Source organism: Sus scrofa, chromosome X (genome assembly GCF_000003025.6).
Source record: "Sus scrofa isolate TJ Tabasco breed Duroc chromosome X, Sscrofa11.1, whole genome shotgun sequence".
Lineage (NCBI taxonomy): Eukaryota > Metazoa > Chordata > Mammalia > Artiodactyla > Suidae > Sus > Sus scrofa.
In genome coordinates, this window is record NC_010461.5 from 10,754,148 (window position 1) to 10,898,326 (window position 144,179).

Consider the following 144,179-nt stretch of genomic DNA (forward strand, 5'->3'; position numbering starts at 1 on the left):
TCCTTGTCTTTTTTTAAATTAGTATTTTTATTTCTTCTATTATAGTTGACTTACAATGTTTCATCAACTTCTGCTGTATGGCAAAGCGACACAGTTATATATATATATATGTATATATGTTCTTTTATTTGTTGTCTTTCTGATGACAGCCATTCTGACAGGTGTGAGGTGATATCTCATTGTAGTTTTGATTTGAATTTCCTTGATGATTAGCAATGTTATTCATCTTTTCATGTGCCTGTTAGCTATCAGTATATCTTCCTTGGAAAACTTTCAATTCAGGATTTTGCCCATTTTTTAATCCAGTTTTGTGTGTTTTTCTTCCCCCTGATATTGAGTTCTCTGAGCTCTTTATATATTTTGGATATGAACTCCTTATCAGACATATAATTTGCAAATATCTTAACCCATTCCCACCCCTCTACTCATTTTATTGGTGGTTATCTTCACTGTGCAAAACTTTTAAGTTTACTGGTCCCATTTGTTTATTTTTGCTCTTATTTCCCTTGCCTGAGGAGACAGATCCAAAAAATATTGCTAAGACTCATGTTAAAGAGTGTTCTGCCTGTGTTTTCCTCTATGGTTTCCAGCCTTACATTTAGGTCTTTAATCCGTTTTGAGTTTATTTTTGTATATAGTAGGAGAAGAAGTTCTAATTGCATTTTTTTGCATGTAGCTGTTCAGTTTTTGCAACACCACTTATTGAAGAGACTATCTTTTCTCCATTGTATGTTGTTGCCTCCTTTGTCATAGATTAACTGACAATATGTGCGTGGGTTTATTTATGGGCTCTCTATTTTGTTCCATTGATCTATGTGTCTGTTTTTGTGTGAGTATCATAGTACTTTGATTACTTTAACTTTGTAGTATAGTTCCTTATGATTTTCTTAATAACATTTGCTTTAACTTACTTTATTGTAAGAATATGTTAATACATATAACATGCAAAATATGCACTAATTATCTGTTCATGTTATCAGTAAGGATTCCAGTCCACAGTAGGCTATTAATAGTTAAGTTTTGGGAGAGTCAAAAGTTGTGTGAAAATTTCTAACTACATGGAGAGGGGGGGATCAGTGCCCCTAACTCCTGCGTTGTTTAAAGTTCAACTGCAAATGTTTACATACATAGGTCTGTAAATGGAAAGACAAGAGTCCAAGAAGACATGATTTTTTTTTTTTTTGCTTTTTAGGACTGTACACATGGCATATGGAAGTTCCCAGGTTAGGGGTCGAATCAGAGATGCAGCTGTGGGCCTGCACCACAGTCATAGCAATGCCAGATCTGAGCTGCAGCTGCAACCTACACCATAGCTCACGGCAATGCCAGATCCTTAACCCACTGAGTGAGGCCCTCATCCTCAGGGATACTAGTCAGATTTGTTTCTGCTCTGCCACAACAGGAACTCCTGATACACTGAATTTTTAAATGTTTTTACTTTTAGGAAGGATAGTGGTTTGAGATAGGGCTTTTATTTTTTAATCAATATGCCTCCAAACTGTTAGATATTTTTGTTATAAAAGGAATGTATTTATATCTAGAGTAAATAAATTTGAAATAAAATAGCTTATACACACTCTTTGTTAAGACTTCTTTTATATAACCTATGTAATTCTGAACTCCAAAACTCATGAAGTTTAAGAACCTTAGAGAGTTCATACACAGCTCAGAAAATGCCTACATTGTAGGAAAGTAAAAACAGCAGTGGAATTGAATGACTCAGAGAGGCTAAAGGGAAATAAGAAAATGGACACAGGTAAATGAAAGTTTTTCTCCATCAAGTGAAGACAAAGGGAAAGTGGTTTAAAGTGCAAGATTAAGGATTTAAGTTAGACATAAGGAAGATCTTTTTCATGGTCTTGTTTGTTAAAAATTGGACTGAGTTATAATAGCAGTGTGTGGAATCTCATTTCCCAAAAGCTGGTGTCAGGAAAGAAGGGCCTATGTTGTTATATTCCTTAAGGTGGATAGAATTCCATCACTTTTGACTCTCATGGACATAGTTATTCTAGCTGAAATAGACTTAAAGGCTGTTGGTGTCTCCTATTTATCTTGTAGTTTTTGTCTTTGTTTACATCATTCCTGGAGAACTAGATGGCATATGTTACAGTAAGAGAAGACAGGTTGGCTAATGGTTGTACCCAGGTGGATGTATGCGGCTGAGGCAGCACAAAGCTGTCATCTCATTAAGCAGGGTTAAAACACAGATTTTCCCATTGATTACACTTTGTTCTGCATTCATATATATATATATATATTTATTTATTTATATGTATTTATGTATATATTTACATATTTGCTGCTTCTTTTCAGATTATTTAGGAGAAATATTTTGCCTATTAAGGTTGGTATGAATAAATGTTTAATCATCATCCCCTTATTATTCTGCATATAATGCTGGTATAGTACTTTCTAACTTGATAAATGTGTTAAATTTACTTGTAAATTAAGGATATTCATATTACAGATGGGTTTGTCATGAAAGGAATAAAAGCTAAACTTAATACAATAAAGTCTTACAGGATATTCACGGTGAGCTTTTTCTTTCTTTAAAAGTGTTTTCAATTTCTAGATTTAGTGTTCACAATGTTATGGCATGGAAGGGCAAACAGAATAGGGTAAATGAGCAAAGTGGTGTTAACTCCTTTGCTGGCTCCTGCTCAATCTTTTTTCTTCGTTAGTTAAACCACTTGAGACACCCTCCCCACAATATGGGGTTAAAGTGTGGGGGAAGGGAATCAGATTGAGGGAAAAGATGGTAAGAGGAATTTCTTATTCTTTAATAAAATCCCAGTTCAGGTCAGGTAATCTTCTATTTTGAGAAAATTTTGGAGAAAAGTTTGGAATTCTATAATTTTCATTTTAGAGGCTCTCCATTTACATTTTTACCTCTGATCTGCTTAAGCAGAATACTCCTCCCGCAATTTATTGCCTTTTAAGGCCATGAATTCAGAGGGCTGACAGTAAAGCTGGACAAGTTCTAATATGCCTTGTGCCAACTGTAATTTAGCTGGTCCTTTGAGAGCTCAAGTTTTTATTACCATAAATATTCTTCTGCTTCCAGGCGTCTCCCTGCTGACAACGTTGTCCAATTGTGAATCCCAACATCAAAAGCCTAAGAATGAAACTGCAAAGGTCAGGTTTCATTGTAACTGCAGGCTGTGGTGAAAGAGAAACAGTGTTCCTTAGGACTGAACTGCCGCCCACCACTTGCTCTAGACAGCACAGGGCTTGGGCAAAATGTCACTGTGCAATTCAGGTGAATGATCGTACCTGGCACTTGGATCATCAGGAAATATTTGGTCATTTTTCACAGTGTCTGACTTTGTCACCATACAAGGAGAGAAAGATTTTTAAAGAGCACGCTGATTTAGCATACATGAATATCGCATCCTCCTACTTCTGGGATGTCCTTTTCTCCTTCTTTATCTAACGGGTGTTTCCCAACCTTCAGATCTTATCTCAAGCAACACAACTTGATGTGGCTGACCACTTAGTACCTTGTATTTACCTGCAAAACAGAGATAATGATGGCTTCTACCTCCAAGAGTCATTGGGAAGATTAAATGACTCAGGGCACAGCAAAGACTTAAAAGGGTGCCTGGCACGGAGTAAATTTCTCAACCATTGTTAGTTCTTATTATGACCTTTATCTCTGTAATAGCTAAGGCTGTCTGAGCAAGGTACTTTATGTGTTTCACTTGTACTTTCTCATTTCAACCTCACAGTAGCCCTATGAGGTCGGCACCACTGTCATTTGTAAACTACAGTGGAGGAGACTGAAGTTTGAATGGTAACTTGTTCAAAGTCACAAAGCAAGTCAATGACGCACCCAGAATTTGCATCCAAGCACTGAGACTCCAGCACTCATGCTCCTGAGCAAAGCCGTGGAGACAAACCTATGTAGGAGATGCTGTCGCTCCCCTGCCCATAACCCATCATCCTTTACTACATCAGGGCACACTGTCCTGACTTCCAACTCCCAGCACCCACATTTTGTTGCATTTCAATTTGGTCTCCAAACACTACTTTACCACTCATGTGCAAGACCAAAGATGTCAGGGATCAACATCTTGGGAGCAGCCCTTAACAAAAGATGGCGATGTGTTTGTGGATACCTCATCTCTGGGTAGGATAACTCTAAGAAAAGTTCTACCCTGGCTCCTGGGTTTAGCTGCCCACTCTGGCAGTGAACTCTGCACCCCTGACCCAATTCTTCACTCTCCTGTTGTTTCCTCCACCTCCCAAATAACTTCCACTCAAACCTTGTCTGAGAGTATGATTCTGGGGGACACCAAAGTAAGCTAGTATCTTTCAATGCTAGGAGTCCACATGATTCTAAAGATGCTAGGTGTGGAAAAGAGCAAGGGAATGGCTGGAATCAGACAGAAGGAAGAAGGGTGGATCATCAAGCAGTGTGTCCTGCAAGTATATGGCAAGGTTTCTTAACCTCAGCACTAGTGACATTTGGGGCTGGATATTTCTTTGTTTGGAGGACTGCCCTGTGTATTATAGGAATTTGAAGAGTATCACTAGCCTCTACCCAATAGTAGAATGGCAACCCCCAACACCATCTACGACAATGCAAAATGCCAACAGATATTGCAAAATGTCCCCTTGAGGGGAGGGCAAAGTCACTCCCAGTTGAGAAACACTGAGTTAGAAAGATGAGACTGTTCTTTCCTATTTCATTGATGTACTGACTTGGCAGGTATTAATTCATTCAAGAGAATTATAATGATATTGACATCACTGAATGCCCATGTGCAAGGCATTCTACCTGCTGCTCTACGTATCTTGTCTCATTTGGTCCTCATGGCATTTTGCTACTTCCATATCACATGTAAGGAAACCAAGGCTCATGGGAAGGAAATGATTTTCCCAGTGTCATAAAATAAGTCAAAGAAGGATCCAGGGTTCAAATCCAGGCCTGGCAGCCTGCCTGCAATTTCATTCCCCTTCAACTAAGATCCATTTATGTATTCATTAATGCCTTAGTGTATGCAATATTTATTGAGCATCTGCTGGGTGTCAGGGATGGGCATTAAGAGCAAATGCTACAACCATAATGCTTAGCTTGGTGCATGACACAAAGTAGTGGCTCAAGATCTCTTATACCAAAAGAAGCAAAATCAAACTACACTAAGTTATGGGGTTAATGTAAAAAATTAATCACTTTCTTGGACACCATTTTGTTAAGAAAATATATTCTACATTTCAAAAACCTTACGAAAATAAACTCTTGGAACACAACTTGTCCAAAATCTGGAAACTACCTGCACATATTTCAGAAAATTCCCTTTTCCCTTTATTCCTTGGATTTGAAAAGTAAAAGCTTCACTCTGCAAACAGTATGCAGGTATGATTTCAGTGGATGTAAAGATTTTTATGAGAACTCATGAGAACAAGAGTTCTGATGTTTCCAGAATGCCATTTCATTTCTATTTGACTTAGACAATTAGCAAGAGGACCTTAGCCACTTATCAAATCATATTTTCATTTACATTTCTCATCACTAGAAATTAGAAAGTAGTTTCCAAGGTAACAGAAGCCAAAGATGTTTTTCCCTCCAGTGTATCAGGAGTTTAAAATGGGATTCTACCTGTTTTAGCTTTTGCTAAAGTCTCAAAGGCTCTTAACAAAAAATAAAAAGTATTAAGTACCCTCACCTTCCAATGTTTCAACATGAGGGACTCGATGAACACATAGACAGAATTTTGGACCCTTAGCTCAACATCAACTCAGGTATATAAGAAGATAGATGCTTGAGAGGCCAGTAGAGGGGGTGGGGAGCTCCCAGAGATGGAGGGAGAGAGAGGTAGAGGGAAGGGGAGAGGGAGGGAGAGATATTTATTGATTGATTCTTTGGATTCTTTAGTTGTGTGACATTTCCTCTTTCTTCATCCCATGGTGGAGGTAAAAGTGGATGCTTCACCTTCCCCTCAAGGCACTGAGGAAGGCTTCATTGGTACCTCTTAGAGAGAGCTTGTTCCATGTGTCCTCTGGATTCAGTGAGCATGAAGAAGACTGGTATAAGATTCATGATGAAAGAAGGAATATAGGCAAGAGAATGACTGAAGTAGCCAGTATTAGTTTCCCAGGGCTGCTGTAACAAAGTACCACAAACTGAGTGGCTTAAGACATCAGATAGCTTTCCATTTATTTGTGTCTTTGTCAATTTCTTTCATCAACATCTTATAATTTTCAGGCAGAGATTTTTTCCTCCTTGGTTAAATTTATTCCTAGGTATTTTATTCTTTTTAATGGGGGTTAATGGGATTGTTTTCTTTATTTCTTTTTCAGACTGTTGTTGTTAGAGTATAGATACGTAAATGATTTCTGTATGCTGAAATTTCTGTATGATTTCTACTGTTTATTAGTGCCAACAGCTTTTTGGTGGAATCCTTAGATTAATATATGTGTATCCTTTCTGATTTTGATGCCTTTTATTTCTTTGTCTTGCCTAGCTGCTGTGGCTAGGACTTCCAGCACCATGTTGAATAGCAGTGGTGAGAATGGGCACTCATGTCTTGCTCCTGATCTCAGTAGGAAAGCTTTCAACTTTTCCCCACTGAACATGATGTTAGCTGTGGGTTTGTCATATATGGCCTTTATTGTGTTTAAAAATGTACACACACATTTTATTTATTTTTTTAATTTTAATTTTTTTTTGTCTTTTTGCCATTTCTAGGGCTGCTCCTGTGGCATATGGAGATTCCCAGGCTAGGGGTCTAATCAGAGCTGTAACCACCGGCCTACACCAGAGCCACAGCAACGCATGATCTGAGCCACGTCTGCGACCTACACCACAGCTCAGGGCAACACCAGATCCTTAACCCACTGAGCAAGGCTAGGGATCGAACCTGAAACCTCATGGTTCCTAGTCGGATTCTTTAACCACTGAGCCACAACGGGAACTCCCACACACAATATTTAGAGGTAATTTCCTTCTACTCTCAATTTGTTGAGAGTTTTTCCCATGAGAGGATGTTGAATTATGTCAAATGCTTTTACTGCATCTATTGAGACCAGTATCTACATTCCTTTTTCCCCTGGCTTTATTGAGATATAATTGATATGTAACATTTGTACACTTAAGATTATATATGTATATAATGCAAAATACTTACCATAATAAGGTTAGTTAACACATCTATCACCTTACATAGTTACAATTTTTGTATGTATGTGTGATGAAAACTTTTAAAGCTACTCTCTTAGCAACTTTCAAATATACAATACTGTTTTGTTACTTACAGTCACTATGCTTTACTTATCACAGAACTTATTCATCTTATAACCAGAAGTTTGTACCCTTTGATCACTTTTACCCATTTTCCCTTCCTCCCCTACCTCCCATCCCTGGCAATCACTAATCTATTCTCTATTTCTGTGACTTTGGGTTTTCTAGATTCCATATGTAAGTGAGACCATAGAGTGTTTGTCTTTCTCTATCTGACATATTTCACTTAGCATAATGCCCCCAAGGTTCATCCACGTTGTCACCAATGGCATCTACATTGCCACAAGTTCCCAGGTGAGGTTGACGTTACTGGTGTGGGGACCATACTTACAGTCATGTGACTTAGGGTTATCTGCTAAATACTGTATGCGTGTACATTTTCTGAGAGGAAAGAATTTATAGTTCCCATCAGTCTCAAGCAGTCACTGACTTGAAAAACAGCAAGAACCAATGCCTTGAAGAAAATTAAGGTATTATCAGATGAGTTAAGAATTCTTAAAAAAAAAGGATTCTTTATAAAGGGAGGGATAAGTCAGGAGTTTGGGATTAACATATACACTACTATATGTAAAAAAGGATAAACAACAGGACCTACTGTATAGCACAGTGAAGTATACCTAATATCTTGTAATAACCCATAAGGGAAAAGAATCTGAAAAGAGGATTGTATCTATATTTATGAATAACTTTGCTGTATACCTGAAACTAACACAACAAATGCAAATTGAACCATTTTACATAGTTGTAAATAAATCAACTATACTTCAATAGACCTAAAAATACAAACTTGGAAAGAGGCTAATAGAGATACCTATGGTGGGAGCACACTGAAGTCTTAGTTTGTGAGAAGGCATAAGGCTATACTTTTCTTTCTTCTTTTTTTAAAATGATTTTTATATTTTCCATTATAGCCAGTTTACAGTGTTCTGTCAATTTTCTACAGTACAGCAGAGACCCAGTCACACATACATATATATATACATTATTTTTCTCACATTATCCTCCATCATGCTCCATCATAAGGGATTAGATATAGTCCCTTCATGCTATACAGCAGGATCTCATTGCTTAACCCCATTCCAAAGGTAATAGTTCGCATCTATTAACCCCAGATTCCCAGTCCATCCCACTCCCTTCCCCTCCCACTTGGCAACCACAGATCTGTTCTCCAAGTCTATGAGTTTCTTTTCTGTGGAAAGGTTCATTTGTGCTGTATATTAAATTCTATATATAAGTGATATGTATCAAGACTATACTTTTCAATATTTTCTCTCTCTTGAGGATAGGGTGTAGGAGGAGGGAGAGTTTTTCTTTATTTCCAAGGCTCAGTGCCTCAGTGTTGCTACTTGGTCTCTCTAGGATGTTCTGGTTCTTCTGTTGCTTCTCTACCATTTTCCAGAGAGCAGTATAAGGAAGTGGAAATTAAACAAAAGACAAAATTTTGGGGGACATAATGACTACTGGAGAAGGTTACTTTAAAACGCAGACTCCCAGGCTCCAAGATGCCCTGGATCAGCCACAGAAGTGGGGTGAGCCCAGGAATCTGCATATTTAAAAACACCTCAAGGAGTTCTTATTGTGGCCCAGCAGTAACGAATCTGACTAGTATCCATGAGGTTGCGGGTTCGATCCCTGGACCCGTTCAGTGGGTTAAGGATCCAGCATTGCTGTGAGCTGTGGTGTAGGTCACAGATGTGGCTTGGATCCCACATTTCTGTGGCTGTGGTGTAGGCCTGAATCTGCAGCTTTTATTCGACCCCTAGCCTGGGAACTTCCATATACCATGAGAGTGGCCCTAAAAAAATAAAAACTAAAAAACAAAAACACCTCAAATGATTCTGATGTGGTCCTGCCCAGCCACTTTGTGAGAAACCTTGATCCATTATTTTCTGAGCATTATGCTGGCTTGAAGAAAACAAATTAAATCTCTAGGTGCATCACAAATCTAATTTCTTGGCTACCCATGGTTATGAAAGCCAGGCATCTCTCTTTTCTCATTACACTTCCAGCTAGGGTCATTTCCTCTTAAGATTCCAGCTCTCCCGTGCCCGCAGGTGAAGTCAGAGCATTTCTTCTTACTTACCTTCCTAATTGCTGGGAAGAGCTACTGTGCCAGGTTTTGCAACCTCTTCACCGTACCCTGGAGGGGAGCCATCCCAGTGGTGGGCCTAGTACTTTCTCTTTGCAACATGCTTTGTAGAGTCAGTAAAGTTTATAAAGTGCTTCGTGAGCTATTTGGACTCGAGGCACTGCATAAAGAGATTATGCAAACACAAAGACGTCCACGCTGCAGGCAGGTGGGGAAAAATTTCCTCTCCTCCCCTCCTACCTCCTTCAGCCCTGGGAAGAATTTGAGTTCAGATCTGCTGGGATGCCTTTGCAGAGAGAAAGGCTGAGCTGTTAAAAGAGTAAAGTTGGTAACACAAGTTGGTAACACCTGCAGGCTAGGAGAGTCATGGGATGAGATGGATTGGAGGTTGCATGTTATGCTTGGAGCAGAAAAATTTATTTGCTGAGGGTATTATAGTATTACCATTTACCTAGCATCTACTATGGGCCGGGCACTGAAGTAGGTGTCTGCTTATGTACTTTCTTTCATTTTCATCACAATGCAGTGAGGAAAGACATTCTTACCCCAATATTATACAAAGAGAAACAGAAGCTCAGGGAAATGTGAATTTGTTCCCTGTAATAAAATTACCAGCTGGAAAACCTAGGATTTTCTCAGCCATAAAGAAGAATGAAATAATGCCATTTGGAGCAACATGGATGCAACTAGAGAATCTCACACGAAGTGAAGTAAGTCAGAAAGAGAAAGACAAATACCATGTGATATCACTTACGTGTAAAATCTAAAATACAGCACAAATGAACCTATCTAACCAAAAAAAGACTCACAGACATGGACAGAAGACTTATGGTTGCCAAAGGGGAGGGAGTGGGATGGACTGGGAGTTTGGGGTTAGTAGGTACAAACTATTACATTTAGAATGGATTAGCAATGAGGTCCTACTGTATACAAAGGGAACTATATCCAATCTTTTGGGACAAACCACGATGGAAGATAATAAAATAAAGGGAATGTTTACGTATATGTATGACTGGGTCGCTATGCTATACAGCAGAAATTGGCACAACATTGTAAATCAACCATTAATAAAAAAGAAAAAATAACAAAAAGAAAATCTAGGATTCAAAACCATGTTTCTTAACTACAACAATCTTCTTGCCACTACACACATCTCCATCCATTAATATTTGGCTAATAGAGAGAAAAAAGAAGGATGACAAGAGAGATTTAAGATATACTGTAACACAAATTCCTCTCCAGCTTATTCTTTATACCAAGTTTTTGGATAGTCTTGGTATTAAAAAGCACTACCTCTGTGCTATACTTGGGAAATGTTTCCATTTCTGCTGAAGAAAAAATATAATTTTGAAAACAAGTAGATGGTGATGACATTTTGAAAATGATAACAATATATATTTTATTTCCTTTTAGGTGTTGTTCCCTTTCCACTATTTTGTGGGTCAAAAGGTTTATAACTAGGGGAGTTCCTGTGGTGGCACAGTGGATTAAGGATCTCATGTTGCCATGGTTGTGGCATAGGTCACAGCTGTAGATCAGATTTGATCCCTGGACCAGGAGCTTTCATTTGCTGTGGGCATGGCCATAAAAAAGGTTTATGACTAGGAAAAGAATGGGAGAAACCAAAGATTGTACACAAGGAGAGAGGGAATGGGGAGGAGATGCTTCTATTCCACTGGGCCAGGAAGTTCTTTTGGTTCTGGAAGAAAGAGCCAAGGAAAAAGAAAAAGGTTTAAGAGATCAGATATCAGTGTCCTTACTTCTTCCTTTGTTGATGGCTGAATCTCAAGAAGTGAAGATGCATTGGTAAAAAATTCCACATAGTTTCATGGGTGATGCCAAAAAGAGTGGGGCTCATATCCTATCTCCAAATAGGACTCTGGGAAGAAAGCTCACCAGGCTTTCTACAGGCACATGTTACCCATAGATTGTTCCAGAAGAGAACCCAGGTTTTACCGAGTTCCTCTATTTGAAATCTGCCATAGAGTTCTGATCTAACCACTTTAGACAGTTTTTAATTTAGTTTTTGCTAATATGAAGAGTTCTCTTCACCAATTGTATTTGGAGACACATACAAGTTTTTCTCTCTCTCTCTGATCTAGTAGCAGAACACAGTTGAGTCAAATTTCTTGACAGGTCAGAAAAATCTGACGTCTGTTATGGATGTTGAAAATTGTGATTCCTTATATGCCAAGGGGTAGAATTGGCTCCTCACTGTCTGCTCCCATTCCCAACAATACAACATGGATACGAGCCATGCCACTAACACTTCATGTTCATAGTAATGATATCAAATATAGGACAGACAGAGGTGGCAGTGCCCACCCACCCTTTGTGGATTAAGGTATATATATTTTTTTGTTTTCATGCATCACATGCACATGGGTTGATCTTACTTTAAGAAAATGCTGTAGAATATTGCAGTTGTTGGATATATTGAAAATAGACAATGATTCAAGAATGTCTGAAGCTGCCTGGTTTTAATGATTGTTAGTTCATTGATATCATGTCTATGTCCAGGTTATCAGCTTCAGATGCTTGGTGAATTGCATGCAAGGATGGTTCAATTTGTTCATGGCTTCCAGTAATCATGTTCTTTAGTGCTTCCCTCCTTCATTGACTCTGGGCTTAGCCTTGTGACTTGCTTTGTCCAATTAGACAAGAGCATATGTGATATGAGCTGAAACTTTAAAAGTGCTTGTGCATTGGGTCTTGTCCTTTTCATGCTCTTGAAATAATTCCACCAAGCCCAGCCTGACCTACTGGAGGATGAGACACCATGTGGAGGAGAACTGACAGTCAGCCAGCCTCCAGTTGGCCTGGCAGCTGATTAGAGCTACATGTGTGTGTCCCAACCAAGGTCAAGCAGAGTAGCTCAAATCAGCAGAGCCAGCCAGTTGAGCCCAATCTAAACTGATGACCTATAATCATGAGTTCAATAAACAGCTGTACCTTTAAATCACTGTGTGTCTGGGTGGTTTGTTTTACAACCAAATCAGTATAGCTATCAAGAATATGATTTACCCAGTCTATTCAGAATTAGTTGGTTTGGGGGGATGACCTCATGAAGGACAGATGAATAAAACAATGCAAATTTATTAACATGCTAAGATGCAAGATTGATAGGTAGATAAGATGATTATCAATGTATTTTCTCCCTTAGGAGACTATTCATGGGAATGCAAATGATACTCAAAAGGCAACCTTGATAGCAAAAAAAAATCAGCCCGAGGGAGGCAAATGCTTGATCTCAAAGCTAGCCTGATACATTCATGTCCACTGCCATAGTATGGATTTACAAAGAAGGTAGAGAGAGAGGGAGGTGGAGGAAGAGGGGGAGAGGGGTAAAGGGGTAAAGGGGAGAGGGGGAGGGGAGAGGGAGAGGGAGAGGGAGAGGGAGAGGGAGAGGGAGAGGGAGAGAGAGACTTAAGTTCCCTGTATAGATTATTCATTTTGCTTTACCCTTTCCTAGAATCCATGAGACCGGTATCACATATGCCTGCTGAAGTTACGCCCAGGTCACTTTGCTTACACTTGGAAATTATTACATCTTACAAATCATCTTTTATTATAGATTGTCTCTATGGCATTTTATGTTTAACTTTAAAAATAATATATACTTTAATGTTATGTGAAAATGGATTGAGTTGAGATGGATGGTTGGTGGAGACCAGTCAAGAGGGAACCCAAGTGAAAAATGGGCAGAAGACCTTAAAAGACATTTATCCATAGAAGACATACAGATGGCCAAAGGCACATGAAAAAATGTTCAACATCGCTAATTATTAGAGAAATGCAAATCAAAACTACCATGAGGTACCACCTCACACCTGTCAGAATGGACATCATTAACAAGTCAACAAATAACAAATGCTGGAGAGGTGGAGAAAAGGGAACCCTCCTACACTGTTGGTGGGAATGTAAGCTGGTACAACCACTATGGAGAACAGAATGGAGGTACCTCAGAAAACTAAGTGTAGAACTACCATATGATCCAGCAATCCCACTCCTGGGCATATATCTCGACAAAACATTCATTCAAAAAGATACATGCACCCCTATGTTCACTGCAGCTCTATGAACAATAGCCAAGACATGGAAACAACCTAAATGTCCATCAACAGAGAAATGAATTAAGAAGATGTGGTACTTATATTCAATGTAATACTTCTGAGCCATAAAAAGTACAAACTAAAGCCATTTGCAACAACATGGATGGAACTAGAGACTCTCATACTAAGTGAAGTAAGTCAGAAAGAAAAAGACAAATACCATATGATAACATTTATGGATTCTAAAATATGGCACAGATGATCCTATCTACAAAACAGAAACCCATCACAGCCGTGGAGAGCAGACTTGTGGTTTCTGGGGGCTGGGGTGGGGGAGGTGGGAGGGAGTGGGATGGACTGGGAATTTGAGTTTTTTTGGTTGCAAAGTGTTACATTTAGAAGGATGGAAAATGGGCCCTACTGTACAGCACACGGAACTGTGTGTGATTAGGTCACTTTGCTGTATAATAGAAATTGAAGAAACATTGTAAATTAACTATACTTTAATAATAATAATAATAATAATAATAATAAAAAGAGGCTACTGCAGTGGTTCAGGCAAGGGAAATGATAAGATTAAGCTGTTGGCTGTGCAGATGGAGAGAAGTAAATGGAATCCTGAGAGAATTTGCAGGTAGGGCAGTCAGGACAGGATGACACCTGGGTTTAGGATGGAGCAGCTTGTTGGTTCTATTTGTTGGATGAGTTAAGTATCTTTATCTTGGGTTTTTCTTTTTCTTTTTTTTTCCTGCATAAAAAAGAACAGGGGCTCAGAGATGTTCTTTAATTAGGATGACTTGGGCACAGTTCTGGCACCAGTAAGCTCTTAGTAAATGTCACATTTTATTTTCCCTGCCTAGTCACACAGCTAGCCTGACTCCAAAGCCTATACTCTAAGCCAGTGCTTCTCCAACTTTAATATGCCTACAAATCACCTGGATATCTTGTTAAAATGAAGATTCTGATTCAGCACATCTAGGGTGGGGCTTTAGATTCTGTACTTTTCCTAAGTTTCCAGGTGAGGCTGATACTTCTAGTCCAGAGACCAGGCTTTGAACACGTACATGAACATGGGATTGTCATTACACTTCATTATTTTTATTTATTTATTTATTTATTTATTTATTTATTTATTTATTTGGTTTTTTAGGGCTGCACCCACAGCATATGGAAGTTGCCAGGCTATGGGTCAAATCGGAGCTGCAGCTTCGATCTATGACACAGCCTCATGGGATCCAATGCAAATTACAGCAACCCACTGAGTGGGACCAGAGATTGAACCCACATCCTCACGGATACTAGTCGGGTTTGTAACTGCTGAGCCAAAATGAGAACTTCTGTCATTACACTTTAATAAGAGTAATGATGTCACTTTGGCAGCAATAAGAGCTAAACAGTATGTCTCACACTTACAGTGTGTGGGTAAAACATGACCAGTAGCCATCTGTGTTTGTCTTTGGGGCTTTAGTTCTAAACCGGTAATGGAAACAGGTGGGATGGTTCTTGGAATGGAAGAGGTAGGCTATGAAGCTCTGACATGGTAAGAGACTAGGATGCCCCAAACGGGTCGTAAGTAATTTGTTTTAATTTTGTGTATCCAAAGTCATGGCTTTTGATATTTTTTTGGTGAAATTCAAATATTCAGACAGGAATGAGCCTTAATCTTCTAAGAAGAAACAGAATAGTTTTGTTTGGAGCAAGGGCTAGCAGAACTTTCTGGGCATTCCAACAGAGACCTAGGGTAGCCTGGCATAGAATGCCCTTGAAATGTAAGTGACGGAACCACATTTGACATTCTTTAATGCATAAAGACTCACCCCTCTTTAAGAAGTTATCTCCAGTAGCTGACAGAACATAAAGAGCTAAAGAAGCTATCGCAGGCTGTCAGAAAATATTCAACTACATTAGTACAGGATCAGTTCGCTTGCTCAACAATTTAACCCAGGATGCTGTTGACAGATTTCTTAAGCAGCTCCATCAAACTGCATGCAACCTGACAGCATTTTTAAGAACTAAGCCCACATTTTTGTCAAAGAAAAACATTTTAAGCTGATTTCTCTTGGGCGGTGGGGTAGGGGGTAGACCAAGGTGTACAATAGCTTTTCATGGGCTGTCAGAGGAATCATTGTGAGTTAGCTTCAAAAGTGATTATGATCACCAAACTTTAGGGTTGGAAAAAATTTAGAATCCATAAAAGTCACAGAATTTCAGAGCTGGTAGGAACAAAGAATAATCTCTTATGATGCAATCAAGAAATCTGAGGCTCAGAGACTGAAACAACTTGCAGCAAGTCATAAGACTGGTGATTGACCATCTTTAATATAGCTTCTTGTCACTACCAATGGTGCAAAATAATCCTGTCGTTAAACTCTAAGAATTATAATTTTGCAAGGCCCACATTTCCATAGAGAGATTTATTAAAGCAAGGCTTTGATTACCTTTGAGCTCTTTGATGCAAGACTTGTTTAAAAGAGTGTTTTTAGGAGTTACCATTGTGGCTCAGTCGGTTAAGAACTCAGCAAGATGTAGGTTCAATCCCTGGCCTTCCTCAGTGGGCTAAGGATCTGGCATTGCCATTGCCATGAGCTATGTTATAGGTCGCAGATGCGGCTTGGATCCCATGTTGCTGTGGCTTACTGCAGGCCTGCAGCTTCAGCTCCGATTTGACCCCTAGCCTAGGAACTTCCATATGCCGGAGGGAGCCGTAAAAAAGATAAATGAATGAATGAACGACTGAATTCTCCTACGAAGGAGGAGATAATGTCAGGGGGCTCCTATTTGTAAAACGTGGAATGCCTCTAAGTCTCTTTTACATGACCTCAGGGATGGAGGGGATCATTTCATACTTTACTAAGACAGCCAGCCAGGACTCCTTCCTTGAAGGATTAAAGTGCAGCACCCAGCAGGGCACCCAAGGCCATTAATGATCTGGCTCCTTCCTGGCCGACACCCACCTACTGTTTCGCCAGGGGGAACCATATTTCTTTTAAAAATGCATCTTCCTTTTCCATAACTTTGTGTCTTTATGCCTGGAATATCCAACTCCCCCCCCCACCCCTACCCTGTGAGCATTTTCTTATCCAATTAGACCAGGTCCATGTCTCCTCCACTATGAAGTCCTCTGCAGGGTCTCTGGTCTGAAGTGGTGCTGCTGTCTTCACGCTATTTATAGCACTGTGCGCTTCTCCTCACCACAGTGTCTTCTAATTACTCATTTACATTTGTGTCTCTCCACAGGGATAGGTGAAGCCTGGTCTGCTGTTTTGAGTAACCACTAGCACCATCCTGGCCTGGCCCCTAGAGATTCTGATTCAAAAGGTCTCGGGGTGGGGGGGGCATGGACAGTGGTATTTATGCCTGAAAGTCCCCCAGGTGATCTGAATGTGCAGCCAGCATTGAGGAAATACCATGATTAGAAGGTCAGCTCTTTGCAGAGACTGCTTATTTGTCTTCTTCGCTATCTTTCCCTACCAAGTGTCCAGCATAGTGCCTGGCGAGGGGACTTGTGTAAACCCAGAAACTGCAGCCAAAGTAGGCTCCTCTCAACACTTGATTGCTGACTTTGTTGAATGATCCTCGTTCTCAAAAGGGATTTAAATCTCATTGGGGGAAGACAGGTACACAAGTGCCACAAAGAGGAATATGTGACTTCCATGTTTTCAATTGATCTGACATCCAAGCATACTATTTCCAAAATAAACCTACAAGGAAGCTCCCCTGGAGAATCATTTGTTTGCTATTAAGGAGGGCAGAAGTGGGAGGAGGTGGGGTCAAGTTGTGTAAGGTGGGATACTCTGGTAGGCGATGACAGAGTGCTTGGCAGAGCGGTGGAGAGCAGCATGAACATGAATGAATGCCAGAGCCATGCTGGCTGGGTCCAACTCTCAGCCCGGTCACTTTAGAAGTTCTGTGATCTTGTTCAAGGTACATCACCTGCCTTCCCTCATTTTTCCCATCTGCAAAATTGGATTCTCGTATTATTAGTGGTATCTGTCTTCCTAGCCTTATCACAATGATTCAATAAGTTCAAATACATAAGATACATAAAACAATGTCTGATGCAGAGTAAGCTCCCAATGAACACTAGCTCTTTCATTACTACTACTACTACTACTACTACTACTACTACTACTACTACTACTACTACTACTACTAGGGGAGGTGGAGGCTTTGCTGGAGCAGGGGAGCTGATGGAGTGAAGCCTGTCACCTAGCATAGAAGGAGATAAATGCAGTCTTATTGTTGTCCTCTGTTCTCTGTTTGTCGAGTATCTTTGATCTAATGTATTAGAGGAAGATGCTGCCTTTTATCTTTAAAAGATAAAATGAAAAAGTGTTTGGGAGATGCCTTGGGGCACCTTGTCCATTCAACTAGAGAAAGATCAATGATGGCACTCAGCTTTTCAAAAAAGAGCCTCAAGGGCATCATTTAAGCAGAATTGGCTTGGAACCTTTGGCTCAAAATACCATTGCTTTCCTACAGTCCTGCTGGGGGAAATTTCAGGTTTAAAGATATATATGTAAATATATATATATATATATATATATATATATATATACACACACACACATATGTACACATATATGTATATATATATATTTCCCTCCATCAGTTGTTTTTCTTAGGGGACGTCGAGAACATACCACATATTTCTGTAAAAGTCATTTCAGAAATGATAATGATTCATGGAAAATATATTTTATGACATCTTTCTTGGATTTCTTATGTGACTTGAGAGGAGAATTAACCCTTTGGTCACCACCTGTTCTAGCTAATGGAGGGTACACCCTCACCTACCCGTCAGATGGAAATCATGACCCCTGTGGGTTCCATCTCAATGTAAAAACTCAATTTCTAATTGATAAACCTGATTTAATTCACTAGGAACACAAACTTATTTGAGACAGCTGATATTTTGGCCTAGGAGGCCCTCAGAATATGACTGTATGTGGAGACAGGGCCTTCTAAGAGGCAGTTATGATAAAATGAGGTCATATGGGTGGGCCCTAATCCAATCTGACTGATGTCCTTAAAAGAAGAGGAGGTTAGGACATGCTGAGAGACAGCAGGGATCCACACCCACAGAGGAAGGATAATGTGATTACACCTTGATCTGGGATTTTCAGCTTCCAGAACTGTGAGAAAGGAAGTTTTCTGTTGTTTAAGTCACCTAGCCTGTGGAATTTTGTCATGCCAGCCCTAGTGAACTAGTACACTCCCCTCTGGTCAGTTATGACCCCCAGGTGCAGAACTATACTGGTCTGTTCTTGCTTTTTGGATGGATGTGGCTAGCAATGAACATGATGGTGATAACTCTTCTGCTGGCATCTGGGTGGCGCAGCCTCAGGTGTGCAAATAGGTCATACTCAGAGCAATCTCAAAACCCCTACAGGGTCACTACAAGCAGCAATGCCCCGCCTTGTTTGAGAGCTTATTTCTTACTGGTTCACTTTCTATAAAATCCACTGGAGGGACCTAGGGGTGTAATTACTGTTGCCTGTTTCATCTTGCTTAAGAAGACAAATTTGAACAATGCTGGAAAGTAATTAATTTTTTGTGGCCCCCATTATACTGACTAATATGACCTAATCTGAAATTAATTTATTCAAAAGAGTACATTTCCAACCCAAGTAGATTCAGCATGTTTGCTATTTTCCTGTTTTCCAGTGTGAGAGCAGAAAAGCATCTATTATGACTCTTCCACAATTCCTAAAGCTAAATAAGCGTATATTCTTGGGAAGTTTCTCTGTATATTAGGAAAACACTTGTTTTCCTTTCCTCAACATCCATGGATAAATAATTAAACATAATAATTATAATAACATTTAGAATGATAAATAACAATTATTGACTATTTCCATGGGTGAGGCACCATGTGATGTGTTTAATCTTGTATTACCTCATTAATTTTTAGGAAAATTTTTATGAATTACTTGCTATCAAGATCTTCATTTTGCAGATGAGGAAGTGGAAACAAATACAGAGAAGTTACCAAAAATGTCTTATAAAATTTTAACTTTTTAAGATACTACAAAACAATCTTCCAAAATGGCAGTATGATTTTACATTCCTATCAGCAAGTAAGAGAGTTCCTGTTTCTTTATACTTGTCATTGTCTGTTGTACTGATTATAGCCATTCTAGCCATTGGAGAAGGTGTGAAGTGGTATCTCTTTGGGGTTTGAATTTGCACTTCCCTCATGACTAATGATGTTGAGCATCTTTTCATTTGTTTAGTATCCATCTGCTTATCTTTTTTGATGAAATGTCTATTCACATCATTTGGTCCATGTTTTGACTGGGTTGTTTGTCTTATTCTTTTTTCTTTTTTTTTTTTTTTGGTCTTTTTTTGCTATTTTGTGGGCCGCTTTTGCGGCATGTGGAGGTTCCCAGGCTAGGGGTCGAATCGGAGCTATAGCTGCCAGCCTATGCCAGAGCCACAGCAACGCAGGATCCGAGCCGTGTCTGCGACCTACACCACAGCTCACGGCAACGCCGGATTGTTAACCCACTGAGCAAGGCCAGGGATCGAACCCGCAACCTCATGGTTCCTAGTCGGATTCGTTAACCACTGAGCCACGACGGGAACTCCTGTCTTATTCTTAAGTTGTAAAAATTCTATAGATTCTGGATAGAATCTGCTGAAATCCTTTTACATTGATTTTGAATTTTCCAGTATCAAATGCACCATACTATCCCAGATACATAATAAATATTTGACAAGGATGATTCTGATGATGCTATTCAATTCAGTTTAGCTCAACAGATTTTTATTGAGCAATGACTATGTGCTAGGCATATACTGGGTACTGGAAATGCAGTAGAGAACATGACAGACAAAATCTGTGCTCTCAGAGAAGTGAGGAGTAATCACTGACGGTCAAATGGCTGTGGAATGGAAAAGGCTGGAATTCAATCCAGGCAGTAACCTTTGAGGCTTGGGTTCTCAGACTCTCTGTTATCCAGCTCAGACACAGGTATGGTCAAATGTACTGAACTTCTGTTCTAGAATCTGATTCCCATTGTGACTCAGATCTTTTTGATCACCATGTGGTACCATGAAAACCCCAAATTCCAGTAGTCTTCTATATTTAAAAGTGAAAACTGGCATGGAGTAAAACTTTACTTATTTGGGTTAATCCTGTACAATAGGTTATTTCCATATATGCCATGTATATGTAACCCTGTATTTTTCTCCAAAGGCTTAAACCTCCACCAGAAACTGAGTCGTGGGGTCATAGTTCAGCTCTCTCTCTGACATAATACTTCCCTTTTCTCTTTTTCCACATTGTTGGTCTAAGAAACCCACAATCAGAAGTTCTGGGGTCTAATCTTCCTAGACTTACAGGTAGGGAATTTTATTCCATATTTTTAGGAAGCAGACTACTGAATGATCAATGTAGTCAGTCATTTGCCTTTATGTCATGAGAGTTTTCTCTAGAGACAGCAGAGAGGTCCTTAAACCTTTGCTGACAATGTCTCCCCAGCATGCCTTTCTATTAGCAGTGGCCTCAGTAACCACCTCTGGTGATGATGATTTCCTGCATCTCTGTTGACAGCAGCTTCCAGGAACATCTCCCCTAGTGGGGGCAGCTTTCCCTATGGCGGTTCCAAACTGTTTCTCTTGGTTGCTCTCTGGAGTTCCACCCTCCAGGACCATTTCTGGCAACTCTAAGTATCTCCACAAAAAGTTATCTGTCAACGCTTCTGTTTTTCCCAAATGTGCTTTCTGGAGAGCTGTTTTTCGGATAAGGGCTGGCTTGTCACATACGGGGTGACCACAAAGGGAGCTCTTCCTTCTGGCTATACTGTGACCTTCCTGCTTTGTTCTTCCTGGGAGGGTCTAGATGAGGCAGGGATGCTTATCCTCATGGAGTTGAAAGTACAGAATTTGCTATCAGGCAGTCTTATAATCTCTGCCTTTTCCTAATGGAATGTTCTTGGGCAAGTGACTAATCTTTGTTGCTTCAGCTTCTTCACCTATAAATGGGGGGATAAGTTTTTCTATGTCACTGGGTTACTCTGAAGATTAAATGAAGAGTGCTTTGTGGCTGGCACAATTTAAGAACTCAGTAAATTCTAACCACTGTGATATTAGTCCATGCTGAATAAATATTGCTTGAGTAACTAAACTATGGAAGGGATTTGGAAACAGCACTGCATTCTTCACATGGAGTTCAAGGACATCCTAGAAAATGGGTAAAAGAAACAACTGCTTGTCATTTCCAGAACACTGCCATGTCTTTACACCCACCTTCTCTATTTGGACCGCTGGAGTACCCTTCCTTGCTTCTTTACCAAGGGAACCCCGCAGCTTTCAGAACTAGCTCAAATGTCATATCATGTATGACAGAGGCTCACGGCTTTCCCCCATGTGTATCCATCTAATATTGCTAGTCTGATATTGCATTATATCAATTGTTTGCCTGTCTTCTTTACCAGACTCAGACTGTTTGGGAGATGGAATTTGCCTTATTTTTTGAAGGGTTTCATTTAAAAAGGTACTCAGTATAGAAAGTGACTTATGAGGTCTTTTACTTTTTGTGTGTGGAGGGGTGTGATGTCTTCAAAATCCTGTATTTTACATTTCTAGCACATCCCAATTTGAATGAGCCACGTTACAACTGCTTAATAGCTTTGTACAGCCAATAGATACTGGATTGGACAAGCACGGCTCTAAATGCTCCATATCCTATAGTCTCATAGCACTTCATGCATATCTCAATTATAGCACTTACCATAGATTATGTATATTACCAATTATCTTTTCATGTGTCCATTTCCTATGATCATTTCTAGGGTGAGGATTTTATCTTATTTATCTTTGTATCCCCAGTCCCTGATGTAGAGCTTACCATATATTCTTTATTTCTCAATAAAGAATTATCCAATGGATGGAGTTCCCTTGGTGGCGCAGTGGTTAACGAATCTGACTAGGAACCATGAGGTTGCGGGTTCGATCCCTGGCCTTGCTCAGTGGGTTAAGGATCTGGCGTTGCCTTGAGCTGTGGTGTAGTTTGCAGATGCGGCTCAGATCCTCTGTTGCTGTGGCTGTGGCGTAGGCTGGTGGCTACAGCTCCGATTCGACCCCTAGCCTGGGAACCTCCATATGCCGCAAGAGCGGCCCTAGAAAAGGCAAAAAAAGACAAAAAAAAAAAAAAAAGAAGAATTATCCAATGGAATAGTATAGCTATCATTTATTAAGCAACTAATGGGTACCTGGGACTTTATACCTGATATTTCATTTAATCATTACAATACCTCGAATGATCACTAGTCATCCCCAGTTTGCAGATAATAAAATGGAGACTCAGAGTGTTTAAGTAACTTTCTGGAGGTTAGAAATTTATAGGTAGCAGAGTTGGGATTGAACCCTTCTGGCTCTAAAATTAGAAGATGACTCTCATCAATGCATGTGGGTTCAATCCCAGTTTCGTTTCTAATTGGATGACCTTCTGCATGACATTGAACCCCTTGAGCCTCAAGTTCCTAATTGTAAAATGAAGGAATTGCAATAACTAATGTATAGGGTCTCTTTTAGTTTAGGATGCTGCAATTATAACTTGTTCCATATAATTGAGTCAGTTTTTCCTAACATCTAAGTTTTTTTTCCAGAAAATAAAATATCTCTTAAATTAGACAAGCTTATATCACTTGGTTAACTCCAGAGACTAGCTATATATTCACTTGATTTCACTGTAAGAAACACAAACAAAAATTAAACTTTTGTAAATGGGATTATTTTTATTTTCTATCCTGCATGAGAAAGTAAAGCTTGTTTTATTGGCATTCTCACTTGATCCTAATTCTTTTTATTTTTTTTTGCCACACCCACGGCATGCAGAAGTTCCAGGGCCAGGGACTGAAACTGAGCCACAGCAGTGACAACACTGGATCCTTAAGAGCTGAGTCACCAGGGAACTCTGATCCCAATTCTTTTTTTTTTTTTTTTTTTTTTTGCCATTTTCTTGGGCCACTCTCGCAGCATATGGAGGTTCCCAGGCTAGGGGTCGAATCGGAGCTGTAGCCACCAGCCTACGCCAGAGCCACAGCAACGCTGGATCTGAGCCGCGTCTGCAACCTACACCACAGCTCACGGCAACACCGGATCGTTAACCCACTGAGCAAGGCTAGGGATCGAACCCGCAACCTCGTGGTTCCTAGTCGGGTTCGTTAACCACTGCACCACGACGGGAACTCCTGATCCCAATTCTTTAACATTTATTTCTTCATTTAATTAATTTGAAGAACAAACTCTGTAAGTCTATGCCTAATTTTAACAAGGAGAGCAGTCATTTCCTCTGAATATTCTTTCCGTAAATCTCACAATCTTCCCTTCACTAGTTAACACATACTAAAAAAGCTCAGAGGCAATAAAAGAGGGCTTTATTCTGAAATAAAATCAAGTGGGAATATCTTCTATATTAATTTCCTCATTGGGTTAAGACATCTCAAATTTCCATCTAGCTTTAGCTTCATAAGAGTTTTTCCTACAAATTGTGTAATCATGGCTTTGCATACGCAAAGTTTTCTGAAAGTGGAACCTCATGGACAGTTAATGATGAATGTAATTTGTACTCTATAGTTCTACACTTGATCTTAGTTGAAAGGCCGAGAAGCCCTAGTTCTATAGTTCTAGAACAGAGGTTGGTACACTTAGCCTGTGGGCAAAATCCAACTTGCTGCTGGTGTTTTAAACATAACTTTATTGGCACAAAGATATGTCCAGTTGTTTATGTATTATCTATGGTTATTTTCAGGCTACATATGGCTGGTAAATATGAAAATATTTATGATCTGGTCCTTTACAGAAAATGTTTAGGTCTCTGTTTAGAGCACATTGCTTTGGTCTGCTAAATATCTGTGGGAACAGCTTCCATTATGAGGAACATCAAAATTTTGAAGTGACCCATTTCCTAGGAGTTCATAAAAACCCCAGTTGAAATCCATGTCTGGCAAAAGTTTGGGAAGAAGAAAAAGTCATCTCTAGACTTTGCTGGATGCTTACTTTGCTTGTGCTAGTTGAGATGCAGGTAGGAAAAAATGTAGTATAGTTGTTAGGAGACATTCAATTCTAGAACTTTCTGCATACCATTTATGTAGCTTTACCAGCTTTTATCTGCCTCTTTGTCTTTAATTATTATATATGACTGATGTTAGTACAAATCTCCTGGACATATGAAACTTAAAAGAATTAATACACATAAAGGGCTTAGAACAGAGCCTGGCTCTCAAAGGACATTAGTCGTTATTAGGTAGCTATTTCAAAGGAAGCAAAGCATGCCAGGAAAAACTTTCCCCTTGAAGTTACTCTAGATTTCAGTTTAGAGGATGAATTAAAGCAGTTTCTATCAAGACTACATTTATTTTCCTTGTCACATAGAATCCTATGGTGATGTCACACAGGAAAATAAATTATATGAGAGAAAATTAATTATGTTTGGCAGGGACTTCATTTGTTTATCATTAAAACATCTCTGATGATGCTTTAGCTGCCACAGCCAGAGGGAAGTAACGTACAAACCAAAACAAATTAGCAAATTTGAATGTTATTGTCTGAACACGATTTATTAGGGAGCGGAAGTTGTTTGACAGATACCAAGTTTTTGGGACTCCAGGAAAGGCATCCATCATCCTATAGCACACAATGAAACTATAAAATGGGGGAAAACATTGTTATTTACTCTAAGTGTCACCAGTGCTAGTTATTGTTTTGACTTGAAGGAAATAGCAGCTGCTGTTACAGCCCAAGCCCTACCTCTTCGGCACTGACATATGCTTAAGACAGCTTGACTTTCTTTTTGCTTTTTTTGCTTTTTAGGGCTGCACCCATGGCATATGGAAGTTCTCAGGCTAGGGGTTGAATCAGAGCTGCAGCTGCCGGCCTATGCCACAGCCACGCTGGATCCAAGCCATATCTGTGGCCTACACCACAGCTCTCAGCAATGCTGGATCCTTAACCCACTGAGCGAGGCCAGGGATAGAACCAGCATCCTCATGGATCCTAGCTGGATTCCTTTCTGTTGCACTACAATGGGAACTCCCAAGACACCTTAACTCAACTGCCAGCACCTGTGATTTTTCAAAGGTCTCTCTAGTCACCAAATCCCTTCTGTCTACCCACACACAGTAGTCTAGACATGCCAGAGAATTAATATCCTCTAGATGCAGGCCTCAACGATTACATAATGGGAAATGAAGGGTAGATACCACAGCTCTCTTGCCCTTCGGATGTAATATTTCTGAGGTGTGTGTTTCACGTTGGCTCCCAGATCTCCCCAGTGGATTTAAGCTCTAATCACCATCCCCGCCCCCAGCCTTTTGCAGGAATTTCATCTTTATTAGGATACAGAGACTTGCAGGGTTCAGTGCAATAATATGCCATATTAACTTATTCATACTCAGAGGAAATACAGTGCAATTATTATGATTCAAGCTTCAGTTTTTCAGAGTAGTAACTTGTTTCACCACAATCCCTTTCTTGCCTTTCTTCCTATCCCATATAACTTTCACCTGCCCTTCAAATGTTCCCTGAAACTACCTCCAAAATATACTTATATTTTAGGCCTTATTTCAGAATCAGCTTCTGGAGAAACTGATGTGAAACAGGTGAGAGCCTGTTGTACAGTTTTTGACTGTCTCTTATGGCTATAATTCCCTTTATTATTCATAGAAGTACATATAAGCACATAAATGAATAGGTTAATTATGTAAAGACCAACCATTTTTACTATAAAAACAATTGCTTTCCATACAACAACCAACTGAATCAACTTTCAGACCCATGTGTGAAAGATACAGTATGGTGGATATAAAGTTTAGGCTCACTTAGAATAAGACTTTGAAAGATCTTGAACCTTTTCCTAAGCTCAGAAAGCAAATCACACACACCTGTTGTGGTGTACATATCTTCTCTGGTACCCAAACCTATTTATATAAAATTTATCCAAATTTGCTATGTTGGTTGTTATCAGCTTGTTTTCATTTTTGGAAACAAAACAAAAACAACCACATGTGTATAGCTATAGAAAGGATACTGAATAGGGATTCTTCAATCTGAGTCTGTTGATAGAAATGCTTCACAGCTGGTATGGCACAGGGACATATATCTAGCTACTTGTGATGGAACATGATGGAGGATAATGCGAGAAAAAGAATGTATATATATCACTAGGTCACTTTGCTATACATCATAAATTGATAGAAAATTGTAAATCAACTATAATAAAAATTTTTTTAAATTAAAGAAAAAAAAAGAGAGAAATGCTTCACAGCTAGGCTTCAGGAAATCAATGCAATCTCTGGAATTGCCTGTAAAATGGGATCATGCACATTTTTTTTTTCTGAAGAAAGTTTCCTGAGCTTCTATTGGATTCTCAAATGTGTCTATGACCCAAAATTCACAGGGGAGGGCAACAACATTAAAGATACCAGAACTGATTTGCAAGAGCCTTTAGATGCATCCTCAGGGAAATCTTTGACAATATAAAAGCATAAAAATCAAAGACTCTGATTCTGACCACAGCAGAAATATGACTACTGGATTGATCTTCCCAATACAACCAACTATGAAAATGGACAAAGTCTAGGTAGACTCTGAAGATGATGTCCTCAAGTTGTTTACACGCTTGTAACCTGGGGAGAGGTGAGCAGAGATTATAGAAGGAAAGCAAAAATAATGCAGCAGTATTTCCCTGACAGCTGTGAGCCTAGGCTCCACTATAGCCTGAACTCTACTTGGCCACAGAGAGTATTAATTAGGTTTAGCTTTTCACCAGCTTAGTGCTGAAAGGGCCATAGTGATTAAGGGGACTAATTAGGCCAGCCCCAAGGGCAATATCTGCATGTAAATATAATAGGATTATTCTTCAGGCCTCTCTAGCATGCCACCTTATATTACTATAGTGAAATGTTTGGGGCATTTAACCTAATTACTTGTCTAGACATGTCTTCTAGATAGGCAGGCTTTTCATATTGTATTGTTATTCTTATCAAAAGCAGAAAAATAAGATTCAGTCCAGGTAGAGGCAAATGCAAAAGGGAAAAAATTCCCATAGTCTGGCCTCAAAAGAACCCAGGGAACATGTTGTATATACACCTCTGTTAGGAATCCAGAGCCTGTCAGGAGTGTTCACACAGTAATGCCTTTCTATTCCCACTATTTTTTTTTTTTTTGTCTTTTCCCGGGTTGCACCTGCGACATATGGAGGTTCCCAGGCTAGGGGTCTAATCAGAGCTGTAGCTGCTGGCCTACACCACAGCCACAGCCACAGCAATGCCAGATCCGAGCCATGTCTGCGATCTACACCACAGCTCATGGCAACGCTGGATCCTTAATCCGCTGAGCGAGGCCAGGAATTGAACTTGCAACCTCACGGTTCCTAGTCGGATTCAATAGCCACTGAGCCACGATGGGAACTCATATTCCCACTATTCCCATACCTTTTGCCATTGTTTTCAAAATCTCTAGTAAACAAAGCCCCTATAGTTCCACAGTGCAAATGGTTTATGACAAACTTTTAGATCCCATAAATAAACATCATCAAAATTCCACTAAGAGGATTTCCCATTGTGGCTCAGTGGTTATGAGCCCAGCTAGTATCCATGAGGATGCGGGTTTGATCCCTGGCCTCACTCAGTGGGTTAAGGATCCTTATGGCATTGCCGTAAGCTGTGGTGTAGGTTGCAGACATGACTTGGATCCCACATTGCTGTGGCTGTGGTGCAGGCCAGCAGCTGCAGCTCCAATTTGACCCCTAGCCTGAGAACTTACATATGCTGCAGGTGCAGCTCTAAAAAGACCAAAAAAAAAAAAACCCACATAGAATAGTGTACACATCCTACCCTGAGGCTTCAAGAGCCTTACTATCTAGAAGTTGAGAAAGACTTTCTTTTCATTGGACCCCCCCCAACTAAGGTGGACCCTCATCACTATGTAAATATAAGTATGGGGGTGAGTAGAGGTAGATGAGAAGAAATGTAATGAAAACATGCCAAAACTGATAGTAATATGAGTATAAATATTACTTTAAAATATTTTTTATTGCAAAATGAAATACATATGCAGAAAACCACACAAATGTGCATCTTAGTGCATTATTATAAGATAAATAGGATTCTAACTACTAAACAAGTCAAGAAATAGAACTTTGCAAGTCATTCCCTGAAATCCCACCTCAAAATTCTTTTTATTTTATTTTATTTTATTTTATTTTCCCACTGTACAGCAAGGGGATCAAGTTATCCTTACATGTATACATTACAATTACATTTTTTCCCCCACCCTTTGTTCTGTTGCAACATGAGTATCTAGACAAAGTTCTCAATGCTATTCAGAAGGATCTCCTTGTAAATCTATTCTAAGTTGTGCCTGATAATCCCAAGCTCCTGATCCCTCCCACTCCCTCCCTCTCCCATCAGGCAGCCACAAGTCTGTTTTCCAAGTTCATGATTTTCTTTTCTGAGGAAATGTTCATTTGTGCTGGATATTAGATTCCATTTGTAAGTGATATCATATGGTATTTGTCTTTGTCTTTCTGGCTCATTTCACTCAGGATGAGATTCTCTAGTTCCATCCATGTTGCTGCAAATGGCATTATTGTGTTCTTTTTTATGGCTGAGTAGTATTCCATTGTGTATATATACCACCTCTTCCGAATCCAATCATCTGTCGATGGACATTTGGGTTGTTTCCATGTCTTGGCTATTGTGAATAGTGCTGCAATGAACATGCAGGTGCATGTGTCTCTTTTAAGTAGAGTTTTGTCCGGATATATGCCAAGAGTGGGATTGCAGGGTAATATGGAAGTTCTATGTATAGGTTTCTAAGGTAACTCCAAACTGCTCTCCATAGTGGCTGTACCAGTTTACATTCCCACCAACAGTGCAGGAGGGTTCCCTTTTCTCCACAACCCCTCCAGCACTTGTTATTTGTCGATTTATTAATGATGGCCATTCTGACTGGTGTGAGGTGGTATCTCATGGTAGTTTTGATTTGCATTTCTCTTATAATCAATGATGTTGAGGATTTTTTCATGCGTTTGTTGGCCATCTGTATATCTTCCTTGGAGAAATGTCTATTCAGGTCTTTGGCCCATTTTTCCATTGACTTATTGGCTTTTTTGCTGTTGGGTTATATAAGTTGTTTATATATTCTAGAGATTAAGCCCTTGTCGGTTGCATCATTTGAAGCTATTTTCTCCCATTCTGAAAGTTGTCTTTTTGTTTTCTTTTTGGTTTCCTTTGCTGTGCAAAAGCTTTTCAATTTGATTAGGTCCCATGGGTTTATTTTTGCTCTGATTTCTATTGCTTTGGGAGACTGACCTGAGAAAATATTCATGATGTTGATGTCAGAGAGTGTTTTGCCTATGTTTTCTTCTAGGAGTTTGATGGTGTCCTGTCTTATATTTAAGTCTTTCAGCCATTTGGAGTTTATTTTTGTGCATGGTGTGAGGGTGTGTTCTAGTCTCATTGATCTGCATGCAGCTGTCCAGGTTTCCCAGCAATGTTTGCTGAATAGACTTTCTTTTTCCCATTTTATGTTCTTGCCTCCCTTGTCAAAGATTAATTGACCATATGTGTCAGGGCCGCCTCAAAATTCTTTTTCCCCCTCAAATGTTACCACTATCTTTATCTTTTATAATAATCTTTCTTTATGTATATTTGTGGTTTTATTATACAACTGGGCATATCTAGAAACTATAACTTAGTCTTGCCCATTAAAAAATGATATGTAAAGTTTCAAGATATATGATTAATGTATAGAAATCTGGTACTTTTCTATATGCTAATAATGAACTATCAGAAAGAGAAAGCAAGAAAACAATCCTGTTTAAAATCCATCAAAAAGAATAAAATACCTACAAATAAACTTGACCAAGGTGGTGAAAGACCTATACTCTGAAAACTGTAAAACACTGATGGAGGAATTGAAGATGATAAAAAAACATGGAAAGATATCTTGTGTTCATGGATTGGAAGAATTAATATTGTTAAAATGTCCATACCACCTGAAACAATCTACATATTTAAAGCAATCCTTATCAAAATACTGATAACATTTTTTTACAGAACTAGAACAAATAATCCTAAAATTTATATGGAACCGCAAAAGACCATGAAGAGCCAAAACAATCTGGAGTATAAAGAACAAAGCTGGAAGTATCACACTCCCTGACTTCAGACCATATTACAAAGTTACAGTCATTAAAACTGCATGGTACTGCCACAAAAACAGACACACAGATCAATGAAACAAAATAGCCCAGAAATAAACCCATGCACTTATGCTCAATTAATCTCTGACAAAGTAAGTAAGAATATACAATGGAGAAAAGACAGTCTCTTCAATAAGTGGTGCTGGCAAAACTGGATAGCTCCATGTAAAACAATGAAATTAGAACATTCCTTAACACCATATAAAAACCCCAAAATAAACTCATAATTGATTAAAAATATAAATGTGATACCAGAAACCATAAAACCTAGAGGAAAACATAGGCAGAATGCTTTTTGGTATGAATTATAGCTATATATATATTTGGATCTGTTTCCTAAGGCAAAGGAAACAAAAAATAAAAATAATCAAATGGGATCCAATTAAACTTAAAAGCTTTTGCACAGCAAAGGAAACTATCAACGAAACAACCTACTGAATGAGAAAAAATATTTGCAAATGATATGGCCAATAAAGGGTTAAAAAGGTTAATATCCAAAATATAAAAACAGCTTATACAACTCAAAGAAACATGAAACTTTCTCTTGAAGCGTAAAAATGCTTTATATCTTTTAAAAAATACAACCAGCAAAACACATTTTTTTTTTGGCCTGGTGTCAGATAATAAGGCAGTTTTACTTTTAGAGTAATATTTACATCTAGATTTTATATACATAGTTTAATTTCTGTCGTGTTCAACTCATCACATGTGGAAGAGTACAAGCTATACAAGAGGGACTTATGTGATGGAAGATAATTACAGATCTATTGGTTTATAATTTAACAGTTAAGACCCAAGTGATGTCTTCACCTGGAGACTTTAGGGGCTAAGCTCAGTGTGCAAATGGTTGTGATTATAAGGGAGTTGGGGGAACATATAGATTAAGAGATTACTCTCTTACTGTGAATGCTTGAGTATGATGGGCATTCTCACTGAAACTGATTCTTTTTTTTTGGCTGTGTCCATAGCACATGGAAGTTCTTGGGTCAGAGATTGAACCTGCGCCACAGCAATGACCCAAGCCACTGCAATGACAATGCCAGATCCTTAACCCACTGCACCACAAGAGAACTCGCTGATATTGAATCTATCTACAAAATTTGGATGAAAATTTACTGAGGTGTTGGAAAGGGATTTCAACATTCTTTTCGGCATTCAGCAGAGTGGTTTTCAGAGTTATAAAAGTTGCCTCTTAGGCAATATTCTCTCTCTTGGTGGGAGAAATATCACTGAATTTACAGAAAAAGTGCCTCCTCAGGCTCACCCTAGGTATGCTATGCAGTTTGCTACTATATTTTTGCCACACACAACACCCCCCACCCCTGCCCTGGGTCTGTGTGGGTATATTAATATATTGTATTCATCGCTGCTGCTTTTAAAATTTAAATAGACATGATTTTATTCATTTATTAAGGAAAATGTGCAGGGAGGTATTAAGAGGTAACTCATTTCCATTTTATTTCTTGTTTATTTTTAAGGTCTTTTAAAAGGGCCTTACTTGCTTGAAGATTGCCAAGTGGTTGAGGAAATTTACAAAATCACATGCAGAATGATTTTTTAAAACATCAAAATCTGAACATGAGACTTTATTTCATGTTTTGGGCTGTGCCTGTCGTGTACAGAAGTGGTCAAACCTGTACCACAACAGCGACTTGGACCTGTAATGATAACACGGAATCCCCAAACTGCAAGGGAACTCCCCATGCAGACTTCTAGATTTTGCCCATAATTCCTATCAGAAGACAAAACTAAGAACTTGACTGTGACTTTAAGGAAGTCACATGATGTCTTTGGGCTCATTTTTCTTTGTCAACTGATAAGGCAGGTTTAAATATTTTTTTAAGTTTCCCTCTCTTCCACTTGTCATTACAAATTATCTGCTTAATAATCTATTAAAGAGAAACAATCATAATGTCATTGCACTTCACATTAAGACCTTAGCCCATATGCCATTTTGAAGTATTCAACAAATGTCCAAGCTTTGGGATATAAATGGAGTTTGGGTAGTTGCAAAGAAATCCATTCTGGTTTAAGATATTTGAACTAAGAAATTTAGTCCTACTCATAGTTTCCTTAGAGGACCCTTTAAAAACTTGTACTCATATCTTTCATTGTCTCAAATTTATTCATGGTTTTCTCTGTTAAACAGAACTTTAAGTTTTTGACATAGCCAAATTAATCAATTATTTTTGCATTATAATTTGTGTTGTCATTTTAAGAAGCTCTTCCCCTCACTTACATCATCTATATCATCAAGATATTCTCTTACATTATCTTCTATTATTTTATAGTTTTAATTTTTCACACTTGGATATTTCATTAAGCTTGAGCTTTCATTTTGTATATGATGCATTGGAGAAATACAGCATTATATTTCTCTATATAATGAGCCAGTTTTTCCTGAGGCTGTACTAAGAACAGTCTTTCTTTCCTACATTTATTTCTGTTACACTTTCAGATATTAAGTTTTCATACATTTCTGGTTCTGCTTTTAGAGTTTCTATTTGGTTCCACTAGTCTATTTGCTTGTTTTTGTTTATTTCTTTGTTTTTTGCCAATGTCTTACTGTATTTATTACCATGGGATTTATGAATACCTTAATTCTTGGCTAGGTCAAGTCCTCCTCTTTGCTTTTCTTTTTCAAAGTTGAAAAGCTATTTGCACATTTTATTCTTCTACATAAATTTCAAAATAATTTCATCAAGTTCCTAAAAAATTTCAGCTGAAATTTAGATAGAAATTACATTGAGATTCTCTAGTTCCATCCGTGTTGCTACAACTGGCATTATGTCATTCTTTTTTATGGCTGAGTAGTATTCCATTGTGTATATATACCACATCTTCCGAATCCAATCATCTGTCGATGGACATTTAGGTTGTTTCCATGTCCTGGCTATTGTGAACAGTGCTGCAATGAAAATGCGGGTGAATGTGTCTCTTTTAAGTAGAGTTTTGTCCGGATAGATGCCCAAGGGTGGGATTGTGGGGTCATATGGAAGTTCTATGTATAGATTTCTAAGGTATCTCCAAACTGTTCTCCTCCTGAGTGAAATGAGCCAGAAAGACAAAGACAAATACCATATGATATCACTTATAACTGGAATCTAATATCCAGCACAAATGAACATCTCCTCAGAAAAGAAAATCATGGACTTGGAGAAGAGACTTGTGGCTGCCTGATGGGAGGGGGAGGGAGTGGGAGGGATCGGGAGTTTGGGCTTATCAGACACAACTTAGAATAGATTTACAAGGAGATCCTGCTGAATAGCATTGAGAACTTTGTCTAGATACTCATGTTGCAACAGAACAAAGGGTGGGGGAAAAATGTAATTGTAATGTATACATGTAAGGATAACCTGACCCCCTTGCTGTACAGTGGGAAAATAAAAAAAAAAAAAAAGAAATTACATTGAACTTACAGGTTTATTTGGGAAGAATTGGCTTCTTCACAATATTAAATTGATTCAGCCCAGAACATGAAATCTCTTTCCATAAATTCAGAGCTTTCATGTCATGTAATATAGTTCAATAATTTCTCCACTGAAGTCTTGTGTATTTATTTTTACATTTTATTGCCATTATGGATGACACATTATTTTATTATATCCCCTAGCTAGTTATTTCTGTTACAGGAAAATACTGATTTTTCTAGGTTGAGCTTTAATTAGTGGTCTTGCTGAGACCTCATTTTCCCCCGGCTTTATTCAGGTATGATTGAAAAATAAAAATTACATATATTTAGGGTATAAAATACTGTATCATGATATAAGTATACCCTGTGAAATGATAGCCACAATCAAGCTAATTTTCATATCCATCACCTCACATAGTTACTTTTTTTTCTGGTGAGAACACTTAAAATCTACTCTCTTGGAGTTCCCATTTGGCTTACTGGTAACGAACCTGACTAGTAACCATGAGGATTAGGGTTCGATCCCTTGCCTCACTCAATGGGCGTTAAGGATCTGGCATTGCTGTGAGCCGTGGGGTAGGTCACAGATGCAGTTTGGATTCCACATTGCCATGGATGTGGCGTAGGTCTGCAGCTGCAGCTTCAATTTGACCTCTAGCCTAGGAACTTCCATATGCTACAAGTGTAGCCCTAAAAAAGCTAAAACAAACAAACGAACAAACAAACTACTCTCTTAGCAAATTTCGGGTATACAATATATTATTACTAACTATAGTCACCATCCTGTACATTACAACATTATGTTTATTCATTCTTCCACTGACAGACATATAGGTTGTCTCTATATTTTGGCTATAGTGAATAGTCCTACAATAAACATGAGAGTGCAAATATCTCTTCGAGATCCTGATTTATTTTTTTAGATATATACTTAGAAGTGAGATTTTTGGATCATATGGTAGTTCTATATTTTTCATTTATGAGGAAACTCCATACTGTTATCCACAATGGCTGCAACAATTTATATTCCCACCAGCAGTGAACAAGGGTCCCCTCTTCTCCACATCCTCACCAACACTTGTGATTTCTTATCTTTTTTAATAATAGCCACTTAAACAGGTGTGAGGTGATACTTCATTATGATCTTGATTCGCATTACCCTGATGGTTAGTGATGTTGACCATTTGTTGTATATGTGTATGTCTTCTTTGGAGGTATTTCCCAGGGTTTCCAACTTGAGGATTGATTTAATTCTGGTTTATCTCTACTCACAGAGTGTAACCCTTTGTTGTCACAACTACAAGACCTGGAGTATTCATCAGAATCTTTTTTTTTTTTTTTTTTGGGGGGGCAGGCCTTGAACTCCAATTTTCATCTATCTCATATCTGAGGGTCTTCTAAAAATATCTGTATAGTTTCACAGCCTTTCAGCCACTACCTTTTGAACTTAACACTGGCCCAAGTAGAAATAAAACCTAAACGCCGAGCTCATTTCTTACGAATTTTTCTTCTCTCTGAACCCTTGGACTTTTCATTCTTTCCTTTGTTTGTAGCTCTCCAATGATTTGAAGACATTTAAATACTTGTACATTATTTCAGTTGTCTTCAGTGGGGGAGTAGGGCCAAAACAATCTAGTCTATTATTTCTAAAAAGAGAACTTGAAAAAGCACTTATGATGAACCCTACCAGGCAACGCCCCTTGCTGAGAATTCAATCTCTTAAAAAGGAGTACAAGAATGAGGCAATTCCCACCACTCCTGGGGCTTTGTAGATCATAGGGGTGGAGGAGTGACTTTTAAGGATGGCAGAGTCACCCACACGTGCTTCATTTTAAATTTTAAAATTTGGCATAATTTCAGATTTACAGAAAAGCTGAAAAAGGGTTCCCATACACCCTTCATTCAGCTTCCCCTAATGTTATCATCTAATATAACCATGGTGTGTTTGTTAAATCTAAGAAACTGACATTGGTTCAGTACTATTAACTACAGACTTTATTCATATTTTACCAGTTTATCTATTAATGTCATTTTTTACTGTTCTACTCTGCATTCTAGGATGCCACATTATTTGTCATATCCTCTTATCTGTGAGAGTTTCTCTGACTTTCGTTGTTTTTCATGACTGATGGTTTTGAAGAGTATTTGCCATATATCTAGTAGAATATCCCTCACTTTTGTGTGCATCTGATGTTTTCTCAAAGGTGGAATGGAGCTATGAGTTTGGGGGGAAATACCTCAGAGATAAATTTCCATTCTCACTCTGTCATATCAGGGATACATGACATAACTGTGACTTATTACTGATAATGTTAAACTTAATCACTTGGTTAAGGATGTCTCTGCCAGTGCAGAGACATCTCCACTGTACAGCTACTATTTTTCCCTTTCCAACCTACACTATTCTCATTAGCTATTAACCAAAGAAGTACTTCTTTGCTCTCTGTTAGCACCCCCAAAGACTCCTGGCAGCCTGGATTTCTCTAGTGGTGTGACAGGTAATGATAGCCTCAAGGTACTGAGAAGAAATAAAAAACAATGGGACATTTAGGTTGCTTCCATGTCTTGGCTATTGTAAATAGTGCTGCTATGAACACTGGGGTGCATGTATCTTTTCAAATTATGATTTTCTCTGGACAAATCCCAATGTCCATCGACAGAGGAATGGATCAAGAAGATATGGTACATATACACAATGGAATATTTCTTAGCTATAAAAAATAATGAAATAATGCCATTTGCAGCAACACAGCTGACACTAGAGATTATTATTACACTAAGTGAAGGTAGTTAGACAGTGAAATATAAACATCATATGATATCATTTATATGTGGAATCTAAAAAAAGGATACGAATGAACTCACTTGCAGAACAGAAAAAGACTCATAGACTTTGAAAACAAACTTAGAGTTACCAAAGGAGATAGGTGGGTTATGGACTGGGGGTTCGAGATTGGCATATGCAAACTATGGTATATGGAATGATTGGCCAATGGGGACTTGCTGTATAGCACAGGAAACTCTGCCCAATATTCTGTGATGATCTATGTGGGAAAATAATCTGAAAGAGAATGGATATGCATATATGTATAACTGAAAAAAATGAATAAAAACAAACAAAAAACAATGGGAGGACCGTAAAGTTGTCTTCTAACCTCTTATCCACTGGTCCATTGCTGCAAATGCTGCATTCCACTCTAGGTAGCCGCCTTCTCATTCCTTCACTCATTTATAACCAACTTGCCCTCAGCCCTTCAGGGCATCCTAAGGTTTTCATAATTTTACTTATTCATTTCATGGTTTTCTCTTATTTTTTAGGAGGTAGTTTGTCAACTTGTCAGAAATAAGAAGCCACCCTTAGGTCATTTTCACCCAATGGAAATCCATAGTAGTGATGACTCAATTTTACCACCAAAGAAAATGAAGCTAAGAGAGGCTAAGGAATCTGCTCAGTGTCACAGAGCTACTTATTGCAGAATTCACATTCACACCCAAGGCCCTGGGTCCCTACCACTGTGATGTAGTATTTGTCAGATACCAACTTGAGCAGCATATTCTCCAAACAATGCCCTCTCATCTCCTCTAGAACCATTGTCCTTGGGCAAAACTTGAATACTAAGCTTAGCTTTGTTTCCTTGGCATGAGTTATTACAAGAGACATTATTTTCTTACCTGAGGAGCCATGGTAAGTCAACCTACAGCCCTCCAGACACCTGCAGGCTTATCTCAATCTCTTGGATCTTTATGGCTGGGGTTCTTGAACTAGAACTCCTGAGATACCTGTTTAAATGGATGCTTCATCTCTGCTGCTCTGAGTGTTTCTCTTGAGCTGTGTGCCAAGGTCCTTTTCAGACAAGTAGTTCTCTAGCAGTAGTTCGAGAAAGCCCAAGATGAAATTTATCTTGCAAATATTTTTTGAATGCCTCCTGAATGGTGAAGAGCTATGTTAGCTGCTGGCTGAGCAGGAAGGTAATTTGGGGAGAAATAAATAGGCTTCCAACTTCATGGAGTTTAATTGGCATTGCAGTGAAAAAGTATCTATTTCTACTTCCATCTCAGTATTTATTTCTCTCTCTCTCTCCACACACACACACACACACACACACACACACACACACACGATAGCAAGTTCTTTTCCATTACCTTAGAGGTCAGAGAATTACTTTCTATACCTGGATATAGAAAAAAGATCAACAAATTTAATTCTGTAGCTAAACTACATGTCTTGCCAGCCTTAGAGAGGTTTTCTTGGTTAGGAAGCTATGAAGTTTTGCTTTTTAAAAAAATTCTTTTGGGAGTTCTCGTCATGCTCAGTGGTTAATGACTCAGACTAAGAACCATGAGGTTTCAGGTTCGATCCCTGGCCTTGCTCAGTGGGTTAAGGATCCGGTGTTGCTGTGAGCTGTGGTGTAGGTCACAGACATGGCTCGGATCCTGCGTTGCTGTGGCTCTCGCGTAGGCTGGCAGCTACAGCTCCGATTAGAGCCCTAATCTGGGAACCTCTGTATGCTGCAGGTGTGGCCCTAAAACAAAACAAAACAAAATAAATTGTTTTTTCTACCTGTACACCTGATGGGAGATCTTGTTTCACTTCTCTTATTTCTTTGATAACAATTTCCTCTTAGAAACATGTTTAGCTTTTCCCATCCCATATGTCATATCTGTGTAAAATTAGATTATTGACTCATTCTGATATTATAAGGAAGGGAAACCCAGTGACTACTCTTTGGTCTCCAGAGCATAAAAATTGGGAGGAAATTCCTTCATAAGAGAACACAAAATTTGCTAAAAAAAAAAAAAGGGAAGGGCTTAAAAGGACACATAGAATCTCTTTTTAATTGTCATTGCAGTGGGTCTTCCAGATGCATGCATTTTAATTTAGTATTTTTTAAGTCATCTACTGAAAAATAGATATTTTCTTTTTGAGCTAGGTAGAACCAATGCTAGGGGCAATTTAGAAAGAGACTGGCTTTTGTGATATTTACTGGCAATTTTTGGCCATGATGACTATTCCACTATGCCAGATTCTAACCAAGGATGAAATGCTGTTAGAGAGATGTTTTCTCCTGTCTTTATAAATTCTTAGCAATTCATTTGACTTCTGTTCCACAAATATGTTGCTATTTTATAAAAAACCAGAGATCATATCTCATGGTTTGAAAAGTCTTTGAATTGTAGGTTAAGCTCTGTTTTAAAAAGTTTTTATAGAGATAACATTGATTTATAACATTATATGTTTCAGGTGTACAACATTATGTTTCTATTTCTGTTTACCCTATGGTATGCTTACCACCAATAATTTAGTTTCCATCAATAACCATACAGTTGATTCCCTTCACCCATTTTACCTTCCAGCTTCTTCCCCTCTGGTAATCATTACTCTGTTCTCTGTAGCTACTTTTTGTTTGTTTGTTTGTTTGGTTTGGTTTCTTCATTTATTTTGTTCTTGAACTTATTTCACTTAGCATAATACCTTCAAGGTCCATCCATGTTGCAAAGAGCAGTATTTCATCCTTTTTATGGCTGAGTAGTATTCCATTGTATTTTTATCACAATAAAGCTCTATTTTAAAACTTTTTCATCTCAATGAATTGATAAGTTTAAAGATGTGTTATGTGGCACTTCCTGAGTAATTTCCAAATATTCTTGCCTTAAAAAACTACTTCTTAGGTTAATTAGAGCTAGTTAGAAAGAAGTTCAGTGGGCATAGGAAGTGGTTATTGAATGGTGAGAGGATGCTGGTAGTAGAATGGTGCTAGAGTTTATGTATGGGTATGTATGTATGTATATTATGAATATGTATAACATATACATATGTACATATCTCCATATATCTATCTCTCTATATATATAATTTAGAATCAAAATTAGGAAATTCAAATAACTGAATTTAGAAAATACATTCACCTTAGCTTTATGTCAAACTATCCATATAAGTAAAACCCTAAGATCAGATTTTATGTGGCAGATTATGTGCTGGAGTCTGAAAAGTATTGTTAAACCTCTGAGAGCTATGTTAACTATGTATTCTGGTAATTGAGGTATTCTTTTTTTTTTTTTTTATTTTCCCACTGTACAGCAAGGGGGTCAGGTTATCCTTACATGTATACATTACAATTACATTCCCCCCACCTTTGTTCTGTTGCAACATGAGGTATTCTTTAATGTTAGTGTCATTTTAATGCAACTGAAGACAAATCACTATTTTAAAGCTATGGGGGCTCCTACTGTATAGCATAGGGAACTATAACCAGTCTCCTGGGATAGATGATGATGGAAGATAATTTAAGAAAGGAAATGTATATATATATGTATGCCTGGGTCACTTTGATGTACAGCAGAAATTGGCACAATATTGTAAATCAACCATACTCTAATGAAAAATTAATTAAAGCTATGGGAGAACTTCGGAATACATGTATAAATCTTATGGCATGACCATTTTCTTAGATCACCCAGATCAATCCAACAGCCTCTCAATTAAATGTAACAGCTATACCGAGGTATCCATTCTTTAAATGGTTTCAACTCCTTGTTGGCATGTATCATCAGTATGCAAAAGATAGAAAGTGTGGTAAAGTGAAAAGTGCTCCAGATTATGTCAGGAGACCTTGATTCTAATTCTAAATCTGCCATCAACAGTAATAATTAAAAATCCATATGTGTATCTTTTTGCTATTGTTAAAAGCCCTTCTACACACGTTGTATCATTTGATAGCAACACCTAGGGAATCAGATTTCTTATTATCACTTCTTTCTTTATGAAACATTTTGGCTAATTGGTAATATAATACTATATAATATATATAATGCAAGTTGTACCTTTGGCCAACATCTCATTTTCTCCATTTACTCTAGCCCCTGATAACCAACAATCTATTCTCTGTTTCTATAATTTTGACTTTTTAGATTCCAGTTCTAAGCTTGTGAATTGTTTCTGCTGTGAAGGGCTTTTTAGTAGCCCATGTGGTATGTTAGGGGCTATATAAATGCAAATTTCATTTCATTTAGAAATGAAATGAACCACATTAAATGGACATGGGTACAACCCTGGAATTAAAAGGAGGGCCAAGACAATATTCCATATCAAAATGTAACACTGTAGAAGTCTTAAGCATTAAAAGAAACAAGAGAGTATGGATGGGAACAGAAACAGGATGAATTATTGGTTCCATTTCATTGCTTTCTCACTCATCAGCTAGAAGGCTGAATTCACTGTGTTGCTTTTCTCTGGTGATTCCTGATTCTGCATGGCCACTGGGCTCAAATGAGCTTCTTTTTGATCTAATTGTAATAATTAGTTATAATAATGAAATATACATTGCCACAGCATTGTTGGATAGAGCCTTTCTATTGCTTAGCAGACAATGACCAACTTAGGAGCAATGGTTCCTAGATAGAAAAGAGAGTGGGAGAGAGGGAGAGGGAGAGAGAGGATCAAGCAAATTGTGTGCCTGTGGTGCCGCAAGGCACACATACAAATGTTCTTTCTTCTCTGTGGCAGAAATTTTTAATTGGCATAGCAGAAAAATCTTGTTGCTTTATGAAAAATAACTACAAGTTGGCTTTGTTTAACAAACATACCTTGGTTTCCTAAATGTTGGAGTACACAGAGGAAATATGGAGTTCTGGCAGGATAGCCGACAAGATTATCCTCACACTAAAACTTCAGAAATGAGGACGACATTAAAATGAAAAAAAATTTAAGTACACAGTTGAGTTCAAAAGGAAAAACAAGATCAATCTTAAGCTGCCAAAACCAAAGAAGGAATGTAAATTCATTTTATGAGTGGAAGATTAGAGGGGGTATGAGGGAAATGAATCAGATATAGGCTCCAGTGGGATAGAGGCCGAGGTTGATTAAAGATGGCCACAAATTATTTGCTGCCCTTCCCATCAAGAAGAAAAAGTTCCATTTGTACTAAGGCTGGCCTGCCACTTGCTTTGACCAATAAAGTGAGGCAGAATGGTGCTGTGTAATATTTAAGGTCACAACTTAAAGGATCTATAGCTTGGGAGTTCCCATCGTGGTTCAGTGGTTAATGAATCCGACTAGGAGCCATGAGGTTGCGGGTTCGATCCCTGGCCTTGCTCAATGGTTTAAGGATCCAGCATTGCCATGAGCTATGGTGTAAGTCGTAGATGCAGACTGTATCTAGTGTAGGCTGGCAGCTACAACTCCAATTAGACCCCTACCCTGGGAACCTCCATATGCCACGGGTGCAGTCCTGGAAAAAGACACAAAGACCAAAAAAAAAAAAAAAAAAAAAAAAAAAAAAAAAAAAAGGAGGGGGATCTATAGCTTGCACCTTCCCTTGGAATCCTGGTGCTTTGCTGTGTGAAGCTCAAGCAAGTCTCATGGAGTGATCATATGGAGGAGCACCAATGCATCCCATCCAAAAGCCTGAGCTAAGCCCCCAGCCACCAGCTAGCATCAACTTCTAAGTCATATGAATGAGCCATCTTGAATGTTTCATCTCCAGGAAACCCTTTACATGACTATAGCTCAGCCGATCACCTCATGGAGTAGAAAATTTGCCAAGCTGAGCTCAATCTATAGATTCATGGGGGATAATAATTAGTTTTATTAGAGTATAGTTGATTTAAAGCATTGTGTCAATTTCTGATGTATAACATAGTGACGCAGTCATACAAAGAGTAATTAGTTGTTTTGTTTTAAGCCAATACATTTCAGAGTACTTTGTTACTCAGCAATAGATAAGCAAAACAAGATCTGAGATAGATAACCAAAACAAGATCTGAGATTTTTTTTATTAAAGTACAGTTGATATACAATGTTGTGCCAATTTCTGCTTTACAGCAAAGTGACCCAGTCACACATATACGTACATTGTATTTCTCTCTTTTTTTAAAGGCTATACCTGTGGCATATGTAAGTTCCTAGGCTAGGGGTTGAATTGGAGCTGAAGCTGCCGGCCTACGACACAGCCATGGCAACACCAAATTCGAGGTGCATCTGCAACCTATGCCACAGCTTGCAACAATGCCAGATCCTTAACCCACTAAGCAAGGCCAGGGATCAAATCCACATCCTCACAGATTCTGGGTTCTTAACCTGCTGAGCCACAATGGGAACCCTCTCCCTTTCTTATATTATCTTGCATCATTGTCTATCTCAAGATTTTATGCCTGCATAATAACAGAAACTTAGGCCCATATAATGCAGAAGGAAGATGCTGGAACTAAGACCTCTACATAAGTTTAGGACATGGAAGTGTTGTTCCCTTGGTAAAGGAGGAACTACAAACACTCTGCCCGTCATCCCAGCTAAGCACAAAGAAGCTTGCCTTTCTTGTCTTTATTAGGGGGCTAGATGAAAAGAACATTTTTGCATGCAATTGAAGCCTCAGATCAGCATTATGCATGAATGCGAAGTCTAAATTTACGCTACTCATTTAGTGAAGGATTTCTCCAAGATGAGAAATTAATATAAAAACTGATCAAGAAATGACAAAGCCTCTGGGGTGATTTAGTAGAAACAAGCACAAACTGTTATATTATAGCATTTCCACAATTTAAGGTGGCTGTGATACTTAATGATATGTGTGTGACTTAATGATATGTTGGGCCCTCAACCTTATTCACTGCCACACATGATGCTATTTTAGATAGAAATCAAAGATTTGAATGGAAAAAACTTGCAGGGGGAGGGGGGCACATGAGTATCACTGATGAACACTGCAGTTCTTTTTTTGTAAAAGTCCCTCTCTCCTTTATGCCAACTCTTCCATTTATGTATAGGTGAAAAAAATCCTTGATTTACCTCCTTTCCAGAGTAATAAAGGTTTTTATCCAGACCTGCTTAAATCAAGATTTTGTATTTTAAGGAAACTGACATTTCCTATGTATGATTGGAAGCATGACATTATAAATGTTACTAGCATTTAGGCTATAAGGAATATCTTACTTCTGCATCATTTTGAATTTATCAAAACTGTCAGTGAAGACTCTAGTACTGGTAATCAAGGGAAGTGGTGGAATGGATCCAAATTTATTTCTTTCCATTTTACAAGATAAAGATAAAAGTATGAGGAGGGAGTCTCAGGGAATAACTGAAGCATAAAGATGACAGCTTTCCAACTCTCAAAAGAAATAGGTTTATCCTTGGTAACCGACCTCAGCCCTCACAGTAGAACTCTTGAGAGAACTGAGGTCTGCTAGAAAGTTATTACATTTTGTAGTAACCAAGAGCCTATAAGCAGAGCTCAATTTTTCTTGTACTAGACACAACAACGATACTTTTAAGATGATACAGGAAAGAGAAATCTCCTCCCACCTCCACAGCAGCCCCACCACACCACTGTCCCCAGCCTGTGTATGGTGCTGACTGAAGCTAAATATCTACAACTTGCATTTCTCTTTGATCTTACCCATCTTTCTTTCAGAGAAAGTTAAGTTCTATCATCCTTTTTCCAAAATAGGAAGGGTCCTCTTTGATTTTCATTCTGAGAACTGCCTACTCAGCTGATGTTCCTCTCTTCTCTTCTCCCTCAACATTTTCCCCCCATAACCTTATTTTTCCTCATCTACCCTTCCTTTCTACTCAGATTTCCTGTACTGATATAGTTTTGGCTTCCCCACATGGAAGTTTGCTCTCTATTTACTTGACTGTGTTTTAGTTCCATTTTCTATTTTGATTTCTATATTTTCCAAGGGTCTTTCCTCACTGACTAGCATGCTTTAATAGCAAGTTGGCTTTTGAAACTCAAACTACTTGATACAGGGCAATAATATTGTAATTGATGGTTATATGTCAAACCACCTACTTCAGAAGTAACTTCAACCCATACTTTGTATAGGATATGGCATAATTCTAGCAACTGGTAAGTTTGTGGAATAGGAGGAAAGTGGAAGGGCAAGAGCTCCTCTCTCTGTACCTGTGGAATCCTGCTGTCCCAAGTTCTCTTCCTTTTGTGGAGTAACAAGAGCTTGACATTCTTTGTTTCCCAGAGTGCTTGATTCAGAATATTTTGCTTCCCCATCTTTCCACTCTAATCATAACATTCATGCTCTCAACCTACTGAATGTTAACTCAGCTTTGGGGATGGAGGAAAAGGGAATAAATTAGTTTATATGGAGACTCTAACATGTTTGGAGAACTTTAACTAACATTATTTCATTAACCCTCACAATCACTCTAAAAGGAATGGCATTTTTTGAACTCAGTTTACAGATGGGGAGGCTAGGACTCAGAGAACTGACCTCACTTGCTTTATTACTTATTTATTGCTGTGTAATAAAGAGTTTACCCAATATTTAGTGACTTAAGACAATACACATTCATGATTTCACAGCTTCTGCGAATTAGGAATCTGGGTGCAGCTTAACTGGGTCCATTACTTCTGGGTTTCTCACAGGCTGCAATTAAGGCATTGAGTGGGTTGTAATCATCCTAAGACTCAACTAGGGAAGGGTGTCCCAAGCTTATGTGGTTGTTGACAGGACTCAGTTCCTCATGGGTTACTGGACTGAAGGACTCAGTGCCTGGCTTTTGGGTAGAAGCTGCCCTCAATTCCTCAGCACATGGGCCTCTCCAATATGGCAGCTTGCTTAGCCAAAACATGCAAGCTGAGGGAATCTAATAGCAAGAGATGTCGTAACCTAATCATGTAAGTAACATCCCATCAAGTCTGCTACATCCAACTTGTTAGAAGCAAGTTACTATGTTCAGCCCACACTCAAGGGGAGGGGGGAGTGTGAATACCAGCAGGTGGGGATCATTGGGGCCATCTTAGAGTGTGCCTGCCACCCTTGCACAAGTCTATACGTCTGGTAAAAGCCAAAAGAGATTTAAAGCGCATCTATCAGTCTCTAACCCTGTGCTCCTTACTCTCAACTAGGTGGTAATGTGATTGGACTAGCTCACATTGATATCTTGCAGGTTTTCTAGATGTTCCTGTTAATGTGCTATCTCAATGGGTTATCAGATTTGACAGTGATATTGGGACCTGGTTATAGAGAACTCTGATGTACAAGGAGATGAGCTGAAATTTCCTGTGATGTGAACTATGGAGTCAGGGGTGAATGAGTAGGGGCATGGCCTGGTGCTGGTGGTGGTGGAGGAAGAGAAGTTAAGTGTAGCCTGAAGAGCAGAGAGAGAGAGAGAGAGAGAGAGAGAGAGAAGTCCATCATGGATATGGCAGAAAATATCTAAGATTTGTAGCATACTTAGGAATATAGTAAATGACTTTTACTTGCTACCACAACTGATGATCACACAGAAAACCACTAATTATATAAGGTTATTAACAAGGTAACTGAAGTACAGTAAGAGGGTACTATGGAGGTAGCAAAGGCAGAAAGCAATAGGGGAATGTGAAAATGCCTGTTTTAAAGATGAGGAAACTGAGAGCCAGAAAGTTTACCCAAGAACTGATATAATTTAATGACAGAGCTAGTAAAACTGTGTTCTGATACAATGGATGAAGTACTTTGCCCTAAATGTAAATAAGTGAATGATTAAGTATGTTTCCCTCCTTCTAACTATGAGCAGAGGAATTAGGTTTGGGTAAATAGAGACTGGCAGCAGGGAATGTCGATGATGCCTCACTACCAAGGGTATGGATCTGGCTTCCAGTAAATACTTCCATTAATCCAGAGATACCCATGGCCACTATTAAACTGATAAGGATTTGAGCAGATGCCAGGGATCTGACCCATCTGCTTCTTACTACATAGGTTCTTGCCACAGCAACTCCTCCCTACATTCCTCTTTGGGATACACATGGACTTATGTGGTCCACCCACAGCCTTGGTCATTAGTGCCACATCTCCATGTGTTTAGGTCCATTTCTTTTCCAAAGTCATAGGATGACTATGAGGTGACACTGAGATTTGAACTCAGGTCTCTTGACTCCAAGTGGTTTGCTCTTCCCTCTACACTATGCAGTTGACCAAACATTGGGAAAGAGTTTGAACCCGAGTCCTCATGGATAGTCGGGTTTGTTCACCACTGAGCCATGACGGGAACTCCCTGAGTTCATTTTAAAGGCTAATGAAATGTCAACCATAACACTGTATCAGTGTCCAATTGGAATTTGTACTTTAGACGAGAAAATACGGAGATTAAAAAATCTTCTCCCTTATACAGGTTATATACCTGGGAATGTTGGGGAGCATAATTTCAAAAGGAAAAGGTTTTAGCTAAAAGATTTATTAAGCTGGATCCTTCATGGTCCAATGGAAACTTCATCTGTTGCTTGGAAACTCTTTTTTTTTTTTTTTTTTTTTTTTTTGAGATGGTGCAACTTGATCCAGTTGAAACGAAAAAAAAAAAAAAAAAAAAAAAAAGCCAAAGCAATTGTCTATCACATAAACTCATTCTTCTCCAATAGCTGAATCTGGATTCTGGATCATTTGTCCTCCAGTAACTTCTGTGTCTTTTTCCAAAATGACTAGTACTGTAGATAATATCTGTATATACGTTTGTAGCAAAATGAGAGCATAACATCTGGGATATTCTTTTTGCAAAGAAATGTAAGCTTTTTCAAAGCCCTAGGTAACTGTGGTTTTTCCTCAGGGAATATAAATCTTAAATCATCTAACCTGAGAAATACAGGAAGTTCAGAGATGATAGCAGGCCATCTGGATTCTTAGTGACCTTTCATCCATGTCTATCCTGAAGTAGATACAGTTTCAGTTAGTTTTTCTAGGTGCTACTACATTTGAAAACAGTAAGGACAAAACTTTTCTTCCCTTCTCATCATGCACCTGTCATACATGCGCTTTGAATATGCCTCAGGAGAATCTAGGTACTCTGCCAAAGATGGGCAGTATGAAGAGGTTTTATTTACAAAGAGCAGCAGTGGTAGTAGATTGCAGCAATGGTGAATTAGGTCTGAGTGTCCCACCATGCCAAGAATATCATTGGCTTTCACATCCTTTTCTACTCAAGATTTAAGAGCTTCTATGTGGTAGAGCCAAGATGTGAACCAGGTTCATGAACTCAGGATCACACTGTCTCCACTTTATAATGACAGAGCCTCTCTTCCTCAACTGTCAAGGACACCACTGTCACTGTTTTTTTTTTGTTTGTTTGTTTGTTTTTTTGTTTTGTTTTGTTTTGTTTTTGCTTAAAACATCAGAAATGTATTTTCTCAGAGTTCTGGAGGCTAGAAACCTGAACCAAGATGTCAGCGGGGCCATCCTTCCTCTGAAAATTGTAGGGAAGAATTCTTTGCCTCTTCCCAGCTTCTGGTGGTTTGCCTGCAATCTGAGGACATTACTGTCATTTTGATGAACGGTTTTACACCCTTGGATCACCTCTGCTGTCATGTGGGAAATCATGGTAAAAAACACCACAACCAAGTCCTGGCACTATACAATGGTTCAAATAGTGTTGCTATGAAGCTCATGCTTAGACTCAAATCTAGTAAGGCATTTGGTGGCATAATACCAAGCTTCAGCTTCAAGAATGCAAAAGGAAGAGGATAATCCAGTGATCACTTACATTCATTACCATTACAATGTTATATGTGCATTCACTATCATGAGTATATGTTTGTATAATTGTGAAATTGACAAAGACAATTATGATTTTTATTACGAACCACAAACATCATCATCATTATGGAATTAATCTTTTCCATCAAATTTTTTTGTGAGGGGTCATCTTCTCAAACAATGCAGTAGATGGGCTTGTAGTTGGTTAATTCATCCATTTAAATGGTCTCAGACAAAAATTAAAAATGATATATATATGTGGCTAATTATTACAGTATTATTTTAAAAGCAAAAGGCTAGAAACAGCCCAAATGCCCATCAAAAGAAGACCAAGTTGGAGTTCCCGTCGTGGCGCAGTGGTTAACGAATCCGACTAGGAACCATGAGGTCGCGGGTTCGGTCCCTGCCCTTGCTCAGTGGGTTAACGATCCGGCGTTGCCGTGAGCTGTGGTGTAGGTTGCAGACGCGGCTCGGATCCCGAGTTGCTGTGGCTCTGGCGTAGGCCGGTGGCTACAGCTCCGATTGGACCCCTAGCCTGGGAACCTCCATATGCCGCGGGAGCGGCCCAAGAAATAGCAACAACAACAACAGCAGCAAAAAGACAAAAGCAAAAAAAAAAAAAAAAAAAAAAAAAAAGACCAAGTGAATATTCCGGGATAAATGCACATGATAGAACACTATGAAGCCGTATAAGGAATGAGGATACACTCTGTATACTGAAACACAATGATCTCCAGGCTAAATTGTCAACTAAAAAGAGCAAGGTACAGAACAGGATTATGGTATCTGAATTTTGTGCAATAAAGATGGGGATATGAATATGTATCTTTATATTTACTTACATTTTAAAAAGAAAAATGAACTAAAATTTTAAAGTGGTTACCCAAAGGGGGAGGAAATAGGATGGAAAAGACAGAAGTAAAGGAAGAATTTATTGAATGTACACTGCTATTCAGTTTGTTTTTGAACTATCTAATGTGTTACATAATTACAAAACAAAGCAAAAAAAGAAATTAATTGAAAATAAATTGAAACAAGTAAACTTAATTATATATCAAGATGTCATTAGCTCATAGAAAAAAGAATAATATCAAATGACATTAAAATATAGTGAATTGACTATAAGTCTCTAGAGTGATATCTCCTGAGAACAGATAGAACCAGAAAGAAATCTTAACCATATTAGTGACTTTATGTTAGTAGTAACATTCATACTGATGGTTTATAATTAGTATAGACATATTTTCAATGAAGGAAATAAGTAATTATGTTACTGTCATTAGAAATCAAGATTTTTAGTGTTTGTGAGGATGTGGAGAAAAAGGAACTTTTGTATACTGCTGGTGGGAACGTAAACTACTATAGCTATTACAGAAAAGAGTAGGAAATTTCTTCAAAAGAAATTTAAGTAGAACTACACTGTATAGTTCAGCAATCCCCCATCTAGGTCTTTGACAGATGAATGGATACATATACATACACAGTTGACCCTTGAACAACATGGGTTTGAATGTCACAGGACTACTTATAGGTGGATTTTTTTCATTAAATGCATAATACAGTACTACACAATGTGAAGTTGGTTGAATCTGTGGATGTGGAACCACAAACAGGAAAGAAATGCTTGTATGGAGGGCCAAGTGACTATAAAGTTATCTGTGAATTTTCACCTGCATGGGGGTCAGCGCCCCTAACCCCTGTGATGTTCAAGGGTCAGTGGTACAATAAAATCTTATTAAGCCTTAAAAAAGATGTTAATCCTGCCATCTTCAACAGCATAGATGAATCTGGAGGACATTATGCTAAGTGAAATAAGCAAGACATAGACAAAAAAAATACTATATGATCTCTCTTATATGTGCACTCAAAAATAGTCAAATTTATATAAGAAGAGAGTAGAACAGTGGTTGCACGAACTGAGGGCAAGAGGAAATGGAGTGATATTTGTTATAGGTCAAAGTTTCAGATATGTAAGATGAGATCTAATGTAGAGTAGGGTATACTTGAAATCTGTTAGGATGATATATCTTAAACCTTCTCACCACATACAAATGGTAATTATGGAGAGGTGATGGATATGTTAATTAGCTTGATTGTGGTGATCATTTCACAGTGTATACAAATATCAAAACATCAAGTTGTACACCTTAAATATATACAATTTTTATATATCAAAGCTATCACAAGAAAACTGTTAAAAATGAAGACATCAAGATTTCCAGTATCAAAGAAAAGAGATTTTTGTGGTACAACAAACAAAAATCTTGTAGACTTAGATGTAAACAGAAAAACTTAAGGTTAACTTATTACTTTTTTTTCATAAAATGTTTCCCCCCATCTGCTCATTGAAAATGTCTTGAACTAGTGACAATCCAATAGCAATAAGCCCTTTAACTGCCCTGTCTATGTTGTAAATATACAATTCCTTGATTAAAAAGAGCCAAGGCTCCTTGGAGAAATGACAGATTTTGTATCTGGAGCAAGCCTTGGGAAAAATGGACTTGAAACTCTGTACCAGAAGGCAGATGATGCTATAGAAAATTATACTGACTGTGTCAAAAGGATAATGAGAGCCAAAAAATTACTGTCTTTTTTTGGTAGGTTGTACATTTTGCTGAAAATTGATAAAATGTCAGAGTCAAGATTTTTTTTGACTTTTCTGTATGAATTGCAAGATAGTGAGCAATAATTCCTGAAAGAAGCATAGAAAAGTTCTATATAATAAATACAGAACAAAATTAGAAAATCATTATTTTGGCAACCATTAAAGAAATAATGAATGTAGCCAATGACCATCAATAACATCAAACCACTGGGTGAAATGTCAATCAATAACTTCCCAATGGATGGATTGGGCTGATAGCCCATGAACCCAATGATTATTTTCACATCATTAAAAATGGAACAATCAGACATTGGGTGCCTCATCATGAGATATAGTAAAATGTTCACAGCACTACTTTTGAATTACTCTCACTGAAAACAACTGAACCTTAAATGAACTGAGCCTCAGGGTCTATCTACTGGTTTACAGAAAATATTAGGGAAGAGAGGAACAAGTTGAATGGTACCATGAGGAAGTAATCATAAAAATTCCAACCACACTGTATTCTTCAAGACAAACAACCAACTTTACCCAACAAATTTGTATCATGAGAACCAAAAAATACAAAAGGAGAAACCTCAGTAATAGAATTAATAGAGACTTAAGAGCCGTAAGTAGATGTAATGAGTAGACCTTGTAAATACTGATTCAAACAAATTAACTCAAAATGTCATTTTGAGACAAATGGAGAAATTTGCAATATAGATTAACTGTGAGATATTAAGAAATTGTTAATTTTGTTAGGTATCTTAATGGCAGGGTGGGTAGGTTAAAAATAATGCCTTTATCAAATATAAACTAAACTGAAATATTTACAGTGAAATGAAATGAAGTCCATCATTTGGTTTAAGATGCTCCAACAAAAAGAAAAAAACTGTGTCTATGTGTGTATATGAATAATTGAAACAAAGATGGAAAAATAATGATTTTTTGTTGAATCTGAGTGATAAGCACATGAGTTATATATATTTCTTTTTGTGTATGCTTGCAAGTTTCCAATACCAAAAGTTTTAGAAACTTTCCCCAAGAGTTCCTGCTGTGGAGCAGTGGGTCAAGAATCCTGCAGTGGCTCAGGTTGCTGTGGAGGTACAGGTTCAATCCTTGGCCTGGTGCAGTGAGTTAGAGGACCTGGCATTGTCACAGCTGTGGTACAGGTCACAACTGTGACTCAGATTCAATCCCTGGCCTGGGAACTTCCCTATGCCATATGTGTGGCCATAAAACAATAAAAAAACTTGTCCCAAACTCAAACCAATTATTTTGCATCATTTTTTCAAGATGTAAATACTTTTGATATTGGTAAAGGCTTTGTGATTTCATAATGACATACAAGTTCATATTTACATTTATGTGTAATACAAGGAAAGTACATTTGATGCTTCTGTTAATTTGAAGTTGTCATGGCTTTATTTACTGTGATAACATTCCTAGGCTAATTTTTCCTTTGATTTTTTTAACAGGAAAAGACTGGATTTATAGCTTTTGATTCTATTTTCTTCAAATAGAAGCTAAGGGGCAAGATACAAATGAAAATCCCTTTTTAATGCTCTACAATTCTTGACCTTCTATTTCAGTAAGTGAAATCTGGTTTGCTTGTCAGTTCAATGTTTTATTAAAGGTCAGATTGCAGTTTGTTATAAATAAATCCTAGAAAGGTGTGGGTAACAGGAGTTGCATTTAAGGGCAAATTCAGACATTAAAAAAATTATTAGATAAGGCAAAATATTTTTTTGGTGTTGGCATTACTCCATTATTTATATATTTTGTTTTTAAGGAAACATCTTGCTTTACTTTTATATAGCCTATTTACTGTATTTACTTAACCTTCTCCATTTTTTCCTCCTTATGCCATCTTTTCTAGATTAACTCTTTGCTGATACCTTAAGGCTCAGTTGTAATGTTACTTCTTCTATGACCTGAGTAATAATAATGATGCTCTTAGTGCACACTAATAGGGCCATGTGTGTTATAATGGCTTTACACATAAAAACTCATCCAGTCCTCACTACCAACTTATGAGATATGTGATATTTTGTATCTTCTTTCAAGCAGAGGCCCAGAGAAGTTGTCATTTGACCAAATAATAATATGTAGAAGACAAAAATCAGGTGATACTAAGGGATGGCCAATAGGGTGACCAGTGTCCCAGTTTGCCTGGCACTGAGTACTTACTAGGAAGCTGAATACTTCATTCTAAAACTGGGAAGTCTTGGCTAAATGAGAATAGTTGATTCCACTAGAGCAGTTGCTTTCCTGCAGCAAAGTCAACGATTTATCTCCGCCATAGGGTGTTTCTCTCCACATAGAACTGGAGCAGGGTGTAAGGAGTTAAAGTCAGAGGTATTGCTGAGATATTGCAGAGTTCCTATAAACATGGGGTGTTATTAACTTGTGGTGTTTGCTTTATATACTAGAAATGTGTTTGACAAATGATGAGTACATTTTTAGGCCTGTAAGTTAAACCTTATTTTAAATGTAGTCAGTTCTTTAAAAAAAAAAAATAGAAGGTTCTGATGTGAACCCACACTTACATAAATGTCATTTGTTTCTTTTCCCTAGCTGCTTTCAAGATTTTCTCTTTGTCTTTCATTTTGGTCAGTTTGATTAGTATGTGTCTCGGAGTGTTCCTCCTTGGGTTTATTTTGTATGGTACTCGTTGTGCCTCCTGGAATTGAGTGAGTGATTCCTTCCCAATGTTAGGGAAGTTTTCGGCTATTATCTCTTGGAATATTTTTTCTGTCTCCTCTCTCTCTTCTCCTTCTGGCACCCCTATAATACAGATGTTGGTGCGTTTAACATTGTCCCAGAGTTCTCTGAGACTCTCTTCATTTGTTTTCAATCTTTTTTCTCTTTCGTGTTCTGCCTCTGTAATTTCCATGAATCTGTCCTCCACCTCGCTTATTTGTTCTTCTGCCTCCTGTATTATGCTGTTAGCTGCTTCTAGTGAATTTTTTATTTCAGTTATTGTATTTTGCATCTCTTCTTGTTTAAGTTTTATATCTTGTATCTCTTTGGTCAGTGTTTCCTGTAAGTTGTCCATCTTTGCCTCCAGTTTATTTCCAATGTCTTGCCTCATCTTCAACATCAACAGTCTAAAGTCTTTTTCCTGGAGGCTGAGAATCTCCTCATGGCTTAGCTGTTTTTCTGGGGTTTTTTCTTTCTCCCTCGTCTGAGTTATAGTTCTCTGTCTTTTCATTATTATAGGTTTTTGGTGTGGTGACCATTTTACAGATGATAGAGTTGTAGCCTCTCTTACTTCTGTTGTCTGCCCCCCTTGTGGCTGAAGTCGGTATGGGGGCTTGCTGTAGGCTTCCTGATGGGAGGGGCTGGTGCCTGCCCCCTGGTAGGTGGAGCTGATTCTAATCCCTCTGGTGGGTGGGGCTTAGTCTCTGGATGGGATTAGAGGCAGCTGGGTGCCTGAGGGGTCTTTAGGTAGCCTGTTTACTGAAGGGTGGGGCTGTGATCCCACCTGGGTTGTTGTTTGCCCTGGGACTTCTCAGTGGCTGGCTGGGCTGGCTGATGGGTGGGGCCAGATTTTCCCAAAAGGGCCACCTCCAGAGAAGGGCACTGCTGCTGAATATTCCCGAGAGCTTAGCTTTCAATGTCCTTCCCTCACAGCAGGCCACGTTCACCCCTGTTTTCCCAGGATGTCCTCCAAGAACTGCAGCCAGGTTTGACCCAGATTCCCTTGGAGACTTTGCTTTGCCCTGGGACTCAGTGCACGTGAAAGTCCGTGTGCGCCTTTTAAGAATGGGGTCTCCATTTCCCCCAGTCCTGTGGAGCTCTTGCGCACAAGCCCCACTGGCCTTCAGTGCCAGATGCTCCAGGGCTCTTTCTCCCTGTGCCAGATCCCCATACGTGAGAGTTTGATGTGTGGCTCAGAACTCTCACTCCTGTAGGTGAGTCTCTGTGAACCAGTTAGTTTCCCGTCTGTGGAGCTTCCCACCCAGGAGGTATGGGGTTGTTTATATCGTGAAATCGCCCCTCCTACCTCTTGATGTGGCCTCCTCTTTTTCTTCTGGAGTAGGGTATCTTTTTTAAGGTTTCTGGTCCATTTTGGTGAAGTGTGCTCAGTCTTTAGTTGTGAATTTTGTTGTTTTTAGGAGAGAAATTGAGTTCCAGTCCTTCTATTCCACTATCTTAACCCCGTCTCCCCATAAATGTCAATTTTACTTCATGTATCCTATATTGACCTACCTATATTTCCCTATTTTTTAATATTTTAAGTGAGAATTGCAACGATTTTTGATATTTATTTATTCATTTATTTTGCTTTTAAGGGCCACACCCATGGTATATGGAGGTTCCCAGGCTAGGGGTCCAATTGGAGCTACAGCTGCTGGCCTATGCCACAGCTACAGCAATGCAGAATCCAAGCTGTGTCTGAGACCTACACCACAGCTCATGGCAATGCCAGATCCTTAACCCACTGAGCGAATGCCAGGGATCGAACCTGCAACCTCATGGGTCCTAGTCAGATTCATTTCTGCTGTGCCACAAGGGCAACTCCGCATTTCCCTATCTTATAAAAAGGCACCAATGGGGCAGAGAGTGAGGTGTGTAGAGGGGAAAGAATTACAGTGTGAAATGAACTCATATTTGCCTACAAGTGATGGTCATTCATGAGCAAAACACTCATCAACTTCCTTAGTCATGAGTCTTCCTTCAAAAAGTATCTTTGAGTTCATGAGAACAGGCTATTTTATTTTGCATTCTATATTACTGCAATAACTCCACAAGCTATTTCAGAATTTAATGATATGATAATTCAGTTTTCCAATAGACTTCCCAATATGGTCAAATCACTCATGGCCAAGGATATACCCCTTTATTTATTAAAACCAATTTTCAAGTGTAATTAAACCATGAGAGAAATTGTGTATCTGACATCATTTAAGATCCTCTTCTGAAAGGATGCCATTAGTTGCCCACATCCTTTAATTTGTCTGAGTTTTATTTATTATAGGAATGTCCTCAAGGTAAACCTTGCGACTGCTTTCCTGAAACATTAAGAAAGATTTGAAATTTTCAATGGTCAATATGTTTTAAACTGTTTTATGATTTGGTCATTTAGGATGATACAAATCAGCTCCTTGACCCAAGGAGATAGCTTGAGTGTCAAATGAGTGTTAAGATAGTTTATACAATTTTATTGATTCTTTGAGGTGTTGTTTTTGAGGATGGAGCCAACATCATAAATGACAGATATTATACAGATGGAGGTGGACACATCAAAAAATATTACATCTATACAGGAATGGTCTTACATGAATATAGTATTAGTCCCCTAAGAACACAGTAGATAACTGTTTCTCCTAAACTCATAAAGCAGAAGAAATAAAAAATGAAGAAGCAGAAGAACCCCTCTCAGTTAAAAGATCAAGAGAAGTTCCCTGAAAGGACAAAAAATTGAAATGGACCCTTTTAATAGATTATGAGTTTAAAAATGAGATAATGAAAATACTGAAGGAATTAAGAAAGGCTATTGAGAGGAATTCCCATTGTGGCTCAGCAGAAACAAATCTGAGTAGTGTCCATTAGAATGCAAGTTTGATCCCTGGTCTTGCTTAGTGGGTCAGGGATCCAGCATTGCCATGAGCTGTGGTGTAGTTCACAGATGTGGGCTTGGATCCTGCATTGCTGTGGCTGTGGTGTAGGCCAGCAGCTAGAGCTCCAATTTGATCCCAAGCTTGGGAACTTTCATATGCCACAAGTGTGGCCCAAAAAGCAAAAAACAGCAAAAGAAGGGCTAGTGACAGAAAAGCTATACTATAAAAAGGAACTATAAACTATAAAAGCCAAGAAAAATTATAAAATTCTTTTACAGTGACTAAAGGTGAACTAAAGGCAATGAATAGCAGAATGAATAAAGCAGAAGAATTAATAAGTGATCTGGAAGATACAATAATGGAAATCGTCCAATTAGAACATCATACAGAAACCCAAATGAAACATCATACAGAAACCCAAATGAAAACAATATAAAAGACTTATGGGATAAGATAAAGCATACCAATCTATGCATAAGACTGATCCCAGAAGGAGAAGAAAAAGAAAAGGGAATTGAAAATGTATTTGAAGAAATTATGGCTGAAAATACCCCAATTCTAAAGAAGGAAACATATCCAGGTAAAGGAAGCAGAGAGTATCAAATAAGATAAATTAAAAAATAGACCTATATCAAGACAGATTATAATAAAAAATGGCAAAAGTTAAAGATAAGGAGAGGGTTCTGAAGGCAGCAAGAGAAAAACAAAGAGTGAATTACAAGGGAACCCCCATAAGTCTACCAGCTGATTTCTCTACAGAAACTTACAGGCAGAAGGGAGTGGCAAGATATATGCAAAGTCCTGAAAGGGAAATATCTGCAAACTAAGGTACTCTATCCAGCAAGATTATCATTTAGATTAGAATGAGAGATAAAGAATTTATCAGAGAAGCAAAAACTAAAATACTACAGCATTACTAAATCAATCAATGTGATACACCACATCACCAAAAGACAAGACAAAAACCACATGATTATCTCAGTAGATTCAGTAAAAACATTTTATAAAATTCAATATCCACTCATGATCAAAACCTTTACAAAAGTGGGTATAGAGAGAACATATCGCAACATAATAAAAGCTCTTTATGACAAACCTATAGCCAATATAATACTCAATGGTGAAAAGCTGAAAGCCTTTCTGCCAAAATCTGGAACAAGAGAAGGATGCCCACTCCCACCATTTCTCTTCAGTATAGGACTAGAAGTCCTATCAATAGCAATCAGTCCAGAATAAGAAATAAAACCTATTCAGATTGGTAGGTTAGAGGTAAAATTGTCATCATATGCATATGATATGATACTATATATAGAAAACCCTAAAGACTCCACACAAAAACTACCAGACTAATGAACAAATTCAGCAAGGTAGTAGGATATAAGATTAACACACAGAAATACGTTGCATTTCTTCACGCTAACAATGAAATATTAGAAAGGGAATGTAAACAAACAATCCCTTTTAAAATCTCATCAAAAAATAAAATAAAATACTTTGGAATAAACCTCACCAAGGAGGTGAAAGACTTATATGCTGAGAACTATAAAACATTAATAAAAGGAATTAAAGATGATAAAAAGAAATGGGAGTTCCCACTGTGGCACTGAGGGTTAAGGATCCAGCATTGTCTCTGCAGTGGCTTAGGCTGCTCTTGAAGCATGGGTTTGATCCCTGGCCCAGTGCAGTGGGTTAAGGAACTGGTGTTGTCACAGCTGTGGCATAGCTTGCAGCTCTGGCTTGGATTTGATCCCTGGCCTGGGAACTTCCATATCCTAAGAGTGTGGCCCAAAAAACCCCCCCAGAACAAAAAAAAACCCCAAAATGATTCAAAGAAATGGAAATATACCCCATCTTCTTTGATTGGAAGAATATTTAAAATGGCCATACCACCCAAAGCAATCCACGGGTTGAATGTGATCATTATCAAATTACTCATGACATTTTCCACATAATTAGAACGAATAACCCCAAAATTTATATGGAACCATAAAAGACCCAGAATTGTCAGAGCAATCCTGCAGGAAAAAAAAAAGCAGGAGGTGTAACCCCGCACCTCCCCCCCCCAGACTTTATATAATAATATAAAACTACGGTAATCAAAACAGCAAGGTTTTGTCACAAAAACAGACATACAGATCAATGGAACAGAACAGAAATACCAGAAATAAATTCATGCACCTATGGACAATTAATCATTGACAAAGGGAGCAAGAATATGCAATGAGTAATAGTCTCTTCAGTAAGTGGTGCTGGAAAAGTTAGACAGCCACAAGTAAATCAATGAAGTTAGAACACACCCTCACACCATACACAAAAATAAACTCAAGGAGTTACCATTGTGGCTCAGTGGTAATCAACCCGACTGGTATCCATGAGGATATGGTTTGATCCCCACCCCTGCTCAGTGGGTTAAGGATCCAGCCTTGCCATGAGCTGCTGTGTAGGTTGCAGATGCGGCTTGGATCTGGCATTGCTGTGGCTGTGGCAGGCAGCTGCAACTTTGGTTTGACCCCTAGCCTGGGAATTTCCATATGCTGCAGGTGTGGCCCCCCCAAAAAACCCTCAAAATGGCTTAAAGAGTTAAATTTAAGACAAGACACAAGATATCATAAAACTCTGAGAAGAGAACATAGGCAAAAATTCTCTGACATAAGTCTACTAATGTTTTCTTAGGTCAGTCTCTCAAGGCAATAGAAATAAAAACAAAAATAAACAAATGGGACCTAGTCAAACTTAGAAACTTTTGAACGGAAAAGGAAACCACCAACAATACAAAAAGACAATCTATGGGAGTTCCTGCTGTGGTGCAAGGGATCTTCAGCATCTCTGGAGCTCTGGGACACAGATTCAATCCTCAGCAGTGGGTTAAGGATCTGGCATTGCCACAGCTGTGGCTTGGATATGGCCCCTGGCCTGGGAACTCCAGATACCATTGGGTGGCCATAAAAGGAAAAAAAAATATCTGCAGACTGGGAGAAAACATTTGTGAATGATGATACTGTCAAGGGCTTAATTTCTAAACTATACAAACAGCTCACACAATTCAATAACAAAAAAATATATAACCCACTCTAAAAATGGGCAGAAGACCTAAATAGACATTTCTCCAAAAAAGACATATAGATGGCCAATAAGCACATGAAAAGATGCCCATCATCACTAATTATTAGAGAAATGCAAATCAAAACTACAATGAGGTACCAGCTCACACCAGTCAGAATGGCCATCATTAACAAAGTTTCAAATAATAAATTCTGGAGAGGGTATGGAGAAAAGGGAACCCTCTTACACTGTTGGTGGGACTTTAAATTGGTACAACCACTATGGAAAATGGCATGGAGGTTCCTTAAAAAACTAAAAACAGAGGGGTTCCCATTGTGGCTCAGCATACTGAACCTGACTAGTATCCATGAGGGTGTGGGTTCAATCCCTGGCCCTGCTCAGTGGGTTAAGGATCTTGCATTACTGTGAGTTGCAGTATAGGTTGAAGACATGGCTCAGATCCTGTGTTGCTGTGGCTGTGGCATAGGCCCGCATCTGCAGCTCCTACTTGACCCCTAGCCTGGGAACTTCCATGTGCTGTGGGTGCAGGCCTAAAATAAATAAATAAATAAATAAAAGTAGAGTTCCCCTGAGACCCAGCAGTCCCACTCCTGGGTATCTACCCAGACAAAGCTATAATTTGAAAAGATACATGCACCACTATGTTCCTAGCACTATTTACAATAGCCAAGACATGGAAACAACCTAAATGTTCATTAAAATATGAATGAATAAAGATGCATATATATATATATGCACATACATACAATGGAATATTACTGTCATTAAATAGAATGAAATAATGCTATTTGCAGCAACATGGATGAACCTAGAGGTTATCATAACTAAATCAGAAAGAAAAATACCATGATTACATGTAGAATCTAAAATACAACACAAACGAACATATCTATGAAAGAAAAACAGATGCAAAGACATAGAGAACAGACTTATGGTTGCCAAGGGAGAGGGAATCTGGGGGAGGGAAGGACTGGGAGTTTGGGATGAGCAGAGGCAAACTATTATACATAGGGTGGATTAAACAAGATCCTACTAGGTACTAGATTTAATATCCTGCCATACATTAATATATTCTTCCAATATATAATGGAAAGAATATATTAATGTATGACTGAATCACTTTTGCTGTATAGCAGAAATTATTAACACAACATTGTAAATCAACTACACTTCAACAAAATTTTTTTTTATTTTTTATTGTTATTTTCCCCAACACACTTTTTTTGCACTGTACAGCATGGGAACCCAGTTACACATGCATGTATACATAATTTTTTCTCCTATTGTCGTGCTGCATTGTAAATATCTAGACATAGTTTTCAGTGCTACACAGCAGGATCTCATTGTAAATCCACTCCAAGAGCAATAGTTTGCATCTGTTAACCCCAAGCTCCAAATCCCTCCCCCTCCTTCCCCCTCCCCCCGGGCAACCACAAGTCTATTCTCCAAGATTTTCTTTTCTGTGGAAAGGTTCATTTGTGCCACATATTAGATTACAGAAATAAGTGATATCATATGGCATTTTTCTTTCTCTTTCTGACTGACTTCATTCAGGATGAGAGTCTCTAGTTCCATCCATGTTGCTGTAAATGGCATTACGTTGTTCTTTTTTATGGTTGAGTAGTATTCCATTGTGTATATATACCACATCTTCTGAATCCAGTTGTCTGTTGATGGACATGTGGGTTGTTTCCATGTCTTGGCTATTGTGAATAGGGCTGCAATGAACATGCGGATGCATGTGTCTTTTTTAAGGAAAGTTATGTCCAGATGTATGCCCAAGAGTGGGGTTTCTGGGTCATATGGAAGTTCTATGTATAGTTTCCTGAGGTACCTCCATACTGTTCTCCATAGTGGCTGTACCAGCTTACATTCCCACCAACAGTGCAGGAGGGTTCCCTTTTCTCCACACCCCCTCCAGTACTTGTTATTTGTGGACTTCTTAATGATGGCCATTCTGACTGGTGTGAGGTGGTATCTCATGGTAGTTTTGATTTGCATTTCTCTAATAATCAGGGATGCTGAGCATTTTTTCATGTGCTTGTTGGCCATCTGTATATCTTCCCTGGAGAAATATATTAACAAAATTTAAAAAAAGATGGAGGTAGAATTTGTCTACCTCACATATTCATAAGATTGCCCTCTGATCAGAAGGCAGAATGTTGTACTGTATCTACTGATGTTTGTAGTTTGGCCTACAGAATATTAAATATTATTATAAGTTTTATTATGTTATTTACAAAATATGCTCACAAGGCAAAGGAAGAAAAATTTTAATCAGCCATTATCTCATCCTCTTGTTGACATTTTATTAGTAAACATTCCTATATTTTCTCCTTGAAGAGAGACAAATTTATTTTTACTAAAAATCAGATATACTTCAATAAATAATCAGAAATTAAGAATAAATAAAACAGGATCCAAACTAATATAGTACATCATATCTTGCTTCAAAAATGTTTATAGAGTGAGAACTTCTTCATATGCTTGTAAATATTTAACCTATCATGCTATATTTAATGACTGTATGTGATTTTGTTGTATGGATATGACGATGTATATAATTCAATTCACTATATTTGAAAATTAGGTTTTTCCTTCTTTTTTGAAAGCACTGCTAGGTGAAGTTTTTGTAGCCAAATATTTGCACTTATGCATAACTATTTCATTGGACAAATTTCTTTCTTTTTTTATGCATTAAAAATTTTTTTTCCCGCTGTACAGCATGGGGACCAAGTTACTCGTACATGTGTACATTTTTTCCCACCCTTTGTTCTGTTGCAATATAAATATCTAGACATAGTTCTCAATGCTACTCAGCAGGATCTCATTGTAAATCCATTCCAAGTTGTATCCTATAACCCCAAGCTCCCAATCCCTCCCACTCCCTTCCTCTCCCCCTGGGTAGCCACAAGTCTATTCTCCAAGTCCATGATTTTCTTTTCTGTGGAAAGGTTCATTTGTGCTGTATATTAGATTCCTGCAGGGAGCCGAGGAGATGCAGGGACTCAAGGAAGGGACCTTGCCAGATGGCAGAAAAACCCAAAGGCAGGTTCCAGGCAGGTTCCTAACCAAGGAAGGGAGCTCACCTGAATGCTACAAGCCAAAGGTGGGCTTCTGGTCAGGATAAAAGCCTGCCTGAAAGGTGCAAAACCGAGGGCAGGCTGAAGCCTGCCTGTGCAGGTTACATGGCTCTCATTTTGATGTTGATGGGGAAGAATTGGGGCTTTCCTGGGAAAACAATTTCCATGTTTGTGCCAGAGAACATGGACTGTTTCTCGGGTGACCTAGTCTTTCCTGTTGTTTTACTTGTTGTTCAGTTTTTCCTTAGTCTTTCCTGTTATTTGCTTATTATTCTTATTTTCCATTCTTATTTTCCTGTGGTGATTTGTGATTTAACAAAATTGTAACAATAATATAATAAGAATTTCATCCTGAAAGACTTTCCCCTATTCAAATCCAATTTAATTAAAAACATAGGGTTTATCTACTAACTAGTTATACAGTAAACTTTAGAGTTAGGATTTTAATGAGGTTCATAGAAATTAGACATATATTATTCATTAAACCTAGCTGTGAGTTTTGTCCTTGATTTTAGAAGCTTTTAAGTGATAGCTAGTTAAGTTGATTAATATTTTCTTATACTGTCCCCCTGCCATAACGCTTTAAAGATAAACACTAATCTAAAAACAAGATTTGTGAATGACAAATTCTTGTAAAGACTGGCTGGCCATGGGATGATTTGTACTGAGTCTCCTCCTTTCCACATGATGTATTGTACCTATTTGCCCTTAAATTGTACTCACTAAATTTAGTTAAGATAAAGATTTTAGAACATGATGTATAGCTGCTGTACCATGTAAAAGTTAACCAATGTACTTTTAACACTGTGATGTAATCTGTAGTTAAAAACTGTCTATATAAACACTCATCTATGCCAATAAAATTTGAGCAGTCCAGAGCCCTGAAATAAGAGACAAAGAGGCTGTCTCCGTGTGCATTCGCTGACACCGTCCATTCCCGACAGGGTGCTCATCCCTGGCCGCTGGAGCTGGACTCCGGCAGATTCCAGTTATAAGTGATATCATACGGTATTTGTCTTTCTGACTCATTTCACTCAATATGAGAGTCTCTGGTTCCATCCATGTTGCTGTAAATGGTATTACGTCGTTCTTTTTTATGGTTGAGTAGTATTCCATTGTGTATATATACCACATCTTCCGAATCCAGTTGTCTGTTGATGGACATGTGGGTTGTTCCCATGTCTTGGCTATTGTGACTAGGGCTGCAATGAACATGCAGGTGCAAGTGTCTCTTTTAAGCAGAGTTTTGTCTGGATATATGCCCAAGAGTGGGATTGTGGGGTCATATGGAAGTTCTATGTATAGATTTCTAAGTTATCTCCAAACTGTTTTCCATAGTGGCTGTACCAGCTTACATTCCCACCAACAGTGCAGGAGGGTTCCCTTTTCTCCAAACCCCCTCCAGTACTTGTTATTTGTGGACTTATTAATGATGACCATTCTGACTGGTGTGAAGTGGTATCTCATGGTAGTTTTGATTTGTATTTATCTAATAATCAGGGATGCTGAGCATTTTTTTTTCATGTGCTTGTTGGCCATCTGTATATCTTCCTTGGAGAACAGTCTATTCAGGTCTTTTGCCCATTTTTCCATTGGGTGATTGGCTTTTTTTTTTTTTTTTTTGGCTTCTTAGAAATGGAATGCCTGCATTGGAAAGCATATCAACCTCCCCAAATCTGTCCATTTGGCCTAATTTTGTTTCCAAGTAGTATAAAAATATATGAACATTAGGTTTCTTTGATTTTTTTGAGGTCCCTTCTACAAATTACCAAACTTCATCTCATGCCAAGAAATTCTGTTATTTGCTTAGTAAGGTTGCAATAAGGATGCAAAATTTCCATTGCTCCCAGCACTTTTTCAGTCTTTTCTTTTTCTTTTACCTAGGTGTCTTATAGGTAGCATGGCCATGTATCTTAGTTAGCTTTGAATAGTCATGGTTTATGCATATTACCATAGCACAATTATTTATAGCACTCTATTTCACTCTCAAAATCATTCCAATTAAGATGGTCATGATGTGAATGTTAGAGAAATGCATTTGAAGCTTTACAAATGAGCGTGAAAACTACTTAGAGCTCACTAGGTAGAAGATGAATGAGGAACAATGAAATCATCATTATCCACCCAAGACATCACTTGAAAATTCTAGTTTCCAAAGGAAAATCATGAAATGCTTGAACTGGGTAAACCATAACAGTGGGGGTTACCACCAGTGGTACTAGAAGCTGGATTTATCAAATGAATGAGAACACCTTAATTTGGAGGGTATTGTGGGTCTCCAGTTGATGGAAATTCATAGAATGTCCCTAGAAGGGGTATAACTGTTGATAGTCAAGTCATGGCTTGCAGAGAAGGGTAATCTTAAAGGAACTGAGTTCCTGCAGCAGAGGGTGCTAGCTTGAGATATTTGAAACAGAGGGAGGGGGTTCTTTGTTCTAGTGCCTACTTGCAAATTTTCCTAAAGTTTAATACTGTTATTTATTTCCTGTACATTACCATTACATCCTAAATAAAATATATATATTCATCTTTTGAATATCCAAGGATATAATCTTGAGCACATAGTAAATGCTCATTAAATGCCATGTATCATGAATAAAATAATGAATATTATAAAAGAATGCATAAGCCATGAAATTTGGCATCCAAACTATGTTTTTCTTTTTGCTTTTTAGGGCCACACCTGAGGCATATGGAAGTTTCCAGGCTAGGGGTCAAACTGAAGCTGCAGCTGCTGGCCTATGCCACAGCCACAGCAATGCAGGATCCAAGTGGTGTCTGCAACCTACACTGCAGCTCATGGTAATGCTGGACCCTTAACCCACTGAGCAAGGCCAGGGATCAAACCCTCATCCTCATGGATACTAGTAGGGTTCATAATCCACTGAGCTACAATAGGAACTCCCAGCATCCGAATTTTTAATTTCAGATTTCTTCTTACTTTTTTTTTCAAAGCAAATTATTTACTGTCTTTTGTATCCATTTTTTTTTCTTCTACAGAATGTTTTGAGCAGAGCTTCCAGGAATTCATTACTGAAGCCCTGGAATTTCTAGGAAAGTCCAGTTACTCCCAGTAGTTTGCACTTACAATATAGCTATTTTATTTTGAGGTATATGTTTCTATGAAGAAGCAAGTGTCAAACAGAATTCTCCATCTTTAATGATGATAAAGAAATTTCTAAACAGTTATGGTAAATAACTCAGCAGTGAAATCTCTGCAGTTAATTCCCCAACCATTTGCCATTAATTTGTCACATCTTACAAGCAGACATTTGGTATTTTCATTGATGCAATTCTTTTTTAATTGAAGTATAGTTGATTTACAATGTTGTGTTAGTCTCAGGTGTACAGCACAAGTATATATAAATACCTTTTCAGATTCTTTTCCATTATAGGTTATTACAAGATATTGAATAGAGTTCCCTGAGCTATATAGTAGGTCCTTGTTGTTTACCTATTTTATATATAGTAGTGTGTATCTGTTAATTCCAAGATCCTAATTTATCCCTCTCAACTTCTTTCCCCTTTGTAACCATGTTTGTTTTCTATGTCTGTAAGTTTGTTTCTGTTTTGTAAATAAGTTCATTTGTATCATTTTTTAAAATTCCACATGTAAGGGGTATCATATGATATTTGTCTTTCTCTACCTCACTTACTTCACTTAGTAAGACAATCTCTGTGTCCATCCATGTCGCTGCAAATGGCATTTTTTTCATTATTTTTTATGGCTGAGTGGTATTCTATTGTGTGTATGTGTGTGTATCCGACTGTGAATGGACATTTAGGTTGCTTCAAAGATGCAATTCTTATTCTGTCTATGACCAGTGATGAGGTAGAACAAGGATCAATCTAGCAACTTTGGTTATCATGACATTTAAATCATGTTTGTAGTACAACCCAATTGATTGTAGAACCATTAATTAAAAGTGGATGAAATAAAGCACTTTGTAAGTTTGTACTCTAAAATTTGCAGTTTTGCTTCCTCATACATTGCCTTTTTTGAAAATATAAGTGCTATATTTCCCTTTTTTATCTGAACATTTTAGTCTAGAATAAAATATAATGGATAATCAAGACTTCAAGAAAAACTTGCTGGGCAAAAAATCTCACCCTTTACATGAGCAAACATCTGTGATTCCTATCTGCAGAGATGGTATATTTAGTCTTACACAATCGAGTTGGTATTCCAACGACATCCCGTGGACCTCATCTTTAGTTAGCTGTAGCCCTAAGTTTAGAAGGTTTATTCTAAACCTTAAAATTAGCCCTAGAGGAGTTCTCTTGTGCTACAGTGAGTTAAGGATCTGGTGTTGCCAATGCAGTGGCTAGGGTTTCTGCTGTGGTGCAGGTTTGATCCCTGGCCCGGGAACTTCCACATGCTGTGCGTGTGGCAAAAAAAAAAAAAAAAAAAAGCCTTAGAGAAATACAGCAAGTATTCCTAATATCAAATGTTCTAACAAAAGATTGTAACTGTTTCATGAACTATTTCAAAGCTCTCAATTGGAGTTGTACACAAAACAACTTTATTCTTTTCTCTAGTTGCTCAGTAGACTGTTTTCTTATGAAATGAAATCTCAGAGCATGATCCATAAGGTTTCCAATCACCCTCATGTAATAAAATCCCTCCAGTCATAAGAATAGTCTTATTTTAGTAGTTGATATTTCCATTCCACACTCTACTTTTTCTTGTCCTATTTCAGATCTAAAACTGGGGGCGGGGTGAACAGGGCTGGGCTGAGTAGATATAGTTTAGGAGGAATGAGGATTTTTTCTTGATTAGGTGCATCTCCTCCTCCCCACTCAGTTGGCTGACCTTAGTTTTAGAAGCTTCCAGCATAAGGAATGGAATTAGGGGAAAGGAAGAGTCCCAAATGACTGGTACTGCGGTGACCTCCTGTTTATATATGCAAGGTTTGGAAAGCAGTTAAAGCTGACTTTTGATGCACTTCAGAGTTTTTAAGAGGCTTCCCTGGGAAATGTGTGGTATGGGTGAGTGTAGGATCTCTGGCTGGCTGCTTAGGAGTATTCTCCCCACCGATTCTTCATCCAAAAATACTCTTCTTTTCACATCACTTTGTTTCATGTCACAACGACTTCTTAAGCAATTTTCCTTTGGAAATAAAACCAGTCTATCTCCCACTTTCAGGGCCTACATCTTGCCCAAAGGATGGATAAAGTACCTTTGTCTTATAGTGGGTGGAGATACATGGCTCTCAACATAGCTCTCTACTCTGATGCTGCCATTAGCCTCTCCTTGGTATGAGTCAAGTATGAGTCAGACCCTAGTCCACTGTGTCCTTGATTGTCAAATGATACTGCTCTGGGGTCACTATTTACGTAGATGGTAGAATGAATAGTGACTCCTGCAGTTATTTAATACATATCAAGCCTTCTGAGTACTCCTCTTAAAGTCTGTCTCATTAGGCTTGAGGTGAGCGGTGAAACACCCCTCTCCCTTTCCCCCACGTGGGAAGGGGATAGGAAAACACCACAGGATTCCCAAAATACTTTCCAAAGAAAATTTCCCCCTAGCTTCATTAATTCATGCCCTCACCTCCCAGCCTGGAGTTTCCTTTTCTTCACTTTTTTTTAAATAAGGGAATAGAGATAAAAAAAAAATCGTAGTAGATTCATGTAGCAGAGAACAAACATGACTCTACATTGGATCTATTCCTCTAGCTCTAAACTTTGTGCTTTGTTGTCTATCCTGAGTCATGCTGTCTCTAAACCTTTGTAAATGACTGTTGTCTATAGCCTGAAATAGAGTTGATAGTCCTTTCTCAATTATCTGCCTCCCAGGCTTGACTTTTAAAAGTACAACACTTTCCCATTCATATAGAGATAAAAAGTGTCAGAACAGAGATAACAATTATCTTTTTGGAGGTTTACAGAACGTCTTGACCAGACCTATGGGTAGCTGTAAGAACAAAGGATTCTGGGCACCAAGAAGTTTGCAACAACTAGCCACACCTCCTCCCCTTTTAGTATAAAAGAAGTCTGAATTCTCACTCCCGTAAGATGTTTCCTTGGGACACTAGTCCACTATCTTCTCGGTCTGTTGGCTTTCCAAATAAAGTCGTCATTCCTTGACCCAACATCTCATCTCACAATTTTTTTTCTTGTCTTTTTGCCTTTTCTAGGGCCGCTCCCCCAGCACATGGAGGCTCCCAGGCTAGGGGTCTAATCAGAGCTATAGCCGCTGGCCTACGCCAGAGCCACAGCAACACGGGATCCGAGCCGCATCTGCAACCTACACCACAGCTCACGGCAAGGCCGGATCTCCAACCCACTGAGGGAGGCCACGGATCAAACCCGCAACCCCATGGTTCCTAGTCAGATACGGCAAACACTGCGCCACGACGGGAACTCCTCATCTCACAATTTTTGGGGCTGTTGTATGGTGAGCAGTATGAACTTGAACTCAGTAACAGTCATATAATGGTCTACTTTTCACCAATGAAACAAAACAACAAAGCAAAGTGAAACCAGCAAAACCTTGTACAACTGATACACACAAGAACATGGATGAATCTTAAAAGCATTTTCTTGAGTAAAAGAATCCAGGTAAGAAAAAGTTCACAAATGATATTAAACCATTTATATGAAGTTCTAAGTCGAACAAAATTAAATTTTTGCGATAGAACTCAGAACAGTGGTTGTCTCTGATTTGGAGAGAGGATTAAATGAGATGGGCATCACTGTGATGGGAATGTCTCAATTTGATACAGTTATCAAAACATATCCAATTATTGTGTGTAAATTATAGCTCAGTAAGTGATTTAAAAGAACTTAGAGTTTACTGGACAGATTTTGCAGAAAATTGGCAAGAGGAACATTGAAGTCAATTACACAAAAGGCACCCTAAGTTCTCCTTGACTCTCAAAAAACAACCTTGTGAAATTTGTTCAGCATTTCAACACATCAAAATGGCTTAGAAACTGTGTTCTCTCCTTGTTATTTTTGTTGTCTGCTATTATTATTGCTTTGTCTTCTGTCTTCATGCATATTGTCAATATAAATGTTAAGAAAATTTTTCCCCTCACCTCCCACCATCTCCTTTCAGATTGAGAACAGGTTGTTCTATCAAATGCTTGAAGTTGTGTTCCTTAAAAAGCTATGCCCCTAACTAAGCTTATTACCCCATAATGAATATGCCTTAAGTCATCTACCTGAATGTCACACAACACTTTGTCAAATACATGGTACACTATATTTCCATGATATATCCTCGGATTTACCAAATTATAACTGGTTTCAAGATGTATTTCCTTTATTAAACTAAAATATGTGAAATTGAGCCAATGTCTCTTTGAAATTATTTTTGGTATTTACAATGTCACGGATTCCATTTATGTTCCTTATCTCTTCATTGTATTTTATTTTTATGCTTACAAGTATACAGTATAGAGAACACTTGAAAGGCTGTAGCCCCTTGCCCTTTATAGATGATATTAGATAAAATGGAAAATGCCTCAAAGCTTTAAGCAATATGGCAGTCTGAGCTGATAAGGAAAATCAAATAGGCACAGATGCTGGACAAAATGTAATGATCTTTTTCTACACAGCTGATCTTGAAAGAAAATAAAGAAAATCCCCTGATACTAGAAATGAAAAGGAAATGGAACACCAGAGCACTAGGCAGAACTGATGCAATGGTGGGAGGTCATGGAAGTATCAGGTCCAGGGGTTTGGAGATTGGGTTTTGAGGCCCACACAGGGACAGAAGATGTATGCTTTAGCCTGCACACTTAAGGAAGCTAGAATGCAGCCCCATAAATAAAGCTACATAGCCCCCCAAATCTGTCTCAATAATGCAAAGTGTATAACTCTTTCTTGCCTTGAGGAAGATACAAATAATATTGCTGTCAGGGGATGTTGTAAAAATAAAAGAGTTGTCTATGAGATTAAAAACGATATGAAGGTACTACCTAAAGCCATCTATAGATTCAGTGCAATCCCTATTGAAATTCCAATGGCATTTTTCACATAAATAGAAAAAACAAACATTAAATATATATGGAACCACAAAAGAGCCCAAATCACCAAAGCAATCCCGAGAAAGAGCAAAAAAGTTGGAGGTATCACACTTCCTGATTTCAAACTTTATTACAAAGCTATAGTAACTAAAATAACATGGTACTGGCATAAAAACAGACACATAAGCCAATGGAACAGAACAGAGCACCCAGATAAACCCAAGAATATACACTTAACTAATATTTCATAAGGGAGACAAGAATAGACAATGGGGAAAGGAAAGTCTCTTCAATATATGGTGCTGAGAAAACTAAATATTCACATGAAAAAGAATAAAATTAGATTCCTCATGTCACTCACAACAATTAAATCAAAATGGATTAAAAACTTAAATATAAGATTGATACTATAAAACTCCTACAAGAAGACATAAGGAAAAGTCTCCTAGACACTGGTCTTAGGACCAGTGATTTTTTTTTGGATATGACATGAAAAGCACAAGCAACAAAAACAAAAATAAACAATTGGGACTACATCAAATAAAAAACTTCTGCATAGCAAAAGAAATAATCAGCAAAATGAAAAGACAATCTAAAGAAAGGGAGAAATCATTTCAAATCATTTATTGGCTAAAGGGTTAATATCCAGAACATATAAAGAACACATATAATGCCATAACAAAAAATTCACCAGACAATCTGATTAAAAAATGTGCAGTGGTTTCTGAATGTTAATCTTATATCCTGCTACTCTGCTGAATTTGTTGATCAGTTCAAATAGTTTTGGGGTTGAGTCCTTAGGGTTTTCTATATATAGTATCATGCCATCTGCATACAGTGACAGTTTTACCTCTTCTCTTCCTATTTGGATGATGCCTTGTAATTCTTTTGTTTGTCTGATTGCTGTGGCTAGGACTTTCAATACTATGTTGAATAACAGTGGTGAGAGTGGGCATCCCTGTCTTGTTCCAGATTTTAGTGGGAGAAGTGAATTCTGTTCTTTTTCCAAAGAAGACTTCCAATTGACCAACAGGTACATGGAAAAATACCCAATATCACTAATCATCAGGGAAATGAAAAATCAAAATGCAAAATGAGATACTACTTCACACCTGTTAGAATGACTATGATCAAGAAGGGGTAACAAGTGTTGACAAGGATGTGGAGAAAAGGAAATCTATGTATACTGCTGTTAAGAATGCAAATTGGCTCAGCCATTATGGAAAACAGTAAGGAGTTTCCTCAAAAAAGTAAAACTAGAACTACTATATGATCCAGCAATTACACTTCTGGGTATTTATCCAAATGAAATGAAAACAACATCCTAAAGATAGCTGTGCTGCCAGTTTGACTGCAGCATTATTCATAAATGTCAAGATTTATAAACAAACTAAGCATTTGTCAACAGGAATGAATAAAGAGGATGTGTTTTATACATACAATGGAATATTATTCAGCTGTGAGAAAGAAGGAAATCTTGCCATCTGTGACAATATGGATGGACCTTGAGGGCATTAAGCTAAGTGAGTTAAGTCAGAAAAAGACAAATACTATATGATGTTATAAAAATGCTGAACTCATAAATACAAAGAATAGGATGGTGTTTACCAGGGGCTGGCACTGGGGGAGTTGGGAGGATGTACAAACTTGCAGCTAGTAGATAAATCAGTCCTGGAGATATAATACACAGCATAGTGACTACAGAAAATATGTATCATAAACTTCAAAGTTGCTAAGAAACTAGATATTAATTTTTCCCACCACAAAAATGAAATGATAATCATGTGATAGACCTCAATCTTAACTAACACTATGGTGGTATAACTGATAAATATATCAAGTAAACATGTTGTATACCTTAAATTTACACAATGTTATATAACAATTATATCTCAATTAAAAATCATAAAGAATAGGTTCTGATACAAGTTACTTACATGATCCAGAAACCCCAAGATGAGAACTTAAAATAAAAAATTTTAGTAAGATGAATGAAAATCACCAAGTTCCAGTGGGGGAAAGTCTGTTCCACTAACTCCTTGGCCTCCCAAAAAGGATGAACTCACAATAAAAACTCCACACAATTATGGTTCTAGCAATATGGTGATCTTATTAATGGGAAAACACTTCTGCTATAAAATGGCCAGAAATGCCAGACAAACTATAACAAATTTTAAGTGTGTAGTATACACACGCACCTCCTGCCATACACACACACAAAGAAGAGAAATCTTCAGAGGGAAAAACAAAGAAGTGGCTACAGACAAAAAATAAAATCATGATCCAAAGTTACCACTTGCCTAGCGTGAATGGAATGAAGGTCACCAGTCTCAGTATTACCAAGAACTGACTTTTAATGTACAGAAATAGTCAATGAATCTTTGTTTCTAAGTGAGGAGGAAATTTGGAAATATGTCTTCTGAATAAACTTAATTTTCTGGACTGTCTGTTGGCATGAATTATCTTTCTAAACTCTTATGCTCTGTCCAATTTCAGTGTAGCTAGGTGCCTAAGAACAACGTTCCTGAGAACTCCCTGTAAAGAGTATTTTGGCTTATATTTGGTCAACAGTAGAGAATTATGGAAAGAGTTGAAGATGAAAGAGAAGCTGATGTCATTGTTCTTGCCTGGTGGTCATGCACAGATGTGTAAGCTGCAGATGTGAAACTGTTGGTATACCTGGAAGAAGTATATAGAAATCCTCTCTGAAGGGATATACCCTCGGTCCTGGTTATAGATTCTTACGAAGACAACTTCATTGAACTTGAACAACCCCAAATGAGGAAACTCATAAGATAGCAACCCATCATAAATGAGAATCACATTGTACTTATCAGTTGTAATCACAGCAGGGTTATATTGCTAAGAAATTTCAGTAATAGAACAATTTGATTAAGATGATAAAATAAGTATGTCTGAAATAATTAAAGACATAAAGAAGGAAATCAAAGCCAACTATGAAAAAACGAGGCAGTTTTGAAATATAACCAAATAGATTTCTGCAAGGAACAAAATAGCCAAGAAAAAAACTATGATTGCTAGTTTTAATGCAGATTAGCAGTGCTGAAGAGAGAGCCAGTGAACTAGAACTCCAGAATGAATCACAAAGAGTTAACCGTGTAGAAACAGGAACAGAATTAAGTGGCATGGAGGACAGAATGAGAAGAAACAGTGTATATCTAACTGGAGTTCTAAAAGAAGAAATGGGAGTTCCTGTCGTGGTGCAGCGGAAAGGAATCCAACTAGGAACCATGAGGTTGAAGGTTCGATCCCTGGCCTCACTCAGTGGGTTAAGGATCTGGCGTTGCCATGAGCCGTGGTGTAGGTTGTAGACATGGCTTGGATCTGGCATTGCTGTGGTATAGGCCGGCAGCTACACCTCCAATTGGACCCCTAGCCCTGAAACCTCCATGTGCCGTGGGTACTGTTCTGAAAAGACAAAAGACAAAAGAGAGAAGGAGAAGGAGAGGAAGAGGAAGAATAAGAGGAAGAGGAAGAGGAAGAAGAAGAAGAAGAGGAAGAGGAAGAGGAAGAAGAAGAGGAAGAAGAAGAAGAGGAAGAGGAAGAGGAAGAAGAGGAGGAAGAAGAAGAAGAAGAGGAAGAGGAAGAGGAAGAAGAAGAAGAAGAAGAAGAAGAAGAAGAAGAAATGTAGAAATATGAGAGTCAATTCTTTGGCCAATAAGAGGTGAGACTATTCTATAATTGTTGAAGGAATTAATCCTCAGATTTCAGAAGCATAAGTATTTCAGGGAGAATTAAAAAAAACTAAAAGTACATCTAGACATATCATTGTGAAATTCCAGTACATGAAAGATAATGAGATAATTTTGGAAGCAGCCAGTAAGAACAGGTCCTATGTTTCAGAAGTTATATGACTGGATCTTAGGTCACTTATCCTTTATCCATAGCTGATATAATTTGCAATGTCATGTTTTTCCTCACTTTATCATACTTTTGGTATGATTCACTGTAGAGTCACTATTGGCAGGCTGCCCATAGCCCCTAGGCCCTGACCATTCCCATGGACTCAAAAGTTTCCAAGTGCAAGTGTGTATGACACTTTTCCTGTCAACCAGGAGAGTAGGCTGGAGTTCTGGAGAGATGATGCACCTGTCAACCCATGAGAACACTGGCTCCTTCTCCCCTCATTTTGGATAACTCTGCTGCACCTAAACTATCTGGCAGAGTACCCCAGGGAAAATGGGCTTCAGTATCCCACAGTGGCAAATTGGCTCTATAACATGCCCTTAACTGACTTCCTTCCTTCTTTCTTGTAATTCCCCAATAGTGCTTCCTGGGATGATGTTTGACATAAATCATGTGCGTTCACATCCTGGTGTCAGGGACTTCTTCAAGGGGAGTCATAAATATATGATTTTGTTCCCACAATTTTAAATAAAAACACTATTTTTTGGAGGGGGAATATTGTTCTTCATTTTCAGACCTGTGAACTCTGAATTACTCAGCAGTTTGCCCAGTCTGTGTGAGGCATATGTGAGGCAAGCAGAATATAGTACATGTGGCCTCTTCTTGGCTGTTTCTCATCAAATCCTGAGTGAGGAACCTCTGACTCCAAACTAAGAAAGTCTTATTTTTACCTTTTAAAAAACTTTTTATTTTAAAATAAAGATTTCCAGGAAGTTGAAAGGAAGTATGGAGAAATTCTGTGTACTCTACACCCAGCTCCTTGTGATGGTAACACCTTACATAACATAGTATGTTATCAAAACCAGGAGATTGATATTGGTACAATATAAAGTCATTATTCACATTTGACCAGTTTTTGCATGCATTCGTGTGTACATGTGTATACGTGTGTGTGTAGTTCTATGCAACTTTATCAATGTATAGATTCATGTAACCACCACTATAATCAGGACACAACGGTTCCATCACCACAAAGGAGCTTCCTTGTGCTACTCTTTAAGAGACACCCCCCCATCCCCTTCCTCACCCCTGGCAACCACTAATCTATTTTCCATCTACTCCCCTTTCATGTATAACCTTCAGACTTGTGTAACAAGAAAAGTTTGACTCTCTCACAGAGACAAAGCAGATTAACAGGCAGTTTTTCAATGTCAATGGGATATTCAGACTTGATTTTAAATAAATTCACTGGCACTTTTGATACAGTGAAGTGTTTCTAAGAGTGTCTTTATATGGGTACAAACAACCCACTTCAAGGGAAATAAATGTTCATTTCAAAACTGTGCTTTTAATATTTATGAAATTGGTAGGTCCTGCTTTATCAGGTTAGGATACAAAATAAAGGGTATTTCTCATGACTTTTTTCATTTGTGTTAACTGCTTTGTTGGCCTGATACCTTCTTTTTGCAAGGAACACCTTTCTTCCCTCGATGTAGTCCACCTTGATGATAATTCTAAGAACTTTAGTGTTGGCTGTTTGGTCCAAAAGCTTCAGTTCTGACTACTATTACCTTCAGCAAAGAACAATGGAAATATACTGTTATTGTTGTTGCTTGGGCCCAGGAGTCCCAAGCTCTTCCATTGTTGTCTTTGTTTCATGATATTGCTGGTAGTCAATCAGTCTGATGACTTCCCCTTCTGCTGCAAAGACAAGATCAAGTTTCTTTGGGTGCAGTTGGGAAGAAGGAAATTTCCATATACCCTCAGAAATGTCTAGATCTGAAAGCATTCCAGCATCAGCCATGCCCTAGAAATGGGACTGGTCTTCTTTACAACCTTGAAGAACACAGCTTCTCTGTGTTCAAGAAGTGGCATTCCTGGCTTGCATGCTGCTTCTGGGTAGAGCTGAATTCTACCACTCTTCTACCCTACCAACAAAAGTAGGGAGGTAGGGAGAGAAAGGAGGTACCAAAGTGGTATTTACTGTGCCTTGTCTCCACAAGGCCAGGGGAAGCTTATCCACAACCCCAGTAACCCACCATCCCCAGTCTTTTTGAGCCCTGATGTCCTTGTCTCTAACCTTAATCTAACCCAACAAGGCTTGCCCATCACTGCTTGAGATGACAGGGCATTTTAATACTGCATATCTTGGCAATTGACAATCAGAGCTTTAAAAAAGTAATTCCTAAGATCTGGATTTTCCCATCTTATGCAGAATCAGTTTGTTATATTCAGAAGTAAACATGTTTTAGAATTACCATCTCTAAAATTGGTGGCAAGAATGAAGAAAACAAAAGGGAGTTATGGCATAGAGTGACTAGAGGTATGAATTTCTTTAGTTAGGAAAAACAGAGAAGGCTCAGAAAGAAGCCACAAAAAGTCCTGAGGAAGACAATGTATGCTTCGGTAGGGGAGGAGTTTTCATGTGTTTACTTCACACAAACCAGAACAGTGCCTGATCCATATACAAAATATGTGTGAAATGAATTAATAAGAGTTCCAGGCAGAGGGACCAGCAAGTGCAAAGGCCCTGAGAGAGAAAGCACAGTGTGGCTGGAAAAGAGTGAATGAAGAGAGAGTCAAAGATGACTTTGGAGGGGCAGGAAGGGGGTCAACTTTTGCATCTTGGCTTTTATTCCATTTGGAATGAGATCCCATGTGGAGAGTGTTGAGCAGTGGAGTAATGTCAGATTTTCATTTTATCTACCCAGTCACCAGGGGATGCAATGGGATACTGTGGTATGGGAGAGGTGGATGGGAAGTTATGACTTGGAGGGCTCACTGGATATCCGGGATCAGTGCTGACATGCCAGATTCTTCCTGGGGTAGGCCTCCCAATCTAACTACACCCTCCCTGGGAACAGTAGAATTGGAAGAAGTCCAAGTCATGAGCATCTCAGGATCAGGAATGAGGTGGGGCTGTGCAGGTGATACCTAACAGTGAATGTAGTGAAAGGACATGACAAAGCAGGAACAGGGAGGGACAGAGAAAATGCATTGTCAAGTGATCAGTGGCAATGACAGCCTAGGTAACTGATTGCCCTGGAAAACAAATCAATCAGAGGCACTGTGGTAGCATGGTCTTCCTCATTATAGTTAAAGAATCAAAATTCACTTTCAAATAGATTCATATGTCTGTTTTAGTTCTTGCCTTAATCTTCTTAGAAGAGAAACATGAGGGCTCACTGGTTCAAAATAAATATATTTCTAGAAAAAATTAATATATTTTTTAACTTTCCTTGTTCCAGAACTTTTATAAAAATTTTCTTTCAAAATTGAGTAAATAGGAGTTCCCGTCATGCTCAGTGGTTAACGAATCCGACTAGGAACCATGAGGTTGCAGGTTCAATCCCTGGCCTTGCTCAGTGGGTTAAGGATCTGGCGTTGCCGTGAGCTGTGGTGTAGGTCCCAGACGTGGCTCGGATCTCGAGTTGCTGTGGCTGTGGCGTAGGCCAGCGGCTACAGCTCCAATTAGACCCCTAGCCTGAGAATCTCCATGTGCCGCAGGAGCGGCCCTAGAAAAGGCGAAAAGACAAAAAAAAAAAAAAAAAAAATAAGGTAAATATGTTCATATGAAGCAGCTCTGCTATGAAATAAAAATTGACCAAAACATGATTAAAAATACAGTTTTTAAAAGTGTTTGGATTTTCACTACTCTCCAAATAGTTATATCTATTTCTCCATTAGTGTTTTATTTTTGCTTTTTTCCTCCAAATTCAGGATTTGTCTAGCCAGATTCTATTACTTTTTTTTTTCTTTTGTCTTTTTAGGGCTGTACCTGTGGCATATGGAGGTTCCCACACTAGGGGTTGAATCAGAGCTACAGCTGCAACCTACACCTCAGCTCATGGCAATGCCGGATCCTTAGCCCACTGAGCAAGGCCAGGGATTGAACCCACGACCTCATGGTTCCTAGTCAGATTTGTTTCCACTGCACCATGACAGGAACCCCAATATTCTATTACTTTTGAATTCATGGATATATAGGAAATACTTCATTTATGGATGGGGAAAACCTGACTGAAAGCCACAAAAATGGCATGACAGTTAAGCAGAAAACATGATCACTTTAACTAAAGTGGCCAAATAAAGATGATGCAGCTACATTATTCACGTTTACCTTATATCTTCTTCAGCTTTGAGAGGCTCACATAATAACCATCCTGTTCACGGTAGAATTAAAATCAATTCAATTCTACCTAAGTAACATTTACTGTGTCTCTGTACCTTACAACACGGCTTGAATTTAGTAATGCGAAAGCATGAAGAGATGCGAATTAGCTTTTTTATAATGATTTTAATTTTTTTTCCATTATAGCTGGTTTACAGTGTTCTGTCAGTTTTCTACTATACAGCATGGTGACCCAGTTACACATACATATATACATTATTTTTTCTCATATTATCATGTTCCCTTGTCTTTTAATGCCTATCTTTGGCTCGCCAGCAGACGGTATTATGTGTCAGGGTGGGAGGTGAGTAGGTTGCAGAAATGGCTCTATTTCTTCTCCCTTCCCCAAATTACGGCCCTTGGCCATGCGACTCTGCCATGCCTCCTACCTGGACTCTGGCCCAGGCTAAGAGAATGAGTTGGAAGTGGCGGTATGTTCATTCTGAGCCTAGAGGGGCCCTTCAGGGCCTTCAATGTTTATACGTGCCTCTGACATCTCCACGTCATTGGGGCCTATGCCAGGTAGAATAATGGCCACCCAAAGATATTGACACCCTAATCTTATACGCAAAGGAGTCTTTGCAAATATGATTATATTAAGGATCTTGAGATAGAGTTGTTATTCTGGATTATCTGGGTGTGCCCAATTTAACCATGTGAGTACTTGAAAGTGAGGAAGCTTTCCTAGTCAGTGCGAGATGTGACTGTGGGAAAATGGTCAGAGAGATGCTGGTCTTAAAGATGGCGGAAGGGGCTCATGAACCCAGCAATATGGATTCTTTCCTAGAACTTCCAGAAAGGAATGCAGCCCTGCTGACACCTTGATTTTAGTGCAGGGAGACCTGTGTCGAGACCTACAACCTCCAGAACCATAAGATAATAAATTTGCATTGTTTGAGCCACTAAATTTGTGATCATTTATTACAGTGGTAATAGAAAATTATGCATGGAAATTCACATAGATTATAAATTTGCATAAACTATGCATAGAAAATTATAACTGACACAAGAGAAAAAAGTTAACAGATTTTTCTCTCTCTGCTGGTTTATAGAATCTCTTTTATACAATTCAATCCATGTTACAGAATATGCAATCAATTCAAATTTCACCTCCCCATTAAGGCTCTTTTCCCGTTCACACTTTTCCCCCAATTGTGGTTGGATGGAGAAGCTTGTAGCCCTTCTAGTGTTTGGAATGGGAGGTAGGGGGCCTGGGCCATTTACTTTGTAGGGCTGGCCTGGTTTCTGCATGGATGTGACTGCATACTCTGGATTGTGCTTGCTATGGCCCTGATGTGGCTGCCTTTGGCATGTGAAGCTAAAGTTCATGGTTTATACATCTTCTGGTCTGTCTTCTCATTACAGTCAAGCATCTCTCCTTGTGTCCTGGGCCCCACCTAGATTCTCTCTGGCTTTGTGGACCCTTCAAGTTTTGAGTCACTCTTTTTTTCCCCCTTTTTAGAGCCACACCTGTGGCATATGGAAGTTCCCAATCTAGGAGTCAAATTGGACCTGCAGCTAAGGCCTATACCACAGCCACGGCAACACTAGATCTGAGCCATGTCTGTGACCTACCCTGCAGCTCATGGCAATGCTGGATCCTTAACCCACTGAGCAAGGTCAGGGATTGAACGCACATCCTCATGGATACTAGCTGGCTTCTTAACCTGCTGAGCCACAATGGGAGCTCCCTGACTCATAGTTCTGTTCATCCATTCCCTGAGTGACCTTTCCTATATCCCTCAGATACTAGGCTACTTTCCCCTCCATGGAGATCCTTCATGGAAAGGTCTCAAGAAGATGCTCAAGCCTCACTTTGCTCCTTCTGTGGAGCATGTGGGAACTTTCAGATCCATTCCACAGATGGGAAGTGGGGCAATACACAAAACAGTCACATCAGGACCACTCTACAAAACATCCTCCCTCCCTACCTGTCATGTCAGGAATTCCCAATTAGGAGCACCGCCCCCCCCCCCAGCACCCTGCCTCCAACCACGCAGCTTCCAGCTTCTCTCCCAGACCGTGCAACATACGTCTCCACTGCGGGATTCAAGCCAGAGTAAGAAAGCCAAGGCCCATGTGCTCACACTTTCTTTCCTCTTCTTCTTCTTCCCTATATCCCTCCAAGGCAGGAGGAGGGAACTCCTTCTTTCTGAGAGGAATTCCCAATACATTTCAGCCTCCTCCTAAATAAGGGAGCATTTTCCTTGCCCTAATCACTGGGTTTATAAAGGCAAAGGGATGCAGGAAGAAAAACAGTGTTAATAATGATGCAAAAGATGTTTTCTTTTACACGCCTATTACATGCCAGGCACTAAGCTAGGTACTGTGATGTGAAATATAGCAACATTCACAAAGATAATTCTTTCCAGAGTAGAATGTGGAGTGTACGTGTGTGTGTGTGTGTGTGGGTGGGTGTGTGTACGCATGCATGTGTGCATTTGCATGTGGCTGGGAAAGAAAATAAGGACAGAATTTTTTACAGCATAACAAAAAGTATTTACATAAAGTTTTGGGGGTAGATTAAAGATCAGAGGAGAGATTGACTTAGAATGGCATATAAAACTGGGTGATGGATCACTTAAATCTGAAAAAAATATATCATTCTATCAATAGGGAACTGGGATAAAGATTCTGAGCTTTTACAGAAATATGTCTGGTTTTGAAGTATAAGACAAATCATTAGCATGAACGCTGGGAGTGATATGAATGGAAGAGAGGCCTTGCTAAGCTGTGATTCATTTAAAAATAATCCTTTCTGCATCCAATAACATCAGATTTAGGGCTTTAATTTGATGTGCTGATTCGTAACTTCAGAATTGGTAAAAATGGAGAGTAACTATTTTGACTTGGGCAAAATCCCAAGTCAAATTCTTAGCTTTATCCTGTTACTTTTTGCAAAAGAAAAAAAAATTATCCATTAAAAATGTGATGCGGAGGGAATTCCCATTGTGGGTCAGCAGAAATGAATCCTACTAGTATCCATGAGGATGTGGGTTTGATCCCTGGCTTTCCAGTGGGTTAGGGATCCAGCATTGCTGTGAGCTGAGGTATAGACTATGGACGCAGCTTGGATCCTGCACTGCTGTGGCTATGGCATAGGCTGGCAGCTGTAGCTTCGATTTAACCCCTAGCCTGGGTACCTCCATATGCTGCAGGTGTGGCCCTAAAAACGAACAACAACAAAAATCTGATGTAGGAGTTCCTGCTGTGCCGCAGTGGGTTAACAATACAATTGAGGCAGCTCAGGTCACCATGGAGGTGTGGGTTCAATCTCTAGCCTGGCACAGTGGGTTAAAGAATCTAGCACTGCTGCAGCTGCAGTGTAGGTCACCGCTATGGCTCAGGTTCAGTCCTTGGCCTGGGAACTTCCATATGCTGCAGGTGTTGTCATAAAAAAATTTTTTTAAATCTGATGTTGGAAGAGAGGCCAATTAAAGCCCACCATGAACAGAGTCTACATGGCACGTGTAAGAGCACTCTGCAAATGGAAGTGTGCCATCCTATGCTGGGTTCTCTAGAAGATACCCTGAGGCAAAGAATCCTATAGTCACAATATGTTTAGCAAGTGCTCCTAAGGGAGACTGGTAAGGGAGTTGGAGAAGCAGGACAGGGAAGAGAGAGTGCCATGAAAGCTCCCAACCTTGGGCCAAGTTCCTTCAAAGTTAGCTTATGTCCAATCCTACACTAGAGGTCTAGGGTATAAGAGAGGCTCCAAGATTTTGTCTCAACATGGAGGAAAGGAGTAAAGTTTCCATACTCTGGCATCTACCAGTCATTGGTTCAGGGCTGCCAGAACAATTGAGCATATGGGGGGTAGGGTGGGGGGGACATCAACCCCGGACACTCCTGGGTCTCTGCAGTACACAATTCAGCTCCAGTTGTTTGTAAAGTGTCCTCTAAAGAGTCCTACAGGTGCAGGTATTGGAAACCAAAGCCCAGAGAAACCAGAGTGGGCAAGTGCTAAAAGTGTAAAAGAGATCTGAAGGGATCTCGGTGGAGGAGCACTGAGAATGTTCATGACTGGTGTCACTAAGTTCATGTCAGGTCATATGATGAGGCAAGACTCAGCTTCCCCAATATACTCTTACTGTTCCCTGAGGATTTTGTGAGAATCATTAACCTCAGACCAGACCATTGACATATAACTGTGATGCCACTTAAACCCCACGTTACTGTCTTATCTTTTTCCATTCCAAGATCGGAGACTCACTTTATAACTAAGCTTTCATTCTCAAGCTTAAATACTTTTCAGCTCAGGAATCTTAGTTTCCCAAAGATGGCACCATCTGTCAGGACAGAAGACCAAGGACATCCCTTTCATTGACCTTCCAGTTTAGGCTCCTTTGCCTGGCTTCTGAGGCTGTCTGAAATCTGTCCCCTTCCCTCACTTTGCAGCCTTCACACTCCTTCTTGCCAGGTGGCTTTTCAACTGCCCACATCTCCTATCAATTGTAACATGCTCATATCTGCTTTGTCACTTTATCCTGCCTGTTTCCACTACCCAGATTCCCCCTGCCTTCTCTTTTACCTGTGCAAATGCCACTCACTGTTCAAATTTTAGCCTAAGTCCCCCCCCCCAAATCATCCCTCGATAAGTCCAGGTCTCATTGCTATCACCCTTATTTGAACTTTTTTTGGGGGGAGGTGCTGTGACTGTGGCATATGTAAGTTCTTGGGCCAAGGATTGAACCCACACCACAGCAGTGAACTGAGCTGCTGTAGTGACAATGCCAGATCCTTAACCCACTATGCCAGAAGAGAATCCTGAACTTTTATGAGTAGGTTGGTATGAGAGCATTTCACATGCCTTTGTATTGGGCTTTATCTGTGTACCGAGAAAGCATTCTATGAATTATGCTCAGCTATAGTGCTATGGTTTGGTCTAGTCCAGTTGTTATCAGCTCTGGTTGCCTTTTAGAATTATTGGAATTTTGAAATTTTATTTTATATTATTTAATTTTATAAAATACTGATGTCTGCATTCCACCAAACCCAATTATATAAGAATCTCTGGAAGTGGAGCCCTGTATATTATTTTTGAGGACCCTGAGTGATTCTAATGTACAGCCAGAGTTGAGAATTTGAATGACAACTGGACAGAATCACTGTTAGTTTAAGTACTCACCTTTAGAAAACAGATTCATACATTGCGATAGTGGGAACTATCCAACACTGGAAAGAGCCATTTTACAACCATCCTACAAGAGCCCTGCATCGTTTTTAGCTAAACAAACAAACAAAACCAAAACAACAGAAAATAAGGAGGGAACACATATCTATCTCCATAATTTCAGATCCCTGTGTTTGGTATTTTAAGTCTCATTTTTGCTAATAATAACTCACAGTGGCACTACTGATATGACTGTCATCATGTTCCCCAGAAGAAACCTCTTTAGGAATTTCAAACAGACAGAAATTTGATACAAGGAATTGGGTTCTTAGAGAACTATTAGAAGGGATAAAGGGATCAAAATCAGGAGGCCTTTTCTATGATGACTTCAAGGTTTTATGCCAACATGATTGTGATGCAGAGACTAGGAAACTACTATAATGACCATGAAATCCAGCCAACATCAAACCTGCTGAGCCATAACTTTATGCTCAAAGAACATAGAAAAGAATGGCTTCTATCTCCTTCCTGTTCCCCCCCATCTCCTATGAGGATATACAGTTGGCAGAACCTCTATCACACCTAGAATACTAGTGTCAAGGGATTTTGGTAAATGTAGTTTTTGGACTTCCAGCCTTTTACTGTGGGTGGTTGGAAATGCAGAATGCCAAAAGACAGTATCTTGAATACATTCCTGAGCAAGCCCAAGGGTCAAATGCTACAGATGGGTTTGTGAAAAATAACAATGTCTCATATCAATGGTGTTGCCATAGGTCTAGGTTAAAAAGAGGAAAAAGTCCCAGATCTTGAGATAGTAAGTTCCTTTAGAAGAGTTGTTACATCTTAGGCTCCATCTGTGGCCCATAGCTCCTTGGAGGATTTGTCTTGTGTCAATTACTCCTGAGGCCTTTCTTAAACTGGATGGACATGTGCCAGTTGTGCATGCTTGGGCTCATTGCTTAATCTCCCTGAGTAAGTAAAATTAATGCATGAAGAATTAGCATCCCTGATGGCAGTAGGTACATGCAGCTTTTCCAAAGGCAACTCAAAGCTTAGGATAAATGTTAAACATGGAACTGGTTTGAAATGAGGAACTTTGAAAGTTTTCAGTTTGTAGTACAGAGGGAATACTTAGTTAAATGCTTTTATTTTTTATTGTTTAGACAGAAACAGTCGAAAAAGATGATAGTTGGAAATGTTAGTGTTAATATATAATGCTAGACACTGAGAAGTTAAGGTTGGTCCTTATCTGCTTGTCTTACATTCATTTCTATTCAAGCTGATATTTAAACATCAGTGGAAATCTTCTAATTAAGGGAGCTGTACCATTTTGGGGAAATGCATAACTTCTGTGAGTCTTAACCTCTTCAAGTGTAAAATAGGAAGGCTAATGCATTTGTTACGATTAAATAAAGGCCTCTCAAATTTCTTCACTAATGTTCCCCTAATGGCAGAAAAGAATGCAAAGGTAGCCATGGAAAAATCAAGGCTTCTTTGAAGTCTTTTGTTTCAGCATAAAATGTCAAGTGAATTCTAATATGAATCCATATTATATTCATTAATATTTTAGATATTTTTCATCAAGGAAAATTGACATTTTAGGAGGATGTACCTGTTTTATCCTATGGTTTCCAGTAGATTCTAGCATGCTCTCTTGAGAACCAAGGTTAAAACTGGAAGTGTTCCGCCAGTGTCTGCATGTAGGAGGTCCCTAATTCCTCTTAGTTGAATTCTAAAGATATAGAGATTTTTTTTTCTTCCAGGTTTATAATTGTACAGCATAACAATTTGACTTGCATCATGAAATCATGACCACAATAAATTTAGTGAACATCCTTCATCTCATAGAGATATAAAAGTAGAAAAAATAAGTTTTCCCTTGTAATGAGAACTGTTCAGATTTACTCTCTTAATAACTTTCATAAATACATACAAGTGTTAATTAATTCTGTTGTATATCACATCCCCAGTACTTATTTATTAGATACAGAGAATTTAGAATAAGAGTAGGTAGTAGTTTCTAAATTTTAAAGGTTACTGTTCTTGTTTTGCTTTTTCAATTTTGCCAGAAAATGTTCATTCTCTTGGTAATGCCGAGGTGTGATCGAGCCTGTTTTTTCCCTTCCCATCCAATTACAGATACTGCAATTTTTTTTTACCCACTGAGGTCTTCTCTGCCCAGCACTTAGTTAATCCAGACCAAGACTGCTTTTATGCCTTTACATTAGGAGCCCTATCCTTACTAGCTGATGGTGTCTACTGCTAAGCTCAAAAGTCTCATATATGCAAAGTGTAGCCCAAATGCCCAAGTACCACAAAGGCAGGCAAACCACACTGCCAATCAACAGGAATACTGAGCTTAATCTCTGTTTCCCTGAATATGCACTCTAGGTCCTTCAGTGTGGCAGGAGAAATTTCCTGGTCACCGGACTGGAGCACAACATGGGGGACCACAAAAAATCAAATTTCCTTTAGCTCTCAAACATGCTGGTCCAATTCTTCTCTCCCTATGCTGACTAGCCAGATATAGGGGTTCTGTACATTTGTCAATCTTGGATAAACCTATCAGAGTTTCTCAGTCTTTCCCTACTATGCTTCCATACTTTTATGGCTTTGCTTGTAAAGGTCACTAGGACCCAGTTCAAATGGCAAGTGTCTACGTTTTCCTTTCTTAGAAGCCTAATGAATCATCTACCATCCCTTTCCCTTTCCTTCCAACCAAGGTGTTCTAAGAGCTGTTACATATGTCTGTTTTGGCTTTTATCACATCATACCAGTGAATGTTACATGTTGTCTGTCTCCAGTGCTGGTCTGTAGAGACAGGGAGTGGGCCATGTCTTAGCTATGACGGCATACCCAGTGCCTACAAACTATGGGCAACCAAATATTGATTGAAGGAATGAATACACAAATGAACAAGTTAATAGCAGCCTAAATCATAAACAAAAGCACAATCCAAATGGCTGAAATGCGTAAGTGGAACTGAACAGGCTTTCCTTCATTGTGAAATATTTGCAAAAACCATATGAAGCGTGAAGATGTCTTTACGTGAAGGGACTTCATTTGGAAATGAAACATATAGAAGGCATTGCCTTAATACCTTAAATCTGATTTACTAGGAGAGTTATTTCTGAATAAAACACACTGGGAAGATGAACACACACCCTACACCCCGACTCCACCTCTGTTATAAATTGTGTAGAAAAAAGAATCTGCGTATATGAAATTCACTAACGTATAGCTTGAGTTTATGAACTGGCAATGCATCTATGCTGTTAATTATTTTGTAGTTCATGGATTAATTAATGGTTAACAATTACACGGCAATGATGCACAAGCCATTTTTCCCCAATATTAAATTTAATATTTAATAACTATTTCACAGATTATTTATATGCATAAAAGACAGTCTTATGGAACCTCCTTTCTCAAGGAAATGTCAAATACTTCCATTTTTAATTTAGCACTGAGATTGCAGTTTCTTTGTCATAGTAATTACGGGCTTTCCTGCCAGGGCCCCATTTTTGCTTCTACTTTATAACACAGTCATGGTTGAATAGCTTTAATCAGGCACCAATTAGTCCCAAATCTATAACTCATTGGAGTACGGCTTTTTGTTGGTTGTGCTTTATTCTTTCAAACTGGGAGGGAAATGTTAGAAAAGTTTGAGCAAATGATCTCAATCCCTGATGAGTAGTTAGTGGAGAGATATTTCTGTAACCTGCCCAATAAACTGGTTATCATATTAAACTCATTTCTAGCAGCTTATATTCACTTAAGCATTGCTCCAGATGGTGGCTGTCAAAATGTTTCTTATAATTAGCATCAGTAAACTTCTCCTGGGCCTTTAAAATTCATTGCAAATCACATGTTGTCTATAATCATAATAAGATTGGGAACGTTATTAATATCCTACTCCGTATTCTGCTAGACCAGTTTTGTAAAACTACATGGATCCACAGAGCCAACTTTTCTCTACTATGCTATTTCAAAGGATGTTAAATAGTAAATGTAACTATATCTCGATACCAGTAAAATTAAATATAAAATGGAGACCGGATGTGAGAATTCTCTGAACACACAGAACCATTTAAGCCACGTAAGCAAAACTGAATCTAGCTTATTTTATGAACATAAGTGAAACCTCTTAAGTTATCTCTTGTAAATACCTCTGACAATCATAAAGGAAACTTAGGTCATACTCCTAAATATGCTATGAAATAATAGCTTTTAACCAATCCCCTGCCATCTGGAAACCCTCATTGTAATGACCAATCATTGTAAAGTTAAATAGCTTGCTCATTTTCACTTTATAAGGCCTCTGAACTTCACACCAGTTTTTATTTTGGGAGGCTTCTAGTTCGTGAACAGTTCTTATATGCACAATAAACACTTACTAGATACTCTTTATTGATCTGGTGGTTTTATTTTAGCTATTTCTGGATTTTTGACAATATATAAATTGATTTACTCATTTTTATGGCGTTGACTAATCAACTCTGAAAAATAACGACCCGTCAAACCATTTGTTTAGTTAAGCACATAAACTGTTCATATTAACATATCCTATAAAATAATCATTTGGCTCACACTGTGTTCCATTGGACTGGGTGTCTCAGCTGTCAAGTTAATCAGGTCTCTTCTGACTGCAAATGACAGAATCCCTATTTGAACCAGTTTATGAAGAGAAAACAGGATTGAAAGAGCACTGGGCATCTTAATAACCAAAATTCAGAAGTATACCAAGCGGTCTCAGGAATAATCGGGACCAATGACTCACCTGAATGCTGTCTTCATTCTGCTTTCTGCGCTCTTTGGAGAAACCAGGAAGGGAGTGTGAGAAGCAGGATGGTGAAGGAGAAACCAAACAAGTAAGTTCTAAGCCAAGTTCCAGCTTCAGCCTTATCCTGCAGAAGAGCTCCAAGGCATAAATTTATAACTCAGAGTTGTTCCAACTGGCAGCAAGGGAGCTTGGTTTTCATAGTCTACACCAGTCAACCATTGACTAAGTGCTCAACGCCCATGCTGGGGAATTGTAAACCCAGGCACTTCTTGTTTTACATGCCAGGGCAAAGCAGCTCTACTGGCCAAAAGGATGGCGTCTTAGAATAGTCACAGGTGTGGACTATTAAATGTCAATGCACAGAGAATCTCCAGTCATCCAAAAGCTGTTGGCCTAATAGAGTCACAGGTGTAGACCATTAGAAGCCAACGCACACAGACACAGACACAGACACAGACACACATACACACACACACACACACAGACACACACACACACAAAGGAAATGGTTAAAGGAAGGCTCAGAGGGGAGTTCCCGTCGTGGCGCAGTGGTTAATGAACCTGATTAGGAACCATGAGGTTGCAGGTAAGTTCCCTGGCCTTGCTCAGTGGGTTAAGGATCTGGTGTTGTCCTGAGCTGTGGTGTAGGTCGCAGACGTGGCTCGGATCCCTTGTTGCTGTGGCTCTGGCGTAGGCCGGTGGCTACAGCTCCGATTAGACCCCTAGCCTGGGAACCTCCATATGCCATGGGAGCAGCCCTAGAAAAGGCAAAAAGACCAAAAAAAAAGGGGGGGAGTCTCATAGGAATATGGGTGGAATGTTGAGAGTGTTCACTACAAACACCACTGAAATTATTTTTCATCTTTCATCTCTGCCTGTTGGCTTCATCTTTCCCCCAATACCTGTCTCCTCCATGAGTCAGGGAACATGGCTGCCAAGTGCTCTTAAGTATCATATTCTGTTGTTTTCACTACTAAATTGGGAATTTCTTACTCAATACCAACTGGAAAAGGCATGAGGAGGAACTTGCATCTTACTGATTTGGGTCTAGCGGCCACTTTGTTACCAATCAACTCTAACTTTGGGAAGAGGATGATATAAACACATGGTGCCCTACAAGAGCTACATTTGAAGTAAAGGAAGCAGTTTCTAAAAGAAGAAGGGTTGGAGTTCCCACTGTGGTGCAAACGGATTGGCAGCATCTTGGGAACACTGGGATGCAGGTTCGATCCCTGACTGGGCACAGTGGGTTAAGGATCTGGCACTACCGCAGCTGCAGCTTAGGTCTTGACTGTGGCTCATATTTGATTCATAGCCCAGGAATGGACATGGATATGCTGTGGGGTGGCCAAAAAAGAGAAAAAAAAAAAGGGGGGGAGGAGCTGTGATGTTACTGGAAGAAAGTATGCTGGGGAGACAAAAGAATATTTGGTTAGAGGAGGGGTTTTCATGGCCAGAGTAACATGTCCACTGCCTAAGGACTAATCAGTACTCTACACGGACATCCTATTTCAGATGACAGCCTTGGTATGGTAGGGGCCATGGGTGCCAGTTGCTGGCCACAAAAATAAAAACAACAAAAAAAGAGATTGTAGCTTGTTTTGGAAAAAAAAAATCTCAAAAGGACACCCTGTTGGGGTAGACCATAAACATGAATTCATAATATAGAATAGATATTATATGAACATGAATTCAATGTTCATGATTTTATTAGATTCTTATGCATGTACTTCCCTGTTGAATACAAAAGGGATTTCAAATGTAGGAAATAAAGCTGGAGGGGAATTGGACCATTTAGACCATCTAAATTTATCTCTTAGCCTGATTTTTCTTTGTGCGGCTACAGATGCTTAATAACTGTCTAATCCAATGAGAGCCCCAACATTAGTGTCTCAGAGGTGAGCTACCTACTTTTATTTCTCTAGTTTAAAGAGATTCCATCTTTGCTCATTTACCTTCCCTTTCAACCTATATCCCCACTTCTGTTTATCAAGCATTTTTCACGTAACATGCTCTGATATTAGCACAGCCTTGCATGAATATTTCAGTGTGTTGAGGGACAGCATTGTTATCAAGCACCAGCAGCTGCTGTTTATTGGTGATAAATGAGTTTTGTACCATCGAGAGCAATTTCCCTGGTTTTTGCTCTATTATCTAGGTAGAGATGAAGGATATAATATACCCTTAAAGCTATATTCATACAATTATCCAGTTAATGAGGCACTGAGGAGAGAGAGTTGTGGAGCGAGAAACACACACAGAGGGAGAGGAAGAGAGGGGGAGAAAGGGGTGGGGGAAGAGACATACACATGCAAGAGAAAGACAGTGACAAAGAGAAAGAGGTGGAGGGGGGAGGGAAGGAGAGAAGCAGAGAAGGGGAGAGAGAGCACAAACCACAGGCAGAATCTCAAAATACTGCAGATCCTCCACTGTGCATCTATCTCTAGAGTTTTGCTGTGCTATAATTTGTAAGGAAATATTATCCAATGTGGAAAGGTGGCGAATCATTAGTATTTATGATGAACAAGTTTCCAAGATCATATTTCATAGTCAGATGGGTGCTTCTGCTGCTGTTTGGAGTTAGTATTGACAGCAGAGGCTTAATTCAATGAGTAAATTCATACCTAACATGTTGGCAGAGGCATCGCTGTGTTTGCCTCTGTAGAACATGAAATCAAGGGAATTAAGTGGAAACAGAAGGGGTTTCAGATATACTGTACAGGGCAGAGAGGCTTCACCTGTTGAAGGAGTAAGTTGAGGGAAGATGAAGCAGTTGTAAAGTTGCCTGCTCAGAGTTGCTCCAGTATCTTAGGGCTCGTTTAAGGAAGAGCACTAACCCAGAACAATCCAATAACTGTTTCTTGAGCATATGTGCTATGCCAGATCCTATGCTCCATGCTAGGGATTCCAAGGAAAATCAGAGTTCCTGCTCACAGCAAGGTACATAGATTATGTCAAGTCATTGTGGTGCATACTGTGTTGGAACTGAACTCATGATGCCATGGAAATACAAAGGGGAGTTACCTCATGTCTCCTGGGGGTGGAGCGGGGGTGGGGTGGGGTGGGGAGTGTGGGCCAGGGCAATTTGTAGTTCAAAATATAGCAAAGGTGGGGAGGTTGACTGGTCAGATGGGCTACACGGAGAACACAAATCCAAGATTTGAGTTGCCTGGCGTGAAGGCTAGATCCTGTGTGATTATCCTAGGTTTTTATTAGTGCTAGGCAGCAATGGCCTTCCTAATGCTGCCCAAGGTAATGCTTGTCCTTAGCGGTTCTCATTAATGCTGGTTCATAATGAATAAGTACGAGCATACCTAGTTTATTTGATTTTCCTGCACTAGGGTCCGCACCCTGCTCCCTGGGCTATCTAATCAAACCAGACCCGTGACTTTGGGGTCCTCTTCTAAAAGGATCCTTGGTCTTGGTTGCTTTGCCTACCTTCTAGCACCTGGACTTCTGCATACACATCATCTGACCACTGTTCTAAACCTATATTTTCCACAAGTCCTAGAACGCTGATCATTAAGATGTACAGGTGTCTCCACAGTGGCCACGGACCACTACTTTATTCCCATTATCTGTGCCCTGCCTGCTTCTGGCTTCTTCCCCTTCCCATAGACTCAGGTTGTACATGATCCTTTTGAGTCTGGGCACTTGAATGGTTATATTCTTGTCTTTATAATCATTATTGTTATAACACTTTATATTTCTTTAGTAATTAATCATTTTTACATAGTTCTTTACATCTTATTTAAAGCATTCATGGGAGTTCCCATTGTGGCTCAGTGGTTAATGAATTCGACTAGGAACCATGAGGCTTCGAGTTCGATCCCTGGCTTTGCTCAGTGGGTCAAGGATACAGCGTTGCTGTGAGCTGTGGTGTAAGTTGCAGACGTGGCTCAGATCTGGCATTGCTGTGGCTGTGGCGTAGGCCAGCAGCTACAGCTCCAATTCAACTCCTAGCCTGGGAACCTCCATATGCCACGGGAGTGGCCCAAGAAATGGCAAAAAGACAAAAATAAATAAATAAATAAATAAAATTAAAAAATAAAGCATTCATGAAACTGTTAATTTATAAATGTGCTTTATAAATTGAAATTTCACAGTAGGCTTGAAGTTCCTTTGCCAGTGAATTTCAGAATCATGGCCCTGGTATCTGTAAGGAAATCATAATCAACTTTTTTAATTTTTAAAATTTTTTATTGTTATTAAAGTATAGTTGATTTAAAATGTTGCGTTAATTTCTTCGGTGCAGCAAAGTGATTCAGTTATACATATATATATATATATATATATATATAGTCTTTTAAAAACATTCTTTTCCATTATGGCTAATCATAGAATATTGAATATAGTTCCCTGTGCTATACTTTAGGACTTTGTTTATCCATTCTATATATAATAGCTTAATCTGCTAACTCCAGCCTCCCACTCCATCCCTCCACCAGTGAAACTTCTTTATATGGGAAGCCAAATTTTAAAAATGCTCTCTTTTATCCCTTTTTTATCTTTCAGATTATCTTATTCATCTTGACTGCAATTCTGTTTCTGATCATAGATGTGAACAAGAAAAGTAACAATCAAGCCTCTCCCCAGGCTTCCCAAATCACAGTGGACTTTTTTTGTGTGCCGTACCTGCAGCATATGGAGGTTCCCAGAGTAGGGGTCAAATCAGAGGTGTAGCTGCTGGCCTACGCCACAGCCACAGCAATGCCAGATCTGAGCCACGTCTGCAATTTACACCACAGCTCACAGAAATGCCGGATCCTTAACCCACTGAGCAAGGCCAGGGATCGAACATACATCCTCATGGATACTAGTCAGTTTTGTTTTCGCTGAGCCACAATGGGAAGTCCCACAGTGGCCTTTTAATTCTCTGAGTTTCTAAAGAAACTTTTGTGGCCTGAACTAATTATCTTGGCATTGGGATTGTATTTGATTACGTGTCTGGATCTGTGGATATTAAGTTCATTGAAAAATTAAGAGTTCCCTAGTAATTACTGTATAGTTTCCATAGTGCTTAGCAGTAGAGTTGATATTCAATATAGTTATTCAGTAAATACTTGAATGAGTACATTTATTCAAGTATTATAATAAATATACGATATGTGACTGACAGATGGAATGAGTAAGAGAACAAAAGAAAGACAAATACCATTATGATATCACTTATAACTGGAATCTAATATCCAGCACAAATGAACATCTCAGAAAAGAAAATCATGGACTTGGAGAAGAGACTTGTGGCTGCCTGATGGGAGGGGGAGGGAGTGGGAGGGATCGGAAGCTTGGGCTTATCAGACACAACTTAGAATAGATTTACAAGGAGATCCTGCTGAGTAGCATTGAGAACTTTGTCTAGATACTCATGTTTCCACAGAACAAAGGGTGGGGAAAAAATGTAATTGTAATGTATACATGTAAGGACAACTTGATCCCCTTGCTGTACAGTGGGAAAAAAAAAAAAAGAAAAGAAAAAACAAAATAAAATAAACAATAATAATAAAAAAAAAGAATAAAACAGGTTCTGGTCCCTGACGCTTCCCTCCAGCTTAAGACAGCATGATCCGCTGGACCTCCAGCACCTTGCCTGAAAAGGACAACTTAACTTGGACCGACCCTTTGGCAGCCTCAGCCGGTCCTTGAAGAGGATGACCGAAACACTATGTGCCACACACTGTGTGTCTGCTCTTGGGGAGCTGTCATCATTGACAATAAGCACTGCATCTGGGGGAGGGGGACCTGAAACCCAGTAACATCTTACTTGGAGATGAGGGTTTTAATGGACTTGGGTTCCATGAATCAAGCATGCATCCATGTGGAGGGCTCCCACCAGGCTCTGGCCCTACAGGACTGGGCGGCCCAGTGGTGCACCATCTCCTATTGGGCCCCAGAGCTCTTTTCCATGCAGAGCCACTGTGTCATCAATGAGCGGACTGATGTCTGGTCCCTAGGCTGTGTGTCGTATGCCATGATGTTTGGGGAAGGCCCTCATGACATGGTATTCCAGAAGGATGACAGTGTGGCCCTTGCTGTGCAGAACCAGCTCAGCATCCTGCAGAGCACCAGGAATTCTTCAGCTTTGTGGCAGCTGCTGACCATGATGACGACTGTGGACCCCCAGCAGCACCCTCACATTCCTTTCCTCCTAAGTCAGGTGGAGGCACTGCAGCCTCCTGCTCAGGGCCAGCACACTACCCAAATCTGAACAAACTAGTGGCCATGTTGAGAAGGTGGCCCCTGTGCCTTGGGAAGAAGCTCCCATCTCTCAGTGGAATCTCCATCCTTTCTATCCAGGACAGCTCTCTTGTGGTTGGGGCAGCCGGGGGTGGGGACAGTCAGCTCAGTTTTCCACATCTGTCTATGCTCTCTTACCCCAAAGAGCAACAACTGGACAGGGGACTTGACTGAGTGGGGGTGGATAAGGGTCAGGAATGGGGTAAGAGAAACGAATAGAATCTGGTAAAGGCTCTGAGCAGGTCTGCTGAGCTTATATCATGATATGCCTCCAAATCTGGGAGCAGAAGAATGTATAAATAGAAGAATAAAGTAAAAGAAGCTTGATGTGAAAAAAAAAAAGAATAAAACTGTCTTGGTCGCCTAGAACAATGCTTTGAATAAGGGTAATGTTCTTTAACTCTGTTGATATTGTCATTTATGAAATTGAATTAAAGCATTAAATACACTTAAATGTGCACGCAACACCGATCTCACATCATCATAAAATAGAGTCTTGTTAAATCAGGTTTTTTTTTTCTTGTATCATGAACTTTAGCAGTCCTGTGAAACTTATGTCCTACTTCTCTGAATCAATGTTTTTAAATGCTTAAAATAAAATGCAGAGAAACTGGTCATATCATGTTCATGGATACCTTGAATTTTGTCCAGGGATCACCTAGTCCATGGACTCCAGGTTATAAATCCCTGGAGGCATGAAGGCATGAATGCATGAATGCATGAATGCACTGGAGAAATGAAAGTCCAATGTATTAAATCATAACTGATAAATAACTGTTCCCACCATGTTCCACATTCCATGGCAAATGCCATGGAATTTACCTGTGATATAAATCTTAGATTGGGAGTTCCTGCTGTGGTGTAGTGGGTTAAGGATCCGGCATTGCTGCAGCTGTGGCATAGGATGAAGCTGTGGCTTGGATTCAATCCCTGGCCCAGGAATTCCATATGCCATAGGTGCAGCCAAAAAACTCCCAAAACAAACAAACAAACAAAATCTTAGAGTAGGATCAGCTTTTCCAAAAGTGTCAACACAATATTTTAAGTAACTTTATTAGGAAACATATGTTGTGATAAAAGTAAATGAGAGTATGACTAATGAATAAATGACCTGCAAGATTTTTATGGGAAAAGGAAAATTCACTATAGATATTCCTCCTTTAAAACATATCCAGCCTATGTATGTGTCACATACAAAATAAAACAGAAAACAGGAGTGCCCATTGTGGCTCAGTGGTAACGAACCTGACTAGTATCCATGAGGATGCTGGTTCAATCCCTGGCTTCACTCAGTGGGTTGGAGATCCAGCATTGCCATGAGCTGTGGTATAGGTTGCAGGCACAGCCCTGATCTGTATTGCTGTGGCTGTGCCATAGACCAGCAGCTGCAGCTCTGATTTGACCCCTGGCCTGGGAACTTCATATGCTGTAAGGCATGGACCTAAAAAGCAAACAAAACAAAAACAAATACAAAAAAACCCTCAGAAAATATAAAGGTGTATTTATAACTGCCAATCCATAATTGATTTTTATATTGGATTGGGCTCGTATTTGTCTATGCGTTTGAAAAGATTCCCTGGTAACTCAATGAATATGGGTATATTGTCATAATCAAAAGAAAAACTGATAATAACCAGTTACAATCCACGATTATTAACTTAAGTTAGCCATTACTTACAGTAATCATCTGTTAACAGTATAGGGCATGATATACATATAGTTATATATGAGTGTACACACACACACACACAGGTGCACACACACTGGAGGCAATGTTGCATAATGGAATGAAGTTGTGTTTGAAATCAAATGGATATGGCTTTGAATCCTGTCTCTACCACTTAGTCCTTCTGTGACCTTAGGGGCCTCCTTTTCTCCCTTCTTTCCTCTTTTGTTTCGTTCAGAAAATATTCATGCTATGTTTGGCTGAGTATACTGTGACTAAACAAACCGATGTGAAACCTGTCTCGATTAAGTTTCAGTTTCTTCCTATTTAAGGCAAAAATTCATCTGATCTATTTTTATAAAATTGAGCTGAGGAATATGATGAGATACTAAATAAGAAACATTTTACGAAACTCCTGACATTTAATAGGCACTGTTTAATTTCATCTCATACCTAGCAGGCCATGTGAATGCTTGGGGCTCCCCAAGGAAAATCTTTATGGAAAAAGATGTTAAAAGGAAATTGGGAGGAGGGGAGGATTGGGGGGAGGCACTCAAAATGTACAAACTTCTAAAATTATCACAACATTGTAAATCAGCTATACTTCAATAAAACTTTTTAAAAAATGAAAATAAGATAGACTGGGAATCTGGGGTTAATAGATACAAACAATTGCATTTGGAGGGGATAAGCAATGAGATCCTGCTGTAGAGCACAAGGAACCATATCTAGTCACTTGTGATGGAACATGATGGAGGATAGTGTGAGAAAAAGAATGTATATATATGTGTGTGTGTGTGTGTGTGTGTGTTTGTATGACTGGGTCACTTTGCTGTACAGTAGAAAATCGACAGAACACTGTAAACCGACTATAGTGGAAAAAATAAAAGTCATTAATAAAAAATTTAAAAAATGAAAACCAAATGAAAACAAAAAGGACAAACTTACAGTTATAACGTAAGTAAAGTACTAGGGATGTGATGAACAACATGACTATAGCTAGCACTGCTGTATGATATATAGGAATATTGTTAAGAGAATAAATCCTTGTGTTTCCACTGTGGCACAGAGGGGTTAAGGATACGGCATTGTGTCTACAAGGGTGCAGGTTTGATCCCTGGCCTCAGTGCAGTGGGTCAAGGATCTGGCATTGTTGCAGCTGTGGTCTAAGTTGTAGCTGTGGCTCAGATTCGCTCCCTGGCCCAGGAACTTCCATATGCTAGGGAGAAGCCGAAAAAAAAAAAAAACAAAGAGAGAGAGAGAGAGAAAGAGAAAGAGAGAGAGAGAGGGAGAGAAAAGGGAATATCCTAAGAATTCTCACAACAAGGATAATTTTTTTCCTTTTATTTTTTCTTTTTATTGCATCTATATGATAAAATGGATGTTAGCTGAACCTATTGTGGTAAACTTTTCACAATATATGTGAATCAAACCATCATGCTATATTCCTTAAACTTATACAGTGCTGTATTTCAATGATTTCTCAATATAATTGGAAAAAATTGAATACAATAATATATTTCAAAGAAAAAAAGAAAACAATGCAATATGAAATGGCTTTCCCATAATATTTTGTTGTCTTTTGATTGCATTAACCTAGCAAAAGAGCTCAAGGCCTACTCACTCTCTCCAGTACTTGCATCTTTGCTATAACTGGTAAAGCACACTAGAAAAAAAAAAGATGTGACTAACACTGATTTAAAATAATGAAGCCTGGAGTTCCCGTTGTGGTGCAGTGGTTAATGAATCCGACTAGGAACCATGAGGTTGCGGGTTCGGTCCCTGCCCTTGCTCAGTGGGTTAAGGATCCGGCGTTGCCGTGAGCTGTGGTGTAGGTTGCAGACGCGGCTCGGATCCCGCGTTGCTGTGGCTCTGGTATAGGTCAGTGGCTACAGCTCCGATTCGACCCCTAGCCTGGGAACCTCCATATGCCGCGAAAGCGGCCCAAGAAAATAGCAAAGAGACAAAAAAAAAAAAATAAAATAAAAAAAAAAAATAATGAAGCCTAATGCAAATAATACACATCAGAAATCTAAGTCTAGATCAGTGGTTCCCTAACTTGAATCGCCTGGAGGAACATATCCCCAGAGTTCCTGATTTCTGCCCAAGAATTTGTATTTCTAACAAGTTCTAGGTGGTGCCTATCTGCTTTTCCACAGTCTGAGGTCTTGACTTTGTCACACTACAAAGAGTGATGTAACAGAAGATCCACTGGAGTTCAGAGAATCTTGCTCTTTGCTGATGGGCTATAGAACATCACTTGAGAGCTTCCATTTTAAGAGGAATGGAGAAGAAACACAGAAAGCAACTACGGGAGACAGAATGATCACCCCTAAAGATGTCCATATCCTAATTTCTACAACCTCCCAATACCTTACCTGACAGGGAAAAAGGGAGTTTGCCAATGTGATTAAGTACCTTGAGATGGGGAGTTTATCATGGATTATCTGGGTGAGCCCAATGTAATCAAAAGGGCTCTTATAAGGGAAGGAGGGAGACAGAAGAGTCAGGTAGGGATGGAGATGTGGTGAATGAAGCAGATAAGGAGAAAGAGATGTGACAATAGAAGGAGAGACTGGGGTGATGTGAGGATCCACCATGATCCAAGGAATACAAGTAACCTCCAGACACTGAAAAGGGCAAGGAAAACAGATTGTCTCCCAGAGGCTCCAGAAGAAAGGAAGCTCTGTTGACACTTTTTTTTTTCCAATCCAATGGGCCCATTTCAGATTTTTGATCCCCAGAACTGTGAATTATAATAAATTCGTGTTGTCTTAAGCCATCAAGTTTGTGGTCATTTGTTATAGCATCAATAGGAAATAAATACAGCTAGTAAGAGACAACTTAGCTCTTTGCTTAATTTATCCCAGCCAGAGATTATGATCACTTCTTCAAAATGCAATTACTTATTCTTTTCTTTAGGGATGCAGGTAAATAGTTTTTAAAAAATGAAGTTTCTAAGCTATTTAATGGGCCTGTAGATATGGTATCAGCCACCATTCTATTCGACAGTAATCCCCCATATCCCCTCATCCTCTTTACTCCAGTCCACTTCCTCACCAAGTCACCTAACCCTAGACTGTCCATTAGAGTGTAGCCATAGGAGGCTTAATATAAAATCAAGCCTGCTTTGGTTCACTAACAGGAAGTTCGGGTGTGTGTGTATTATTACTCTAAACCTTAAAGATAAATGAAACACACGTATCGTATAGTCAGCCAAATAAATTGCATACACTTCTTGATTAAGCTTACAGAGACTACTCTGCCTATTCTCAATTCTCAAATGTAGATTGAACAGATTATCGTGAAAACTACTAACAAACATGTAAATGTATAAGGGGAAAATATATATATACACAAATAAGGAAACATAAATATATATGTATGTATATAATTATAACATATACATTAACATATATATTTTGTTTTTATTTATTTATTTATTTATTTATTTTTGTCTTTTTGCCATTTCTTGGGCAGCTCCCTCAGCATATGGAGGTTCCCAGGCCAGGGGTCGAATTTGAGCCATAACCACCAGCCTACACCACAGCCACAGCAATGCGGGTTCCGAGCCACACTGGCAACCTACACCACAGCTCACTGCAACGCCAGATCCTTAACCCACTGAGCAAGGCCAGGGATCGAACCCACAACCTCATGGTTCCTAGTCGAATTCATTAACCACTGAGCCACGATGGGAACTCCTGTATATATATATATATATGTATTTAATTTTTAGGGTCTCACGTGTGGCATATGGAAGTTCCCAGACTAGGGGTCGAATCAGAGCTGCAGCTGCCAGCCTACACCACAGCTACAGCAACGCCAGATCCGAGCCACATCTGTGACCTACACCACAGCTCACGGCAATGCCAGATCCTTAACCCACTGAGCAAGGCTGGGGATCGAATCTGCATCCTCATGGATACTAGTTGGGTTCTTAAGCCTCTGAGCCAGCCACAAGGGAACTCCCAACCCCCTAATACATTGATGGTTTTGAAATAATTATCTATAATTCATGTGATACTCCTATTTTCCTCCAAAAAAGATGTTATTGAACCAATGGTAACTTTTACAATTCTTAGTGTCCTAGATGAACAGAAATACAGGGTATTGACGGGGTATTTTGCTTGAAAAAAATTATAATGAATTTTATAGAGAATTTTAAGCATGCATTTAGAATTTCTTCTGACCATTTAGAATAAATCTAAAGTAAAAAAAATATATGCATGGATTTGTAAATATTCATAGCAAAGATATACTTTAGAAACATTTAAAAACTTTCCTGGGTCCTAGAAGAGCTGAAGATGCTCTGAAGGTCTTTACTTCAGGGGTTATTGCTGATATAGAATGACAAATGTGCCTTCAGTCAAGAGCAGAGATTGGAATCTGAGAGTGAATTCCTTAAGGAGACAAGATTTTTCTTAAAGGAGTGGGAACGTTGCTTGTAAGGCAGAAGAGAAAGTATGCATACTTTTTAATTTTCTGTATATTGATTCTGTAGGTTTGTTTTTGTCAGGATACCCAAGAACAAATAACCTCATTAATGTGTGCAAGTCTGCAATCTTTATGTGGTGTATAGCAACATCAATGGCTGAGGATAAGTTAGAATTATCCAGATTCCTCAGACTAAGCTTTGGTAGGAATAAAGAGCACAGTTCATTGCTTTCAATATTAAGATACTGAGGACATGATTTTGACTGGGCTCTAGCATTTAACAGGGTATAATGTGACTTAATATTTACTACCTCTCATTTGATTCCAGTGGCCATTGTTTCTATTCTAAGAATTAGGATAAATCAATGTTGTGTATTCATTTTATCATTACATGCTCAAGGGTGGGTCATAGTCTATGCAGCCTGATTTGATATTCTCCACTTTAGGTTGCTTTGTAATGCAGCATAGAGAAGAATTCTCATTCGGAATTATAAGGAAGAGAAAAAAAATAAAATTAACCAAAATTAATAGACAAGTTGGTGATACCCTTTAGAGACGATACTGATTTCACCATTACTCTAATTTGCCATTTATTTCTACTGGAAGCGTAATTTAGGCCAATAAATAATTTACATTAAATGAATGTTTGTTGACAGAATGAGTACCATAAAAACATACTTAATAGAATCGCTCCCTCAATGGAGATTAACACTCCCCCCCCCACACACGCAGTTCATTATGGATATGTCGTTGGCCTAAGGGACACAGGAAGGCAAGAGAATGTATGTGAATTTGGACTTGCCTCCCACATTTTCCTTTGAATGACTTTAGAATTATTTTCTCCTATTACATGAGTGACACTTGTAAAAATTTTCATTCCTTGCCCTTCTGTGATGTGCATGCCTCCTTTCATGAGACCTATGTTTTCCTATTTCCAAATTTTCCGTTTTCATTGGTAAACCCATTCCAGATCCATTCTGACACAAAGATCTTGTCATTTATCACTGTAATGTTAGCACCAACACCTAACACTGAATGTCCCTTGGTTGTCAGATTTTTTTTTTGAGAGCCGTAATTAACTAAATGCATGCATCATTGATGTTTACATGCAACAGATGGCTTAGCTGGGAGGAATAGATAAATTTAGCTTCTGTTGGGCATGTATGAGTAATACACTGGAAGGAAAAATGTGTAGAAAAAAATGACTTGAATCTTCCTATATTTTGAGTTTTTTAAATTCAGCTTTGGGGAATGATCTTTTTATAATACTGAGGTTCCTTGAAGGCAGAGGTCTGACATATATTTGCCTTGGTGAAGAAATGGCAATGAACAAAGGGAAGTTCTTGGCTTTGGATTCTAGAGCAGGACCCTTGGCTAGTCATGGACTCTTGGGGGATAGGCGAGTAGTTGATCCAAAAGGACAAAAATTATTTATTATTAGTTGTAGTTAGAGTTTTAGGTTCTCAAAGAATGACTGCTGGTATAAATGAATGAGTGAGTGAATGAATGAGTGACTGATAAGGATAATGGGCAAGGGCTTCTGAAGTCATAGTTTGTTCATAAAATGCTTTCATATGCATTTTGCTTGAACTTCAGGACAAATCTGTATGGTGGAAATTATTGTCCCCATTTTGTAGCTTAGAAAGCCAGGGCTCAGAAAGGTACAGGGACTTGACCAAAGTTCTTAGCTGGTAAATGACGAAGGCAGAATTTAATCAGAACTTCTGGCTCCAAATTCTCTACTCCTATGGTTATACCCTGGCATGTCCTACTTAACTACCTGTCTGAATTTGGGTGTCTAGGAGAATGATGGAATGACTTCTGATGGGATATTTGTGGGGCTGCGAGTTCCCTTGAAGGCCTAACCTAGGTCTCCTTTTATTTATAAGAGAGGAGGCCCAATGATCCCTGAATTGGAGAAATACATCTGACCCCTCTGATGGCAACAACTTCCAAAACAGAAACCAGAAGCCATTTATCTATCTATCCATCAAAGTATAATAGACATATAAAATTGTAAGTTATTTAAAGTATACAATGTGATGACTTGATAAATGCATACATTGTGGGAGTTCCTGTCGTGGCTCAGCTGTAACGAACCTGACTAGTATCCAGGTCGATCCCTGGCCTCGCTGAGTTGGTGTTGCCATGAGCTGTGGGTAGGTCACAGACACATCTCGGATCTTGTGTTGCTGTGGCTGTGGTGTAGGCTGGCAGTTACATCTCCAATTCCACACCTAGCCTGGGAACTTCCATATACCACGGGTGCAACCCTAAAATAGAAAAAATACAAAAAATGTATACATTCTGAAAGGGTTCTCCCCAGCAACTCCAGGCAGGTAGAGCCATATCTCTTGAAAATCAAAAATGATTTCAAATGTCTTTCCAGCTTAATTGTAAACATCAGAGGGCAGGGCCCACACCAATCTTTTCTACAAGTTCTTCCTGAGTTCGTAGCACAGTTTCTGAAGCATAGTAATTCCTCAGTAAACACACTCATCCCTCAATTATTGACTTTATTACTATATTTTTTTCTTTTATGGCTACCCCACAGCATGTGGACTCCCAGGCCCGGAATCAAATACAAGCTGCAGCTGCGACCTACGCAGCAGCTGCAGCAATGCTGGATCCTCAACCCAGTGCTGCTGGGCTGGGGATTGAACCCGTGTCCCTGCTGCTGTAGAGACATTGTTGATCTTATTGCACCATAACAGCAACTTGCCTCATTTATTGACTTTAAATTGTACCAGAAAACCTGACTGCAAAGTGAGAAGACTTTTTTGAGAGTGTGTGGGAGTGGCAAAGAAGAGGTGTTAGGGAGTTATTGTTTATAAGGTGCATTTTCCTTTCTGCCTAATTTTATCCACTAATTTTTCAATCTTTCAGGAGATTATGATTCTTTTGCACACAAACTGGCCTTAAAATTATTATAGCACGGAAAACCACTTAGAGGTCAAAAGAAAGGCTATTTTATGAGAGAACTTTGAAGCACATGAAGCTATCTCATGCTTCCAGCAGCTTGAAGATCTAAAAATAATTTCTGTTACTGATCATATGAACCCAAAGCAAAGTCATTTGGGTTCATGGCAATAGGTCACACCATTCCAATGTGTTCCATATGATTTGCTCTGATTAGGAAACTATTGTTTTTTGGTTGGTTGGTTGGGTTTTTGTTTGTTTGTTTGTTTGCTTGCTTTTTAGGGCCACACTTGCGGCACATGGAAGTTCCCAGGCTAGGAAGTCGAATTGGAGCTGCAGCTGCTGGCCTAAGCCCTACGCCACAGCCACAGCAACTCGGGATCTGAACTGCGTCTGCAACCTACATTACAGCTTATGGCAACGTGGGATCCTTAACCCACTCAGCAAGGCCAGGGATTGAACCTGCATCCTCATGGATACTAGATTCATTTCCACTGGGCCACAACGGGATCTCTGGAAACTATTGTTTTGAGTCAGCTGAGGGGTGTATCTTTTTCTGAAATGGTAATGATACATTATGTCTTTTTAGGGTAAAACAAAACAAAACAAAAAGAATCATCTAGAAGGTGGAATAACTTTCTAAGAACTCTCAGGAAGACAACTGTAAACTGACAGTCACTATATGAAGTAAATCTGCCTTTGATGATTGATTTAATCCTGACACCCAGCAAACTGGAAGCTTTAAATAGACTTGGATGATGCTGACCTCTGTTGGTATGCATGCTCGGCTCTGTCAAAAACTTACTAACTTTGCTTTTGTTGGAACAAAGCCCAAAAACAGTTGATCTGCTGCTTGAAGAGGGAAATGAGGGCACGGTAGGGAGAAGGGTTGGCTCCAAAGACCCCCACAGTCTAGTCTTCCCCTCCTCAGGTCCCATCTGTTTACCCAGATGCCTTTCTCCTTACTTCCTTGCACCCCTGTGATTCATCACATTTTCAGTTTTGAAAGTCTCAAAAACAGTTCGAAAAGGCAATCTGAATTTCAAACCTTGGTTCAGAGATTTTTTTAGAAAAATCTTTCTAATGTTGGTAAAAAAAAAAAATTGCACTCAACTCTTCAACTAGCATTTAAAGGTAGGTACTCTTGTAGGACTTTTAGTCTATCTCTAGTTTTACTTTACATAATAATTAGCAGTTTGAGTATCTTTTTTCCCAGAGTAATTGCAACTCCTCATGGGAGAGACCTTGTTCTTTTTCCTTGGATGTCTCCTATGCTTCACATATACAAGTCACTTGGGTTTTGTGAAAATATGAATGAATTAGATGCCACATGGAGAGACCGAAAGAGAGGCTATTTTAAAGATTTCCCATATATTCACTCCTAAAGTCATGTACTTATATGCATACTGATTTCTCAAATAAGAATCCAAGTAGGTGACCAGTAGCCTAGATTATCTGGTTGAGATTCATGCTAAAATTAATGTTATGTTTCCGTTTTTTTGTTTTGTTTTGCTTTTTAGGGCAGCACCTGAAGCATATGGAGGCTCCCAGGCTAGGGGTCTAATCAGAGCCGCAGCCGCTGGCCTATGCCACAGCCACAGCAATGCAGGATCCGAGCCGCATCTGTGACCTACACTACAGCTTGTGGCAACCCTGGATCCTTAACCCACTGAGCGAGGCAAGGGATTGAACCCACATCCTCACGGATACTAGTCGGGTTCTTAACCTGCTGAGCCACAGAGGGAACTCATAGGTTTCCAGTTTTAATCTAAGTATCTAAGTATTATCCATTGTCTAAGTATCATGATGCTTTCCATAGTTGTGTTTATCTATATTCTATCTCACACAATGAATTTTCAATCTTTGCATTCATTTCTGCTTCTGTGTACTTTGAAACTCTCCCTGAAACTTACATAGATATACTTGTGTTTAGGATCCCTTACTTTGCTTTCGGTGGTTATAGCTTATCTTGGGATCCTGGCATATTTGTAACCTGGAATTATTCTTTAACATAGCATGCACTACATTGACCTTTGGTTTTCAATTTTTCATGGCATTAAAATGGACTCAATCATATCACTTGTTTCATTTACCCACTTAAAATTTCTATCCTGTAGTATGAAACTGGATATTCACAAGAGTCACACAAAAAGTATTAGGAATCTGAAATTAACAATATGCCAAGCCCAAGGTCTGCATTCTGAAATGTTACTTGAATGCTTTGAAGTTGTAGGACACATTCCATGCACATGTTTGTTTTGTCTTTAATAAGAAGTAGTTTTGTTACACAAATGGTAATAGATTATGTGAACAAACAATGGAGTATGTGAATTTCTAACAGTCTTCAAGAAATAGATATGCTGATATCTAAATAAAGATAAAACATCCTTTGGTATTTGGAAATGAAGATAGAATTTCAGAAATTGTTTTCTTCATCAAATGAGAGCTAATAAGAAGTGATGACTGAGACAGGTAGTAGAATTAACTAGGCCAACCATCCAATCATACAAGCTAACACAAATCACTTGAATGTACTTTTCAGGCTGAAAACATGGGCTCTGAAACCCATCAAAATAAATTTTACAGATGGTTTGACAGTGTCACCATGTAGGATGCAAATCATCTTCTGCACTCCTTTAACACATATTTGTTTTTTTAATAAAAATTCCATCCTAGAGGTTTCTTTTAGATCATAACTCTACTAACAAGTGTTATCAAAATGAATCTATCTTATGTATTTCATGCTAGTACCTGAAAAACACACATGTACACAAATCCACCAACTTTCTCCCTTGTTAGAAAGAATGAAATTGTATTTTAAAGTGCTTTGATATTGTAGTGTTTTAATGACAGTTTTTAAAGGTGCTCTCTGCTGAAAAAGAGAGTATTGGTTATACCTTAACATTGCCAACCTGATCTAGGCCATTATTTTTCCCTGCAATTAGGGTATGATAACATTCTTGACTTTTCTCACATACTGCCTAGGAGAAGGTTAAGTACTGACCCTAGAAAGCTCAAATATCCCACCAAATCACATAGCAATTACAAGCCAAATGGACTTGGACTACATTAGGCACAGCCTGGTTAACTGTTGGCAGTTAGGCACACAGTTGGGTAGACTAATTCCCTAATCTAGAGATGAAGATCGATTCCCATGGTGCTATGTAAGTAGACTTTTCAACATACATTATTCTGGGAGAATGGTATCCATACACTCTTTCATAGTGACTGAAGAGACATTTAGTGACTTGTTCAAGGCTGGTTGTTCTTTCAGCAGGGATGGAACTTAAACTCCAACCTTGTGCCTCAACCCAAGATATTTTGCTTTTCTCATGACATTACACATGCCTAACAACACTGGTGTACTGGTAGAGTTTAACAACTGGGTCTCCAAGGGAAAATGAAAAAGCTCTGATTTGTAATAAACTGTCCCATGATGGCATATTTCAAGCTACCAATATGATATCACTGTATAAAGAATTGGGAAGCAATGCACAGTAGCACACCATTATATAATATTTCCACCCTATAGATATAATAAACACAAATAACTCTAAGCACATAGGTCATAGTAAAACAATTAAGAAATGATGAGTTTGAATGCTTTCTTGGCTTTTGATAATTTATTTCATTGTAAGTTTATATCATTTAATCTTTAATAATAGCTGTCTTTAACCTGTGGCTTGCAAAATTTCTGACTATTTAACAGTTGGATGTCATGAGCCAGTATATGCTGGTCCCATCACTCTATTGCCTTATATTTGCATGATAATGAGAGATAATGAATATTAGCATTTTAAAGAGTCCATGTTAAATCTACAACTTACTCACCATTACTTTTTATCTATTTCTGCCTGCAGTAGGAATACTTAGATGACAAAAAAAAAAAAAAAGGAGAAATTGAGCTTCTTTTTGCAACTCTATGAAGGGGAAAATTTGGAAACCTGAGCCAGACTTTGAAGCCAGGACTGGAGAGAGAAACTAGGTAGGAACTGGAAGCTACCCCAAAATGAGGAAGGAGGTTTAGAGAGTGAAGCAAGAAGCAAGAAGGCCCTATGCTCCTGGACAGATTCCCAGACTAATTTTTCTCATTGCTGATCACCAATGTGTTTTTCCTAGACAACTCACACACACATATATATATATATATATATATATATATATATATATATATATATATGTCATTTTTATTTTAGAGCTATAAATTTCACTTCCCCTTTTCCCACATCCTTAGATGACTCAGAATTCTTAATTTCCACAATGTAAGATCATTCAAGCTTCATTTCTGGATCATACCCAATCCTTCTCTCTAGTGTACAACTCTTTCCTTATACAAGTTTTGAATCCTCAACTGCCTATAAGAGCATCTCCACCAGGGAGGCCCTAGGCCCCAGTTAGGTCACAATAATCTCATTTACTCTCCCAAACAAGGTGAACCTGCTTGCCTTTCTAGCTCCTGTTGGTGGCTCTACTGTTCACTCAGTCATCCACACTTAAAGCTTCTGAGTCACATGTGACTTTTCGCTTTCACCTCATTGGCTAAGTCTGGTCAATTCTACCCTTGAAAGGCCTTTCTAATATGTCTCTTCCTTTCTAAGGAAATTTTCCTTTATCTCTTTCATTAAAATTTTTCCCCAGCTTTATTGAGATATCATTGACATATAACATAGTGTTAGTTTAAGGTGCACAATTTTTTTTAGGGCCTCACCTGTGGCATATGGAGGTTCCCAGGCTAGGAATCGAACCAGAGCTGTAGCCACTGGCCTACACCCCAGCCACAGCAATGCAGAATCCAAGCCTTGTCTGCAACCTACACTACAGCTCAGGGCAATGAGGGATCCTTAACTCACTAAGCAAGGCCAGGGATTGAACCCACATCCTCATGGATACTAGTCAGGTTTGTTAACCACTGAGCCATGACAGGAACTCCCAATGTGTTGATTTGATACACCGATATACTGCAAAATGATGACCACCATAGCATTAGCTAATACCTCCATCACATCACTGGATGTGTTTTGTGGTGGGAATATTTAAGATCTATTCTCTTATACATTTCTAGTATATAACAGAGCATTATTAACTGTGCATTAGATCCCCAGAACTTATTCATCTTATAACTGAGAGCTTGTGCCTTTGACCAACATCTGTCCATTTCCGCCTCCCCTGGCTGCTACTGCTCTGAAACTGAGTCCCCCTAAAACCAAGTTCCTCTGCTGAGTTTATGATTCATCTCCCTACCCAAAATGTTATTCCCTTTCTCATCCAATCCCTGTTGCCCTAAAGACTGAGAGGTATCAAAGAAATGGGGTGATCGAAACTACACACAAGCCTGTGAGTCCCTGTCCTTTTTCTCCTTTTATGCCTGCACCTGCAGCATCTGGAAGTTTCCAGGCCAGAGGTCTAATCAGAGCTGTAGCTGCTGGCCTACACCACAGCCAGAGCTACTCCAGATCTGAGCTGCATCTGCGACCTATGCTGTAGCTTGCAGCAATGCCAGATCCTTAACCCACTGAGTGAGGCCAGGGATTGAGCTCACATCCTCACAGACACTATGTCAGGCTCTTAACCTGCTGAGCCACAACAGGAGCTCCCTGAATCCCTGTGCTTTGACATAAAAGTCTTTTGCTTTAGTCTCCCAAACCTCCCCTGATTCTCAAAAGGCTGGCTCAAGAGTTAATGATTAGGAAATGTGAAGATGTAGAAACAAAGAATACTCGTTGGGTTGGGAAACTGATAACAATTTAGACTATAAGCCAGCCACATAGCAGTCACTGAAATCCCGGTTGCCTAAAGATAATAATAAAGGCCGGACACATATTCTGAAGTTATTTTTACAGGAAGAAGATCCCTCACCAGATGAAAAGTGCTGACCACAAGCATGTAGATCCCTCCTACACTGATTAAAATCAGAAGATGGGTGATGCTCAAACCTTCACCTTGATGCCATCCAGTCTAAGAATTGAACACAAGCTGATCAAACCCTAGAAGCCCCTTTCCTCATACTGCATTTAAGACTTTGTCTCCTAACTAGCAACTTAGAGATGGTCTTTGGACATTAGTCTAACATCGTCCCAGGTTGCTGGCCTCCTAAATAAAGCAAACTGTTCCTTTTCACCAACACTTGTGTTTTGAGTGTTGGCCTTTCAAGTGGTGAGCAGCTGAACTTGGGTTAGGTACCAGCCTCCTCTGGTTGTAATTCCATTCTCTGTTTCTATGAGTTCGGCTTTTTAGATTCCAAATATGTGATATCTTAACGGTATTTGTCTTTCCCTGTCTGACTAATGTTACTTAGCAGAATGCCCTCTTTCTTTGGAACTCTTCCTTTCTATACAACTGCCTCCCACTAACTCTACCAACAAGGCTTGTGTGTCTTATATATGCTGGCTCATTGAGATGGGCAGCCAATCACATTAGTTTCTTCCAGACTAACTTTGTTAAGGTTGTGAGAGAAAAAAATGCTGTGGGATATTGATCGCCAGGGTGGGAAAGATCAACAATGACAATGATGTAACAGTATTAACAGATATAGGAGCTCTCCTTGTGGTGCAGAAGAAACCAGTCTGACTAGTATCCATGAGGATGTGGGTTCAATCCTTGGCCTCGCTCAGTGGGTTAAGGATCTGGCTTGCCATGAGCTGTGGTGTAGGTCACAGACACGGTTCAGATTCCATGTTTTGTGGCTGTGGTATAGACTGGCAGCTGCAGCTCTGATTAGACCCCTAGCATGAGACCTTCTGTATACTTCAGGTGTGGCCCTAAAAAGCAAATTAATTAATTAATTAATTAATTAATTAAAAATTAATAGATATTATTCATGTGTCTGCTCTGCTGTCAGACACTTGTTAGGTGATCTCTCTCTCTCTCCCTCTCTCTGTCTCTCTCTTTCTCTACCTGCTCCCTATCTATCTATCTCTCCTGATCCTTACTACTCAGCAAATGATGCATTATACATGAGTCAACTGAACCTCAAAGAAGCTAGGTGATCTCTGGTAGAATTTAATGTGGGAGTACCTGTAGCTCAGGTGCATATGTTTCTAGAATCTATTGGGAAGGAGGACACTACTAACACAGAAATATCTGAAAATGGGAGGATGAGCCCACTGCTTTCTCTGTGCCCCTGACAATGCTCTGTCAATTGTTTGGAACAAACATTCAAATCTGTCTAAATTGTATACCCACAAATCACTTGACTTGGAGAAGGGCATGTTCTTGACCTCCTCCTGTGCAAGGCCTGACAATCAGTGGGGGTGCCTAAGGTTGACTCTTTTCGCATTCTCTTTTACCAGGTACACAATACTGGCATCACCTCAGAAAAAGTCCTTTATAGCCAGAAATGTGGTAAAAGATTAATTTTAAAGGCCAAGAGATATGTAAATATCAAGTGTAATAAAATCAGGTCAATCTACTTGCAAAAAATTCTATTGCAGTGAGAGGCACAGATAAATATCTATAACTTAAGTTCCACTGTGTGATGCCAAAGGGACCACTGGATCGCCATCTTCTGGGCTAGAAGGAGTGACTCAAATAGGGCTCAAATGACGATATTTCCCAAAACTGTCTACCAAGCAATATAACTGAACTTGTATTCAAGCAGTTTTGAGATCACGTCGAAGATAAGAGCTCCACATTTTTTATTTATGTATGTAGCTTTTGCCTTATAAACAGCATGATATAGAAGAAGAGGGGCTTTGGGATTAGGTGGGATGTGATTCTTGGCTCCACCTCTTGCTAGCTGACTGTTCCAGGGCAAGTTACCTAGCCTTTCTCAACCTGAGTACCTTCATGAATAAAATGAAGTTAGCACTATTTACCTGAAGGCACTGTTGCCAAAATTATCACATATACAGCCATTGTCTATGCATGTGTACCTTAGTGGCTTAGACAAACAATCACTATTGTTATTCACAAGTCTAAGGTTGAGTGGTTCTTTTGATCTGGACCAGACTTGGTTGATACTGGCTGGGCTCACTCATGCACCTGCCAGGCTGGTCTAGGATGACCTCACTCACATGTCGGATGGCTGGCCAGCTGTTGGTTGATATGAGAGAGCTGATCGGGCTACATGCTTCTCATCACTCAACATGATAATTTGAACTTATCTACATGGGGGCTGATGAGGGTTCTTAGCCCATATTCGAAGGTGAGCAAAAGAGACACCACCTTTTTTTTTTTTTTTTTTTTTTTTTTTGGCTTTTTAGGGCTGCACTCACAGCATATGGAAGTTCTCAGGCTAGGGGTTGAGTCAGAGCTACAGCTGTCAGCCTAGGCCACAGTCAAAGCAATGCAGGATCCAAGCCGGGTCTGTGATGTGACCTACACCACAGCTCATAGCAACGCCAGATCCTTAACCCACTAAGCGAGGCCAGGGATTGAACCCACATCCTTATGGATCCTAGTTAGGTTTGTTAACCATTGAGCCATGAATGGAACTGCCAGAAACTCCACCTCTTGATTAGAACTGCAATCACACCATAAAAAGATATGGATAGAGGAGGGGTGGAAAGTGTGGCCATTTTGGCCATCTATCACATGATCACTTTGAAAAATCAGTCTTTTCTAAAAATGAACACATGCATTCCTTCTGAGCCAGTAACAGCATCCCTAGATATATTCTTAAAAGACACATTCACATGAGCTCAAAACACAAGCACTGGAATGTTTATAGCAGCACCAATCATAATAGCCCCAAACTGTAAACTACCCCAATACCCATTAGCTTGCTTATTTAGAATAGACAAATACATAGTGGTATTTTCACAACATGTAATACTGTGTGCAGTGAAAATGAACAAACTACAATTACCTGCAATAATATGGATGGATATTACTAGAGTAACGCTGAAAGAAAAAAGCCAGACACAGAAAAGTACATATTTTCTGGTTCCATTTAAAGAAACTTCAAAATAAGCGAAATCAATCTATTCTATTAGAACAAGATAGTGGTTACCTTTGGGGTAAGGGATTGGAAATGGGCACAGGCAGAGGGGGGCCTCAAGGGTGCTGGTCAGGTTCTGTCTCTTGATCTGGGTGCTGATTAAACTGCTGTGTTCAGTTTGTGAAAATTCACTGAGCTGTATTCTCATGAGTTAAAAACTGTTTTGTATGCATATTTTACATCAATTAAAATGTTTATAAAAGATAGCATATTTGAAAGTACCTATTCATAGCAGGCTCTCAAATATTTATCTTTTCCCTTCACATTCCCCAAAGAGACTCTGTATGTGGTAACAATTTCCACTGTTATCTATTTAGCATGAAACAATCAGTCATTTGTATGAATGTAAATAGGACACCCAAAGATAATTAAAACAATGGGCACACTTAATTCTTGTATTTTTAAAGGACTTATTCTGTCTGAGATATGATATTGGCATTCAAAGGGCTGAATCCAATTTAATGACTGGGTGGCATACTGTCTGAATGGTTTTTCAGCGGTCTTCAATCTTTTTTTCCACCTGTTAGGATCAGTGAGCAAACTCAGGGTTATATCCAATTTACAGGTCAATGCCTTATGTCCATTCCTTTTTTCCCTACTCAAGAAAACATATTGGAATGTAAGAAATGAAGCATAACTGTATTGTAGAGATAACTATTCATTCTCTAATTTATAGTGGAGGGGAACTTCATTCCAAACTCTGGAGATACAATGGTGATCTAGAAAGATTATATCCCTATTTTAACAGAACTTGAGGACTTCCTTTGTGGCACACTGAGTTAAGGATCTGGTGTTTTCAGTGTAGTGGCTCAGGTTGCTGCTCTGGTGCAGGTTCAATCCCTGGCCTGGGAACTCCCACATGCTGCAGAAGTGCCCCCGCCAAAAGGAACTTCAAATCATTCATAGTGATAAAATACTTGCAACATATCCACAATTAATCAGGATAACAAGTATATTAGGACAGTAAACTAACAACTGCTAAATCAGAGTGTTATAGCAGGCAGATAACTAGCCATGAGCAGAGAAGGGGGGCACAGGGCCGGATGGCAGGAAACCACACTTCATGTAAACAGTGGGGTCCATGGGCAGACAAAGAAAAGCAGGAACATCCAGACTGACAGGAAACCACACATTTTGGGCTAAGTGGCAAGAAAGGTGGAAAGGGCATGAATCTCCAGCTTCTGAATGTAACCTGTTGCTCATTATACATTACAATAAATTATAATATAATTAGCTAGGCAGATAAGAAGTACCCATCATGCACTGATGCCGTGACACTTCTAATCAAAGCTAAGTAAAGACAAAAATCCCTTCTCCCTTCAGGAAGGTGGAACTGGAATGAAAATTAGGAAATATGACTCCCAAACTCCTACTTCCCAGTGAATATTCCGCCTATGAAATTGGATGCCCCTTATTACCAGTGTGCCAAAGAAATGCAGGGTACCTGCTGGCATCTCTGCCCACTTCTCTTTAAGAGGTGTATTTCTCACTTAAATACATCCTCACTTTTCTTTCTCAATTTCCATCTCATTTCTGAATTCCTTCTGTGATGAAATAAGAACCTTCCCCTTGCAAACAAGAACATGGAACTAATACAGAATCTGGATAGGGCTGGGTTTTGCTCTTGCAAAAATCATCCCCCAAATTCAGAGGCATGAAATAATGAAGGTTTGTTTCTTTTGCTGCATGTTTCAAGAATTGATTGGGAATTTTGCTCCACTTTACCCTAAACCTGGGACAAGTGTCAATGTGGAGCATTGCATATCATTGTGGTATGGGGAGAGAAAGATGCCGAAGCACACACTTGCTTTTAAAGCTCTCACCTGACAGTGACACATGTCATTGATGCTCATATTTTGCTGGCCAAAATTAGTCACGTAGCCACACCCAACTTCCAGTGGGGAGTGAATTTCAAAACTATCATGTTTGGAGTTCCCATCGTGGCTTAGTGGAAATAAAATTGACTAGTATCCATGAGGATGCAAGTTTGACACCTGGCCTTGCTCAGTAGGTTATGGATCAAACATTGCTGTGAGCTGTGGTGTGGGTCACAGATGCAGCTCAGATCCATCATTGCTATGGCTGTGGTGTAGGTTGGCAGCTGCAGCTCCAATGTGACACCTAGTCTGGGAACTTCCATATGCCATAGGGCAGCCCTAAAAAGACAAAAAAATAAAAGTAAAAAATAACAAAACTATCATGTAGAAGAAAAGAGAGTCAGATTATTTGGGGAAAAACCTTAATGACTACCATATATTGTTAATGTTCAGGTCTTAAAATAGCTTTTATTGTTGGTCACAAAATCAACCTCAATCCCTACCCTTACTTCCCAAAAGATATCTTTGTAATCACAAGAAGGAATTGCAACCCAGCAGAACTCTCTGGGGCCTTCCTCAAACAGGAACTTTCCCCTTATCCTCTGCTTTAGTTCCTCTCTGAAGTACAAATAGCAGTATCTGATGTGCATTTCTTAAGTTGTTTTACAAATGTGAAATCCCCCACCACTAAATGGAAGATGTTAACTACTTGATGACCATGAGCCCTTAGCCCCAGGCCTCCTGGAGCCTAAGGACCAATAATGTTAATCCCACCCTGTGACCTCACCATCACCCAATCAGACAACTGTGTGCAAGCTAATCACATACCCTGCAACCTCCTTCCCTCACCTGACTTTTAAAAAGGCTTTACAATTTTGGTCCCTAGAGTTCAGGATTTTTTTGGAGGCACAAGTCACCTGACTCCTTGCATGGCCTTTCAGTAAACCTTTACCTGCTCTAAACTCCAATGCTTCAGTTTATTTGGCCTCGCTGTGTGTTGGGCATGCAAACTTGCACTAACAGAATGACTGAGAATTTGAACATGAATTAGCCTAAATCTATTCTGGTATTATTTAGGAGATGTCAGAGCTGGAAGAGACCTTCCATAGCATCTAGTTCAACCTTTTTACATTAAAGTTAGAGAATATGTAACTCAGAGGTCACCTGCATCAAGTCAAAGAGATATTTGCGGTATAACCAGAACTTGAACTAAATTTAATGCTTTTAATTCAAAGTGTCACCTTTGTAAGAGAAAGACACTGCATATTGTAATAGCATCTGAAGCATTTATAATTTTGGCCAACATTCAGTCTTTGTTCATTCCATATATATTTATTCAGCACTTATAGGCAATGAACAAGATACTGTAGTAAATAAAAGGTGAAAATAGCCACAGAATCTACACTCAAAAAGTCAGAGTCTGGTAGAATCAATCAAGTAATGGGATATAAGTATATTAAGAGTTACAAAGGATATAGAAAAGGTCATTTTTGCCCACTACAGGATTAACTGTTAATGATAGCTGGTCAAAAATTGATAGGTAAGAGTCAATGGATCTTTGATGAGGGAGCCAAGAATACACAATAAAAGGAAAGTCTCTTCAACAAATAGTGCTGGGGAAATTTGATATTCACATGCAAAAGAATGAAACTGGACCTTTGTCTTAACACCATACACCAGAATCAACTCAAAATGGGTTAAAGATTTAAACTTAAGACCTGAAGCATAAGATTCCTAGAAAAAAACATAGGAGAAAAGCTTCATGACACTGGTCTTAGTAATGATTTCATGGATTGGATACCAAAAGCATAGGCAAAAAAGACACAAACAAGTAGGGCTAATCAAACTAAAATGCTTCTGCACAGGGAAGGAAATAATCAAAAGAGTAAAAAGGCAACCTACAGAATGGGAGAAAATATTTGCAAAGAATATATTTGATAAGGGGGTTGAGCCTCAAAATATTAGGAATTTCTACAACTCAATAGTAAAAAAACCAAAACAAAACCACTTAGTGACTCAATTAAAAAATGAGCTAAGGAACTGAATAGACATTTCTCCAAAGAAGACATAAAAATGGCCAATACACTTATTAAAAAGATGCTTGACTTCACTAATCATCAGGGAAATGCAAATCAAAGCCACAATGAGACATTACCTCACACCTGTTAAAATGGTTATTATCAGGGAATCAAAAAATAACAAGTGGTAGCTGTTGGGCTTCCAGGCCTCTTCAAGGAGAATTGAACTCAAAGCCTCTGGCCAAGACAAGAAGTACCAGACCGTTATCATTGCCCCACCAATCTCATTGCAATACCCCTTCCCCCACTTTGAGCAACCCGGCCTACTCCACCCTGCCCCCTATTAAGAAGGGGCCCAATAGGGGGCAGGGTATGTGGCCCACTCCTCACCCTGCACTTATAAGGGCATTATATACCCCCAACCAACCAGCAAGTGTATCCTAAGACCCCTCTTTCCCCAACCAATAAGCAGGTTAGCAGGTGTATCATGAGACCTCTCCTCTCCCTGAGTTATAAAAACAGACACAACTGCACGCTTGGAGTCAGCACCCCCTGATTATAAGGAAGTTGTCCTGCTGCACTTGTAGCATCTCTCATCTTAGACTCTTTTTTCTATACAGTGTCGGCTCTCCTTGATTATCAAGAAGCCATCCTGCTGTGTTAACAGCATCTTTTGCTGCCTCAATAAACTTGTCTTTTCTTCACCTTGCTTGGAACCCGGAAAATTCTTCTTTCTGATTCACATGCACAGACCACGACATTAGCAAGGATGTGGAGAAATTGGAACTCTAACACCCTCTGGGTGGGAATGCAAAATGAGGAAGCTGCTATGGAAAACAGTGTGGAAGCTCCTCAAAAGATTCAAAATAGATCTACCATGTAATTCAGCAATCCTACTTCTGGGTACTGATCCAAAAGAACTGAAATCAAGATCTCAAAGAGATACTAACATTCCTATGTTCATTGTAGCACTAATTATAATCCAAAATGCAGAAACAACTTAAATGTCCATCACCAGATGAGTGGATAAAGAAAATGTGGTATATACAAACAATCAAATACTATGCAGCCTTTAAAAGGAAGGAAATTCTGCAGTATGTGCTGACATAGATAAACCCTGAGGACATTTTGCTAAGCAAAACAAGCCAGGCATAGGGAAACAAATACTGCATTATTCCACTTATGCTAAGTATTTGAAATAGTCAAATTCACAGAATCAAATCAGTAGATTGGCAGTTGACAGGGGGAAATAAGGAGTCACTAATCAATGTGCACAAAGTTTTAGTTAAGCAACAAAACTAAGCTCTAGAGATCTGCTGTACAACATCGCACCTCTAATCAACAATAATGTACACTTTTGTGCACTTAAAAATCTGTTAAGAGAGAAGGTAGATTTTCATTCTTACCACAATAAAATAAAATTTAAAAAAATTTTCTATTTAATCAAATATAGAAACACCAGCTAATATCAGTTGATTCCTTTTTGTGTACCACACACTCTTTCAAGGACTTTCTAGTTTCACTTTTTCAGACTGATTGAGGAAGGCTTGACATATTTATTATATTGATCTGTCCATTTATTCAGGTCTTCTTTTATGCCATTCTATGACATTTTAAAAATTTATCCAAAAAGCACTTGCACATGCATTGCTAAATTTATTTCTAGGTATCTTCTGGTATTTTGCTGTTATTGATTGAAACATTTATATCTGCTCTTTAACTGGATATTGCTGATATATATGAGATATGTTAATTTTGGTATGGTGATTTTGTATCAACAATCTTGCTAATTCTAATCTCTTACTAGTTCTAATAATGACTTTTTGATTATTCTGGATTTTTCATGATCATTTCATGTACAAATGAGGATCAGTTTTCTTTTCCTTTCTAGTCCTATCTTCTTTATTCCCTTTTTCTAGTTTTATCTCATTGGCTAGGGCCCCCATTAAATGTTCACTTATAAGTTCCTTCTGTGGCACAGTGGGTTAAGAATCCGACTGTAGTGGCTCTGGTCACTGTGGAGATGTGGGTTCAATCCCTGGTACTATGCAGTGGGTTAAAGGATCCAGCACAGCTGAGGCTCAGATTCAATCCCTGGCCCTGGAACTTCCATATGCCTCGAGTGCGGCCATGAAAAACAAACAAACAAAAAAACTATGAGTTCCCATCATGACTCAGCAGTTAACAAATCTAACTGGTATCCATGAGGACTCAGGTTCAGTCCCTGGCCTTGCTCAGCCGTTTAAGGATCCGGTACTGCCATGAGGTGTGGTGTAGATTGCAGACACTGGATCGGCTTAGATCCCTAGTTGCTGTGGCTGTGGAATAGGCCAGCAGCTACAGCTCTGATTCGATCCCTAGCCTGGGAACTTACATATGCTGTGGGTGCAGCCCTAAAAAGACAAAAAAAAAAAAAAAAAGGTTCAGTTATAGTGAGAACGGGATAACTAGTCTCCTTAACTTTCATGGGTAATTTTTAAGATTTTTACCATTAAATGTGATGTAATACAAGCTTTAACAAAAAGTTTTTGTTTTTGTTTTTGTTTTTTTTTTTTGGTCTTTTGTCCTTTTTTTTTTAGGGCCACACTCGAGGCTTGTGGAGGTTCCTGAGGTTCCCAGGCCAGGGGTCCAATTGGAGCTGTTGCTGCTGGCCTACGCCAGAGCCACAGCAACGCCAGATCCAAGCCACAGCTCACAGCAACGCCAGATCCTTAACGCACTGAGCGAGGCCAGGGATGGAATCTGCAACCTCATGATTCCTAGTCGAATTCGTTTCCACTGCGCCATGACCGGAACTCCCAAAAAGATATTTTTGATGTTAATGATGATCCTATTTCTTTCAAGTTTTCTAAGATTATCTTGAATGGATATTGAATTTTATCAAGTGTTTTCTTTTCGATTCAATTGAGATAGTCAAACGACTTTTCTCACATAAGTTGTTTCCGTGTATTTTTCTGTTTTATCACTCTCTCATTCCCGAGTGTAAACAAACTCTTCTAAATTTGATGTATTAATTTTACAAACCACTGTTGGATTTAATTTACTAGTATTTTATTTAGAATTTTATTTTATTTTACTTTGGTTTTTTTTTTTTTTTTTTTTTTTTTTTTTTTTTTTTTGTCTTTTTGCCATTTCTTGGGCTGCTCCTGAGGCATATGGAGGTTCCCAGGCTAGGGGTCTAATTGGAGCTGTAGCCACCGGCCTACACCACAGCCACAGCAACACCAGATCCGAGCCGCATCTGCGACCTACACTACAGCTCACGGCAACGCTACATCTTTAACCCACTGAGCAAGGCCAGGGATTGAACCCGCAACCTCATGGTTCCTAGTTGGATTCGCTAACCACTGAGCCACGACGGGAACTCCTATTTAGAATTTTAAAAATATACACATATCTGTAATTCCTTCTTGTACTGTTTTTAACATTAAGTTCATATTAACTTTGTAAAATGAGTTTGACAGTTTTCTCTTCTTACTAGTATTGGAAAAATTATATATAAATGTTCAGAAAACTTGTCCGGGCCAGTCCATTGACCAGAAGTCAATCACTGTCTACATGTAATTGCAAGGACACTTGGGAAATAGTGTCAGGTGTGTTCCCAGTAAGAAAAGAAGAATACAGATATTGATAAGCACTAATAGTCTGCCACAGTAATTTATATTGTTCTAGAAAACTTCCATTGCACTTGCATTTTTATATTTATTGGTAGAAATTTATTCACTGAATAGTTTATGATTTTTATAAATCTCCATTATCTCCATTATAACATTATTTGGTTATGTGGTTTATAACAGTGTTTATTGGCATATTCTCTCTTTATCCCATATATCTGTCTTGCAGAGGCTTATTTATTACTCATTTCTTTCATAAAGCTAGGCTTTTGTTTTGTTGACTTTTCTTATTGGTATTTTCTATTTTCTGAATTAGTTTGCTAATGAAACTGAGCAGGAATCTGTGAGGCTCCTGGGCACAAAAGCCTTTCTGTGTCCCCCATTTCTTGTTTTTAGGAAATATGCCTCATTCAGCCTCCCTGACCTTCCCTGTGTTCTAAAAGGCAGGCTCAAAAAGTTTGCTAACCAGGGAAGGTAGGGGATTCAGAGACTAGGGAGGCACAGTCCAGGCACAGTAGTGCAGCCTAGGGGCAGGGTCTTAATTCCTCCTCAAAGAACAATATCTTTGAGTTCTTCTGCAGATGTTAACTACTTTATGAAGCATTCTTCATTCCAGAAAAGAGGACCACAAGAACCAGTCCCCAGGCCACTAAACACCAGCTTTGAAGAAGAATGAAAGCTTGCTTCTACCCTGATCTTTATCTATGGCCCTATTTTCAACTTCCACACTATAAAACCACCTCCTATTCTCTCCCAAAGGAGGGCACAGCCTTTAAGGCATTAGCCTGCTGTGGCCTCCTTTGCCTGGCAAAGCAATAAAAGCTATGTTTTTGTGTGTGGTAGCAATAATAGCAAGAGGCCTATGGTTCCCAGACAAACTTAGTGCATCCTAATCCCAAGACTTTATACGTATAGACAGCTAAAACAGTAAAATGCAACCAGAAATTAAAAGTAACCCAAAGCACACAATCTTAATCACATCACACTGTTCCTTTCACTATACTCAACAGGAATATTACCCAAGGCACTCAGTTCCTAGCTGTTATTCTTGTTCTACATTACCATATAATAATTGCAACCTGCCTCTCAATTATACTTGAAACCGAGCAGGGCACTGCGGGGCTCCTGGGCACACAAGCCTTTCTGTATTCCCTATTTCTTGGTTTTAGGGAACAAGCTTCAGCCTCCATGACCTTCCCTGAGCTCCAAAGGCAGGTTCAAACAGTTGATAATCAGGGAAGGGAGGGGATGCAGAGATCAGGGAGGAGCAGCCAAGAAACAGTAGCACAGCCTTGGGGTAGGGTCCTGGTCCCTCCTCAAGGGATACACACAACAATACCTTTGAGTTCTTCTGCAGAACTAAAACTCACAACACATGAAAACAACAGAAGAGGTTCAACAGAACCAGTCATGGGGCCATTAAACACCAACTTAGGAAGAATGAAAACCTGCATCTACCCTGATCTTTATCTGTGGCCCTATTTTCTACTCCCAAACTATGAAACCACTTCCTATTCTCTCCCAAGGGAGGGCACAGTCTTTAGGGCACCAGCCTGCTGTGACCTCCTTTGCCTGGCAACGCCATAAAGCTATTTTTTTTTTCCTTCACCCAAAACTGTGTCTCCACATTTCTATTTGTCACCAATGGACAGAGGCCAAGTTTCAGCAACATGCCTCGGTTTTTCTGTTTCCAATTAGGCTGTTCATATAGTGTGTCCACATATTCAAAATTCATCTTGTAGGGATTCATGGAGGAGAGAAACTGGAAGACAACAAAGTATATGTTGGCAAAGAGTATGCAAGAATGAATTTCCTAATTTTGAGTTAGGGGGTGCTTTTCAAGATCCTGGGCAGTGGAGGTCAGGCTCTTTCTTTTTTTTTTTTTTCTTTTATCTTTTGCCTCTCCCCCTTTTCCTCAACTTTACCTCCTCTCTGAAGCACCTAGATAACAGTATCTTTTGCGCATTTCCCAAATTGTTTTACAAATGTGGAAACTGCTCCCCTCCACCAAATGGAAGATATTAATTACTTGATGACTGTACACACAGCACCAACCCCCAAGGATTGATAATGTTAGCCCCTGTGACCAAGACATGTCACCTCATCATCAGCCAATCAGAGAACTGTGCAAAAGCTAATCAATTACCCTGCGATCCTCCTTCCCTCACCTAGCTTTTAAAAATGCTTTACGATTTTGTTGGGGGTGAGGGGGGGAGTGCAGGAAGCTACCAGTCTCCTTGAACGACCCTACAATAAACTTTTCCCTGCTTCAAACTCTGACATTTTGGTTTGATTGGCTTCCCTGTGCATCAGGTACAAGAACTTGTGCTAACATATACATAGTGGCTTTGGCTCTTAGAAGATTCTCTAAGTGTTATTTGTGGTTGATTAAAAAAATTAGAATCAAGGAATGGGAAGCATCAGTGTGGCCTGAAATAGCTTGGAAAGTTAATATACACAGTCAGAACGTTGAGATTATATATTTCACAGGTGAGGAAACTAAAGCTTATAAATGTTAGGCATGGTTCTCACACTATCTGGAAAATACCAATTAAAATGAATAATTATAGGGGAATTCAGGCCTTTGGAGTCATTTCGTGGTTATAATAATTTTGTATACATTCAGATGTGATGCTTTTTTCTTCTTTCTTTCTTTCTTTCTTAGGGCTGTACCTGTGGCATTTGGAAGTTCCCAGGCTAGGGGTTGAATCGGAGCTGTAGCTGCTGACCTACGCCACAGCCACAGCAATGCCAAATCCTTAACCCACTGAGCAAAGTCAGGGATTGAACCCGCATCCCCATGGATACTGGTCAGGTTTGTTACCACTGAGCCACAACAGGAACTCCTGTGAGGCATTTTTGGAAAGCTTACTCTGGGTCACCAGTTGGCAAATGACGACTGATGGGCCAAATCCAACTGGACACTTGTTCTTATAAATAAAATGTTATTGGAACACAGCTATTCCCATACATATTGTCTAGGGCTGCTTTCTCCAACAACGGCAGAGCTGAATAGTGGCAGAGACTGTACAGCTCACAAAGACCGAAATATTTACTATCTAGTACTCTGTAGAAAAGGTTTCCCGACCCTGCCCTAGGTAGCTGTATTAGTTCTCTTTTACTCCACAGCTGATCTGGAGGCCTGCATTTATTGCTTCCCTAGGGCTACAATTAATTTGACAAATGATTATGACTTCAAGACTGACATCCCGTGGTAATTTTGAGACATAAAGGCATTACTGTGAACCTTAGCGCCCCCTCCTCCAAGTAACTGTGAATAAGAAAACATTCTTCATGGGCTGGGGCCTATGGGTTTTTTTCTGGGGAAGAGAGATGAATGTAGGGAAATGGGTGGCATCTGTAAAAGTCATTAGGAAAGTAATTTCCAGCGATCCTGTAACATTTAGAGTTCATTTCCTCAAGAGCAGCATCGCCTCGGTGCATCTTTACGCATGGCTCATTCAGTCAGAGCGCCCTTTTGAAAGGCAATGGAATGTGCCCTTCTTAACACACAGCTGGGGAAGTGGAGCTTGTCATAGCTGAGGGTTCACTGGAAGGTTTACATGCAACCCAGTGGCAGGAATGCCGCTTGGAGGAAAGAGGACAGGAAGCTCAAGACCAAAGCCAGTTCCAAATGCCACCTCATTAGTAGCAATTAGCACTCAGTCATGCCTGGGAGATTGTCCCCATAAAGCAGGTCAAATCAATTACTGCCTGCCTCTTAGACAAAGGACGAGGCCATTGCAGATGGCTATGGCTAGTTCTGGGCTTTTATATCTAAGACCAGGAGCAGATTTGATGACGCTCTAAAAGCTTCTCCCCACAGGAAGGCTTCCCCTCTTTTCTTCTGCTCTGTGTGCACGGAGAAATATAGCTGCTGTCAAAAAAAGGCCCGTGAGGAGTTCCGTTGTGGCTCAGAACACCACTAGTACTCATGAGGATGCAGGTTCGATCCCTGGCCTCACTCAGTGGGTTAAGGATCCAGAATTGCCACAAGCTGCGGCATAGGTTGCAGATGTTACGGCTGTGGTCTGGGCCAGCACCTGTGGCTCCGATTCAACTCCTAGTGTGGGAACTTCCATATGCTGTAGGTGTGGCCCTAAAAAGAAAAAAAAAAAAAAAAAAAGAGGGCCTGAGTATCTTCCAGGCCTGGGTGCAAGAGAACTGGGACAAACTTTAAGGATGCTAGAAACTTGGTGACTTTGTGAATGGATGCAGAGGGGTTTGCTTACGGTGAGAGAGATGGAAAGAGAATGAAATGCACACGTGACATGGATGCTAATGCCCTCCCTGACACAGACAGAAACCAGCTCAAAAGAAAATCAAAGAATTGATCGGGTCCCTGCTAATGGCTAAGCTGGTGACAGTGTTTTTGTCTTTTTAGGAGGTGATGGAGAAGGGTCAGCCAAGGTGTTTTATGAGCTTCTGGGAAGAAAGAAATGCAAGTGCTGGCCAGGGCCCTGGTGTGGATTCTTAACAGCTGGTGAATGTGCCCAGAGGCCGTGTCCATCCTCTTGCACTGCTGGAGGCCAGTGAAGAGCTAAGCGGGCTCTTTGGGAAAGAGGGGGGAGATTCCTGCTTTTTATGTAATGTTTCGTGTTAATACCAATTGGGGTAATTTTCACTGGGTGTTCACAATAAGGTGCTCTCAATTAATATGACTTTGCATTTATATAGTTCATTTTATCAGATGCTAAGCATACTTTGCAAGTGCCAGGAGCTGCTATTTTGTAAAACAGCTATGTCCTAGATAATATAAAGCTCTTCGGTCACCCTCTGTCATCAATGTTCTGAGAGAACTCCCTAGGCTCATCTCAAAGTGCTCCTCAGAGGTGTCATTAGTGGGATCCAGAGGGGGAGGTTGCAGCGTGGTCAAAAACTCAAGGGTGGGGACAGCCCGAGGTGAGGCTGGGGTTCTGTATCTGCCTCCTCAGTGTCATCATGCTCAACCTCCTCCAAAAAAAAATATATTATCTCAGAAAAAGAAACCCAATAGTGTTCTTGCTATATGCTAACTGAGCTTTATGACAAGTCCCTTCTTCTGGATCTCTTCAACACTGGAATTCATTGGCAAAATCTTGGAGGGGCATTTCTTAAAATATCCAAGGGTGCTTGTTAAAATGCCGAGGGCTAGGTTCCTCCAGCTCCTACTGAATGGGAATCTGAGGGCAAAGGGTTCCCATGACTCTCATGTCTACTGAAGTCTGAGAAGTGCTTGTTTAAGATCCTAGTGGCATGAAGTTTCACTTACTGTTAGTAATAACAGGGCTGTGAGACTTGCTATGTGATGTGTGAGTTTCCTGAATTCGCGGTTTTTCAAATGCTTACTATTAAGCACAAACCATTTTCTGCTGAACAATTTTTGTCTTTTTAGGGCTGCACCATGGCATATAGGGATCAAATTGGAGCTGCAGCTGCTGGCCTACACCACAGCCATAGCAACTCGGGATCCCGGCCGCATTTTCAACCTGCACCACAGCTCGAAGCAACCCTGGATCCTTAACCCACAGATCGAGGCCAGGGATCGAACCCACATCCTTATGGGTACTAGTCAGGTTCTTAACCCAATGAGCCACACAAGGACTGCCTTCTTGACAGCTTTAATCCCTGCATCATTACCTGTTCATCCACTCACCCATCAGGTATTCTGATGGTCTCACTGTGGCTCAGGCACAGAGCTCCTAACCGATGACTCAAAGATGGAGAGTTCCTGCATGGAAAGGACATCAGAGAAAAGACGGGTATGTGAGGAACCAAGGAAATGTGCAAGTGCTCCTTCCAGACCCTTTACTTTCCTTCCATCACAGCCATTCTGGAGGGTCTTCCCAATTTGAATCTCATCATCAATCATTTTACTTTTTTTTTCTTTTTACAGCTGCACCCATGGCATATGGAAGTTCCTAGGCTAGGAACAGGAGCTGCAGCTGCCAGCCTACACCACAGCCACAGCAACTCGGGATCCGAGCTGCGTCTGTGACCTACATCACAGCTCACAGCAATGCCAGATCCTTAACCCACTGAACGAGGCCAGGGATCAAACCTGCAACCTCATGGTTCCTAGTTGGATTCGTTTCTGCTGCACCACAACAGGAACTCCTAGAATGGCTTTCTTTCTACTTGATATTTACAATTTCTTTTCTCCTTGAACTTTGGTGGTGAACCTTAAACTTTCCTTGACCCTGTTAGGTCAATTCAAGCTGCCAAGTTTCATTTTAATTTGCTGTCTCCATTTACACAGAGTGGTCATCACATGGATGGAGAAAGGCATGAAAATGTACTGGTTGGGATGGCTCCAAATCTACCCTCTGCAGCCTGTACTTGGCCCTCGCAGTGGCTCTGCTGTTCCTTTTCTCCTATTTCCTTTTTGGCTATTGCAGACATTTTCTTTATATCCCAATGCCTTGGGATCACTTCTGTCTCCCTCACTCAGAGCAGATAAGCTTGTGTCTTTCATTATGTAGAATATCCAGAAGACTCAGCTGAATTTTCTAATTCCCTGCTCCTCCCGGTCATTATATCCTTCTCAAGGCTCCAAATTTATATTTCTTGTTAAGTCACTTCTTCTGTCCTTTTCTTTCTTTCTTTCTTTCTTTCTTTCTTTCTTTCTTTCTTTCTTTCTTTCTTTCTTTCTTTCTCTCTTTCTCTCTCTCTCTCTCTCTCTCTCTCTCTCTTTCTTTCTTTCTTTTTTTTTTTTGTCTTTTTAGGGCCACACTTGCAGCACATGGAGGTTCCCAGGCTAGGAATCAAATTGGAGCTGCAGCTGCCAGCCTACACCACAGCCACAGCAACACCAAATCCGAGCCACATCTGTGACCTATATCACAGCTTATGGCAATGCCGGATCCCCCACTCACTGATAGAGGCCAGGGATTGAACTCATGTCCTCATGGATACTAGTTGGGTTTGTTACTGCTGAGCCATGACAGAACTCCCTTATCTGTTCTTTCTCTTGGACCTGGGTTCAATGAAAGAAAATGTTAGAATCAAATAATTTTTGGAAATTCAGTTTATTTTATTCATCCTTTGGGGGATTTACATGGCACATTACCATATTAAAGGCTTTGAGAAGCTGTGTGGCAATAAAAAAATGTTTAATGTCATTTAAACCAAACTTTCTCATTAACTGTAGAGCCCTTTTTTGAGCAACACCTATTGATACTCTGGGAAACTCATTTTGCAAAATGTTACTTGAACATATAGAAGGTCGAGAACTTGGTTTTTTTTAGGCCGTACCCACTGCACATGGAGGTTCCCAGGCTAGGAGTTGAAAATTGGAGCTGCAGCTGCCGGCCTATGCCACAGCCACAGCTACACCAGATCAGAGCTGTGTCTGTGACCTACACTGCACCTTAACCCACAGAGCCAGGCCAGGAATCGAATCCACATCCTCAAAGAGATCCTCACAACATTGGACCCTTAACCCGCTGAGCCACAATGGGAACTCTGAGAACTTGCTTTTAATAACCTTGTTATCCTATCTCTACATATAAATCCCCTTTCCTGTGGCCTGTTGTCTTTTTGCAAACAATGAATCTTCAAGAAACGTTGCTACATGAGGAAATGAATGAGTTTACCCATTTAAAAATAAGTATTTATTAGAAAATTTACTGTGTTCTAGACACTGAAGGTACAATGGTGCATAAGACACAAAATCTCTTGCTCTCATTGAGCTTCCTTTTTAGTGGAGGAGGGCAACTATAAAGTGAGAGATGGGGAGTTCTGTTGTGACTCAGTGGTTACGAATCCTCCTAGTAGCCATATTGGCCTCGCTCAGTGGGTTAAGGATCTGGTGTTGCCATGAGCTGTGGTGTAGATCGCAGATGGGGCTCAGATTCCCCTTTGCTGTGGCTGTGGTGTAGGTCGGAAGCTACAGCTCTGGTTTGACCCTTAGCTTGGGAACCTCCATGTGCTGCAGGTGTGGCCCCAAAGGGCAAAAAAAAAAAAAAAAAAAGAGAGAGAGAGAGAGAGAGGGAGCTGAACAGAGATGGAGGAATAATGTTAGGTGATGACAGAATGCTTTGAAGAAAAATAAAGCAGAGAAATGGCATAGAGAGAGACTTGGATACAATTTTAGGTGGAATACGGGGTCAAGACCCCCTTTTGCAAATCAACTATACTTTAATTCAAAAAAAGAAAGACCTCTTTATAGTTGTGACATTTGAGCTAAGGCTTCAATAAAGTGGAGGAGTGAGATCTTTGAGTATTTACAGGAGAAGTTCAGGTAGAGGAAAAAGCAAGTGTGTGGTGGTTTGAAAATATGTCCACAAATTTTTTGCCATCTTCTCTTCAAGAGAGGGATCCTACTTCCTAACCCATGAGTATGAGCTGACCTGGTTACTTATTTCTTACAGAGGATATGCAGAAGTGAGCGTGCGTGCTTTCTGAGACTAGGTCTTAAATAGCATCACAGCTTCTCCCTTGACTTTTCTCTTGGATCACTTGCTCTGGAGAAAGCTGACTACCATGTTGTAAGGACACTCAAGCAACCCGATGATAACATTTCTTCCATTCTCATCTGGCTTGATTTATGTATGATCCTGAACAAACTGAGGTTATTCAGTCCTCCTAAACTCCACTTGCTTGGCACAATCTCTTCTGTTGAGCCTACTTCAGCCTATGCAATAAAATCACCCCAAATCCAAAGTCCTTTCAAAGCTCAGGAGATAAATCTGCGTGGTGTTGGCAGAATCTGAATTGAAGGGTAAGCAAATAGCAGCAAGGGATTATAAATCCCTGCTTGCTTCAACTATAAACCAATCTGTCCACAGTGAGAAAGCATTTAATAAAGGGTTTCATTGTACTAGAGAAAATGGAAAATTATACTCTGTGAGTGCCTGGTCTGCCAGCAACAGCCTGGAACCAGCAGCATGGGCACATTTTAATAGTTTTTTAAAAAATCAATAACTTTAGTCTTTTTAATTAAATTGCTGTAAGTGGGAAGAACACTTAATTACAGCTTCCATTCCTTCATAAAAAGTTCTCCATGAAGAACTAGTGTAATCGGATTTGGATTTTTCCCAGCCACCTTGCATATATATTTTTTATTGTGTGAGTGGGCTGAATTTTGTGGTTTTGGTGGCCTGGAAATAAACATGAGAATAAATGGGGGATAAATAACAAAATGAAAGTCTACCTAGGCAGCATCTGTGACATCATAAATCTCAACTTGAGTGCTAAGGAAAGGATGAAAAAAAAAATCAAGATTTCAAATAGCAGACAAAGTATATCCTGTTCCTATTCTAAGTAAGAGCAGGCGAGAACTGGCCAATGTCCAATCCTGGGAAGGCACCTAGAGATTTTTAATATACTGGTGAAAGCAGTGGGCGTTTTCAGGGATAAAATGCTAGCATGGTGCTTCTAAAAATATCCTTAATGCAATGGAAGTCATCCCTTCAGTTACTCTATTTTAATTAGATCCTCTCCTCTGTTTATTTCGTATTTGTGCTGCTTTCTTTGTTATTTTTCTCATCCTCCTGCTGTCCTGGAGGCTCTTCCATGTTAACACAGGCGGTGACACTTAGTGGTACTGACAGGTTGCCAGGCCGAGGCTGCTTCTCTCCCCTGGAGCCCAGCTTACACCAGCCCCCCTGCTCTGATTCATGATCTAGAAGATTTCCTCCACTCAGGTATGACAAAATTTCCCCTGAACAGATGCTGGCCACAACTTAAGCCCCCCATCTTTCCTATTTCTGGTCATTTTCTAAAGCAACAGACCTGAAGGTAAAGTAATATAAAACCTTCAAAATAACTTTATCTTATACACGAGCAAGATCAATGTCAAAGTCCCTCACCATGCTATTAGGTGATGAAATAGCATACATGGCAGGAAGCCATCCTTTTCTTTGATTGCTGTGCAAGGTGATGGGACTCTGACTTGTGTGAGAAACCCAGGAAACTAACACAGATTTGACAAGCTTGGTAAGTAACTTTAGACACACTCTAGTAGTTTTAGATTAAATCAAAAAGTGTCGTAGATGAGCCAAGGAACATGGCTTGACTATTGAGCTATATGTAAAGCTTCAGCATCATCAACCAGAAATAGCACATAGGACATGGCAGATAACCCTTGCCACTACCTCAGCACTGTTCATTCCAGAAGATGTGCTTCATCTCACAAAAGGCAGGACCAATGCTCTTGGCTTATTTTAGTATTTAAGGGCCAGTCTTCCCAGCCTAAAAGCCCCTAAGTAGGCTCATGGGAAAATCACTGAGATGGTCCAATCTCACAATGAGTCTAGAAAGAAAACCCACAGAAATGAAGGCTCTAGCTTAGAAAAAAGCTGGCGTGTAACAATGTGGGAGGGCTTATTTTTCTCCCTCCACAAGCATAAGAAGAAAGCTATTTAAGTGGTAGGGAAGGATTGTTTCATGCATCAGAGACCTCACCTGAGTGTGTCTACACCTGGCAGGTTGGGGAGGGCCCATTTTGCCAGCAAAGCACACCCCTTAGCAAATAGTCACAAGAGGCCTCTCCTGGCTTAACATTTCCTTCTGTCCTTAACCTTCTGCAGCCCCCTTAGTTTTGCCATATCGGAGTTGAGCTGGAATCAGTCTCTTGCTTTTGTACATTTTTTAAAGAATCTTTTTTTTTCTTTTTATGGCTGCAGCTGTGGTATATGGAGATTCTCGAGCTAGGGGTCAAATCAGAGCTGCAGCTGCCGGCCTACGCTACAGCCACGGCAACATGGGATCTGAGCTGCATCTGTGATCTACACTGCAGCTTGAGGCAACGTCTGATCCTTAACCCAGTGAGCAAGGCCAGGGATCAAACCCACACTTTCACAGAGACAGCTCAGGTCCTTAACCCACTGAGTCACAATGGGAACTCCAAGAATCATTATTTATAACATTAAAGAGGAGAATATTTTTGTGATGAGATTTGGATTTCCTTTACTGGCATTTCTCTCTCAGTCTTCTCAAGAAAGAGAGAGACCATCTACCCCTTACTTGGTGACCCCTCCATACAGAGTGATCTGGGTGAAGGGTCACCATTATTACCTAACTGCCCTTGAAGTTTGTCAGAATCTGCATTCACAAACTTGTAAAGGAGTGATACAGTGCAGTCTCTCTGACTGAAATATTGGCTACTGTTGGCAACTATCAATGATCATTGACCTAATGGAAAGGAAGGGGCTGATCTTCCCAAAGCAGGGAATCCAGTTGCTATGGAAGATTTCTTTTTAGGAGCAAGATTTTCATTTAGGAACAAGATCATACTTGCAAAAGTCAGAGGAAGAAGGAAATATGAAAAGTATTGGCCCTTCCAAGAAATCGTACATGATAAAATTCAGAACATGCCATCTGACACAAATCTATTTTAGATACCTTCTGTGATGCCGTGGTAGGTAATTTGCTCCATTGCCAACCTTACCATGGCTAAAATGTATGTGCTGCTCCCCTTCCTACATACTTCCATCGAACCCCATCAAACACACACTACTTAGAACAGTGGCGAGGGTGACCAACATGTCCTAGTCCTCCTTGGACTTTCCTGTTTTTAGCATGGAAAGTCTCATGCCCCAGGAACCTCCTCAGTCCTGGGCAAACTGGGATGGCTGGTCCTCCTACTTGGCTGCACAAGAGAGTCATATGGGGAGCTTTGAAACATCTTGATTCTCATGCTATACTCCAACCAACTACATCAGAAACTCTGTGGGCAGTATGCAGGAAACTCCAAGGCACGGTCAAGGGTGAGGACCAGACACAGAGAACTCATGTGCTAACTTTTTGATGCTAAAACCAGAGCCTCCAAAGGTAAGATGATACAGACACAGTTATATTTCCTATCCTGTTTGTGATAACTGTGCCTGCATTTTAACTACATTAAATTTATCAGATGCATTTCCCGAGTTGCCAAGATTGAAGACCATTTTGTATGATAAAACCATCCCTTGAAGGAACGTGGTTTGATTGTGAAAATGGGGAGCTCTCTCCAACAGCTAGCAATATTTGTACAGAATTTTGGAAGGCAACCCTCCATCCCTGGTCTTCTTGTCTTTTAGTTCACTGAGATAACAGACTTGTTTGGAGCTCCAATTTTAAGTACTGGTCACCATTCCTGGGGATCTCAGCTGTTTGCTGACTTTCCCTGTCTATGGATTTATCACTAGTGAAAACTGTCGCTCCCCCTAATTGGGTTACTTCATATTTTTTAGGGGTTGTTCACCTATACTTATTCTGAAAAATCTCCAAAAGAAGATAATAATTTAATTTCCCTTCATAGCAAGGAGGAGACAGGAGTGAATGGGTCCTCAGAAGCTCTATACTCCTTTCCTTTCCTGGGTTTTAATGATAACCAGATAAGCCTTTTAGAAATAAAGGTAATCTGAAAAACTCCCTCATCATGAAAGGCTAAGATTTTCATGGGTTGACATCCCAAGGCCATTTGCCTATAGAGGGTAATGTTTTCCATTCATTTATGTAACAAATAATTGAGTCCCTTTATGCCAGGCACTGTGACATTGACTGTGAATACACTGGTGAAGGAGGCATTGTATTGTCCCTGATTTCACAGAAATGAAGTTCTTTTTTTTCCCCTTAATTTTAGGGCTTCAGGTGCAACATATGGAAGTTCCCAGGCTAAGGGTCAAATCTGAGCTACAGTAGACGGCCTACTCCACAGCAATGCCAGATCTGACCTACACCACAGCTCAGGGCAACGCTGGATCTTTACCCCACTGAGCAAGGCCAGGGATCGAATTTGCATCCTCAAGGACAGTTTGTTTGGTTCGTTTCCATTGAGTCACAATGGGAACTCTGGAAGTGAGGTTCTGATGAACCTCTTAGCAGCAAAAAGGACTGAACTATCCACATCAGAATTTCCGGCATTGACAGAGAAATTTTTGAGTAACCTTGAATTTCCTTATATCATTGTATACAGGATGCCAAATACTCTGCTGACAGTATGGGTGGCCCTATAACCCTCTTTAACACAATCTAAGTGATATTTACATAAATATATTTGTATGTATGCACACACATCATCACGTTTGAATATTATTTAATTTGTAGGCTAATATTTACTGAAAGCTTATTACAAACCAAGTACTACTTGAACAGACCCAGTACAATGACATTTAAGATGAAGAACATCTTATTTTAAGAAATGACAGCTAATACCTTCATCTCTCATTCTCTTGTTTTTCTATCACTCTGGTACTTAGTCGAGACTGTAGAAAAAAGAACCATAGAGGCCTCTGCCTATATTTGTTTTCAGAAGAGCCTTAAGGCGTTCAACCTCTGGCAATCAGCACACTCCAGGCAAAATGACTCAAGAGATGGTTGATAAGCTTTTGAAGAAAACAAATCTTAGCGAGTTACAGAAGGGAAAATATGAGAGACAACAAATGAAGCCTCCATGGAGTGGCAGGGCACATCAAGGGCTGCTGCTCCCCACTGTCCTGGTGGCACTCCAGTTGCATGGATTAATACTTTAAAGAGTCACTCCTGTTAATCGTTTAGTAGGATTACTGCTTGGCATTTCAAGGCTTTCTCTACTTAGAAAATTGCATAAATTATATCTTTTCCTTTCTTTCCTCTGTATTGTTTGTTTTTCATAGTTTTTGAGAAGATGAAATTTTACTAAATGCATTTTTTTATGTTGTGTTGTTGGTTTTAAATCTCCGCATGAATGCCATCTGAAATCATTGTGCTTAAGATAGATTAGACTGTGTTATTAAGGAGAAAAATTTTAATAAAACAGAAATCACTTGGGAGAAGAAAAATAGTCTTTAGGCTGTCTTAGAGCCTTAAAGTATTTTTTTGGCTACATCTGAGGCATGCAGAAGGTCTCAGGCCAAGGATCGAACCCAAGCCACAGCAGTGACAATGCTGAATCCTTAATCACTAGGCTACCAAGGGAACTCAGAACTTAAATTTTTAAAATCTATCTATCTATCTATCTATCTATCTATCTATCTATCTATCTATCTATCTATCTATCATGTGTCAGTCTAGTTTGTTTCTTTTAGCATAATATAAGCAGGAATTAGGTAGGATTTGAATATGGCTCAGTCTTTTATGTAATACATACCGGATCTATTTTGGTGATGGTGACTTGAAGGTAGTTCCTGACATATAGAATGTACACAATAGCAAGTGATGCCAACTCAAGGAATCTTTTCTTTTTTTTCTTTTTTTGGCCACCTCTGCACTGCAGCTTCGGCAGCACTAGATCCTTTAACCCACTGTGCCTGGCTGGGGATCAAACCCACCCTTCCACAGTGACCCGAGCTGCTGTAGTTGGATTCTTAACCCATTGTGCCAGGCGTTTGAGGGAACTCCTGAAGTACTCTTTTCTAAAGTAAACAAATGAATTGGTGCCTGAGACAGCTTTATGGGTCCCTTTGGATAGTGCTGATCAATGAAACCATAATTACTAATTAGTTGCTCTGTACAAGGCCATTACCAAGTGTATTTTAAGAGACGGACGAATAATACTCCTAGCAATTTCTAAAAGATCCCATGAATTCAATTGGAGACAAATGGATAGAAGAGGGGACCCACATGACACCAAACACAGGGGAGTTTGAATGACACAGACAAATGAGACACAGGACCTTAGATGCTGAGTAAGGATTGATAGGGACAGAGGAGCTGGCAGGGCATTCAAGTTTGAGCGCACAGTTGCCAAGGAGAGCTTGAGAATCAGAGTTTTTCTTTGGCCCTGTGGCTGACACCCTAAAGACTGGCACATGCCACTGTAGTGACCGACATCTACTCTTCCTCATCATCAGGGGTCAGCAAACTTCTATAAAAGACCCCTGGCTTTGGGATCATGCGGTCTTGGATGTAACTACTCAGTTTTATTATTTTAGTGAAAAGAGCCATAGACAATATGTAAACAACTGGGCTTGGCTGTGTTCCAATAAAACATTATTTATAAAAAAAGGTGGCAAGCCAGTTATGGCCTGTAGACTGTCATTTGCTGACCCCTTATCTATTCTACACATTTGGTGTTTAATTGCCCCCCCCTTCTTTGTAGTCAATGGTAATAAAGTAGCCATTTTCTAAAAGTAAACCAAGAAATGAAAATAAACTAGTCCATGTAAATCAGCTTAGAAGATGAATGTTAGAGAACAAAACACATACTAAATAGAAGCAACAAATATGTCTCTAGTTCACATGCCAACTCTAGTTTTTTCAGCTTACTTTCAAAGATGAAAGAACCTATTACATTTTGGGTTCAGTGAATGGATAGACATTATCTGATTCAACCCATGTTCTGTCTGACCCTTATCTTTTAGGGATGACAAGGCCGGGGTGGCATTTCCCCTAGAGTCACCAGATCTCAACTTTCGGCATATACTATTGTAAACATGCAGTGAATCCTTAATCATTAATTTCCAACAAGAGTAAAAGAACCATTTCCACAGAAGTCACGATCCATATTATGCACAGTGACAAAGCCCATTCTTTTAGGTAGTGCATAAATAAGACATTATTAATGCATATGTAGGTAGATTATATTAGAGAGGACACAATATCTTCAAATTTAGCATCCCATTTCGCACACAACAGTTTGAATCCATCAATCTTTATAGACTACTGGGTACAATGATAATTTATTATTCCTACAGTAGCCAATATCTCTCTTTCACACAGGAGATAGAAATCCACACCAATCATATTAAGACATAGGATTTAATATAAATAATATTTCAGGCATTGGAAAACATAAAAGGCCAAAAGGAAACACATCAAGGAGGTAGGAACCTTAACAGGTACTATACCCTTTATAGCCCAGCAAAAAAAGAAAGAAGGAGAAGAAGAAGAAAAAAAAAAAAAGGAAGCGGTTGAGAGTATTAAAATGTAGAAGCTTGAATGAGGTAGACCACAGGAGTGGGATGTGGGCAACGGCAATGCTCGGCTTGCATTGATGTCTCTTGAGCTGGGAGAAGAGGCTCGTGGGGCTGCGACCTAGAACTCTAAGAAAAGGACTTTGCCAGTGAGTGATGCTATATCTGAGCATACACTGTGAGGCTAGGCCTGAAAGTGTCAGCAGAATTTCAAAGTGGTATCCACTATTGCTGCTGGAATAGTTGCGACGGCTAGGAGAAAGAAGCATTGCTAGGATGATGCTGATAGAAATAAATAAAAGCAAATAGCAAAGAACAAATCCCTTCTTCCTCCTCCAGGCTTGACATGTTCCTCTACTGCCCCCCATTGGCAGACTCTAATGCAGAGTGGCAGGCCAATTGAATCATGGTTTGCAGAATGCCAGCTCCAGGACTACAATGGTGGGTTTAAAGCTGAGAGCCAAGATGTTGTCACTGCTGTAGCACAGGTTCGATCCCTGACCTGGGACTTTCCACATGTTGTGGGTGTGACCACAACAAGAATTTAAAAAAATAAATCGAAAGCCAAGAGCTTTAACAAAGGTACCCCTTTTAAGAGCATTCTTCTGAAAATTTGCATGTAAATTCAATTTTATTAAGTAGAACAATTTTTCTTTTACCAACTGTCAGAATAATTTGAATAACTGCTTTATCTATATTCCTGAAAAAAAATCTATAGACCATTGATTGCTGGACATTTTGAGTTTTCCATGTCTCTCCTTTCTTCAGATCAGGGGTTGCCATACTTTTTCTGTCAAGAGCCAGATAGTAAGTATTTTCAGTTATGTCGGCCATATGGTCCCTGTTATGGTACTCAGCTATGCAGTTGTTGCAGCTATTCGACTATGCCTTTGTTGTATGAAAGCAGCCACAGAAATGGTACAAAAATGGCTGTGTTCCAATAAAACTTTATTAACAAAAACAAGTGGCTGGTATGAACTGCTTTAATGCAGTGATTCTCGACCCTAGATGCACATTAATTTTTTTTCTTCCATATATGATGGTTTATTTACTTCAGAAATTGTTGTTTCAAACTATTACTCATAACTCATGCACACATAAGTAAAGGACAAAAAGCACATGAGACACTACAATGAAAATAGTTATACTAAGTAAAATATGATTATATTGGGCATAGAAAATGAATATTATGCTACCTTAACAGAGTAGTTTGAACATATTCCAAGATGAGGTTTGTTTTCCACCCTTCTAGGTGATAAAATTTATTATAAATGTGTCATTAATGAAGTAAACATGTCTATGGTATCACCACACCAATGACCACTGTGGAAATTTTCATAATGTTATAGGCTCTGGCTTTCTGCTTACATGTTAATAAAGTTACATAATAATGAACAGCCAGGGGCACCTGCCTTTTTTCCCTCCAGCTGAGGAAACCGAAGCACAGAAAAGTAAAAAAACCACTTCATCTTGTTAAATTTCACCCTGAAGTCAATGGCTAGAAGATTATAATACAGGTCTTTCACTAAATATTCTTTTCTTAAATTTATTTTTTATTGTTATTTCCCCCAACACACTTTTTTTCCCCACTGTACAGCTTGGGGACCCAGCTACACATACATGTACACATAATTTTTTCTCCTATTGTCGTGCTGCGTGGTAAGTATCTAGACATAGTTTTCAGTGCTACACAGAAGGGTCTCATGGTAAATCCATTCCATGAGCAATAGTTTGCATCCGTTGACCCCAAGCTCCTAATCCATCCCACTCCCTTCCCCCCCACCAGGGCAACCACAAGTCTATTCTCCAAGTCCATGATTTTCTTTTCTGGGCAAAGGTTCATTTGTGCTGTATATTAGATATCACATGTGAGTGATATCATATGGTATTTGTCTTCTCTTTCTGACTTACTTCACTCAGGATGAGAGTCTCTAGTTCCATCCATGTTGCTGCAAATGGCATTATTTCATTCTTTTTTATGGCTGAGTAGTATTCCATGTGTATATATACCACATCTTCCTAATCCAATCCTCTGTCGATGGACATTTGGGTTGTTTCCGTGTCTTGGCTATTGTGAATAGAGCTGCAATGAACATGTGGGTGCATGTGTCTTTTTTAAGGAAAGTTTTGTCCCAAGAGTGGGGTTGCTGGGTCATATGGTAGTTCTAGGTATAGATTTCTAAGGTACCTCCACACTGTTCTCCATAGTGGGTGTACCAGCTTACATTCCCACCAACAGTAGATGCACATTTAGAATAATCATGGAAAGCTTTCAAAATACTGATGCCCAGTTCCAACTTCCAGAGATTGTTATTCAGCTGATTTGAAATGAGGCCTGAGCATTAGCATGTTTTAAACGCTCCTTGAATGATGTGACTGTGCAACCAGAGTTGAGAACTCTGTACTGCTTTAGACTCTGGGTAATCCCTTAATCAAGTGATTAATCATCAGTAACTCTTAAATGCCCTAAAGGGATTTATTTGAAAGAACTCAGAAGTGAATTATTTCTTGAAAGTTTTTTGGAAACCAGAAACATCATCTCCTCATTTATCTTTGCTAAGTACAGATTTTCATATATTAATTTTTTAAAAAGTAGGAAGCAAGTGTACATATACAAATCAGACTCTTAAGCATTTGTTGGTTTGGAGTAACATGATATATAACAAGACACTGGTGTCTTATTTATTTTTCTGTGTCTGGCATTTGGTATATGTCTGGCATGTAGTGATGGTTAGAAAGAATAAATAAACAAGTGAATGAAGAAAGGAAGGAATGAATTACCATCCTTCTTGATTCAATTCAGATTGCGCCGAGGCTTAACTGACCACTACTATAAGGCCACCACTGATCATGTGTCATGGATCTAACACCCTTTATTTCTGTACATAGATTAATTTCTTTCAGGATACTTGTAAAAGCAAGTTATACAACACCCTTAAGTCAGGGCAGGACCCAATGGCCATTTCATTTCCTTAAGCCGCACTTGTAAAATTCTCACTATTTTTATTTACAGTCTCACACATAGAGTCCTCAAAAACACAACAGTGTTTTGGCTGGTGCTAGAGTTGTCATGGCGATGTGCTTATGGTATCCCTAGTGTTATGAGAAGGCAAAAAAAGGGAAGATAGAAATACTTAAGATGGTAATATTGCTTCTCTTTGTCTTATTTGCCCCAGGCACCAACATCCACGGCTTGGGTAAGATGAGGAAAGGCAGCTGTAACTGCAGGGGGGCTTACACCTAGATCTCGTTATTAAGAAATCAGCAAGTCCAAGACTTCCCTATTACCTTACATTAAATGTCTTAATTAGCAACAAGCTCCCCTCTTTTACAGCTGTTTAAGCCTTCTTCTTTTCTTTTCTTTTCTTTTTTCTTTTCTTTTCTTTTCTTTCTTTCCTTCTTTCCCTCTCTCTTTCTTTCTTTTTGGTTTTTAGGGCCTGTGGCATATGGAGGTTTCCATTTAGGGGTTGAATTGGAGCTGCAGCTTCTGGCCTATACCACAGCCACAGATGCCAGATCTGAGCCACATCTGCAATCTACACCACAGTTCACGGCAATGCCAGATCTTTAACCCACTGAGTGGGGCCAGGGATTGAACCTGCTTCCTCATGGATACTAGTTGGGTTCATTAACCACTGAGCCATGATGGGAACTCTTTTTGAACAACAATATCTTTTTTTTCCCACTGCACAGCAAGGGGATCAAGTTATCCTTACATATATATATATTACATTTTTTCCCCACCCTTTGTTCTGTTGCAACATGAGTATCTAGACATAGTTCTCAATGTTACTAAAAGTGTTTTGAATAGTTTAGATATTTTAAAATTGCAGTCAAAAGCAGAAAGAAACCATTGTAACTTCTTAATGTTTTTTCACCATTACCATGATTCTGTAAGTAATATCAGACCACAGAACAGCTGCCAAATAGGATGCTGGCTTCTGTGAATATTGTATATTTTACACACATACACATTTGCACAACTAAGTTAGGGCTCCTGTATCTAAGGAGATTTAAAAAGATTCTCCTGTGGGTTTTCCAGACTTCCAAGCTCTAAGCCAGTACTGACTTGACTTAGAAAAATAAAAGATGTACAACTTACCCAGTACTCATCTATTCTCAGCCTTGATTTGACAGTGGAAACACCCAGGGAGCTTGACCAATTGCTGTTGACTAGGTCCCACCTCTAGATGCTTTAATTTGTCTAGAGGGGTTCTCTGGTAATTTTCCCCAGATGATTCAATGCTGAAAACTTGTCCTTTACGTCCTGTGCAGATAACCTGGTTTGCTAATTCAAACCCTTTGGCTGTTTTGCCCACTTCAAAGGTCTTTGTCGGAAGGCCACCTTGCCTTTTCTAATGACCAGAAAGCCATCTACGAGTGGTCTTGTAGCTGAGGCAGTTTACTTGCTTGTTGACCTTCATTCTATGTGCCAGCAGTTTGAGTTTGGGCTTTTTGTGCCATCTTTGCTGGTCCTGCCTGTTGAAATACTCTGTGGCCTGGACTGCCAAGTGCTGCATGCTTAGCTGGGTGGCATCTATTATTCTGCCTATTAGCACCACATCCAGACTATAACCCTCTACCTCCCAGTTGTTGCCTACTTTCCCAGCACCTTTTTGCATGCCACAGGACAGACTTCATTCTAGGCACCTGCCTTTTTCACCCTATCTCATCATGTTGGTTTCCTGGACTGTATCTGTGCCCAATATATGAAAAAATTGTAGATAATTTACATAAGCCTATGTCTTTTACAAAGAAAAGTTCTTTTGCTAAAAAAACTCAGGTTTGTCAATGACGTCAGAATTCTTAAGTCTCTTCAAGTCACGTGGTTTTGAAAAGGAAATAAAAGTTTTCCTCAAGTTCTTTAGAAAGCAGGAAGGGAATTCACTAGAAAGAAATATACAAGGCTTGGTTCTAAACCAAAGCAATCAGAAATCTTATAAACTTGTGTTTATTTTTTTGACATCTTTCTTTTCCTTATTCTCCACTACTGTAGTAGAGACAAAACTATCTGTTCACCAAACTGTTTTATTTTCCTCTCTCTGGGCAGACAGGGAGACTCAATTTTCTGACTTCTTCATCGTTGAAAACACATAACTGGGTTCTGTCCACAGGGATGTTGGTGGAAGCTAAATAAGCCATCCCCAAGCCAAGTCCTTAAAAGCATCCATCCAATCATTCAGTCTCTTCTGCTGCTGAATCCTTGGAAGCTACATGCTTCAGATAATTCTTACAAGTCTCCACCACCACAAATTCCTGAATGAAATGCAGAGGGAAGCCTCCCTGACCACCTGTGTTCCATTTTTAATGAAGGCGAAAAATGCTTTGATTAGGCCTTGAGTGTTTTGGCTACCATAGAATAGCCTAGCCACCCAATTGATACATCTCATTTCTATTTCTTCCTTAAAATTTTCTTCAAGATACAATTGAGAAAACAATACAAAGTTTGATGTAGAGTCACTTGTTGAAGATAAATGACCAAAATATTTTATCGTAGCAGGATGATAATAATAATCTATGAAATCTTCTCATGATAATAGGAATTATTATATTTATAATATCTATACAGGAAATGAGTAGTTGACCTATTTTATGCCATACGTACATGTAACAAATTCTTACAAGTGCAAATTAACAACAGAACAGAGATCTAACTGCTCCATGTATGTTTCTATACATCCACATTGTCATGAGGCCCCAGCAGAGAAGTTACCATAATATTAACCACACCCTTCTCCTTGAAATATTTTTCACTTGGTTTCTAAGACACCTCATATGCCTGATTTTCCTCCATATTAACTCATTCTCAGTCTCTTTTACTGGTTTCTTCTTATCTCCTTGAACTCCTTGAAAAGATCTGGCTGTCCCAGGCCTCAGTCCTTGAATCTGTTCTGTTTTCTATGTAAAATCCTCACTCTATCTTCTAAAGTATTGTCATGGCTAGAAATATTACATTTATAGCAAGACTTTCCAAGTTCCTATCTCCTGTTTTGACTCTCCCCTGAACTTCAGGCGTGTATATCCAGCTGACTTCTTGACATCTCCATTTGGATGTCTAACAGGCATGTCAAACTTAGCATAAGCAAAACTGAATTCATGATTTCTCCTGGAAACCTACTCCTCCTACAGTCTTTCTTGTTTTAGTAATAGGAAATTCATTGTTTCCAGTTGCTCAGGCTAAAATTCTGGCTTTAGCTTTGGCTTCTCTCTCGTCTCACACATTCTCAGACCGACTATATGGAGAAGAGCCTCTCTGATAATCTATGGAACCAGTTGCACTCTTGGCAATGAATATAGAATCCAATGATTTATTTCCCCACTGCTTTCACTATATTCTCTGCTTGGGTTATTGCCTTCTAATAGCACTAAACAATCTATTCTCAACACAGAAACTAGAGTAATATTGTTAAAATGTTAAGTCAAGTCATATCATTCTCCTGTTAAAATCCTTCCACTGGCTTCCTCTCACACTTATGGTAAAAGCCAAAGTCCTTCTAATGACTTACAAAACAATGAAGGGTACAAAACCCTACATGACTGACCCTTCATTGTCCCTCTAACATCTTCTCCTACAGCTCTCCCCCTTGATTCAAATCCAGCCAGACTGGCCTCCTTCCTGTTCCTTGAACAAGTCAGGCATCCTTCTAACTCAAGGCCTTGACAGTGAAGCTTTGCTGTTAGCTCTGCCTGGAACACCCTTTTCCCCAGATATCCACATGCTTTTTCCTTCATTTCCACTAGGTGTTGAAATGTTACAAGAAAGTGAAATTGACCAATCTACCCCAACCCCACCCTCCCTATTTCCTTCCTATTCTTTAAATTTCTCCATACCACTATTCACCATTTGACACGTACCTGTTTAGCATCTCTCTTCCACTAAAGTATAAATTCTATGATTATTAAGATTTTGTCTATTTTATTATTATATCAGCAGCACCTAGAATAGTACCTAGTACAAATGGAGTGATAAATAAATAATTATTAAATGAATGAATGAGTGAATGAAGAAATGGACGAATAGATTTTCCACTATAATTTAAGTGGTATTGGCTTTCAACTATTTCAGACAGATGCTTAAAATATTATCTCAGGGTGGCCAATCATTCAATAGATTCCAATTAAATTAAGTTACTGGCAGGATATATGCTGATGTTTCACAGTCTTCATTGTGTGAGAATTATTTCTATCTGATCTGCTGAAGTTAAAATTTTTATTCCTTACTCAGTGAAGATGGATAAACTGATTATCCAGGGTCTAGTAGGAAAACAGAAATCATACTAGGTACTTCAACTGAAGAAATTTAATACAGGGAGCCAATCAATAGTCATTGGAGGTTAGAAAGATCAAAAAGGGAACACTGAGGTAATCTAGTGATTATAACTTCAGGAAGGAGCTGCTACTCCTGAGAGTATGGGAATAAAATAAAGAGGCAGAGATGATCAGAATTAAGAAGCTTGGAAAATACCAAATGACCCAGTAATTCTACTTTTAGGTATATACTCAAGAGAAATGGAAATATAGGTCTACATAAAGCATGTACACAAATGTTCATAGTAGAAGTATTCATATTAACTGAAAAAGCATAAATAACCCAAATGTCTATCAACTGATAAGTGTCTAAACGAGAAAAACAAAGGCAGCACCAGGATTCCCAGGGTCCCCTGGATTCCAAATGTAATCTACTCTGACCCCAGTAAGTAGCAGCAGCTCAGTCTCCTGTTGGTTAATCTTGATCCTTCATCTCCACGAGGACAGACCTTTGCTCTACTTTGATTTTGGATTCATGATCATTGAGAGTCCACCATGACTCAGTGCCTGTCTCAACTGTCAATTCAGTGAAATCATGGTTGTGCCTGCTGCTTGGAATTAAGTCCTCCAAATCAGCAGAATCCAGGTAATAGGTTTGAAAGCAGACATTCTGTGAGTAGGATAATAGGTATCATGGTGAGAGGAGCCACTCCCACTTCCATTCCTTGATTCCTTGGCCCACGATTTCTGCCTATGGGAGTTAGACATGGATGTTGGTTGCTGACCCAAAGTACATTCTACCAC

General features: G+C 39.3%; 1 pseudogene; it reads left to right on the plus strand.

Moving 5' to 3' along the window:
• LOC110257777 lies at nt 94,165–95,816 on the plus strand (annotated as a pseudogene).